This window comes from Micrasema longulum, unplaced genomic scaffold (genome assembly GCF_059751315.1).
Source record: "Micrasema longulum isolate JH-2025_06_02 unplaced genomic scaffold, ASM5975131v1 h1tg000316l, whole genome shotgun sequence".
Classification (NCBI taxonomy): Eukaryota; Metazoa; Arthropoda; class Insecta; order Trichoptera; family Brachycentridae; genus Micrasema; species Micrasema longulum.
In genome coordinates this window covers 122,307-266,485 of record NW_028277520.1, presented here as the reverse complement: position 1 = coordinate 266,485, position 144,179 = coordinate 122,307, and the positions used below count along the sequence as shown (strand labels likewise).

Genomic DNA, 144,179 nt, shown 5'->3' with positions numbered 1-144,179 from the left:
TACTAAATCAACTTTTTCTAAGAGACAATAAGAACTGATTTTAAAATCAAATCTAACACATTATTTACTTAGATCCGCGATACTGTTCTTCTTCAGAAAGCTCACCTAGTATTGGTCCCACGCATATCGCATGATTAGGGAACATCCAATAAGAATATGAAGTATGAGTATCCCCTAATATGAAAATAACACTTCATCTAAAATTGTAAATTGACAGTAATGCACGCCGACTGATAATATACAACCTGAACCATAAAAGATAGGACAGAAATGAGTCTACTTATATTGCCGTCATAAGAAAGAAGGGCCCATCTAACATTTTTTTCAAAAATGAGTTAAATACATATATAAATGAAAAAATATGCATATACTAACATTACATCTATCTTCCTAAAATAACCACAACCCTATTATTTTCACTAATAAATGAGACTAAACTGCAAGAAGTCTTGAAGATTACTAAATATAAAAGGCTGTTCTGACTTAAATAATTATAAAAGACCGATTAAAATACTTATTTTTTCTTTTATTATGTTTTTAAAAGCATCTGAAATGAGTGTACATACTAGTTTTCAATTAAATTTAAGATCTGCTGGTGATTTCGAAGTTAATTGATTATTAGGTCGGCGTTACTAGTTTGAAAAGCAGTAAATGGCCAGTAACGTCTATTTTATTTAGTTGAGCAGAATCAATTGGCATATTAACACTAAAGAAGAAAAACGTTTACTTAATTACTAAATAAAAAGGGAGTTTCTAGCTAGAAACGTCTTTTCATTGCAGTATAACATATTTTCTTGTATTTTTTTACCAAAAAGAAGATGAAAATGTTAATTTTTAAATATATAGTGACAAATTTATTAAAATTAATACATATATTCCGTTAGGGCAAACCATAATACATACTGTCGCATAATAATATACGTAATTTTTGTAGTATTTTTTTACGTGGCGAATTTTTCAATCTCAAAGTTACAAAATATTTATTTTCTTCGTTTTTCGTTTTATATAGAAACGTCCTTCTTTCTTATGACGGCAGTATACTACAAGAACGAACTTATACTATTTGTACCACTCAATGAATGATACTTAGATTACTGAGACCATCTTGAACTATTTGTGCCGCTGAAAATATGACACAAATGCGCATTCTTGTTTTATTAAAACAAAAGTTTAATAGGCACAGAGTTGTTTATTTGTGTTTTGAGTAGTCGTATAAGTGTAGTGTTAATACAATTGATGCAGGTATACACAAGGAACATTTTCTCAAATAAATTGCAAAATACAGTTACACCCTTATGCCCACCAAAGATATGAGTGATAGTGAATAATCTTTGTTACAATTATTTTTTATTGTCATGTTATATTTTTTAAATAAAATTAAGGCACAATACATAGGGCCTTACTTACAAACTTGGTAGAAAGTTACGCCTAGGCATAGTGGTTAAATAAGGATAGGAATACCATGATTATTCTACCAAAATAAGAAGGATGGTATTCCCATCCTTATTCTACCACTATGCTTAGGCGTAACTTTATACCAAATTTAAAAGTAAGGCTCATAATAAACAAGTTCATTATTTTGAGATCTTGAACTGATTGTTCTTTTTAAGTATACTTTTTTTTGCTTTTTTTTACACCGTACCGCGTAGAGCATATTATACACTGTCTAAAAAGAGGTTCTGGTGTACATTCATCTCAATGCAAAATCATTCATATTTTGTATGAAAAGCATTTGCAATAAACTCTTGTCACAATGACGTGATTTTGTTTAAACTAATCATTTCTTCTTCTTTAATGGCAATATAGCCCATAACGAGCCTTGGCCTCCAGTCTACCGACCTTTCTCCTGCCTCCAAGGTGTAAATCTAAGACTTTTTGATACCCGTGATGGTTTCATTCTCTACGCAGGTCCGTCCAATCTGAACGTATTTAGTCTGATTTGTAGAGAGCTTTATAGATGTTATATAGCTAATTATTATCTCTAATTCTTCAGGTTTCTCCATAATTCACAAAACCCAGGATTTTACGCAGCACTCTCCTCTCAAAGATGTCCAGCATCTCGGCAGACTTTGCTGCTAGTGTCCACGCCTCACAACCATATGAATTCATTTCTGATGATAGTTTTGAACATGGCGCTTTTTGTCTTTCTATGGATACTTCTAGACTTAACACCAGTAGAATAGTGAATTCTTCGTTACCTGTCATTATTCTTTTTTTATCACTACACTATCGTTGTTGTTTTTAATAAATCCCAGTAGCTCAATCACAAATAACTATTGACGTGCTTAAAAACATGCTAAGCATTTAAGCGATCACAATGAACAATGACGAACATGCTTAAGTTATCGCAGTCCATAAGTCAACGCATATGTAATCTCTAAGTCAACGCTCACGTCGGTTTGTTTTTTGTTTTCCTCATAAATAAATACTGTTCATTGGCGAAGAATCGGCATTTACTACAAAATATAATACAAAATATTGCATTTGCAAAATAGTAAGGAGTATGTAATACTAAAAGGTGAAAATTAAATTACAATTACTAAGGCGACTGCTTTTCTTGACATTTGGTTTGCCAACCGCCGGTTAAATGCAATAAATACCATGATAAATAATAAATAAATAAAAATAGCAGTTTTGGAATATTTTCCATATTTACACTGGTGAAATTCAATTATGTGATTCAAGGATTATACGTCACAAAACGTAAATATTTTAGAGGTATTCACGGATGTTCCATTGTGATTGCGAATACGATAAACAACCATGGTGAGAAATTGTTATCATGTCGCGTATTAGAACGTTGATAGTTATTTGTGATTGAGCTACAGGTATACATTTTATTTTTTTTAAACATAAATGTTTGATAAATGATAAATCACAGGAAAATTGGACAAAATCTACCAGTTCAGCTTCATTAAGCGGTGTTTTATTCATCCAAATTGACAATTGTTTTTATTTTCCAAATTTTTAGTTCATACTCTGCATTCACAAACTGAATATGCATCATTTCATATTTGCAATTCCATTTCAGTTAGCGATAGCTCAAATTACAGTGACTCGTTTATTTTCTAATCCATACATTCTTGTTAACGTACTCCGCAGAAAAGTCAAGTGACTATACTGTGCAAATGTTTAATAGATTTGTAGTATTGAGTGTTGTATGAATTAGGTAACATAGCTATATAAATTATAAAACTTACTAAATAAAACATTTGATTAGAAGCTTAGTGCAAACAGAAACTACATTATTGAAATGTTTTCTTGGACATGAAAACAATAGGAAGATTTAATTTGAGGCAAATCATCTTTAAAATGTAAGAAAAAAAAATAAAAACAGTAAAAAATGTATACATTTTAAACAATCTATTTAGTCATCATTAATAAATTAATTTGTGTTTTTGAAAAAATATGACTATTTTATAAAACTAGATGGAAAAGATAATTTCACAAATAAAAATGAAGGCATGGGTGTAAAAAATACAAAATCTTTATAAAACGCAAAGAAAATTTGTTTAAATAAAATAAACTAATTATATAAGATAACTTCTTATTGTTCGGTGAAACTACTTAAAAGATGTTGATATTTTGGATTAAAACAGTGTATATCAATAGATAAGCCTGTATTGAGGAAAAAAATTCACTATTTTTACTAACCCCGTATCAACGTGTAAATAATCAGTGCAGCACTAGAGATATCATTTTTGAAAATCCCCTTATAAGGGAAAAACAGAAAATAGAAATAATATGAATTGAAGGAATATGAATGCCCACAATTTATAGTTTTTAAATATACATATTGAGTTATAATTTGTATATTTTTGTGTTAATGTTACGGAGTGACCCAGTGAACCCATTAGTGATAAAAATATAGTATGCGGAATTATAAATTTACATAAATAAACAATAATATAAAGTGTTGGAATACCAATACTATGATAAAATGAATGTGAAGCAATATTATAATATTTATGAAGATTAATATAAAATAGCGACAGTTGAGTAATGATCTAGTATAGTGTCAAAGACTAACTAATAAAAATAATACAATAGATTTGGCATATTTTATATTATATATTAGATGCCTGGTTAAAATAAAAGCAAACATTTATTTTTTTTTAAATGAGATAAAAAACAATATTTTTCAAAGTTCTAGTTGATGTCTCTAAATAAATACTAAAAAATATTAGGTATTTATTATGTAAAGCTTATGTGCCATATTCAATAATATTATTAGCTCAGAGTAATTTTTTTGCAGGATTCTTTTCTGGTTTTTTATAATAAAATGAGGTATATAATCTTTAAAAAATATGGCAACCAGATAATAAGATTTATAGAAATGGTTTTTTATGTTTTTAAAATATTTTTAGCAAATTTGAATTGTTTTCTTGATATTTAGTAGATAATGCCTTGAAAGGGGAACAAGTTGCGTTCTGAAACTGGTCATCAGTTGAGCTGTTGTAATTTCCTACAAAATAAATACTAACGTGAGCCGCAGATGTCCATCGAGTAGACTAACCACTATCATAATCCTTCTGAGAAAAAATGTTGGAATGCGATAGTGAATGTTTTATGTGCTAAATATAAACACAGAATATCCTGTACGGACATATTTCATAAAAAAATAACAATTGACCATTTACACCTCTCAAACAAACCAACTCATTCCCGTTCTCTTAGCCTGACATCATTGTCCATAAAAATAACTTAGACCTCAAAGAAAATTCATGAAATATAGTCAAAACTTTCAAGATGCTGTAGGATTGCTACGACTTGCGACGATCGAAAGAAATGTTTGACTTGAACCTTCAGTCATTTACATGGTCACAGTTTGAAGGTCCACCTTTTTATTTAACCCCAGGTAGCATTATCTATCCAGTAGAGTAGTGGAATTATGGAATGATTTCCTAGGATAGTGATAAATAAAAACTTTTTTTATTAATCAGATATACACTTCTGTTTCAAACAAAAAGACAGCAGCTAGAAAAAAATGAAGTGTTTTTTTTTTATGCGACGTAAAAAATATTGTAATCCTTTTAAACAACTTGCTCTAATAAATGTAAAAAAAATATTTTATTTTTTTAAAATCTGTTTCGTTAAATATAGAGTAAAATAAAAAATACCCAATGCATAAAACCTCAATTTCCTCAAAACTTTTAAAATTTAAAATTACCTTTTTGCTCGAAACAGATCAGCTAAGCATCGGATTCGCATTCTGACTTAAGAAACAATAGTGTGGATGATCAAGTGTGACAAATGTGCTCCCTGAATATTGACAATTTACTTTTGATAGAAATTTTGTGTTTTGCTAAAATAAGACATCTTGTTTAAAGTGAAGGAAAATCACTCGGCGCACAGATGCATGCGCTCAGACACCTGGCAAACGGTAGTTGTATAAAAATACTAAATCAATTATTAAGTTTCATGAAGTGAATGAAGATTTAACAAGTAAAAGAAGTTTGAAAAATACTTGTGTTTGTCAATAGCGACAATAACACACGTCAAATTCGAATGCAAATGTAGCTCAACATATACATACATACACTCATTCAAACCGTCCATTCTACTCGCACGGACCTTTAAGGCAATATTTCGTAACCCTTAATTAGTTACCTGATCATACTCGCAGTCAGCCTCCTCAGAGTAGAATGAGTCCGCTCGTCCTGTTTGATATGCATAGGGATCGAATCTCGCGGGAGGTGTGAGGAAGAACGAAAGGAACATTGAGTTCGACAACACAACGAGTTGGAGGATAAAACGGAAGGAAGAAGGTGGTTTCAAGAATTGAAAATGCTCGTTTCCATTTTAAATTTTCCTTTTATCTACGTTTTGAATGTACTTATAAATAAGATATATATAAACCACATATATTTGCAAGTGGTGATATTAATATTTAAACCAGTAATAAAACCATTATTAAAGAAAGCTTAATGTATAAGAGTCTACAGGACAAGTATCTAAGAGGGTTAACTTCTAATGCACCCACTGTATATATATATACCTATAATAATCAATGCAGTATCTACTAAATATATATACTTGAAATTAATTAGTGTAACATGTGTACAATTATAATTATCAATACTTAAATTTCACACAATTTTAAAATTAATAATTTAAACCGTAATCAACTAATTATTTTAGGTAGGACGACTTCTTCTATCATAATTATATAAACATAAAGTTAACTTATACCGAGTCTATTTCAGTATTTTGATTCCACATTAAGGATATATTTGTATATTTGGTTGGTTGCACAATACATAGAAACATGTACAAGGGACCGAGGAGGAATGTAGAGTAGCAAACCTCCAGTTATACAATTACCACACACAATGACCATTAGCTATTTAATTTTAGTGACTCTGTGAATTGTAAAACTAATATACAAATTAATTACTTTAAATTTTATCAAGTTAACCGTAATTACTTTTATAATAGGTAAAACTTATTGGGTAAATATATCATGTATCCTGTACATCAGTCCAAATTTTCCTAAAAATCGCGGGTTTGTTATGTACTCTGCATTATTTTACTATTAAGAATTAAAAGATAAATAAATAACACTCGCTCTAACTTTAAATTTACCTTTAATATTTATCGGTGTGTCTCCGCGCACTATAGAGAGAACATTAATGTATACACTCGACTACGCAATAACCACATTGTAAAGTTAGGTCGATTCTTGTTACTCTTCTTGGCTTTAATAATGGCGACACAGGCTGGAGGCTCATATGCGTCACAATCTTGTTTGTATAAACGTTACGTCAGTCACACTACAATCTAACAGCTGAGTCAACAACAGATAATTAGTCAATTACGATAGTTAAATTCATTAATTACATTTATATACGTAGATAGATACATATATATGCGTACTCATATATTGTTACTTAACAAGATCGCTACAAACGTCTACGAGTCGACTCACGGTTAGGTTAGAGGATTACATCAGCCCCCCGACACTGCGATGCGGCAGTGCTCGGGCCGGGCCACCTATCGGCGTGTGAATCGGTGCGATAAAACTACTCGCTAAAGGTACTCCAACATACTGCAGTTAGTATACTAAGGAGACAAGTATGATGATATATACTAATAGTATAATATATAGATATATAATGTAAATAAAGCGATATAAATGGGCGCTGGGTGACGGGCGGGCACCGGGAACCTGTTCTAGCGTATCTCCCCACAGAACGGTGAACATCCAGTAACAATCTTACATATTTTTCTACCTATGTATTTCAATTAAATCATTGGATAAATTTCTATACAATAAAACCATTTTGCACTCTCTTTTATATTCGTAAAGATAAAATTTTCACTTTATAATTCAACAACTAGCTTTAATTCATTTTAGTTAATAATATTACTTTTGTTTCGCACGATTGCCACTTTATCTCGTATTATTATTGTACACAAAATTTGTCTATATACTGGTTATTAATATTTATTAATTTACACCTGGCCGGAACTCTCCGTCCGTGATCCAGAAACATATTTAGAGGGATATTCCTAATACCAGAAGGCGTGCGCATGCATTAAAATAATCTTTTAAAGACTCTAAATTAAATTAAAATATCTTCGCTAAATAATATTAACAGAAAATTATCAACAAAATAAATTCAGTCCCTAGCACTTAGAGATCCTAATAATAGCGGATATAAAATTTGGGTAGTAAAAATAAATTGTCTATATATATTTAAGTAATTAGATAATTACATACACAGTATCACAACAAAGTAGAGAAATAAACTATGTTAGCAGACAATGGAGAGCAGAGGCGTGCGAGTCCGGAAGGCAGCCGTTGTTTTACTTAGAGAAATCTTACATAGTCCCTTAACCTAACTGTAAGAATAACAAACATAATACTCTAGCTCTTCCCGGAACAAGGAACATCGGAGTCCGTACTCACTAGTACTAGTATAACCATAAGCTTAACCGAGCAAGCAATGTACAAATTATCAAACACTTAACTGGCAATAGGTAGATACGTTAAGGAAGAACCCATTAATATAATATTATGTCTAGGCACTCGGCACGCCTCTCTCTCGGTCTCCCTCGCTCGCTCTTTATACAATCCGCTTCCCTGGCAGTCCCGGCTCGTGCGGCTCGTGCGGATCGCGCGGAACCTCACTTCCGCTCCGACTCTCCAATGTAGACAATGTTAAGTATAAGGTATCGTACGTTTACGCTATTTTAAACATATTTCTTACTATCATTATGCTTACGCGACTTGAGCTTTTGAGGCTTAAAATTAGTTAACTTATGTTCGTCTGTCAGATTCGTATAAATAAACGGGGAAAACAACCAAACGCAATCCGCAATGATAAACACGCGTAGTGAATTTACAATTAAAGCGTTAATCCTAATCAGTTCTAGTCTAGGGATATATAACCGAGGATCTAATATTTATAGCTTAATCTTTACGTCCAAACTAGGCGGGTTATTTATAGGTTCGTGTGGGGAGATACGCAAGCTGTCCCGGTGCGGGGAGGCCGAGTCAACGCAGCGCGGATGAACCGGAGTGTAGCGTAAGGTTATAGCCGTGGTCGGGGAGAGGAGCAGCTAGATGGGGGAGGGTTCACTTGGAGCGGTGATGGGGCGGTCACGACGTGGGCCACTCCTTGGTGAAGTCAAAGTGTTTCTGCGGCTGCAGCTGACCTGGCTGCGTGGAGGGCGCGTGCGAGGGGTGAGCCACGCCTCCCGAGTAGCCGCCCTCACCGCCCGAGCCGTACGCCGAGCGCGGGGGCACGCCGCCGTACGAGGATCCCTGGGAAAACGGTTTACTGTACTATACTTGAGTCAGTATACTTTCACCCGCATTCGCACGATGCTATTCATTCGCCCATAGGCGGGCCATTGTCATAATCGACCATCTGAAGATGTGCGCAAGAAGGGTAGTCACTTCACTGAAAGGTATTTATTTACTATTCGAGTTCTTTATGCTTTTGCAATAGTTGAATGGCAATCATCCAATCGAGGCCGATATTTAGATCAGTAACAAATTTTCACTATTACAAAATATCGATCATTATTACAAACAAATGAGAGAGTTGATTGACAACATTTTTTATAAAACTGTGATCGGGAAAAGAAACAAAGTTACAAATTTGAGTTGGAAGGGGAACTTTTAGTTTGATCAAGAGTTTTATTGATTTAGAACCGGTGCCTCTGTACTGAGAATCACATGTGACTACCGCAATCCGTTCCAGCATCATCTTACGACAGTCAGGCTATGTTCCGTATTGCCGTGGATCTCACCTGATCTTGTTGCTGGTACTGCGCCGGCGGATACTGCTGGTAGGCCGTGTAGTCCTGTCCAGGCTTGCCCGCGCCCCCTACCCCCCCTACGCCGCCCGCGCCCCCTCCGAGGGAGCCGGGGGCCCCTGATCCGCCCCCTCCGCTGCCGCCGCGCCCGTACATCTCACCTGTAATACATCCGATGCGTGTCAATGGAGATAAACTGCTTTTTACATAATTGTATTAGTATATTTTTATATCTATTCGTATCGAACCCCATTTCAAACATTAAAATTAATCGTTCTAACTATTACGATGCAATCAATATTAAGAACTAAGTCGGATTTAAAAATACTTAATAGCTAGTAATAATTATGTCTACGAACGAGGCAACAATTCCTTGCGGCTGTATTTTTTAAATTTTATTTGGTATGTAGAATGTTCCAATGTGGTTAACTATAAGAGTTAGCTGAACGATGGTTATCTCTATACTTAATGTAGAATAAATTCACATTTAAAAAATAATTATAAAATAAAGAACAGTTGGTTGAAAGGGGGTTCTAGATAAACACAAAACCAGCCAGACAATGACAAAGTTATTCATTTTGTCCCAAAAAGCATACTTTAAGATACATAATTGAAAACAATAATAGATTGAAATACGTACATTAGATGCTGGTTATTGTGTTCATCGGTCAATAAAATCTGTCACTTAATCACTAATGGCGTTATGAAATCTTCGTGAGGTTTAAATGACCGCAAAACTCAAAACATTGTTGAGTGTTTCCGCGAAAAAACAATTGGACGAATAACTCGTTACGTATTTGAAGAGAGAATGCTACAAACAGAACATTCTACTTTATAAACATGTAACATTATTTTACAACACTGATCGCCTTCAATTAACACATACATTTGGACACTGCCTGGATATGGAAATCTTCAAATTTGACAAGAATATACATCATTCCATCTTTCAATATACAAAACCATACAGTATTGGATTATCAATTGATTTCAAATAAGAGTATTTATTAGAATTTCAATCAGAGAACACAACTAAAATAAATAAAAAGTTACTTAATAAACGGGAAAAAATATAGATACAGTGAAGCCATGAAATCACATCCCCGCAATTTGCGTTCCCGTGATTTACGTATAATTATTGAAATCCCATTGAATTTTAATTTCTTTTGCATATTCAAAACCCAATCTTACGTTTCCACCCCCAATTAATGTTGGAGATATGTGCAATCTGCACTGAAAACTGACAACTCAAGAGTCTGAGGTTAGTCTCCAGTTTCTATCACTATACCAATTTGTCGGTCGGAGAAATTTGTGATTTTAGTTGTAATTTAAAGACGGTTTATTGATAAAGACATATTTTGCCACCATTTTCTGTGTCTGAAGTTAATCTTCATCGTCATGTAAAAATTTAAGTTAGTTGAAACAATAGACAAAACCAAGAAAACAATTAATTGCATTTTAAGGAAATTTAATTGTGCTATTTTAGTGTTTTTTAGTTGTAATTTTACAGTTTATTGCGTTTTATGCACATCTATTGTCGCTATTTTTGTGTTTGAATTTTAAAGATGGTTTGTCGTATTCTACGTACATTTACTGTCACCATCTTTGTTTTATAGTGTTAATGAAGACGGTACTTTTGTCGGTCCCTTGAAACATATTATTTAAGGGTTTACTGTATATTGAACACATTCGTGTTTTACATTCGCTACTGCCATACCGACCTAGGAATTCTGTAATTATTCTAGAATCGGAAATCAACCTTTTGTGTTCTTCATTTTCTTAAATGATTATTTATGCATAAAGTATAAAAATCAAATGCAATAGTGCAAACATAACCTTACTACAACTACTAACGGTAGCCAGAGAGGATGGAATGCCACATGCATCTGACATACATTCCTAGCTTCTTCCAATTACAATACATGCCCATTATGTCTACATTTGGGATGACCACATTTGAGGTTTAGATTTATCTGATCATGCCAAATCTTTCTCAAATAACTTAGTCAACTCTCACCATATATATTTTCATTCCACTAGTTATCTTGTAAAACCACTAACAAAATCTCTCACATAAAAAAGTACAATTGAAATACCGCACTAAAAATTGCATAACATTTGGGTAATAATTCAAATTATACAAAAAGCTAACATTACATCTTTCCATGTCATCAATTATATAACATTAAAAAAATAATGAATTTGGTTTACATATCAATACTTCTCTATATACTTAAATGTTGATAGACATTATTGTAAAGTACATTTAAGATAAAATTATATAAAAATAAGTTACAAAATTAACAGTCAGAATGCGGTATTGGAAACATTATTAATTTGATGATATGATGATTTCAGATAATTGTGTCATTGAGCACCGTTTTTCAATATATTATTGTTCCATATCATTATCATTTTTTAGAAACAAATAAAAATGTTTTCTCATTTGTTATCCTCGACATGCATAATTAATGCTTTTAACAAATAAATAACTTAAGAAATCAACATATCATTTAAATAGAGATAAAAACAACCATCAAAAAATATAATAACTACCTTCATTGTGTACAGTTAAATATGCCTTCATATTACATTTATCTTCCTATTTATTTATTGAGTTAGCGTTTATTTTGTAGAACTCCATATTATAATCGTAACATTTAATTCAAATGGTGATTTGAGTCTATTAAATTTATACTTGAAAACAAGCAAACCGGACAATTGTTTTCTTTTATTAAGTAACCACCTGCGGTGCTATTCTGAACCGCTCTTGCGGCCGTAGAAAACACTTTTATCTCGTGTATTTACATACAAAATACGGGAGATAAAGGTGTTTTCTACGGCCGCGAGAGTGTTGGGTATATCACCCCTGGCCTTGCACTACTTTTTGTTTTTCCTATAATTATAATCCTGTGTACACCGCACGCCAAAAATAACATGTTCAATTATTATTTAAGGACCTAGATTTGTATAACTGTATGCAGTCAGTCTATTTAATCTTCACATTTGTTTGAAAATGCTCTACGTGAAAAAATTGTCTGATTTTTTTGTTTTGAAAAATAAAATTAGTAAACTCAAATCAGTATTTGATTTAAATATTACAAGTGTATCTTCCTCTTAGATGACCATTAAATAAGTTACTAATTTGAGCCCTCAAAAATGTACGAAATTATTTTAATCCACAAAATATTTAACACCATAAGAAGCCAAAAGCACAGAACGCCCGGGCAAAAGTAAAACTATTAATTATTATCTTCTCTTAGAGGGACCGAAAGCCAAAATTCCCGCACATAAGGCAAGCAAACGTTAAATATAATGCTAGTGATATAAACTAGCGATATTGCGAATATTCAGGAGTATGATGAAGACAAAAGGAGTTAATGGTGAAAATGTCTCTTACCATAGCTTCCATAGCCCTGGGTCTGGGGTGGGTGCTGCTGGTAGTTGGAACCCCACTGGGGAGGGGGGCCCTGAGGCCCGGGTGGAGCACCCCAGCCCTGGTAGGACCCGGGACCGGATGGAGTGCCGTAGCCAGCGTAGGAACCCTGACCTGGGCTAGTGCCCCAACCCTGGTATCTGTTACAAAAAAGAGCAAATTATGATTAGACACATTTTCAAAAAGTCATTAAAACCAATGCATCCAACGTGTACAATAATCTGGACCAAATTTCCGCTCTTCTAATAGTGATGAAAAGATGTGTTTACAGTTCAAACTTAAGCATTCAAAATATTATTCGTATCTGATTAGGGCGAGAGCCTCTTCGCAGTGTCTTTAAAATATCGAGGGAGAAGTCATTTTCATTTCACTCATATGTATCTCCAAACAGGATCCATTTTGACAAACTACGAGTTTTATTCATATTTTATTATAACAATTTAATGACAACATTGTTATTGAGCGAAAAATACAGGAGAGCGCGATCTTCCAACTTGGATCACAAAAAACCAACAATAAATAACCGTTTTAGAAAATGGGGAAAAAATTGAGGTAGAGCGAGTTTCAAATCTCGGCCCTGATCCGAAACCCGAGACTCTACCGCAGAACCACAACTTGTCTCATAGGCTGGTTTAAAAGTGGTGCATAGGCAAATATAATATGTATGTACAATGTATTAAACAACTTCCAGATTACCATCCCTAAGAATTTATTAGTCTCCGAGGAGACATTGGACATATTTAAAATATTGATAATTATGCTGCTTTTCTAAATGCGGTTATTCCATCAATTTCTAAGGTGGTCCATCTGCCACCTTGTGCAGAATTAAGTACACCCTTAAAGATAATTCAAAATCACTACTTATTTATAAACAGTAGAATAAATGCTTGCGGTGTCACACATTTGGTGAGAAAATGTCGACTTGCTAAACATTCTCATTCATAAAAGTGCAACATGATTTACCACCAACACTGAACGTCTCCAAATAACATATCAATTTGGACACTGCCTGGATGTGGATCATGTATAATAATATAATGTAATCCAAAGTAATTTAAGCGATAGTTTCTTAAGCGATAGTTTCTTAAGACATAGTTTAAGATGGCAAAGATTCTATTAGAAAAAAACATTATAATAGCTTTAATGAAAGAAAAAGCCCAATGCAAAACCCAATTTTTTTTGGGTTTTGCAATTACTCCGCCTGTTACGTCACGAGCTGTCGTCAGTGAGTTGTGCAGCCATTTCGAAGTGGATCCCAGTAGCTGTCAAGATATACTAAGATTGAAAAAAAAAAAAAGAGGCTACCCAGAAACCAGAAATCTGTCACGACACATAACAATGGTATAAGTGATCGGTTGATTCCAAGAACCTGTGACGTAGTTTATTTTTACTAAAACCATTTTTATGAATTTTTTTATACATTTTTGAAAAACTTCGCCGCACAATCAAATGCTCTAATTATTACCGCGTTAGAAAAAAATATATATCCAACTTCCTGCACCATTGAACTACCTCATTATTTATTTGTAAGACTTGACAAATTAACAGACAGACACTCATTTCAGAAGTTCCTTCATATCCCATACATCTATCTCACTCCAACAGAGAGTTGCTGAAATTGGCATGCAAATTATTTTATGTAGTGATTTTGAATAAACTTTTTGTACAAATGTTTCTTGGGCATTGGCGAGATTGTTGAGATTTCTCCACCCAATCAAATGATAAAGTTTATTTATGTTGATTGTTTAGCTTGGAAAATACGCCAGAACCTCTTTTTTAAACAGTTTTGAAATAACAGTACGACGATGAAATTTAAAAAAAAAATCATCAATTTAACTGTGTTATAAATATATTCATTTTTAGAATTCTCTAAATGGTTATTTTATGTATGCGAGAGGGAAGGGTGGTAGTGAATAATCATGGTTGAGATTTTTTAAAGTATTTTGATGCCATATTAATTTTTTTTAATAAGAGAAGTATTATAAATTGTTAACCTTTTCATTATATAGAAAATACCACCAAAATTAATTTTATACAAAGAAACCAATCCACCATTGTTCCTCTTTGGACTTTTTTACACGGTACTGCGTGGAACGTATCCCGCGTGTAAATGGTTCCAGTGTATATAATTTATTTATTTTATCATAATTTGTCTACTAGGCTACTCTCAGGTGAAAATCCTGAAAACCGTAATCAAGTGCAGTAGCGTGCCTAGGGTCAACCAGTAAAGCGTGCCCACTTTTATTTTATTTGCTTGCGTGTAAACATGATGTATTTTTCTTTTTACAAGTAGTGCTCTGTCTACAAAGCACCCGGAGGGCATATTATTAGGAGAAAAAAACTCTTTAAAAATGTCTTTAACTAATTTAGAGAAAAATAACCTGACAAAGAGAGAAAAAAACAAGAGCAAAAGAAACAATCGTAAATACTGAATACGTTCCATCTGTTCTATCGCATCCGCACTAACTTCACTTCGAAAGAAGCTGGGTTTTAATCCCTTTACAAAAAGTTTGTTATCGTTATGTTTGTATCTTATGTTTGCAATGGGATGATTGTTATTTTTCTGAGATTTGTGATGAGAAAGCCACATGAAGCCCATGCGAGAGGACTATATATACAGTCATAACGTCCCCCGCACATGTATATTAGTGGATTCGGGTTCGCTAATAAATTCGTCTCTAGATGTCCAGATAAGAATGACGACTTTACAAACGAGTGTGCCAAATTTTAAACAACGAAATCAATTATTTGTATTCATTAGGTCCAGATTTAGTCATTTTGATTTGAAATCGGTTAGGCAAACCCGGCATTTGGGCTTCTATGGAAATACCGCCACTGATCGAGTGGAGAAAAGTCTGCCTCGTGGTGTAGTGGTTGGCGCGTTTGCTTGATGTCTCGGGTTCAATTCTTAGAAAGGTTGACATGAAATATTGATTAAAATGTGGTTTTACAATATTTCAAGTTTTTGGACTGGCATCTGAAGCATAAGGTTGTTCACCTTACCTCCATGCAACAGATGATCGATATACGCTATATTTAGTGTGCTAATGCAGAGCCCTATGCACTATCAGGTGTAGACAGGGATTTGATGATGATGAATGTTTACATAACAGTTTTTTTTTTTTACAGTGGTTAAATGAAATAATTTGTTAGTGGGTGAGCTCACCCGTGCATGATGTTGGGACCAGCCATGGGCATATTCAGGGGCGGACCACCCATTTGGCCGTTGTGGCCCTGCATGACGGAGATAGGAGCCCCCGCCGGAGGGCCCCACTGGCCCCCGTCAGCTGCGCCCCCGCCGCCGCCGCCACCGCCGCCGCCCATCTTACCCTGCCCGCCGGACCCGTCGCGAGGCTCGGCGCGCTTGATCTCCACCTGAAATGGAAATAAATTTGTCATGGTGTAAGCAACTCGTATGTAATTTATGTGAGAATCCATTTGACATAACTATAATCACTGTCGGTACATGTCTTGTCATTTTTTAGTAGTCTCGGCCATTCTGAAGTAATTAATACTAAAAAATTACTCAAGGGGACCAGTTTTGCGTAGAGCTGTCACCCGGTTGGTTGTATAAAATGACTACTTTTTTACAAATTCAATACGATAATTTTTATATCCCCGTCTTGTCCCCACAAGTTCTTTTTAGCAATATTGTTTTTGTTTGATTATTATGTTGACTTACAATTTATTTTTGTAAATATTGAAAAAAAAAACAACTTTTTTATATTGCAATTCCCTGCCAGTACAAATTTGTAATTTTTTTTATTTTTAATATCATTACACTAACTTTTAAAACTATTCCTTTTAAAGTTCGCAAATGATGAGGTGAGGCTGACGGTATGGAGCTCAAAAAAAAAAAAGAAAAAATTATTATTGTTTTCAAGCTATAAATAACATACTTCAAAAAGAAAAAGTTCAAAAACTCTACTAAATCTATACTCATAGATCTAAGGGTAACCCTATTTAGGATGGGTACTAGTGCGAAGAAAATGGCAATTCAATTCATGTAAATAATTGATAATTTCCTTCCATGCCATCATTCTCAATCGAATTTCCATCATGATCAGACATGATACTACGCAGAAATAGTGTCGTGTGTGACAAAAAAATGATTTAATTGCACTGCAACTGTAAAAATCAAAACAGATGTATCATTTCATTTGTAAATTTTGACAGATGTTAGCTAGTGTCATTTCTATGGTAACAAGTTACACATAAATAAATACGAACTAAGCAAATACCTCTTTCTTACATTGCATAGGAATAACGTGATTATATGTCATTGGGTCTGGATAGTAATAGATATAGGAGTCCTGTGAAATCAACATTTATACAACATCACTTCATTAAGAAATCACCTCAAGTGTGTTTTACTGTTATTTCATATTAAATTAACTATTTGTATATGTATTTACATAAAAAATAAGGCAGTTAAAGTAACTTTATTCTATAAATTCTTAGTTAAAATAATATGTTGGCAAAATGAATACTTTTATTTACATTAAATTCAAAGTTATAAAAAAATAAGTCGATAACATAAGACCACTATTATAAAAAAACTATCAAGGAACAGTATTACAAAAATTGGACTTTACAAGTTATACATAATAATACCATACTAGCAGACAACAGTCGTTTATCGCTGACTGTTACATGCTAGAAATTAGCCAGATGGAAGAGTTGAGGAAATGAGGATGTTTAAACAAAGGCAGAATGGTGAATGTTCAAAGTCTGTAAAGTGGCCACTTAACCAGCCAGACAGGTCATAAGCCCTGTAAATGCCTAGACTTCCATATTTCTTTCTCAAAAATGTTTTCTCTCTATTGCAACAAACTTAGATATGAATTTATTATTAGTTTAGACTATAAATACACATCGAAAGTTGCAATATTGCACAGCTGCGTGTTAAATGGGTAAATAAATAAAAATACTAATCTGGAAAGGGTCAACGTCAACACATATCGCAAGAAAATATTAACATTCTAAATCATTTTAATAAATCCGTAGCATGTGATAACAAAAAAATGGTTTTAAATAAATTACAAATTAAAAAGCTTCAATTAAATTTATTTATCTATAGAATCACTTTGTAAAGCGGGTTGTGGTCTCGTGGCTAGTGTCTCGGACTCACGGCTCTAAGTTTGAATTCCACTCTACCCCAACTTGATTCCCATTTTCTAATAGTGAGTTATTAACTCATTGATAATGGCCCTTCAAATGAAATATTTGGGTATATCATAAGAACACAAATATTTCTTTTTTATATAAAAAAAAACGCCCTTGAGGTATAATATTACAAAAATGGCGCTATATAAGTTATCCATAATAATGATAATAACAACTTTTGACATTTTTGGCTCGTGTTGATTGCTCATTAGGCACAGAATAAGCAGGTTTTTTTTTTTATGGGAGTTGAGTTATTATTTACCTTGCTTATGATATACAAGGTTTATATTTCAAAAACGGATTTTTCAGCAATTATATTACATTTTATCTAAAACTGTAGGGAACAGGAAGGATATGCTAAAGTAGACCAATCAGGAACTTCTCAGCATTTTTCTCATGTGGAGAGGAAACCACTCAAAACTCTTCAGGAGAAGGGGGTAAAAGCTAATACTGGAAAATTTAAAGAAACCATAGAAAAATAAACCTTGTACTATTTGTGTAAAACAACAAAACTAAGATTAGGAAGAATAATTGTATTGATTACTGTTCTAATGAAATAAAAGAAGTACACATTACCTGTTTCCCCTTTAGGTTGATGTAGTGTTCCTGGGTAACACGCTCGACAGAAACTTCATCCTCGAAAGACAGAAACCCAAAACCTGGGAAAAAAATCGCAATTTATAATAATATTGAAATTAACTAAGCAATTCTCAGGTGCATCAAAAAAAACACTGTTAAACACTAAAATGCCGAATTTGTTCAATGTGTTAATAAAAATGCAGAAGACAGTAAAAACCCATTACTCTCTCAGTAATCTGCCTGCCGCTCGATTATCCGACCACTACTATAATCTGCTGTTATTTTAACTAGTTGAAAACACGAAATCAGGCTCTATAATTCGCCAGTATTCGTGTGTCGTGTAGACCCGAGCACCAAGCTTCGATTGGGTTATAATAACCAATAAACATACTTTCTAATGAGGAACTTCAGCCCTACGGGAAATTATATAATAATATAAGATATAAGAAATGTTTTCGTACGTGCGGTAAAAATTAGAGCATCAAATTATACAGCAAAGTTACTTAAAAGTATTTAAGAACATCTTAATAAAAACAAACTACTTTGAACGACGTCACCAGTTTATATGAATCAACCGATGATAAGAGTTGTGGAAGATTTCCGGTTTACTTACTATCAACATACCAATCGGCAAAACTGACCGGGAAGAAGCGGAAGAGAACTTGAGACGTCACACGCGGATTAAATTCAGAAACACAAAAGTTAATATCATAGCGCTGACAACACGATACATATATTTTTTTATTGTTTGGCTTAGTTTAATATAAAAACACTGAACTTCCTCATTGTATGTAATTTTATAAATAATTTTGATTAATTAAACTGAAAGGTGCAAGTACAAATTCCCCAATAAAAACTATTTTTCAAAACACACCTGTTTTAAATTTGACCATATTTTGTATGTGTATACTATAATCCCCCGTTTTCGCTAATTGGACACATGCCTGGTATTTAGGGTGACGAATTACTGAAAGAGTACTGTACAAAAATGTTGGCTGCAGTGTTTTTCTGCTAATAAATCATCCAAGTGGTTTATACATTTGCTGACCATAGTGAAATGGACAACCAATATTTAATGAATTGTGTTAATAGCTGGCTTTTCATTCAAAACTAATGTTCCGAGGCCTTCCGCATATATAAAATAAAAACTGATAACGACACATTCTTAACTACAACTTTATGGCATAAAATGTTACTTTTTAAATAAACTAATGATTTATGTTTCTCATTGTATTTTTTAGAATGTAAAAAGAAAATTTAAATCCAAGTTATTATTACCCAAATTTTGTAGATATTTTTAAAGTTTATTAGAGTTAGCAATTAGTTTAAGCTTACCACGAGACTTCTTCTTCTCCTGGTCATACATGATGACTACCTCCATGACCTTCCCGTAGCGGCAAAAGAAGACACGCAGGTCAGTCTCGGTGATGTTGGAGGGCAGTCCACCCAGGAATACCTTGGGGTAACCACCTCCTCGCTTGGGCTTCTGGAGAGTACGAGGGTTGCAAGGCTTTGGGTCGATGGTCCTACAGAAAACATTTAGCGTTACAATGACGAAAAAAAAACCAATGCCTGTTATGGGGTACAGAAAAGTGCTAACAAGAAAAATAAAAAGAGGTGTACCAAGTACTAAAAACACAAATTTACTAGAGAAAGGTCTCGGTATAGATAAAAAATAATATATTATAAGCTGAGTGATAATTATATTTAAATATAAATTATGGCAAAAAATGGAATTCTTTTAAAATGATATAATATAATACTGATTTATTTGTACCTTAAAAAATAACATAAAACATATTTAGATTGCTATTCAGAAGATGAAATCAACACAAATACGTAGCAAAGTTTGTCTTCAAAAACAATCATAAAATGCAATTATCAATGAATACCAATTCCATTGAATGAAATTAATTTAATTTATGTAATAACATAGTGCTACATAAATGCAGAATACTTTGATATATTTTCATAAAGAAAATAATACATTCGTTTTTTAAAAAATTTATTCTTCATTTTTATAATTTCAATTTAAAGATTATATTTAGGTATTAATAAATGCGAATGTAGAAACCTTGAAAAGATCAAACATTATTATCAACACCAATATATACTTAAACAAATCAAAACAAATTCGGGTTGTGGTCCTGTGGCTAGTGTCTCGGACTCACGGATCAATGGTCCGTGGTTCGAATCCCACTCTACCCAAACTTGATTCCCATTTTCTAATAGTGAGTTATTTACAACTCGTTGAAAATGACCCTCAAAATTAAAATATTTGGGTTAATCATAAGAATGCAAATATTTTAATTTCTAAAAAATGAGTAAAAAAAATAAAAAATAGACTTTTTGAATACTAGTGAGTAATACTACTGCGAGATGTTGCATAGATATATGTACTATTAACCTTTCCCTTACTGTCCTAAAAACACCCGCGCGTTACGGTGCTGTGTAGTCACTACACATTAAAAAAAGAAGAGATTTAAAAAGGGAAAAATGGAGTATATATAGGTAATGGCTTTGATTAACCATAATTTAATTCAAAGATAATATTTCAAATCTAACTGCTGAAAACATAATAAAACCATTGGGTATCGCTAATAACTCGGGCGAAACGTGCACCCGCGCCAACTTCCCGAGAGCTACTAAGTAGCTAGTACTGGAATACGTAACCGGACATATAGTGGATGTGTAATGCCAAGTGGTATTGGTATACTTTTGATGATATTTGTAATTTATCTCCAATTTCCGTTAAAATTCTTTTTTGAGCCTAATAAGTTCTTATTATTTAAAAACAAATTATTTCAGTCAATACGTAAATGTGTAATGGAGGAATACTGAAAATCTAAACCCAATATTTATTACATTTCTAAAGATATTATAGTTATTAGACGAAATGTGTACTAGCTACACATCACGTTAGGCGTGTTGTCCAGATGCCCTTTGAAATATAATACGTATGTATGTAATAATATTTTATTTTTATTTTAGCTTTTATTTAATTATAGATGGGCTTCCACTTTCCATTATGTTGTATTCCAACTCAACACAGGGCCATTGGCCTCATAGAGTTTGGGATACATTATTATTACATTTTTTTGTAATATGTATGTATTTTAATGAATAAATAAATAAAAAATAAATGAAAATTATCAATGATAAAATTAAATCAGGAAAAACAATCTAAAACAATTCTGAGTACAGTACAAACTAAGAAGAAGAAAAACTTATAATCTGCAAAAGTATTTTGCAGTTTACTCAATAACACGAATATGACACATGGCGGAAATTGGTATTGGACACCTGACTTATTCTTTTATGTAATTATCATAATTGAATTCGACAAGATATACACTGCTTTAATTAACAATATATATATATTTTTTTTTTTAATAAAATGCCATAGCATATTAAATTTGATTTGCGAATACTAAAACTAATAAATAATTAAGAGGTACGGCGGAATATTTTTTGACACTACTAGCATTTATGCGAAGTGCATACAGATTTTCTGAATATTACACCCATAAGTCTCTAGTTAAACAGCTAATACCAGAAGAGGAGTAATTTGTAGCGCATGAGAACAGTGTCAACCTTGGTACTGTTTAGACAATGTGGTTCTAATAGCCTTCGTCTCTTTTATGTTAATAGAAGCAAAAACTCAATTTACACTAATTTCAATCTCAGATAAACTGAAACGTGTACTGAAACGGGGTTTCTAAATTGAAAAAATGAAAGCAAAAAAAACTAGATATTTTTACAAATAGACGATTGTTACAATTATGGTACAAAAAACACAACAAGAATTAAGTTAATACTAGGCAAGCGGACAGTTACAATATTGCAGCAGATTAACTAAATGATCAAAGGGCTAACACTTTGTATCCCGGAGCCGTGTAAACACGTGATTATATAACCATGCGTTGTGTGCCGGTCCCGTGTTTTCATGTGATTTACCAGCTGTCTAAAAAAGTGCATTTTATTGACATCTAGTGACTTATATTAGTACTTTTTTGCTGCTGGTAAACCACGTCAAAACACGGGACCAGGACACGCTTGGTTATTATAATCACGTGTTTACACGGCTCCGAGATGCAAAGCACAAAAAAGGGAGTGAGACCCTGTATATGTGCAAACATTGCGCATATAATTATGACACTTTTAGGAAACCCTTCACAAAGCATGAAATTTCACAAAAATGGGCCGGGCACAGGGTAAATTCTATGTGTATTCGGACAGTGCTCGAAGTGTTAAGAAAAAATATATCAAATCTGACGGAGTTTTCAATTTTTTCAGCCAAAAAAAGATGAAATCAGATAATATAATTGGATCACAAACTATCACACTTTTATATCAAAAACTCTGAATTCAGGCAAAGAAATTTCAGGTTTCTGGGCCCCAAAATATTCAATATGTTACCCGAAGATTGCAAAACCATGACCCGGATTCAATTAAATAAATTTGTAAAAAATTGATTACTGGGTTTAGGTCGAGAAAAATCAAAAAATTTACTCAAAATACATTCCTAAATAATAAATTAATATTGTATAACTGTATAGTAAATTAACAAGTAGGTAGTAATGTTATTGATTATTTTTTGCATAAAAATGTCTGCCTTAAAACAGTTTGTACCTAGTTAGGCAGACTAGACATGATCCAGAGAAATCTATTACCTAAGTGTGTATATAGTAAATAAAGTAATTGTTATTTTTGTTAATAAACTATGGTTATTATTATCAAATTTTCAAACAGCCTAACAAAACTTTAGCTTTTATTTAAATATTTCCAGATCAACAAAAATTATGATTCCAAATTTTATTAATTGTCTAAAACAATATAACGTAGTGATCTATGAATTTCAATAAATTTGTGGTCATTTTTTACAGCACAAAAAATATTGAATAATCGTAGATTGGAGAATTGAGCATAAGAACATTTAATGATGAAAGATAAATTAAACAAGGTTATAGAGCCGACACAAGATGCGAGAAGATAAGAATGATTGATGATAATAATTGGTAAAAAATTAAACTACAACTGTCATCAATTTTAATACATAATACTAAATTATTGGGAGCAAAATTAATTTAGGAGAACATCAAATGTTTAAAATGGCTTTATAGGTTGTATCTCGGATACATCTGTAATGATAACATATTATTACATGATTACATTTTATTCCAGGCCATTTAATGTTTAATGAAACAGTAAAAATACAAATCTTTTAGAATTAGCTATAAATTCCAAGTGGGTAGGTCTCATAAATGGATTGGAAAATACATTATGGATACCAGGCGTTTTATTCCTTAATAGATATTGATTGATGTGTTGAGTCCCCGCAACCTTCTTAATGAGTTCTGAGGAAAATTATAGTCTAGGCAGAGATCTTTTATCCGTATTCAAACAGATGAATACGGTTCTATGCATGAAATGAAAACAGAATCTAAGGACGTTTTTAACTCAATCCCCAAAAAAGAGGTGGAGTGGAGATGAGTCCGATAAGTGGTTGGTCATAGTCCCTTGGACGGACGCCTGAAGCATAAGACTGATGTCTTTTCTATTTTTAATGTACAAGGATTATATATTTACTACAACAGGACTTTAAAAGAAACATTTGGTTTACTGACACAGTGTCCTATGCATATAAAGGTATGATGAATACAAATGCAAAACTGTTAAAGTGAAGTGATGTTTTGAAGAAAAAAAAACAACTCACATGTTCTCTTAATCTTTTGAATAAATTCTTAACATGACAAAATATTTTTTTTAACTAAAAATATTATAAGTGAATTTAAGAATGTTTAGTAAAATTTAATTCAATGGTGGATATCTGTTGAAAGATGGCAAAACATGATGTCGTTAATTTATACATTTTGAATGTGAACTTTGATGGGCTCTGAAAAACCGGAATTTTAGTTTGCAAGCTGTATCATTTTTGTGAAAATCACCAAGGAACCTGCCAGTGTCCATAGATGCATCAAACATTAGTTTACATGTAGATTTTTTATCAATAATGTTTACACAAAATGCTTAAAAATCTGGTGTTACAATACAACTCAAAATGCCTGAAAAGGGACATATCATATTAGCCGTATTTCGACAGATATAATCACAGCATAAAATGGCATTACATAAGTTATCCATAATAATGATGATTTTTTACCTCCCATCGAGTGTATGTGGTCCACTGTTTAGCACCACATTGACCAGAGTAGGTTCAGCGTAGGTGACGAAACCAAATCCTCGGGACCTCCCAGACTCGCTGTTCTTCATCACAACGCAGTCAATGACATCGCCAAAGTGCGAGAAGTAGCGCTGCAGATTCTCCTGAGTTGTCTCCCAGGACAGGCCTCCCACAAACAGTTTTCTGTCGGACAGCCAATAAACGACATAAATCGAAAATATACTTGTTTTTTAACATATTTTGAGTTATTACACGCCATCCATGTTCTTGTCACACCATCTCACTATTCAATCAAGACACGAAAAAATCCAAAGAAAAACATTATTCTTGAAAATCTACAAGGATAATAGTATGCAAAATAAAAACACACTATTCGAATTAAAAAATGTTTAAAACAGACTTTGTTCCCAAACACTTTATTTTAGAAAGAGTTATGTGTTCCCCTTCTAATAGTGATATTGCCAAACACATTTTACTCAATAGCTTTTTTTTATAAATCTCATCCTAAATAATAAATTTAATATAACTTAATTGTGGCAGGAGCTTACAGCAGAAAAACAGTTTAGATTCCCATTTATTTGCGGTTTAATCTTAAATGATTTTAAAATGAATAAATAAATAAACTAATGTGCAGAATACAATAAAATTTGATTTATATGTATTTTCTTGAGATACATCTAAACTTGAGTTTATGGTATTTGGTTGAGGTATACCTTTGATAATAAATCAGAATAACTGATGTGTAAATTGTTAGAAAAGGAAATCTGTTGATTACGCATCCTTTCAACAAACAAACAAACTGAAAGGCATGATCTCTAATACTGTCTAATCTAAAGGGGTCAGTTTTATTGGGCACTGAGATAGCTCAAGTTACTGAAACGGTATAGATTCTTTTAACAATATGGTAAATAAACAACTCCCAACAGATACAACACATTTCAAACTTATCTGTTGTAGAAAAATGTTTCAAAATTGCTTTGCTTCAAAGAAATGAAGAAGAAACTTGGTGTCACAATCAAGTGTAAGTGGATTGCGAGAGTGAGTCAGATAGTTCAGGGAAACTATAATTGCGGCAGACTTATTTAATGAAAGTTCAGCCCTACGAGAAATTAGATACAAAAAATGTATTCTTACGAGCGGTTAAAATTAGAGCACTAAATTGTACAGCGAAGTTTCTTGAAAATGTATGAAAATTTTTAAAAATATTTTAATAAAAACAAACTACTTTGCATGACGTCACTAGTTCTTTCGAATCAACCAATGATAAGAGAGTTGTGATCGGTTTCCGATTTACAGTAAGTCAACCGACGCATCACCAGAACTCATCAAGAAGAAGGGGAAGAGAACTTGAGACGTCACACGCGTGGTTTAAAAAATACTAAACTTTTAAAAATCGTACTATAATACAAAAAAAACATTTTTGGCTTAATTTAATAGTCCTAACAAACGAAAACAACTAAACTTCCTTACTAGAATAAATGTTCATTCTTTATTTCACCATACGCTCCGCTGCCTAGATCTGTAAATGCATGGATGAACTTTCACCCATGTTCTAAGGCGATTTATAAAGTGATCTAGTAAAAGGCAAATCAAAACCTTTAAATATCACCGGTATAATTGATTTTGGAACCGAACAATCAGAAATATTAAAATTGAATCAATTACAATGTGTACAAAGCCTACACAGTGAAACTGTCTGATGGTAAAGCATGTTGAATTTTTATATGAAAAGTCTAAACTGTAACGAGGTACCTAATTTAATTCCTGTATGGGTACAATGAGGTGGCCATATATGAAATGCCTAAGCATTTAAAAAATATTGACATTACCGTTTCAGGTGACCGGGAATGTTATTAATTTTTAAATGTTATATTTACTCATTAGGAACACTACAATGAATTGGAATTTATTCAGAAGAAACTTTCTTTAGTAGGGAGAATTTCACAATTATTACATGAAATACAGAATATTCAGAGATGAGTTTAGAGATATGTCAACCAATTCTCTTCTGTATAATAGAAAGTTTGAGAGAAAGTGCTTTCATGGCCTTCAGAATGTCCGTAGCTTACATGCAATGTCCCCAAGGACAGACACAGAAGTTACCCATTGGAAGCAGAAGGAATATTGAATATTTTCAGCTCTTTGATGTTCCGAAAATGGTGGGGGCGTGTTTCTAAAAATAGATTTCAGCGGATACGACATTATAAAAATATTATAAATGGAAATACAATAACACGTTCTGAACATACATGGTCAAACTAAAGTAAGATGAATAAATGTGTTTTCATTTTCATGTTTTTGTTTACACATACATTCCGTGCGCTTCGTACATCCAATTCCGCCAATACAAACAAAACGTGGATTCGATACATTCGAATTACTTTGCAAGCATTAATATGATATACGCAAACGTTTCATTTATTCAAACCCATATAAAAATAATTAGGTTATAAAAAAAAGGCTTGGCCCGATATATTTTTTTAAAGGAACGTAAGAAAACTGAAGATATGAAAGGTTGAAATTTAATCGATTTAGAAATATTATTTGTCTAGGAGAATATCGAAAGAGAAATCGCACCAAACAGCGTTATAATTCGCTCGCGATAAATTAACATAAGGCAACATACAACACCTTATGCTATGAAAGTAGTTTCCAGGAAAATTAAAATTCTAGGGAAAAGATTTGGCCGCAGTCCATGAAATCTTTAGCATTTTTTATATTCCAAGGCTGGTGAATCGTGATAATTTCCATTTACATTTGACTTCGGCCATGACCGTCGACAACGCCGTAAGATTGCTGGAAAGGCTTGGGGTCGCTGCCCGCTCGCCGGCATCGAACGTGACGAAGGCATATTATGCCGGCCCATATTACAAGACTTATCTAAGTCATTTTGACCCAATTCTACCGAATAAACGGACTAAACCACTCGCCGAACATCAGCGATGTAAATAAACATACTGAGATAACGAAATGTAAGCCTTCTCTGATAATTGAAACGTGGTTTTACTGCCAAGCCTGCTACATGACCTATTAAGATACACAATTTCTTAACACAGATTAACAAGCAAGATTCAGAAAATACAACTTACCCCTTCTCATCGTCATCCATTTCTTGAGTCATACGCATAACTTATTTATAGATAAAATAATAACTAAATGGTTGGCACCGGTAAAAGACACCCAAAAACCACACAAGCATAAACCTACACGTTATGGCAGAACAACTACATCCGGCTACCCAAAAAATTACTCCGCATCGGTTTTCAAAGAACATACTTTTTTAATATTTTGGTTTATTGCTTAAAATTTTGTATTTATTGGTGATGTAAAAAAATATATTTATATATTTGTTGTTTTAATATTATCTTTTATTTCTTAAATTAATAAAAATAAGATAGAAATATATTTAAGTTATACTTTTGACTCTTATATTCGCATCGCTATCAACAAAAGATGGCGCAGCTACCGCATTACCAAATGAGCCCTCATGAGATGGCGCTAGTTGTCAAAATATTGCGATTATGAAACTCATTGATCGCTATCGTCGTGCAAAATTCTAAGTAAAGATGTTTTGTAGGTTTTCTTTTACGGTATGGAAATGTCTGATTCGTATTATTTAGGTTTTTAACATACTGAACTACTCATTTTTATTAATATAATTAATAAATAGATACACTAAAAACTAATTTATTATATAACTAGCAATAATAATCGTAACAGTCAATTTATTCACATTGTAATCCTATAACTAAGCTATAGGGAAATAAAAATCATTTGGAAAAATACGAATTTAGCATTAAGACTTACTTTTGATTTCTAATGTTGTATTTTTTTTCTCTTTTTATCATTTGTTTATTTTTATTAAGTTTATTTTTTTCAATAGTGTTTAAGTGTCGACTGTGGAAAGGCAAAAAATACTAAGCGACATGTAGTAAACTTTACAGAAAAGCCAATTACAGTTTTTTTTTAAATTTAATTAATTTAAAAAAAAACTCAAATCTATCCATAATCCCATCTGCCACTTTATGAGATTTATTTTCATGACAGAACGAAAGAATTCAGTGCTACGGAAAATTGAATACACAAATGTTTTCTTAGACGCATTGAAAATTAAAGCATTTAATTGTTATGTTTCTCGAAATCTCGAAAATGAATGAATTTATGAATTATTTTTATAAATATGAATTACGTCACATGTTCTTACGAATCGACCAATGATAGTGTTCCGGTTTCGGGAAAGCCAACTCACCAATCAAAAGAACGCACCGACTTGAACTTGTGACGTTACGGGCGGAATAATTTCAAAATTTAAGAAAAATTATAGCGATGCGATACATAAAAAATAAAAAAAATATCTTAGTTTGATAGTCTATTAACATTTTTTTTTATTTTAACCTACATAACTTCCTCATTTGTCAAGACTGCTATAATACGAAATATGGCAGTCATAACATATTTATTATGTATCAAAATTCACAATTAAATATATATTTTCAAATAAATAGTAATTGTTGTTTTTGGATGTATATTACAAAATCATTGTTTTAAATAAATTGTTTGATATTGATCTGTGGTCAAAAATTGCGTACTTATATCAAAATCTTCAAAGTAGTTTTTCTCATAATGGTATTAAATATTTGTATATAACCACTTACCGAGTTTTCTATGTCTAATGTCTACCGGTTTCGAGACGTACCCGTCTCTTCGTCAGGACACCAATTAAACCAGCATGCAAAACCAACTATACACCTTTGGTAAAATGTTTGACCACAAAGTTAATGCTTTAAATATGACTAATATTTTTTCTCATTTTGTGCATTTAGACTTGTGTAAAGACGGGAGGGTGCGATACATTTTTTAAAAGATAAATCCCACTCGGCTATTTCTTGTGGCTTATTCTTGGAGATTTGAGATAATTCCCAATGATAATTTAACCTAAATTCGAAATGGGTAAGGTACCTAAAATTAATTAAAATTCAAAATAAATGCATACTAAAAATAAATAATCTTTTCGTAATATCAGCATTTTTCAATTTGTTTTTTTTTTATTTTTCTTTTCTTTTCTTTTCTTTTCTTCGTCATTTCAAACCATATATATGTGCTATAAACTTTTTAATAATTAAAAAAGGAGTGGCCCACGCTCAGACGCTGTAGTCTTTGTGGGCATTTTTCCAATTCATGTTATAGCTTAATTTTAAGATGTGTTTTTCGAAATTGTATTTTTGTAATTATATTGATTTGTAAATAATATATGTATGGAAAAAAAAGGGGTCGTTTAGTTTTTCTTTTTTTAAATAAATATTTGGCTCGATTTATCCAAATATTTCAGTTTTGGCACCATTTTCGACGAGTTGTAAATAACGCACTATTTGATAAAAGATACAAGTATGTATATTATATTTGTTCGGCATACTAAATGGTATAATCGATGATCCATCATTACTGGGACAAGTAAAATTCAATATTCCGACTCGTAGATTGAGAAACAGTGAAGTACTGTTCATCGATCAGCATAGAACAAACTATGGCCTAAATTCTCCAATGACCCGCCTTTGTCGTATTGTTAACTCAAGACAGGATCTGGACTTTTTTGGTTTAAGTTTACAACGATTTAAACGAGCACTAAATAAATAGTCCAGATCTTGTCTCGATGTCCCTTATGTTTGTCAATGCTTCTTTCTTTTTTCTTTAAATGTTTTAAACTACTCTTTTATTGTAATATTTAAACCTTATAAATTGTATACATGGACTATGTCCGTTAATAAATAAATAAATAAATAAATACACATATTTTTTTCAAACAAAAAAGTTAAAGCATAACTTTTTTGTTTAAATCGATCGAGATTGGAAACAAAAAATGCTGGGTTCTAAATGTTGTGAGTAGTATACCGTAGGCAATCTATACATCATAATATGTACATGTTTTGAAAACATTTGTACGAGTTATCGGAAAGAACCGATTGTTTGCTTTGCATTGTCTCACTATTTCTATACAACGTACCGTAATGTTTGTTTAAAAAATAATCTTGTTTTCTATTTTGCAATATTTTGTGTTTGTGAAAATTATGACAACTTTTTCATACCAATGAGTAATATTTATATTATATTTAAAATATTAATTTTTCTGCCATTATAATATACGGAAATATTTCAAACAAACAAACCATTACGCCGTTTCCCCATACGGGTAGGCATAGAGGATAGAACACCATTTTATTCTGTCTTTGCACACAGATTCCACTTCCTCTACATTCGTATGTCTTCTCACGCACATGAGCCGATTTTTCCGACTTCTGACATGTCTTTATTCAAATATTAATTTGTTGAATTTGGTCAATTGCCACGTCTTTCTCGGTCTTCCTCTATTTCTGCATCCATCGATATCATCATCATTCTCTTTCCGCACTTAATGTACACCAATCGCAGTGTATCTCGATCATTTTTGTTACATGAGCGTAAGATGATCAGTCTTACGCTTCACGTACCAGCCCAGGGACTATGAAATATTCTAGTGTAAAAACACCTTTTAAAATAAATATTTCATGTTAACCATTTCGGGAATCGAACCCGAGACCTCTTGCATGGTAGGCAAACGCACTGGTCATTGCACCACGAGGCCGACATCCATCAATATTCGCATCGTAAATCATTTTAGTCGTCCTTTCGCCGTCCATTTGCTCTACGAGTCCGAACCAACGCAGAGCTCCTTTCTTGATTTGGTCGATAATGCTATCTCAGCCGGTATGGATGGAGCCATGATGTACGGATCTCGATATTTGTGCATCTATCGTACACAGTTTTCCACTCATTTGCCTGAGATATCGTATTTTGACGGCATTTAGCTCTCTTTCATCCCTGTTTTTCTCCATTGAGAAGTGCTAATTTTTCCTATTGCGACAAATATTTACAGTAAAACTTCAATTATCCAAACTCTGACTATCCGAATCGCTGATTATCCAAATCGCTTTCAGAATTTCAGAAAAAAAAATTAAGATTGGAAGCGTACTTCGATTCGCAAAATAATAACTTGGCTGCCCAAAAACGGATGGTGACAGTCAATAAGCTCACTTTGACCGAGATGTTTAGCAAGTAATGACTTTCATTTACAGTACGGTACGTAGATACATACATACTGTACTCACATCAATACAGCACTTGTAACTACGCTTAACATGTAAAAGCGTGGCCTTTTCATTTAATTAATTAAAAGCCCATTTACCATTTCCAATAATTTATTTTCAACATACTTACAGTAATTAATTAAAATTGACATTTTTTTTCTGAAAAAATCCAGGTATCCGAATTTTCGATTATCCGAATGGGGTCCGGTCCAAATTGATTTGGATAGTTGGAGTTCTACTGTAGAAACTTGCCAAAGTTGATTCAAATGCACCGTTCAGTCTTTTCCCGGCACTCACCCTCTTTTCAATATGTTTCTCAGTCATTCCATTCCTAGTAAACATACTTCCCAGACACAAATTCCTCTACCTGTTTCAGTATAACCCCAGTTAAAGTAATTTCACATTCCATTAAACAGAAATGTAGACCATGTGAACTGTCGTCATATGCCATTTAAAAATTAAAATCAATAGTTTAAATTATTTACCCTTCACACAGCGTGTATGGTAAACCACAATGATCGGTATGAGCAAGATATAATATTGGCTAATTATTATTTTTATTTAAGTAGCAACGTTTTAAACTAAAAAAAAACATTTGAAAAACCAGGCGGTTTCTTACTTCTGCAGAGCGTAGAGCCAGCTAACCCATGTAGCTCAATCACAAATAACTATCGACTTGCTTAAAAACATGCTAACATTTGAGCGATCACAATGAACAATAATGAATGTGCTTAAGTTATCGCAGTCATAAGTCAACGCGTGTGTAATCTCTAAGTCAACGCTCGTGTCGGTTCGTTTTTTGTTTGCCTCGTAAATAAATTCAGTTCATTAGCGAAAAATCGGCGTTTGCTATAAAAAATAATACAATATATTGCATTAGCAAAATAGTAAGCAGTATCTAATACATAAAAGAGAAAATTAAATTACATTTACTATGGCGACTGCTTTTCTTGACACTTGGCTTGACAACCGTCGGCAAGGCACCTAAATGCAATAGGGTATTTTCACGTTTTTTTTTTTTATTTTGCAAAAAAATTGAAAAAAAAATTACGATGGTAACTGTACTGTTTTTATTTTTTTATGTCCACGCGTTAATTTTTCAGAGCGGTTTAAAAACGTATACTTTGAATTGGCGCCAAAACGAACATTCGGATGCCGTATGGGCTTGTGACGTCACGCGTTACGAATTTGACTGACCGTTCAAACAAATTCATACGAATTTGTATAGCCTACGTGTTGTTTTTGTTGTAATTGGTTGTTTTAACTAATTAACGCGCATAAAATGTCTTTAGTTATAAGATACAAGTACTGTTTAATTCCGATGTGCACAAACACTACGGTGAAGACGCAAAATAAAGCTTTTTTCGCCATTCCTAGTACCTAATGAAAAAATGCAGAAAAAGTGGTTTAACGCATTTGAACGTTATGAAACGAGATGTTAAAAAAAACAAACCACTATTCTTTTTTCCGTAGGTCTTGTTCAGTACGAAATACTATATTTTATGGTGTAGACTGTAGACTATAAACATTTACTAACAGTAGGTACTGAAATTAGCACTTATAAAGCTTGACAGGTACTACAATACTAAAACAGTTTATTCTTTGAACGTTATTGTTTATATTTGTATTATATTTCTGTACTTATGTTACTTAGTTTAATTTGTAAAACCGTTAGTTTTCTATATGAATAAAAAATAAAATTACTAAAAAATTGCTGTATGAAAACCTACCTTATTTATTTGTGAAATTTATTGCATTTACAAAATGGCAACTGACCTTGAGATGCTGCACACTTGCAGGAATCTATTATTTCCTAGACTTCATCGCAAATCAACGTCACCGAGTACGATTTGGTTCTAACTTTAAGTTCTGCTGGGGTGACTCGACCTTTTACCATTCAAATATCACCCGTCCGTTTTACTTGAATGTAATCTATAGCACTGTCTCCGTAATTTACCCTAGCTGATGTATTAAGTAAATCACATTAAATAAAAAATGGCATTAACACGCACTCGAGCAACAGAGATGTTTACAAGCAATGGTATTTTATGGATTATGTTGTGTCAAAGTCACGTTACTTCCCTTTTGCATTAAATGTACGCTAAACAATATATTTATAGTACATGCAAATAATACAACTATTTGAATGAATACATTCTGGAAGCAAACATTATATATTTGCTTACCTTACGGCCTTTACATTCATATACTCGAACTTAAAAAGTTTGTATTGGATGAGAAAAAAATACCCATCATGATTATATCTATTTTGGGCAAGTTATCGGACTTTCCTTGTAAAAAAACAATTTTAGTCATAATGCTATGGATGTTTATAAATGAAAACAAAAAAAAAACAAAGGAAAAGACGAAATTTAACTAGAAAAAACAAATAAAAAGCCACAAACCGCCCGCGTCGGAGTATCTCAGTATAGGATTTGAGTGAACGTAGGATATATAAGTCACACGTGACGTCATCAACCCTTTTGGCCAGTTACGGGCCGTTTTATTTCTATCAAACTTTAAATAGGAAATTATAAATGAAAACATTCGTTTCAGATTTTAATAGTTATATGGTTCGAATCGTAAAAATATTTTTTAAATACTGAATACATTAAAAATCATATCCCCAGTTTATGAAAATACCCTATTAATAGCATGATAAATAATAAATAAATAAATTAAAAAAACAGTTTTGGAATATTTTTCATATTTACACCGGTGAAATTCAAATATGTGATTGCGCAGCAGGATTATCCGTTGCGAAACGTAAATATTTTGACATTTAATATTAGGTGTTCACGGATGTTCCATTGTGATCGCGGATACGATAAACAACCATGGTGAGACATTGTTATCACGTCGCTTATTAGCACGTCGATAGTTATTTGAGATTGAGCTACAGGCATATCAAACATTCGAACGCACTTGCATACAATTTAGAAACATATCGGTTCCTTAGAACAAACAAACTTATTAAGGCTTTTTAGGCTGTGCCCATTTTAAGCCATTATAATTAGCAATAGAAAATACGTAGTAAAATAATTATAATTATAATAACATGTGAGGCAATAAAATAACAATCCAGAAAAACAAAGTATAACAAATAAATAATCTGATTCCGAAGAAGATAACACAAAAAAATAATAATATGTAAAGATTAAAATATACATTATACAAATTTAGTTACACACATAATCAGATATGAGATATGTGACTAATAAAATATCAAGGAAGGTTTCTCTTATGGGAAGAATCAGAAGAAACGTGAGTGCAGATTCGTGCAGGAACATTTATAATTACATTATAGTGCCTCGTATAAATTATTGTAGTAGAATTTTGTTTTTGGCTACTGAAGAGGATAAAAATAAACTTACTGTTCTGCAGAATAAAGCTATGAGAGTAATTTTGAGAAAGAATAGATATACTAGGATAAAGTTGATGCTGAAACAAACAAACATTATGACAATACGTCAACTGATATATTTTAATGTAATATTTCTTGTTCAAAAAATGATTAATGGTTATTCCTTAAAAATGTTGACTAAAAAGGTTTTTTCTAATCAATGTGAACACAGATATGAAACTAGAAGTAAAAATGAAGTAAGGCTGCCATTTCGTAAGAAGACGAAGACACAGAACTCGTTGATGCACCGAGCTGTACAGTTATATTATAAGGAAATATCACCTTTCTTCCGCTTCCACTCCCACCAAGTCTACTATATATTTAGTCTATCTACCATTGTGTGTTTCTTCCTTTATAATAAGTTTATATATATGTCCTTAAAAATTCCCACTGGGCGTGTATACAAACAAATACCATTAGAAATAAGAGAACAAAAAAAAAACATCTAAACGTAAGTAAAAAAAACACGTCTGTAGCAGATAAGTTAGCTCTTAGATGGCTTTTAAGAAGTTTTTCTTTTTAAGTGTACGTATATTGTCTAGAAATTTCAATTTTTCTTTTTAAGTGTACGTATATTGTCTAGAAATTTCAATATATTTTAATAATAATTAGATCCCCTCCCTCTCCATCTCCCTTAGTAGATTCACTACTTTTTTAAATATTTAAAAGCGTTTTTTATATATATTTATTCTGCTTGTGTAAGAAAAGGTTTATATATTGTTGTGCTATATTTAGTTATAAAGGTGCTAAACTTGCTTTGTTTCTTTGTTGTTCTCAATATGTGTTATTTTCTAAATGTTAATATTATTTATGTCCCGAATTGAGTTGTTGTAACTCCCGGGAATGTAATTCAACGTATTATACTTGTAAAATACTTTGTGTTATATGATTTATACATAAAAAATAAATATATATAAGTTAATATTAGAACATTCATTTATTATGTTTGTACTATTTTAAGATTAAATAAAAAAATATTTATTTACAAAAAAATAGTATTATTGAAATCAATTAAATAACATTTAGCATTCTGCCTATGTTCAAACATCCATGTTTCCTAAACTCTTCGATCTGTTGACTTGTGTGAAGTAAAATAGCTGAAACCTTTATTGACGTGGGTGAGATTCATCCGGTTGAATTATTTCACCTACTAGGCAACACAGAATGTTTCTCAACATTTCTTATGTGATAGGTATTTTTGAAAAAAAAAACAATTAATCCCATGTAATAATATATTCATTACACCTGCATCTATCTTACCGAGATAACCCAAAAAATGTTAATAATGAAAATGCAATATTTACATAATTTTCTGAATCGGTATTTTTAATATAAAAAATACATATTTTACACTTCAGTTTATTTACTTTTTTTGCAGATGTTATTCAACCGTTGCGTTAATATAAAACTGACTCGTCTTACAATATTGATTCTAAAATTCCGTAAAATGCATTTGTCAAATTTTAAATTTATTTTCCCGTGAATATCAGTTTTGATTTTGATATTTAATGAGCTACGATTTCATTAATTCGTAATAATTTTAATTGATTTATTTTTGGTCAGAAGTTTTTTTTTAATATTAAACATCATACGAGTAACGACTTTATTTTATCAAATTGAATTATCTTAATCATTAATACCGTTTTTTTCGTTTCGACTAGAAAAATATTGACAAAAGTCATAATATTGGAATGTATCAGGCATAAAATTTATAAAATAAAATGACATATTTCGGTAAACCAAAAATATAAGTGCGATTTTGACTTCAAAAATCGTCATCAAGGCTCTAGCGTTCTAGATACAAAAATAATGTATTTTAAAAACTCACATGCTGTCATTGTAAGCCTGTAATTCATCCCACGTATCCATTATACTTCTGACAGCCTGAACGCGTCAATAAAACTGACGTGATTTGATTCCGATAAAATAATAATGTCACTTTTTCAATTACCTACATTCCCGCGCTAATTCAAAAACTTTATTCCGAAGTGATACCACATTCGAAGAATCGGCGTAACGGTGTTGCCCGTTTTTCGTGTTGTCGCGACCATCTTGCAGACGGACGATTACGCACCTGTCTCTTTCTACGCCGGTCGAACAGCAACGCGATAAGAAAGAGACGAACTATAATCAGTGTGTCGGTTGTCACGCCTGAATAGGTTAACTTCAAGATTTCATACTCCTTGAGTTGAATATAGAATTCTGGCTGTCGCGTTTTACAATTTAGTTCGGTTTTTATTCTCGTCGTGGAGGGTTGTCCGTTCGCCCGATTTTTAAACTTTTACTATGTCAAAGCGAAGTAATTAAACAGTTTTATAATATCCCGCTATGTTGGTGAAATAATACGTGATTAAATAATGTTTATGAAGAGTTTATGCGTCATTGTTCTGTTATAAGTATTCCAGTGCAGTAAGAATGTGTGCCAATTTTTAATCCTGTATAATGGCTCGACCATTGACACATCTTTGCACGAAGTTTGCGAAATCCGTTATAAATTTACAAGTTCTTTGATTTCCATCGATCTTTAATTTGTGTTTAACTCACCATTGCCAGAATACCTTGGATAACACTGTAGAATTTTGACACTATCCCTCAAAGTGATGCTTTAAGAAGTTAAACATGTTTAATAAATTTCTAGGTGCATAGGTACTGAGAATTTAACAGCATAAATATTTATTAAGGGTATTTCAGTTTTCGAAGAAACCGGTGTTTAGTGCATATATTTATGCTCGTAAATTAAATATTTGTTGAATGTGGCGTGATTTTATAAATACTATTATCGTATAAATACCTTCGTTTTGATTTTTTGTGTCAGCGAATTTTATACATGTAGGTAAGCTATCTGCGAACGGTATCGAAGAATGAGTCAAAATTAACGATGCGGGGAATTCGGAGGTAGAAGATTTTTAACTGCAGAGCCATCGTCGGCATAAAAATGCAGTTGCAGTCTCGTCGCAGTACCTGGAGACCAGCAGCCGAGAGGAGGCTCATAGAACCAGAATCTGCCTCCTGGGACTGCCGAGAGCACATGTGACTACTGCAGTATGGTCATCCGCAAAAACCAGCAAACCAAATACTTCGACAGTCGCACTAGCGGAGGAAACCGAATTCAGTTTATAGCCATTCATGACAACACGTACTGTCCCAACAGGGTTAACGACAACTACAAGATGGCCAGGAGAAAACGGAGCTACCACCTCGTGTCCGGGATACTCCTGGGAGTCCTGATCGGCGGCCTCTTCCGCATATATCTCAGGAACGTCGCCATCGAGACGCTGGATAATAGCGTCTCCGCGTGCTCTCAATACGGCAGGAGAATCAGCGCCATCGACAAAGGGAATGATCCTATCGAAATGGATCCGTTCAAAATAATAGGACTGGAAGAAGGCAGAACTGTACACAATTCAAAGACGAACCTCTTATTTGTAGGCGTGATGACGGCTGAGAAATACTTGAAGACGAGAGCTAATGCCGTGTACAGGACTTGGGGTAAACAATTACCCGGTCGCCTAGCCTTCTTCAGTTCGGAGGTATCCCGTAGCAAGAATCTACCGTTGGTATCTCTCAAGGGAGTGGACGATAGCTATCCGCCGCAAAAGAAGTCGTTCATGATGCTGCTCTACATGCACGACAACTTCATAGACAAGTTCGAGTGGTTTTTGCGCGCGGACGACGATGTTTACATCAGGGCAGACAAGCTGGAAGTGCTACTGAGATCCGTGGACAGCAGAAGAGCTCAGTTCATCGGCCAAGCTGGCCGCGGTAACAACGAGGAGTTTGGCTCTCTTTCTCTGGAGTACGACGAAAACTTCTGTATGGGAGGACCCGGCGTCATCATGAGCAAGGCTACCCTGAGGAAGATCGCGCCTCATATCAAGGACTGCTTGAAGAATCTCTATACAACTCACGAGGACGTTGAGCTAGGGAGGTGCGTCAAGAAGTATGCTGGCGTCCCGTGCACTTGGAGTTATGAGGTAAGAATATTTTTACTGTACGTAGAGGGTACTTCTATGTTATACTAAGTCGGAACTAGCCTGCAGAGGTCATTATAGGTATACGTTTGATACATGACCACAAACTATAACCATTACACCGCCAACATGCCACAACTCACTGGGAATAATAAATTGCAAGAGGAAAAACAAGATTTCATCGTAACATAATATCACTGTGTGACTCGACCAAAATTACCAGAAGGAATTCGTTTTTCGACTTCATTTTGTCCTCTGCCCAATTTATTTTCCTTGCAAAATCGATATGTATCACCTTAACCGTGTCTGTACGTAAGCAACACATGTAAGTAAGCATACAGAAGGTAATTAACGTTTTTCCTCGCATTGCGTATGATAAAAAATACAGTTACTTAACTGAATATTTCGGAAACGTGATGCATTTGGTTGGCTTTTTGTACCTGATGTTTGGTAACCTTAGGCGATTGAACGGTTTAATTTGAAACTGACACGTTTCGATAAGCATTTATGACGATTAAAAACTTATGCAGTTAACAAAAACCGTGCAGATAAAAATGATAAACTTCTTATTAATTTAAAAATAAAACACTTTCGGATTTAAATCTTATCGAATATTTTATCTTCTTCAATAGCATACATACAACTGCGACCTAATTGAAATCAATGTATAAAATTAGCTCGAATGCTGCCGAAATGCAATCTCTCTGGCACGGGCGAATCGTCCATATAAGCGATTATGCGCAGCTTACCATTTTTGACAATCTATAATAATATTTTATGGTAGTTGTATTTAAAAGATAACAAATAAAATAATTGTTATTAATTTTAATTCCTCCAGAAATTAATATAAATATCAATTAAGCGCACCCAGCCCGTTCCCAGTAAATGTAGAAACTAGCAGATTACTTCAGCTTATTCTGTCATAGAAATATGTATACTGTATTTTAATTCGTTAAACCCAGTTGCTGCTATTTCCTTCTTAAGTAAGCTTGCAGATTACAGATGTTTTTTTTAATATTGTCTTTTTGAAAAATAGTATTTTGAGCATGATTTCCTAAAGCCTATTTTAAAAAAATATTAGCCTGTTGACATATTGCACTCGACATGCCCCTTTTTGGCATTATTAATTTCTATGAGTCGACACAGAGCTTCATGTTGATGTTTTAATCATAATGAAAATAATATCTACTGAATGTTCTTGTGGTATTTTTCAATAAACTTTTGTACAAATGTACTAAAATTGTGATGAATATATACGCGAAGTTAATAATAAATTGCTGTTAAGTTTATTTGTTAGATTATTAGTAATAATCTTCTGTTGTCAACAGCTGAAGCAGAGATATGATGTTCACAGAACCACAGAAAAAATGCCCATTTATATGTGTATTACTTATTAAATAGGTACAAATTTATGTTTTTTTGTAGATTAACCATAAAAAAATCACCGCTCGCCACTGCTCTCTGGAGAATGAGGGGTAAATGGTTAACATCTATCTCCCTTTGTTAACCATGGAGTTGATACAGTGCTTTATTTATTTAGTTTTTTATTGCTTAGTTCTTGGCATGAACACTTGACAAACTTACTACTATGCTCTATATTTTATAAATTTATTGATATCATTCTAACTTTGCTAGAATTCCACTCGTCCATGCGCTTTGTAGCTGCACGATGATTGGTTATCTAGCTTTCATATACCAACTTAAAAATACCTAAATTTTATAAATGGGGTCTAGAATTCCAATCGTCTATGCGCTTAGTAGCTGCAAGACGTGTTGTAATCTTACCCCTTTTTATTATTCATATTATTTTTATTTTTTTTTAGTATCATTAATACACTAAATTTATTTGTCAATTTTTAAAATGTGTAAATGGGGGCTAAATTTCTAACTGTCTATGCGCTCTGTAGCTGCAAGACGTCCTGTAATCTAGCTCCTATCTGTTATAATTTTTTATTGATCTTAATTGAAAACGAGGAACTAGAATCCCAACCGTCCATACGCTCTGTAGCTGCAAGACGTACTGGGATATTTATTAATTGTACAGCGCCCTTGAGGTGATTTTCACAAAAATGGCGCTATATAAATTATCCAACTATATATATATATATATATAACTAGCAGAACGCAAAACTTTAAAAAAAAAAACAATGGTTATCATTCTATAACACTACAAAGCTTCAAAGATATAAATTACTTATATAGATAATAAATTAATGGCAATCATTTCGTCTTTTTATATTTTAATATGCTTACTCGTAATTACTTACATAATATTTTGTTCATCAAATCAAACAATATTTCGCTCTTAAAATTAATCAATGGTTTATTTTATTAATTTTACTATCTGATTTTTTATTTTTGGAAAGTGTGATACTTATCTAAACGATGTTTATTAATCTTTAGCATAAATTTATTAATAAAAAGATATATTTTTATCCCTAAATCTTTAACATGTTTTTAACGCAGGAGCAATTATAGAGACATGGAAAAATATTAAATTGAAATAGGATGATAAAAATATTATCGTTTAAGTAAATTAAAATATAAATAAGTATAACATTGCATACCTACAGGATTTAGTTTTCTAATTAAGTATGCAGTATTTCTTAATAAATCGAATTGTGGTCCCGTGGCTAGTGTTGCGGACTCACGGATCAGAGGCCCGAGGTTCGAACCTCACTCTACCCTAACATGATTTCCATTTTCTAATAGTGAGTTATTTACAACTCGTTAAGAATGGCCACCAAATCAGAAAAATTTGGGTAAATTATAAGAACGTTAATAAATATATATTAAATAAAACATGCAAATCCTATTATACACCTTCACCTGAGTAGTTGCACAGAAATATAAAACCAACGTGCTGATAGGACTCATGCTATAAGAAACAAACACCAACGTGCAAATATATGTTTAATCTTGTGGAAGCAATAGTTAAAAAAGGGAGTGTGAATTTACTGGACATAATAGGGTTATATTACTATCTCGAAACCGGTAGGGATGAAAAGGTCGGCAAGTGGTTATATCCTCTTGGGGCCCGAGACAAACCTGGCCACCAGAAAAAAATACCCTTTTTTTTACAAAGGGTGGTAAAATTGAACAAAAAATATTAAAAATCAATTAACGTTATTTGCAAAATTGTCATATTATTGTATTTTTTTATTGAATAAATAACTTTAAGAAGTATTTTTGATTGAATCGGCATTCACTTCGTAACACTTCATTACACATTATTATGAAAATAAAACTTGGTTATTAGTTAACATATTACAACAGAGATGAAGAACATTTAAGAGTAGGTAATATAGAAGTCCAGGCATCTACAGGGCTTATGACCTGTCAATGGCTGGTTTAAGTGGCCACTTTACACACCGTGTAACATTCACCATTCTGCTTATATTTGAACATCTATATTCCTTCAATTCTTTCATCTGTTGATGTTTGTGAAGTTAAAGAGCTGAGACCTTTATTTATGCGGGTGAGATTCATCTAATTGAATTATTTCACCTACATACTAGGCAACGCCTGAAAGATGTTGGTTATTAGTGTTACACAATTTTTATTATTTTACAAGAGCAATACTACAGTTTCGTGAGAGCACTCCTCCCATCGACGGGTGATATAAAACTCATATATATTTTATATCACCCGTCGATGGGCGGAGTGCTCTCCCGAAACTGTAATAGTGTTCTTGTAAAAGAATAAACATTGTGTAACACTAATAACAAAGTTTTAGTTTCATAATAATTCAACTTTACAAAGATTTAGAAGATATATTATGAAAGCAAACTTTAGAATGAATAATGTATCATAGGATTGTTTACTCAAATACCTTCTCATTTAAATAATTTCTTTATAAAACATTGTTATCAAACACAAAAAAGTTGCATAACTGGACGCCATTTTGAGTAATTCACCGGCGAGGATTTTCGACGCAAAAAATAACCATTAAAATTTTCCGAAAAAATGTGTGTTGAACGTGTTTGCAGTGTAAAAAATCATTTACAGTGCTGAAAAAAAAAAAAAACTCATATGTTCACCCAGGGACGCTAGAGGGGATATACGACAGGGGCGAACCGTCCATATAATCGGTAGTTTTAATTATAGGAGAATAATTTAATTATAGGGCATCGGGTTGTGGTCCTGTGGCTAGTGTCTCGGACTCACGGACCAAAGGTCTGTGGTTCGAATCCCACTTTACCCCAACTTGATTCCCATTTTCTAATAGTGAGTTATTTACAACTCGTTGAAAATGGCCCTCAAAATTAAATATTTGGGTAAATCATAAGAACGCAAATATTTATTTTTTTTTAATAAAAAAAAAATAAAAAAAAATAAAAAAAAATCTATATTTATTATAAATAAACGTCACTGTTTATATCTTCCTCAAAAAATAAATATAAGCTGCTAAATGCGCACCCAGCGCATTGCCCGGTTCCGATTATTGCAACTTATTTTTCAATACAAAATGTATACTGTATTAACATTCAAAAACCCATACATTTTCCTTGCTGAGTTCATTGCAGATTACAGATATTATTTAAAGCTTCTCTATTTGGAGAGTAGCATTTCGAGCGTTATTTCCTAAATACCATTTTCGTTTGATAGTATTCTGTTGATATATGACGCCAGTTTTTTAGTCCGCGCATTTTAGCTAGTGGCGCCTCGCTCGGTGTCGTCAATTTCTTGCATTATTCATTCTCAGTTTAGAAGGAAACGAAGCTGACGGCTCGGCGCGGCGCAGCGCGGCGGTCACGACGGTCACGTGACATTTTTGTTGCAATATTATTGCGAATATTTCTAATGAATGTTATTGTTATGTTATGTAATGTAATATGTAAAGTTAAAATTATATATTTTGGCATAAATAAATAAATTTAAATCTAATCTTATCGTTTTTTTTTTTAATTTTTCAAAAAAAAAAAATATATCGTAAAAGAAAAAAAACATTTTTTGTGTACATAATGGGAGTGACGTCTTACAATAAAATGTTTATTTTAAAAAGTACCTAAATATTTGCAGTATAAAATGTAAATTACAAAAAAATATACGGTGTTTTCAATCAGTGCTAAACAAAGGGGAATTATGAATATACTTATTTTATTATCCTTATTTTTTAACATATTTTATTTTTTAAAACTTTTGCATAGATCTACTGTCTTAAAATAATGGGGAATATATACCTACATATTTCGCAAAGTTATTAATTGTTGTTTGTTTGGGTTATTGGTTAAAATTATTTTGATTAAAAATAAGTAGGTATTGCGTCTTCTGTTGCCAGCAGGTGAAACTGGAGCTGGAGAGATGAAGTTATTTTTACACAAAACCATAGAAAAAGAATCCGTGTACCTGTGTATACCTTTTTTTCATACGCCTCCACTAATTTTCGAGATTACTTATATGTATGTATGTACATGCAGGTACAAATTATGAAAAAAGTTGAAGCTTACCTATAAAAAAAGTCACCGTTCGCCACTGATATACGAGTATATATTTACCAATATTCTTTTTTCAAATGTTTGACCACAAAGGTTTTGCTTTAAATTAATAATAATGATGTAATATAGTATTTATAGTATATATCTGTATTTTTTTAGAATGGCATGACTTCGTGACTTTATCTCTAAAATGACTAAATTCTGTTTACATAGAAAAGGTTATCAACTCAGTATTTTCAGTAATAATACCTGACAAAACGGAACCCACTTAATATACACGTAGTAAAATATTGATAACTTTTATATCATTTTGTATCCTACAATATTATAGCGATGAGATAATAATAGTCATTGGTGGTATAAGTGTGGGGTTTATAGTCCATAATTGAGGACACACACGTGCTAAAACATTTCACCTGAAATAGTGCGATGACCGATGAAGCAATGTCATCGTTTTCTATAGAATCCAATACAACAGTATTGTCGGCCTCGTGTTGTACTGGTTAGCGCGTTTGCCTACCATACAAGAGGTCTCGGGTTCGATTTCCGACATGGTTGAGATGAAATATTTATTTTTAAAGGTGTTTTAACGCTAGAATATTTCACAATCTCTTGACCAAGTGCTGTATCTTATTTGCCATGTAATAAATACTCTTAAAGTCAGCCACCCCATGAAATATGTAAAAGTTACTAAATATCTTTTTTTTTTGTTGTAAAAATATTTCTGTAGATTGTGTCCTTATTTGTACCTTGAAAATAACTTTAGTGACGTCTTTTTGTACTTTACTGTACACATATCTACGCACTAAAATGACGTAGCTTCAGTATGACGTTAAAGTTGAAGATAAAGTGTTCCGATCGATTACGAAGAAACACTACCGATCCCCCCTACCATCAAGTTTTGATGTAAGTACATCGGTTTGTATCGACGGGTCTTGAACCCCTCGATACGTTTATCTACGCATTAGAAGTGTCAAACAATTTCTTTTTTCCGTATGGAGGGAGGGGTTAAGCTTAGTTGGTTTAGGGTGACCATTACAGTGGAACATCGTATAAAGGACTATATTGAAAGGTTGTTTGATTATTGATCAAAGGAACATTATTTTTTAAAGCTTTCCTAATGCGAAATATTTCCATATTATTTACTTTTAACCCTTTATTATTTGTATGTAAGATAACTCCGGTATTTTTATTAAAGTCATGATTTAAATTGATTAGATGATTTGCGAATTCAGAGAAATTTTTATTGTGAAGACGCCTCATATCTCCCTTTCCGCTCCTAGTGGTGCAGGTGCATAAGGAACTGCGTTGGTAAACTAAATGCAGAGTGGTTCGATCACCTGAATTATGAATGTAATGTGATCAGTCTTACGCTTCCGGCACCAGTCCAGGAATCATAACATATTGCAGTTAAAAAAAATTGTTTTGATAATTTTTTGTTGAAATTAAATATAAAAAAAGCAGATTTAAATGGCTTCTTTTTTAAATGAATAAAATAAACTTTATTATAATTTTCTAATTTTTCATCATCATTCCCTTTACGCATCTAATGGTGCATAGGGCACTGGATTGGTACACCAATCGCAGCATATCTCGATTAATTTTGTTACATGAAGGTAAGGTGATCAGTCTTACGCTTCAGGTACCAGTGCAGGGTCTATGAAATATTCAAGTAGGAAAACACCCTTTTTAATAAATATTTCATTCAACCATGTCGGGAATCGAACTCGAGACCTCTTGCATGGTAGGCAAACGGGCTGACCATTACACCACGAGTCCGACATCTCAGTTTTAGTGACAAAAAAATTGTGTTCTAATATTAGCACTTATTTTTTGACTTTTCGATATCTATTTATTATTTATTATGGATAACTTATATAGCGCCATTTTCGTAATAAAATACCTCAAGGGCGCTTTACATGGTGATTCTATTGTTAAGTTAATTTAATTGAAGCTTTTAAATTTGTAATTTAATTAAAATAATTTATTTTGTTTTTTAAAATAATTTATTTTTGTTAATTTATGTTGAACAAGTGGGTTTTAAGTTTTTTCCGAAACATCACTTCACTTTCACAGCCTCGCACCTCTGCTGGGAGAGCATTCCATGCCATAGGGCCTGCGACCGCAAATGCGCGTTCACTAAATTTAGTGCGCTGCTTGCGTAGATAATAATCTTAAAATAAAAGGTAATCTTGTTCTTCCAGTAGCCTTTATTTCAATTTCAAATAAAATGTATATCCACACACAGGCCATGCCTTTGTGTGTTTTTTTTGTGTTTATGTGATAGTTTTTTTTTGTATTTGTAACTAATTGCAGAAACTAACAATTGTAAACTGCAAAGAAGAAATTATAATATATATATTTTTTAAACCTTTAACATCAATATTTAACGTGTACCCTGCCAGGAGTCGAACCCAGGACCTCAATAACGGTAGTCAAATTAATACGTCAACCACTTTAAAACGAGGTGGACTCACCTTTACTCGATTTCCTTAGAGCAGCCGCCTAGTTAAAAACTCTCGTCCAGAGTTCTGGTTCTATTTCACACATAGAACTGTATTCTTTATCAGCCTGGACACAGAATGAACACATAATACGTACAGTACAATAAATTTATTAACAAATTAATAAAGGAAATACGATTTTTTACTGAGTAAATTAGAATCAAATAATATGATGTGGGTTTATAACTGTTTAATTAAAATGCTTTGGTGTCAAGAACGCTATTAAATTAGTATAAAATTAAATTAGCAAGATGAAACGCCATGTTCTATACCTGTATTTCAAATAAGGCCTTGGTAGCATCATTGGCGGCCTCCGTGGTGTAGTGGTTAAGACGCTTGACTCACACGCGGAAGGTTCCGGGTTTGATTCCCGGTAAGAATACAAAAATTAAGATGTGATTTTTCTCAAGCCTGGGTGCTCTGTAATGTAATTTACCACTGTAATTAGGCCTCCTGGCCTGTTGTGGTGCAAAAAAAATAATGTAAAAATGTTTTAAAAAAATATTCTTTCTTTTTTGTGTATGTTGGTCTGTCGACTGTTAACCTCCAAAGAAATTGATTGACAAAAAATTACTTTGCATATAAGTCCCGAATTCATTTATTTATCAGTTTATACACATATACAATATATGCACATATAAGGGCGGGCATATTGCCTTAAGGCAATTTCTTCCTATCTACCCAAACCGTTCAGTTTGAGAAAATTACCAGTACATGGACATATTCCAAGGAATTACACTGCATCTTATAGTTTTATACAAAATTAAAAACAAAACAACAGAGAGGAGATGGGAAGGAAAGAAGAAGGAGAAAGGAACAACTCAGAACAATGGGTAGTGTAGTACCAAAACTGTACAATTTAATACCAGCTGAAAATCGTGAAGAAAAAAACCTAATTTCATTAAATAGTCTAAAAATTATTAAACAGCAAGTGAAACTTAAGTGTATAAATATATTTTATTCTTTAATTATTATTAAACTATGTACTTACTTATAAATTTTTTAAAAAAATGTAATGTAACCCGCACACAAGCTTCGGCTTTGCGGGAACAAAAATACAATTTTGTATGTTACTTATTTGTTAAAATGAATAAAACTTAATAAAAAAATAAAAAAAACATTTAGATAGTGACATTTCAATCTGGGTTTAAATGTAAATAAAGAAGGGGTGGCGCGGAGCGTCTCTAACATTAGTGGGTTGATTATTTCACAATCGAGCTGCTACAACTGTGAAAGAGAAGGCAAGAAAATTAAAGAAGTAAAAGGGTATTAAAAGGGTTCTCTTGATTCTAGAACGAAGAGATAGTCCATGTTGTGATAGAGGTTGAAAGAACTCTCTCAGATGAACGGGCAAAGTGGGATTATTAAAAATATTGCGAAGAAGTGATAGAATGTGAATGTTTCTTTATGCCTGATACTGAGCCGGTGTGGTTGAAAGATAAAACTTATACAAACATTCTGCAATCGTTCCAACTTATCAAGCAATTCAGAGTTAGCATCTGGATAACATACATCTGCCTAGTCAAGGAGTGGAAGAAGTAAGCTCTGGACTAATGTTTGCTTTACATTAATTGGCAAGAAATTCTGCATTCTTTTAAGTGAATGCAAATTGCTATAAAATTTCTTATCCACATTCAAATTAAGAGGAATGTCCAACTCTTTTCATTTTTAATTCCCTGACAGAAACAATAAGAATTCTAGTAAAATATATCTTAAAAATAATACAAGTGACACTACACAAAACCGACAAATTATGTATAGGTATTTGTACGTCTCCATTCTTATAAAGGTGCGGTATGTCTTTTAATATAATATTTCCTGTAATTTGAATTATTTAATACCAAAAACACGCACGGCTTTCGCTTAGAGAAATGTCTCTTTTGCGGCCCCATGAGTGTTCAATGCCCTGGAGGTTAAGTTATATTAAGTTCTCTAAAACGAAAGTCATTTTCAGGACAAGAGTACAACTTTGGATTTCGTCTAAGGGAAGAAACCGTTGCAAGAGACTGCTGCGAGATATTGCATCGATTTATACAGGGTGTTCTTTAAACCCTGTCACATCCGAAACCACGATAATCAGTATGGACAAGAAGACATATTGGCACATTAAAATAATTTTTTAGGACGAATGAAATTTACAAAAATAAAATATTAAAAAAATACAAACGGTTGCTTATTTCTGCAAAGGAGAAGCGAGGAGAGGGGAGGGGGGAGTCTGATACACCGTCAACCACATGGCCACGCCCCCCTCGCTTCTTCCCTGCAGAAGTAAGCAACCATTTTATTTAATTTTTTTTTTTTTTAATTCTGCGTTCTAAATATTGTTTTAAATATGCTAATATGTCTTCTTGCCCGTACTGATCATCCTTGTTTCGGATGTGACATTGTTTAAAGAACACCTGTATACTGTTAAGTCCAGATGTTTATTGAAATAAATGTTTTTGCAATGTTTTTTTTTTGCCTTTGTTTAATAATGAGCATGCCTCATAGAGTTAGGCATACGGTATTATTTTTTTATAATATGTATGTTTTTATATATGATTAAAAAAACAGATAACTTGTAAAGCGCCAAGATTTATGATTACATATTTCAATTTGTATAATGGAAAACTAAAATATCGCATCCGAGATCCTTATTAACTAAGGCCCAAATAGCCGGTCAACTGAGGATTTAATAAGACCATTCGGAGAGATTCATTAACCCTGTGGTTAATGAATCCCTCCCCGGTGATGTGTAGCTAGTACACATTGCGTCTAATAACTACACCGCAAGACAAAAAAAATTACGAGTTTACCTGCTACCGCGCCCCTTGACTTTACTGAACCCTTTTTCTAAGAAATCCTTTATCGATACCTCTTTCTTTTGTTTAATAAATTAAGGACACTATGTGTCACCTTTCTACAATATTTACATTTTAAAATGTCTCAACAGTCTTGTTTTACCCGCGTTTGAGTGAACATAACACAATAATCATGGAAAGTGCAAAGCAAATGTCGATTGCGATAAAATCCAAAATAATCACATTGTCGCAAGAAAACATATCTAATTGTGAAATATCTCGTCGAGTTGGGTATTCAGAAGGTGCAGTGAGGTTTTTATTAAAAAAAATCCAAGAAACTGGATCCATAGAACGGAAAAAAGGAAGCGGACGGGGGCGCGTGACATCTGCCCGAGATGATCGCTTAATAAAAAAAATTGTTATGCGCGATCGATTTTTAACGGCACCTGAAATACACGCAGAGGTGCAGTCTACCAGCACATCAACATTTTCAGTAAAAACAGTGTCCAGGCGGCTGTTGGAGCATGGTTTCCAAGCACGGAGTCCCGCAAAGAAACCATTACTCACGGACAAAATGAAGAAGGCTAGACTGGATTGGGCGAAAGAGCACCAGAATTGGACCTTGGAGGATTGGCAAAATGTTGTTTTCTCTGATGAATCAAAATTCAACCTTTTTGGTCCAGACGGCAGAAAGATAGTTCGACGAAAACGTGGGGAAAGATATCATCCGTCGTGCGTCACTCGAACCGTTAAACATTCACCCTACGTGATGATTTGGGGGTGCATGACAGCATACGGTTTAGGACCTCTAAATTTTGTACAGGGTACGATGAATGCCATTCAGTACAAAAAAGTGTTAAAAAAACATATTATTCCAACAATCGAGGACATTACGCAGTATACCGCGGACCCAATTTTTCAGGACGATTCTGCGCCGTGCCATAGAGCCCGCACTGTGAGTACAAATATATATATTTTTAAATGCATTTTGTGACCACATGATAAATAATTTATTGTTTTTTTATAGATCAATGAATTCAAGGAGAAAATTGGCTTAAAATCGTTGACGTGGCCCGGGAATAGCCCTGATTTGAACCCGATAGAAAATTTATGGGCGATTATGAAAAAAAAAGTCGGGAAAAAAAATCAAAAAACATTGAGGAATTAAAAAAAAACTTAATTCAAGTTTGGGAAGAAGAAATAACATCAGAAATTTTAGATTCGCTTTACGCTTCTCTAAATAATAGAATTTTACATGTTATAAAAAATAAAGGTGAATTCACTAAGTACTAAATATTTTTAAATGTTATAAATATGTTTAAATGTAAAATACTTTAATTTAAAATAAAGCGATAAGAACCTACTTCTTAAATATGAATTAAAAAATAACATGTCTTTTATTATTCCATCACAAACACTCGACCATAAATGAACCGTTATGGGTCTCTAAGGTTCGGGTAATCTGATACCTGATATATAATGGCAATTTCTAAGTACAATTCATGAGTAAGATTTTTTATTTTAACCTTGAAATAACGAGTAGTCATCACATATGTCAAACAATATAAAAAAAACTAATTAAATATCAAGAATAATTCATTATATGTCAATTTTAGTTTTTTTTGAGAACTCGTAAATTTATTTGTCTTGCGGTGTATAATATCTTTATAAATATAATAAATATTGGGTTTAGATTTTCAGTACTCCTCCATTACACATTTATGTATTGACTGAAATAATTTGTTATTTAATAATAAGTACTTTTTTTTTTTTTTAAATATATTTGGACCCCTGTATTTAGTAGCCTTACGTGTCATGTACAAGGCTAAGGTACTCGGAAAAAAAAAAGTTTTTGTTTGTCTTGGAAATGGGATGTTCGATCACTGATTTTGGTTTATTACCTTTATGAGTCCAATCAGCATTGTTGCAAAGTTCAAGAACAATGGCGCATGATAACTACTTTTTACTACAGTGTGGATATCTGTTAAGGATATTCCATCTTTCCTGCATTCTGCTTCAAGATTATGGCGTTGCAAACTGAAAAATGGGCACTGAAATAACAGATGTTCGATACTCTGTGAAGAAATATCATCGCATGGACAATAGTCATCATTCCTTAATTTAAACCTTTATAGATAACTTCTCATAGCTCCGTGTCCGGTAAAAAAAATAATAAGTACTTATTAGGCACAAAAAAAAAAATTATTGGAAATCGGGGATAAATTACAAATATCATTAAAAGTATACCAATAACACTTGGCGTTACACGTCCACTACACGTCCAGTCACGTAGTTCAGTACTAGCTATTTAGTAGCTCTCGGGAAGTTGGCGCGGGTGCACGTTTCGCCCGAGTCGTTAGCTATACCCAATGTTTTTTTCATGTTTTCAGCAGTTAGATTTTAAATATTATCATCTTTGAATTAAATTATGGTTAATTCAAGCCATTCCATATAAATGTTTCATATTTCCCCTTTTAAATCTTTTATTTTTTTCATGTGTAGTTACTATACAGCACCGTAACGCGCCGGTGTTTTTAGGACATTAAGGGAAAGGTTTAGGCCAGCAAGGCTGATTAAATTAGGCAAATGTACAAGTATATAACAGTCGGCAATATAAAGCTGGCTGTTATGAATTTATATAACAGATTCTTCGCTATTCATTGTTAATCGCTTATGAATCGAACTTTTGCGTAGATGTTCAATATATTTTGTATGGTTTCCGTAGCATTATTCCTAGTGACAGATTCTTCTTTATTTAATTTAGATTACTTCAAACGGCATTAAATAAATTGTGAACCTCCAAGATACAATATTTCAAGGTGCTCGAGATTCTAATCATTTAACTGAGGCCCGTAGGGCCGATTACATTAGACCCAAAGGGCCGAATTCCCAAACCAGTAGGCGATAGCCGACTGTTGCATTCTTGCCAAACCGTAAATTAGATACCAACCCACTGACTAAAATACAAATAAATGCGGGATTGAGAACACTCAGACATTAGGATATATCCAAACTGCCTTATTTTTTTAAGCAATGCAACACACCAATAGACCTTTGGCACGCATGTGTTGGGAATGTTACATTTTACTGCCGAAATAGAAAAAACCGACATATTTCTTTGTTCTTGCCCACCGTTTGGCAATAAACTTTTTGGAAATTATCTTAATTATCAATAGTCAATAAGTTTATGTCTTCTTTTTATTTTGCACAAAAAATATAAAAATAATAAAAAATAAAAAAATGTTTACGTCAAAATTCAGAATTTAGTTCACGTTGACCCATGTATGACGTATGACTACCCCTGGTCTAGGGCATCAATAATTTGAAAACCCTTCTCTCGGATCCCCAAAGATATTAATGTTTCCCCCTTTATTATTATGTAAAAATAAGCTGATACCTTAAATTCTTAAGCATAAGACCATTTTCAGTTAGAATTAAAAATCCACACAGCGCGATAAAACAACATAGGGTGGAATAATTGTATTAGATTAAAATATTTTTTTTTTTTTTCACGGAATTCATGAGGCCGACTAATCACCGCTCGAATCGAGTTTGAAGAATTTTTGCCTGAAAGTAGCCGCTCAATTAATTTATTTGATACTTTTATGTACATTACAAAAATACATTCAAGGCATACATAACACAAAAAAATTGGCAATACATTTTGAATGTAAAAAATGGTATTATAAAAATACCCAGTAATTGGAGTAAAAGGACAATGTTTTGAGTATGTCCAAATGATTTCAGACAGGCTGGATTTTTTACCTTGGGAGTTATTTAGATCTAAATTTGTTGCAACAGAGAGGAGCAGGGAATATGGAGTCAAAGCATTTAAAGATCTTATGACCTGTCATGTTTAAGTGGCCACTTAAACCAGCCAATGACAAAAATGAAATGAAAATAAAAAAAAATCTCAAAATTATTTTCCCTCTCTATTGCGACAAATTTAAATCTAAATAACTCTCACGGGAGGAAATCCTGCCTGTCTGCAAACATTTGGACATACTCAATACATTGTTGAATTAACTAACTGGTAAAAGAAGAAGTATAAAAATTGGAAAATTGTTTTCCGCCGTTGCCTAGCAGGTGAATTGGTTCAGCCGGGTGAATCTCACCCGCACGATAAAGGTTTCAGCTCTTTTACTTCACAAAAGTCAACAGATGACAGAGTTAAGGAAATGCGGATGTTTAAACATAGGCAGGATGGTGAATGTTACACAGTGTGTAAAGTAGCCACCTAAACCAGCTAATCACGGCCCTTTAAATGCCTGGACTTTTTATTTTTCCTTCTCAAAAATGTTTTCCCTCTTTGTTGCAAAAAATTTACGAATAAAAGGAAGCTATGCGTTGTGGACTTTCTTCCAGTAACATGAAAGATGTCGATATCCGAAGAGATCAGGTTGAGTGAAGACATTGCTCTTCCTACTGGCATCACCATCGGCAGGCTGGTTCTGCGAGCAGGAAGATGAAACAGTTTAAGTCGCCTATGTCTTAAGTCTAAGGTAGTCACGAGGAACTTGAAGAAAAATACTCTTCGTTACAGCTAAGGTGATCGTAATACCATGGATCGATTGGGAAAATATTCATATGCAGATTTGTATTTTTCTTTTCTCCGAACTACTCAGTAAATACCGTAAATGTCAATCCACCCTAATTTTACCGTGTCGTGTGGGTTTGTACGATGCGTGTAAAAGGGGCCTAACGTTATATGGGGCAGGTGCGCATTAATTTCACCTTTAATTGCTACCCTCACAAAAATGTAATCACGTGTTATTGCTATATAATGTATTATGGACATTATAAAATATTATTTAATACACAGTATGGTATCTCTCTAGACTGCTACCGGGTGATAAAAAAACATTGATCATTTTGGTTCGTAACAGTTTTATTTGTGTTCATAATGTGCATGGATAATGTCGGCTTAAATAAAGATAAGAAAATATACTGATGCTTTTTTATGTTGGTATTTCTTGATAAAACGACACAATGAATACCTTTTAAAAAACGAAGCATAAATCAAACTTCTTGATTTAATATATTATATTATATCAGAGGCCCGGCCCATCTGGTGTTGAAGTTTGCAATACGAAAGTCGAAAAGTTTGAAAGTCGTTAAAATTTTCGTGCGATATGTTTTGACCCTTTTTACTTTCTACCCACGCAGACGTTCACTATTGAATGTCGAAAAAATAATATTCTCTCGGGAAGACAATATTTATTATTTGACGACAAAATTAAAAAACGAGTTAGGAGAATATTTTAAATACCTACCCTTAAATTCAATCTTTTTATTTTTATTATTACGGATAATATATATAACGCCATTTTCGTAATAATGGATAGCGAATATAGCCCGTAGGGCAAGGAATTTTCTAGCATGTAACAGTCAGCCAAAACCTACCGTTTCCTGCAAGTTTTACTTAGGTATTTCTTAATTGACCAACGAATGCTTTCGCCTAAATAGTCCAGTCTTGGATCTTGGCGAAAGCGCTCGTTATCAATAAAGAATTAAGAAAAACTATCAGTAAACAGCCGGATATCACCGACTGTTACATGCAATGGAAATTATAATAATGAAACACAATAAATACATAACTAATTGAAAGTGTGAATATTAAATTGAAGGGAATTTATTAATATTGTCGTGACTCATTTGAATTTTCCCAACAAAGCTCGCGAGATATAATAAATATAATTATTATTAGGGATCGGACATCGAACACCCGCGTGGTAGGTAGGTACGTAAAACAATAAAATGACTAATCAGTAAAGAGGGTCAAAGCATTTCGATAGAAAATTTTAACGACTTTCGAACTTTTCGACTTGTAGTTTTATATTACCGTCCCTCAGCTTACCGGCGTCAAATTACGGAGAAAGTCGTGGCCGCAGTATCAGTCAACTAAAGCGTATACTGGAAAAAAACTTACAAAAATGGACCTTTATAATCCGTGACACCATTTATTGTGTACAACAGGGCCCGCATTAATAATTACTAAAATTATTATATTGGTTACAATTTATCGAAATTTTAATCGTCAAGTTGTACATGACATTCGTCTCGTGGTGAAAATTCTGATAAGTTCAATCACGTCGAACGAGTTCGCCTGTTCAACATGCGTGGATTTGGTTTATCTATGCAGTGCCCTATGCACCATGTGGTTCAAATGGGAGTACCATTACTATAGTTTCTTTATGGGCAATGCTTGTTCAAAGGAACCGATATGTTTCTAAAATGTATGCAAGTGCATTCGAATGTTTAATACGCCAGTAGCTCAATCACAAATAACTATCGTCGTGTTAATAAGCGACGTGATAACAATTTCTCACCATGGTTGTTAATCGTATTCGCGATCACAATAGAACATTCGTGAACACCTAATATTAAATGTCAAAATATTCACGTTTCGCGACTTATAATCCTGCTGCGCAATCACATATTTGAATTTCGCCACGGTGTAAATGTGGAAAATATTCCGAAACTGCTATTTTTATTTATTGATTTATTATTTATCATTCTATTCATTGCATTTAGCCGGCGGTTGTCAAGCCAAATGTCAAGAAAAGTATAATAATTGTTATTTGAATTTCACATTTTGTATTAGATTCTACTTACTATTTTGCAAATGCAATATACATATATTGTATTATTTTTTAAGTAAACGCCGATTTTCCGCTAGTGAACTGTATTTATTTACGAGTAAAACAAAAAACAAACAGACACGAGCGTTGACTTAGAGATTACACACGCGTTGACTTATGACTGCGATAACTTAAGCATGTTCATTTTTTTTATTTTTTAAATTATTTTTCACGCCCATAAGGCTTTTACATACATGAAAGTTTTACAAAATATAAGTATATAAACAACATTAAATTTTAAAAATACAATATAAAGCAACAAAAGATAGAACAGTGTTAAGAAGTAAAGTTGGTATAAAAAATTATTATTGTTCATTGTGATCGCTAAAATGCTTAGCATGTTTTTAAGCACGTCGGTAGTTATTTGAGATTGAGCTACATTGAGCTAACTAACATACAAACTTCGTTAGTGTTGTAATGGTTAAAATATACATTTTATTTGACAACGTACCGGTACGCATCACGCAAACAAACACACTCACAAAGCGTTGAGAATAGTCCAGAAACCGCATACGCGCATCAAACAGAAGGCGACTAAACTACTCTTAAAAGAGTAGCTGTACGTTTTGACCCATTAGTTTCTTTGTAGACGTCGCTTAGTACGCAACTCCTGATTTAAATTCAACTATGCCGTGTTGTGTCGTTTTAAAGTGTAGAAATACTGCTGGGATCTTTAAGAAAAATAATGGGATTACATTTCATGTGTAATTAGCAAATGCATGTGGAAGTAGCAAACGCTTATTAAATTATTTAAAAATTGAATTATTTTTCCATCTGTCAGATTGTCAAAGAAAACAAAATGGACTTTTCGTTTGTGTTGCCAGGGTAGTCAATTATTTTACTCTACTTTGCTCATCTAATGAGAGAACTAATGAAAATTGGACCTCGGAATACACAACGCCGTGGTGGACATTTGACCGACATTATCTTTAAAACATGAAATATTATTTAACATGATATAAAAATATCAGTTTTATGTAAAATAAAATTTGTTTTATATTTTAAGTTAAAAGTTCATTAGTTCAATTACTCTGATTAAATGACCCTTAAATTATCTACTCTGCGAGTCAATCAATGTTTCTTTGTGCACAATCAAATTTTAGAGAACTTAACAAATTGCTTTTTTCAACCTTACATTTGTGTTATGACTATATTTTTTCCCATCTGGTAATATTACTCGGCGACTTCACGAATGCGCGCGGCGAAAGTGGGGGGATTTTTGGTCACAGTCCGATGTATTCAAATATGATTCTACGCTCCTTCTGGACTATTCTTAATTCTATACACACACATAAGCAAAGAATAATTAAAGGTTTGAATGGAATGTACATAGTAAATATTTAGCTCTGCGAAATAGCTGTCGCTTTCACTGATAGATACTTGGAAATACACAGCAACTGTCGAAAAGCTATTAACTAACGACAGTAGCGCGAAACGATAAGATGGCGTCGTGAGTCGTAACACTCGTAACTCGTAACGCATCACGCATCCAGTATTGCCATTGAGTGAAGGAGATTAGATTTAAATTGTAATGGCGGACGCTAGTCGTAAAAGACAAGAGTAGCTACCATTATCTGGAAGGAAGTCGTCCATTATTCTCATCCATTGTCCGCGTCTCAAGTTGTAGGCACTTCGGAAGTGTGACGGTACAAGGCCGAGGATGGGACAAGGACGCGGGACAAATGGCCACTTCCTTTTTACCCGTTGTATTCCTCGATGAATTCGAGATATTGGATATGCACGCGAGGACTCTCGAGTCTTCGTAAGTCAACAGGGTTGAGCCACACATTTTTTCAGCCATCTTGTTTCTTAGTATTTTGCTGAATATCAATTTATATTAAAATAAATTTTGGGTTTGCCTGAAAAACTGTCAAGTCATTTTGCAAGTTGGCTTTGATTTAGAAAATATGAGCTCAATATAGAGGCGAGTCTGCTAGTGCCGAGCATTATCATATTTTGTTATAGGCAGGCAGCCTTTACAGCTGGTGAGTCTATATCCACTGTACTTTTTTTTTGTCTGCGTTCTTCTTCCTTCAAAAAAAGCGTCCAAACAGTTGACCGAAATGGAATGAACACATAGTCTTCATATTATAAATATTTAAAGAATTAACTTTGTGGTCAAACATTTTACTAAATGTCATTATAATTTGTTTAGAACCACTTACCGACTTTTCTGTGTCTACCGGTTTCGAGACGTACCCGTCTCTTCGTCAGGACACCAATTAAACCAACATGCAAAATCCACTATACTTTAGGATTCTGCCTCTTTATCTTCATCTTCATTGCATGCACCATTATTGGTCTGACACGCGTTTTGTACATCCGAATCTTGCTTCCAATCCGCATGTATTTATCGTGCCATACGACATTTCTTAGGGCGTGTCCAGGGTGCGGGCCTTGTGCGGTGGCGACTCGACGTCGGGTCAAACGTATGAAAAAGGTCACATGTGGCCGTAGTGCCAAGCCTGTGTCGGGCGCGACAAGCCAATGTTCGAGGCCTAAAAGCAAGCTTCTAATCGCTCGTTGCGGCCGCGTCCTCGGGCCTAGCTAGCGAGCGGCAAATAAGCTACCTTTGTATGGTCGTGCGAACGCCAAGCAGAAGGACCAAACTAGTTTGGTCTTACCGCCTGGCCTATTGAGCGGCTCGAACAAATGTTTCTACCAATAAAATGAATACGAAAGAATATAAAAATACAAAACAATAAAAAACGTCGATATGGAAGAGTAATCGAGTAGTGGTCCTGTGGCTAGTGTCTCGGACTCACGGACCAAAGGTCTGTGGTTCGAATCCCACTTTACCCCAACTTGATTCCCATTTTCTAATAGTGAGTTATTTACAACTCGTTGAAAATGGCCCTCAAAATTAAATATTTGGGTAAATCATAAGAACGCAAATATTTCTTTTTAAAAAAAAAAAAAAAAATCATCGCCAGCATTTATTGTTTGTTTTTATTATTGATCTTTAAAAACGATTTTATTTATTATTAAATAATTCAAAGTTTGGTTTAATATTATTATTGGTATTGAAAACGTTTTCATTTATTATAATTCGATTCGCAGTTTCGCCTTAAATGATTAAAATATTTCAATGTTCAGTATTTATTATATAATAACTTTTTTTTCTTCTTTGAATTATACATATACAGTAACAATTACATTATTTTGTTTTGCGACTATTTTTTAATTTTAAGACAATGAACGGCGCACTAAGCACGGTAAATATTAATAAAATTAAGTCAATCGAAGCTAAACTGGCAGTGCACAACGGAGTTTTAGTCCCAACACTTACGTATGGAAGTGAAACATGGAACTGGCCGAGAAAGGATGAAAGCCGAGTGAGCGCGGTCGAAATGCAATCTCTTAGACAAATATGTGGATCAATGTATGACAGGGTTATCAAAACATTTTTTTTAGATAAATAATGTTAAGATGTAGGTATTATTAAAATTTTGAGAACTGACCAAAGATGACAAATACACGATTGCGACGTATTTAGATCCGCGATATAAATCTAATTTTGTCACCAGCATCACTACGAGCAGGTTTATTTATTTACATTACGTTATTGTTAATTATTTGAGACATAAGTCCCAATTCCATGGGACTAAAAGTCCTGTGTTGAGATGGGACTAGCAATTAGTTGAGCATATCACCACAAATATAGGATCAGAAACATAAAAAATCTTTTTATTAAAATGCATATACATATATATATGGCACATCAATATGGTAAACAGTAAACTGAAATATTCCGAAAATCATCAAGGAGTTTCCTACTCAAATCCCTCCCACTGAGGAAAATCCAGTCCTTAACTACACTCTTGAAAATAGTTTTTGTCCTTGAGAGCTTAATACGCTCTTCCAAAATATTGAACACTCTCGGTTCGATAAATGAGAGAAGTCTCTGAGTAAAACTCGTGCGGGTTTTGGGTATGACATAATTCATGCTCTAGGAAAACCTCGTACGGACATTTTGCTGAGACCTCTTGAGTTGAGTATAAATATTAAACATGACGATCAGCAGAACAAGAGAATCCAGAGAGTCCAATAGTTCCCCTTGCCACGACGGCATATCTTCCCCCAAAATGTGCCTACTCAAATTGAGAATGAAGTTCAATCCACGTCATCATCAATGATGAATTCGTCTTTACAAATGTTAGTATCCATGTTTAGTATGAACGAAGACGAGCAAGACTCGATTACAAATACCGAGAATGGCAATCTATTTTTGGAGACACAGTCACAACTTCCGTAGTATAAAAAACGAATCTCTTTACATGAGAATCTCCTTACGTGGTGGACATTAAACTCATACAAATATACTAATCTTTTGCCATTAGTGCGCCAATATTTTTCAGCTCCTCCCAGCAGCGTCGCCAGTGAGCAATTATTATTTAGCGGAGCTGGTCTTATATGTTAAGAACACCAGAACAGATTATTAGGTGTAAAGACGGCCAAACTACTTTTCATAAAATATAACTCACAAATTCTTAATTTTGAATATTAATTTAACTAAAAATTTCATTTGTAAAAAAAAATACTTTTTTTTATAGTATTTACACTTCCGCATCCTTTTTCTTTTCTGTCTTCGCTAAAATTGACTTTTTTCATCTGTTTCCGTTTCTGCTTCCATTATCACATTTTCGTTGCATCATTAATATAAATGAAGGTACCTACACATAACTACTATTTAAAAAAAAAAATATTTACTTACATCTAATAATAATTCAAATATATTATACTAATTATTAACATTTCCAAACAATATACGTACACTTGAAAGCTATAACTAAAAATATTGCAGAGAACAAAATAATTTTACTCAACAAACATACAATCCACACGAGGAAAAAAAAGTGGTTACAAAAGGTAAGTTGTCGTATGGAAATTCAAATATATTACATACTGATACTAGATACTGTATCCTCAATTGTTTAGTCTCCGTTTCTCAAAGTGCTCTTCTATGGTCAACCCCTGTATATAATCGCTGGTCGCTAGATAGGCCGTTTTCACACATCCCACGCAAATCCACGCGGCCCGGTAACTTTTCGCGTTTATCCTGCAAACGCATACAAAATGTCACATTTTCACACGTGTTGTAAAAATCTAGACGTCAAAGCCACTGTGGACACCATTCGCCCGCAAAGTAGCCGCTGTCACGTTAGGCCAGTTACTATTTACTATGGACATGCCCTCAGGCGTCCAGAAGCTGTCTACGCTTTATTCGGTTGTTTAAGACGAGATTTCGAAACCTAAATATTGAAATATATTTAAACTTTTTGATTTACCAACTGAAATAGATATGTTATAATCATCAGGAGTTGCCAATGCCACTACGGTTGCATCGTCTGCGTAGCTTGATATGTTAACGACATTATCTCACTTAGTTCTAGATTTACCATTTTCTCCATTCTTTAAAGCGTTTTATATATTTATTTCGTTTGTGTTAGAAAAGTTTCTTAGCTTATATATTGATGCGATATATTTAGTTATAAACATGTTAAACTTGCTTTGTTTCTTTATTATTCTTAATATGTGCTTTAAAAAAAAGATAATATTATTTAATTGCCGAATTGAGTTGTAGTAACTCTTGGGAATTTAATTCATATGTACCTATTATACTTTGTAATTCATGATTTATAAAAATAAAATAAAAAAATCGTAAGCTTTAATTAAATTGTCAATAAGTTATAACACTTTGCAATGCAGAATAATAAATTAAGCTAAAGAAAATCCCATGAACTTCAATCCCTGGTACAAACTGATACATTATTTTCTTAATCACCATCTTATCCGATGCGTTTTAATCGGCTTTGCATGACATTGCTACAACACAATTCTGTACTTATTATTGATAATTGTATTTTAATAAGTCACGCTCATATTCCAAGTGAAAAAACTAAGCTGCATTCATTAGTAATGGATTGGCAATAAAAATAATTGATAAAGACAGTCAGCCAATTATCAGAACGCATTTTTTACGTATAAAAAAACGTACGAAGCGAATTAACTTCACATCTTGGATCATCGACATCAAAAAGTAATATTCATAGGCACTCGTATTGCAACAAATTTTCTTGGACAAACCAAAAAAAATCTTAGCAAGCAGATAAAAACACGTCAGAGCTAGAATCAAAAATATTTATAATACCTAATCGATGACGTATGTACACCTCAGTGATATGTTTCATTGATTGAGACGATTGAAGCGTTATCTTGATCACTAATTACTTCACGACCAGCATTCAAGCTATACCAGCACAATTCGGCACCGTTAAATGAAATTAGTTATCCGAAAACGATAACCTCGATAAATCTGCAGATAAATCAGATCGCTGACGGGGGAGAAAGAATCGGAAAAAATCTAGAGGAATTGACCCACACAGAAAAAATAAAAATGATATTTAAGATGAAAAATAATAAAATAAAAACAAATATTAAATTAAATTTTAACTACAACATACATAAAATAAATACAAGAGCATCAAATAATTTAACTTGCGAACAACCTAGGACCAACAGAAAAATAAACTTTTTTTTGTATACAGCAATCAATTTTTACAATTCACTTTCTAATGATCTAAAAAATACACAAAACGTGTACGTACTTAAAAAACACCTAAATAAAACAGTTCTTACAGCCCGTGTGACGAGTGATATGTGCTGTTATTTTATCGAATTTTTATTTAAACTATTGTGTTATTATATATATAATCATCAGCACTTTTGCTGATTGGGAATATTTCGTACAAATAAAATATGTAATATAATGTTATATGTAAAGTTGAAAAACCTTGTATTTTGTCATAAATAAATAAATAAAAAAATATAAAAATGAGTATATTTGCATGGCTATTTAAAGTATCTTCGTCGGAAACCTAAAATTGAATATGTTTAGAAGAAAAATTATATGCATATTCTTCTTTTCATACAGAAAACTTAGTTTTACTTTGTAGATAAAATTTAAGATAATGTTAACTTCCAATTGTAATCGAATGTAATAAAAAGTATTACGTTGGAAGCTGACAGAGTTATCTTTAACTAGCAGACAATGGATTATTACATGGTAGGAAACGCGCATAATATTTTGGGTCCCAAAATATAAATCTCAATACTGCATTTTTGCATGTTTTACAGACTTATCTAAGAATTTGTATGCATAAGTTTATCCGAGTTCGCATCCCGATTATCTTAGGTAAACTAACTTATTAACAGGCGACCTAATTGGCTAGAAATGTCTCAAAATGGGACACAGCCACAGGTAATATCATTACGTAGGCAACGTGCTAGATTGTACCTGATAAGATATGATAAAAATATGTTCGTTTTTGGATTTTATTATCAAGGTTACTAAACTTCGAAATAGTATATTTAAAATGACATTTACCGTTATCATTATTTTCTACACCAAACCAGGTATAGCGTATCTTGATCCTCTATTACATACATAGTGATCAGTCTTACGCTTCCGGTGCTAGTCCAGGGAGAGTGAAATATTTCGGTGTATAACCATCTTTTTTATTTATTTTGTTCATTAACGCCCAAAAGGCATTTAAAAAAAATAAAATACACGCTAATATACTAAATAATACAGAATATACAGAAAAAATATGTGAAATTAGTTAGAAAGGATATAATAAAAAGTTTTACAAAGTAAAAAAAAAAAACAATAATAACAAAGGTATGCAAGAAAAAACATTGAGCATATAAACAAAAAATGCAAAGATATTTATTTATTTATTAATATTTTTCGCTTACAAACTATAATTAATAATAAAAATAATGTGACCTCACTGGGGTTTCCCGTGCCGAGGACACTTAACAATTTAGTTTTTTTAAATTACATTTGAGAATAAACAAAGAAGACTAACTTAAAAAACAAACATAATTAACAAATATTCAGACAGTTTTAAAAACAAGGTATTTATGTACATCTATATTACAAAACACACAATGAAAACAACAAAAACCTAACATAAGCTATACAGCTGTGAAGCAGTTGATTCAGCATTGGTATGGGTTAATGAGACAATCCATTTTACTTCTACCCAGCTCCACTATCCATTTTTTTAAAGCCTTTTTAAACATTTTCTAATTACTAATTGCTTTAATAGATAGTGGAAGTAGGTTATAGATTTTAATTGAATAATACTCAAAATCCCTTTGTCCGAAAGTGGTATTAGTTTGTATTTGTTAAAGTTGTTTATGTGTTGAGGATCTAGTGATTATATTATTTGTATGTGATGTATTGTGGGGGTTATGTCTTTCATTTGAGTAAGAGTAGTTTTTGAATCTATAAGATATAATATCTAAAGAAATTTCAGGTTTCTGGGCCCCAAAATATTCAATATGTTACCCTAACATTGCAAAACTATGACCCTGATTCAATTGTGTAAATTCGTAAAAAAATGGTTACTGAGTTTAGATCGAGAAAAATCGAAATTTTACTCAAAATACATACTTAAAACATAAATGGTATAAATTAATATTGTATAACTGTATAGGAAATTAACTAGTAGGTTGTAATGTTATTGTTTATTTTCGCATAAAAATGTCTGCCTTAAAACAGGTTGTACCAAGTTAGGCAGACTAGACATCTATTACCTAATTGTGTATGTAGTAGATAAAGTGATTGTTATTTTTGTTAACAAACCATGATTATTATTATTATTATTATTATTCATAGATAAAAAGCATATCTCATTTTATATGACTATATTCATCTTTAAAGAAATGAGGATCTCCGAAAATTCAGTCAGTAAAAGGGTAAAAATATATAATCAATTGAGTAGTTTGGTTTTAATTCGTCTTCAAATGCACAAAGGTAAAAGAGTGGAATTTCCCAGTGTCCCACCAGTCGCAAAATAATAATTGATTACTTTGAACATATCGACTGTTTGGCTTCTTTTAAAAGCAGTATAAGGAATTGGTTCCTTATCTTGTTTGTAAAAAACATTTTATTATTGTATGAATTTTCATGACAGATTTGTCAACTCAAAGTTGGTCGAATTCGGAAATCAAATGTCCCACCGGTCACAATGGAATGCCCCAGAACTGTGGCCTTACACTAACTAATTCGTATCGTATGAGAGGGAACGAGAGGGAATTACGGTTTTGATTGCGTTAGAATGAGATGGATATATGACGAACGAACGAACTTACGAAACGAAATTGCGGCAGAATAAGCCCGCTGAACTCTTCACCCGTCCGGCCGCAGATTTTTTTTTTTCCGTAGTTAAAATAATTGTATGTGCAATATAATCAATGCAATCTTAAACAATTAATGACAGTACCGCGATAATGAATGCTATCTTCATCTGTACATATTGAGACGGTAAACTTAACTTCTGTACTATATCTATCTACCACGGTATGTTCTACCGACTTGTCATCTCGACGTCCTATGATCGAATCCAACTAGTAAATGACCCCGAAAATTTAGTCCGCGTTCCTAACTTCATTAAAATTGAAAATAGTTCTCATTTATATTTTAAATAAAGATAAAAACATCCTGTTATAAAAAGTGGTCACATCAAAGTGATTAAAAACTCCAATACATCCAAATTTAAGCAAAAACTGCTTGCTTGTTTTTAACAATTACCAAGACGGCTCCTTGACGTCTCGATGCCGTACACCTTAAATATAGTAAAACAGATAGAAAAAACATAATAAATAAATTTATGTTTTATTGTGGCAACATTTTGCGTCTAGATGCTCTTACATGTTAATAAGGTAGAATTTAGCCACATTATCTGTGCATGTAGGCGTTCGTTTTAAAAACTAAAGAAGGTAATTAAAGAAAAAAATTGTCTGTAGAACAAATTTTTGTCACCATTAAAGCGTAGATATGCGTATCGAGGGGTACTAGACCCGTCGCGTCGGTACGAACCGATGTACTTACACCAAAACTTGATGGTGGGAGGATCGGTAGTGTATCTTCGTAATCGATCGTGAGAATTTATCTTCAACTATGACGTCATAATGAAGATATATCACTTGAGTTCGTAGATATGTGTACCGTGACGTACGCTTCCCCTTTTTACATATCAATGTACCTACCCAAAACTTGAATGTGGGGGGTCGGTGGTGTATCTTCCTAATCGCTGGAGAATTTATCTTCAACTATACCGTCATGGTGAAGCTATGACGTCCTTAACTTCCCATAACAATCGCGGCCCAGTTGCCTTTTTTAAACCAACACTATTGTTACCTATATAAATTAAATAGTTGGATAATTTAAAAGCGCCATTTTTGTGAAAATCACTTCAAGGGCGCTGTACAATTAATAAATATCCCCGTACGTCTTGCAGCTACAGAGCGCATGGACGGTTGGGATTCTAGTTCCTCGTTTTCAATTAAGATCAAACAAAAATTATAACAGATAGGAGCTAGATTACAGGACGTCTTGCAGCTACAGAGCGCATAGACAGTTAGAAATTTAGCCCCCATTTTACACATTTAAAAAATTGACAAGTAAATTTAGTGTATTACAAAATAATAATAATATGAATAGTAAAAAGGAGTAAGATTATAACACGCCTTGCTGCTACTAAGCGCATAGACGATTGGAATTCTTGACCCCGTTTACAAAATTTAGGTATTTTAAAGTTGATATATTAAAGCTAGATAACCAATCATCGTGCAGCTACAAAGCGCATGGATGAGAGGAATTCTAGCAAAGTTAAAAAAATATCAATAAATTTATAAAAAATAGAGTATAGTAGTAAATTGGTCAAGTGTTCATGCCAAGAAGTAAGCAATAAAAAACTAAATAAATCAAACACTGTTTCAACTCCATGGTTAACAAAGGGAGATAGATGTCCGAAGAGAAGCTTTTGTAGACAGTAGGTAGATACCGTCGCCATGTGGCCCGCTGGCTAGTAGATAGTTTCTGGAAACGCACGTGTGTAGTACTATTATGCCTTTTGTTCCAATGACTTGGTGTCCATTTTGGTCCGTATTATTTCGTTTTATGAGACGCAACATTCCTGTTCAAATTCACATTTTTACATGAATATTACACAAACGCGTGTATAAGCGGTTTGATTTATTATTTTGTATATTATTAGAAGGCAGATATTTGAAATATTATGTATTTATCAATAAATGTCAGTTCACTTTTAGTAGCACTGTTGTAATTTTTTAATTATGGGTGTAGTGTTCTAAATAGCAAAATTAAGGTACTTTCGCGTCAAAAACTGATGCATTCTTAAACGGTTTTAAAGGATTCAAATAAAATAAAAATAAAAATAAAAAAAATAAATAAAAAAAATAAATATGATACAACAAGTTCACCAAAAGGTTTTTTTTCTCGTCCATTTTACTTGTAACCTGAACCAATACCCCAAATCGAATGAGGTAGTAAAAAAAACCCGCCCTTATTTACAATTCAGTAATTCTCTATCCTTTTATAGTTGATTCGAATACCTGCTTCCTGTATCTATTCTATTCATTCTTTAATAAAAACGTTTCGTGATTAATTGATACCTTTTGCGAATCAACATTCATATTTTTGGAAAAGGTTTTTTTTCTTGAGGAAGACAGTAAAGTTGCTGTTTGTATGTCGTTGCATTTCTTTGTCTGAGGTGGACAGTGTACTAGTATTATTATGGTTGGATTATTTATATAGCTTTTTTTTATATATATATAGCCACTACTTCGGGAACTACACTGGCTACGTTTTCCACAGAGGGTCGAATACAAACTCTGTTGGCTTATGTATAAGTCACTGCACAACTCGGCTCCGGAATATCTAAGGGAACTATGCATTCCAGATGAACTAGCTGACAGGCGTCTCACGCTTAGATCAGCTACGTCTACGGCGAGAGGAAAAGTTATTATACCTCTACGCAAACAGCGTACTAAATTTGGTGAGCGCGCATTTGCGGTCGCAGGCCCTATGGCATGGAATGCTCTCCCAGCAGAGGTGCGAGTCTGTGAAAGTGAAGTGATGTTTCGGAAAAAACTTAAAACCCACTTGTTCTCTAAATCATTTGAATAAATCCGTAGCACGTGACAACAAAATAAATTATTTTAATTAAATTACAAATTTAAAAGCTTCAATTAAATTAACTTAACAATAGAATCACCATGTAAAGCGCCCTTGAGGTATTTTATTACGAAAATGGCGCTATATAAGTTATCCACAATAAATAAATAAATAAATAAATAGCGCCATTTTTTTGAAAATCACCTCAAGGGCTCTGTACAATAAATAAACATCCCAGCACGTTTTGCAGCTACAGAGCGCATGGACAATGGGAATTCTAGCAACTTAAAATTATATTAGTAAATTTACAAAAAAAAAACATTGAGCAGAGTAGATGCCAAAAAGTAAACAATAAAAAAATGCATTATAAAGCACTGTTTCAACATTATGGTTAACGAAATAAAGAAAGATATCCGGAGGGTAGCTTCTGCAGATTGTAGGTATCATAATTACTGCCGGACATGTGGCTAAAGCTAGGGTTTCCTAGGACAGCGGTGCCCGTATTTTAACGGCCGTAGTGAACGGTGATGCAGTGGACAGCCATCGTAAAAGTGATTAGAGAGTGGTTTCCTAGGAAAACGGTGTTAAATGGTGTTGATAACACCGTTTTCCTAGAAAACCACACTCTAGTCACCTCTACGACGGCTGTCCACTGCATCATCGTTCACTACGGCCGTTAAAATACGGGCACCGCTGTCCTAGGAAACCCTAGCTTAACAGGCTATATCATACTAGTTAATATACATGTATATACTATTGTAGTGTACGCACATAAAAATATAATCGTTCATCAATATAAATAGTATTCAGCGAAAATAATGTTAAAATTAGACACTCCTTTACCACTTCATTATTATATTAGTCTGAATCGGGTTGTGGTCCCGTGGCTAGTGTCTCGGACTCACGGCCCAAAGGTCCTTGGTTCGAATCCCACTCTACCCCAACTTGATTTCGATTTTCTAATAGTGAGTTATTTACAACTCGTTGAAAGTGGCCCTTAGAATTATTTTTTTTTTGTGTTTGTTTAAATATGTTGATATATCGTCACCGTTCAGGCAAAAGTCACTGATCCTAAAATTGACAGTTTTGAGTTAAATATACGATTCGATGCGTATAATTATGTTATTTATGAGGCAAAAGGCACGTCATAAAGGTAAAATTAATTAGAAAAAAAATGCGTAAATCAGAATTGTTTGTTTTTTACTACCTGACATTACTGCCAATGAGGAACTTCAGCCCTACGGGAAATTGGATACAAAAAATCTTTTCTTGCGCGCGGTAAAAATTAGAGCATTAAATGGTACCGCAAAGTTTCTTGAAAATGTACGAAAAAAAAAATGAAAACTATTTTGATAAAAACGCACTACTTTGATTGACGTCACTGGTTTATATGAACCAACCAATGATGTGACAGCTGTGAAGGATATTCGGTTAGCTTACCGTAAACTGGCCAATGGGAAGAAATAACAGTGAACAACCTCTGACGTCACACGCGGAGTTAGTTCAGAAATACAAAACTTAAAAAAATCATAGCGCTTATAATACGATACGAAAAAAAAATTTTTTTTTTGGGCTAAGTTTGATAGTATATTAAAAAAAAAAAAAATAAAAAAAGATACAGAACTTCCTCATTGGCCGCAGGTTAAGGGACCATATTTCAAACGCACATGCCTACTCTAGTTATATACCTCAATGGTGCTGTGAGTGTTTTCTGCAAATTGCGAAATGCCATTATTGTGATCAACGATATTTTCAGAAGGTGATTATTGCAGTATTTTGGATAAAAGCCACCTGGCTTTTTTAAGCAGAACATAGCAAGGCTTTTTACGGGAGTAAAATACTCCCACATCTCACAACGTCTTCGAGATTTGCACCGGTTTATTATTTATTTATGCTTTTACATTGTGTGTATTCTTTTTTTATATAGAATAATGTTCCCTCACTGGGGTATCTCGTGCCGAGGGAAACATTTTACAAAATGTGAAACATGCCAAGAGAGATGAGTTATTTAACAAAGTTAACATAATAATAACAATAAAAAAACGTAATAAATCCAACTAAACTAATTATCATTAACATAATAAACAATAAAAAACTAAAATAATCATAAAAAACATAACCAATTTATATAGACCAATAGAACAAATTTCACAAACAGTACACACATTTTACCTATTTGGCTTGATCCACTCATCGATCCGTGCGCAACCCACCTCCACTATCTATTTCTTAATTATTATATTATAGAATTGACCTTACGGCTCCCGATAACACCAATATCTCACTTTTTCGAAATTGTGGACTGTCGGCTTTCTGCATAACTACGTTTATTTTAGAGTAAAAAACTGAATCGTTTTCTGAACCGTATAATGCTGCCTTTACCCTTATTTGTAATTCCCTAGAATACTGGGTATACAACTTTTTGTTGCCCCTCAGTCTGACTTAGGATCAGACCATTTTTTCCTGCCGCTCCGCCTTAGTGACCTTTGCCGTCAATCGTCCCCGTCCATCTCAGGGCCCAGGGATCTCATTTATCTCCCGCGCTTTTAAAAAAAACACGCTGTTCCCCGCACCACATTTTTTTCTTAGCCAGTTTGCATCTTCAGAACAACTGAGTCCTTATTGGCCGATTTTTTTATTTTTTTTTATTTTCTTTTATTTCGGAAACATACAGTACAGTTACATAGTTTTATATGTTACACAGTTAGACTTAACTCTAAACGACCAGTGAAGCTTCCATATTCTAAAGTAATTATATGGCGGCCTCCGTGGTGTAGTGGTCAAGACGCTTGACTCACGCACGGAAGGTCCGGGTTCGATTCCCGGTGAGAACACAAAAATTAAAATGTGATTTTTCTCAAGCCTGGGTGTTCTGTGATGTAATTCACCACTGTAATTGGGCCTCCTGGCCTGTTATGGTGCAAAAAAAATTATTTAAAAATATATAATTACGTAATACATATAATATAATATATATGTAAAGTCATTAATGAAAGTACAAAAAAGAGAAGGAAAAAAAAACATAAATGGAAGTTATTTAAAAATTAAAATTAAAGTAAAAAAAGTTATTTTAAAGTTTGTAGCTAGTATTTACAAATGGAAATATTATTAAAAATTAAGAAAATTTGTAAAAGTAATTAAAATTTAAGAATTAAGTCAAGATAACGTATAGCTCTTATCGGTGCTGCAGAGTGTTTATCCATAATATAATAATAATAATATTTGGTTGATTTATAAAGCGTCATTTTTGTAAAAAATCGCCTCAAGGGCGTTTTACATTTGTATACGTAAACTTACATTTTAACCAAACTAAAGTGACACATTATATTTTCTGATTTAAAATTGAGGGTATGGTAAACTAAAGAAGTGCTGGTCTAAACGCTCTCGCGGCCGTATTTATTATCTCATGTATTTACATACAAAATACACGAGAAAAACTGTTTTCTTGTGCCGCGAGAGTGGTTCAGAATAGCACCCCTGAATTGACTGGGACTGTCGATGATTCGTAAGTTTGAAGGCAATTGGTTCCAGGCAGAGGGGCCGGCAACGGCAAAAGCACGTGATATGGCGTTCTATCCTCTCTGCCTATCCCTACGGGGAAACGGCGTGATGGTTTGTTTGTTTGTAAATTTGTTGAAACAGATAGGGAAAACACTTTGAGAAGGGAATATAGAAGTCTAGGCATTTACATGGTTTACGATCTGTCATTGTCTGGCCACTTTACACACTGTAACATTCACTATTCTGCTCATGTTTAAACATCCGCATTTCCTCAACTCTTCCATATGTTGACTTTTGTGAATTAAAAGAGCTGAAACCTTTATCGTGTGGGTGGGATTCATCCGGCTGAACCTATTCACCCACTAGGCACCGCCTGAAAATAATTTTCCAAAGAATGGACATGGAGGTCTTAAGCTAGGGTTTCCTAGGACAGCGGTGCCCGTATCTTAACGGCCGTAATGAACGGTGATACGATGGACAGCCGTCGTAACGGTGACTAGGGAGTGGTTTACAAGGAAAACGGTGTTGATAACATCGTTAAAAAATAAAACCACTCTCTAGTCACCGTTACGACGGCTGTCCACCGCATCACCGTTCATTACGGCCGTTGAGATACGGGCACCGCTGTCCTAGGAAACCCTAGCTTAAGCGTTTACAGGGCTTTTATTATTGCTTTATTTTAACCAAGCAAAAATACCGCAGTAACTTAATCACAAATAATTATCGACGTGCTAATAATCGACGTGATAACAAATTCTTACCATGGTTGTTCATCGTATTCGCGATCACAATAAAACATCTAGGAATACCTAATATTAAATATATTTATATATTTGGATAATTGATAAATAGATAAAATCACCTTAAGAGCGCTGTACAATAAATAAATATTCCAGCACGTCTTGCAGCTACAGAGCGCATGGACGGTTGGGATTCTAGTTGCTCGTCTCCGATTATGATATATAGGAGCTAAATTACAGCACGTCTTGCAGCTACAGAGCGCATGGACAGTAAGAAATCCTAATGTCAGAATATTTACGTTTCGCGACGTATAATCCTGCTGCGCAATCACATATTTGAATTTCACCGGTGTAAATTTGGAAAATATTCCAAATCTGCTATTTTTGTTTGTTTTTTTATTTATTAGGGATATCGACAGTAATACATGTAAAAACAATATGACAAATAAAATATACAGAGAATAAAACGAATGAGAGATATCCACAGAAATATATAAAATATTAAGAATTAGAGATTCAATAAGATTTTATTATAGAAACTAATTTATTATTTATCATTCTATTTATTGCATTTAGCTGGCGGTTGGCAATCCAAATGTCAAGAAAAGCAGTCGCCATAGTAATTGTAATTTTATTTATTTTTTGTTGTTTTCGATACTTCTTTCTATTTTGCAAATGCAATATATTGTGTTATTTTTTATTGTAAACGCCGATTTTTCGCTAATCAACTGTATTTATTTACGAGGAAAACAAAAACCAAACCGACACGAGCGTTGACTAAGAGATTACACACGCGTTGACTTATGACTGCGATAACTTAAGCATGTTCATTGTGATCGCTCAAATGCTTACCAGGTTTTTAAGCACGTCGATAGTTATTTGCGATTGAGCTACATATTACTTGGGACGATATATTACTTGCTCTGCATTTTTTCAAAGCAGTGAACAATATTCTACACGTGCGGTTTTCTATGCATGTTTATGTTCCTATTTGATATTAATACTATTTATAATAACTTATACAGGAAATGCTCTACAAGAGCAATGGCCACAAACCGCACTAGTTTCCAGAATTGTGAGCTCATCCTAAAGAGTGTATATAAAATAAAATTGTACTGTAAACAATTCATGCTTACAAACTTTACCTTTCAGCACACTCACAAACACTAAATATTTCGTCTGGATGTTTACTATTTATTTTAAGCATTATATGATAAATTTTATTTTGTTAATATAAAATATAATTATAATATTTGACTGATTTATATAGCGCCATTTTTGTCAAAAATCACCTCAAGGGCGCCTTATTAATTGCCTACAAACTTACGATTCATCGACAGTCCCAGTCAGTTCAGATCCCAACTAAAATCCTACTTCTTTAGACTATCATACCCTCAATTTTAAATCTGGAAATATAATATATCACTTTAGTTTAGTAAGAATGTAAGTTTAGGCATACAATTGTAAAGCGCCCTTGAGGTAATTTTTCACAAAAATGGCGCCATATAAATCAGCCAAATATTATTATTATTATGGACGGTTGAAATTCTAGATCCCATTTGCTAAATTTACGTGCAAGTATAAGTTTCTATGGTCGCTATCCCAGATTTTAACCGAGTTTAACTCAATGCGAGGTTTATAAGTGTTGCTTTTTGCTATACCATCATTATTCTACCACTATTCCCAAGCTTAACTTTATACCTGATTTATAAGTAAGGCACTGTATGTTTTAACAAGCCACTTAAATCAACTCGACTCTTTATACCGCCAATGCTTGAAATTCTCGTATCTTTTTCCTTTCTCGTATTTCTAGTTTAGTACCGCAAAATTAGCGGACCATAAATCGCAGTCTGACGGGAAACATTTAAAAGATTGAAATCTCATGCGTGCGATGCCAGGCAGGCGCGCAAAAGGGTTAGTGCCATTTAAAGGATTTATTTCAAAATCTGTTTTTAATTAGCTACTAACATCCAGGAAGGGTATGATTTTATAACCAAACCGTGATGAGAGTCGAGCCTGACTAGCCGAAATTGGCAAACGGCCAGTTTTAATAATAATTATGGATAACTCATACAGCGACATTTTCGTAATATAATACCTCAAGGGCGCTTTACAAAGTGATTATATAAATATATAAAATTAATTTTAACTTTTTAATTTAAGAAATATTATATTTACTTTGTCACCACATGCTAAGAATTTATTCAAATGATTAAGAGAACAAGTGGGTTTTAAGTTTCTTTCGAAACATCGCTTTACTCTCACAAATTCGGACCTCTACTGGGAGAGCATTCCATGCCGTAGGGCATGCGACCGCAAATGCGCGTTCGCCAAATTTAGTGCGCTGTTGCGTGGAGGTATAATAACTTTTCCTTTCGACGTTGATGTACGCGTAAGACGTCTGTCAGCTAGTTCATCTGGAATGCAGAGTTCCCTTAGATATTCTGGAGCAGAGTTGTGCAGTGACTTATTCGTAAGCCAACAGAGTTTGTATTCCACCCTCTGTGGTAAACGTAGCCAGTGTAATTCACGAAGTAGTGGAGTGATATGACTGAACTAAGAGATTCCAAAAAACAATTCTTGCTGCGGCATTCAATACAGACTGTAAGCGAGTCATTTTATTCATTGGTAGACCTGCGTAGATACCATTACAATAATCGACTCTAGACACTACAAACGCATTTTAGTTCTACATTTGAAGCTCGTTATGCAGAAAGCAGCCACTCCAGAGTTTTGAAAAAAAAATAGACATTGGTGTTATCGGGTGCGGTAAGGTCAATTAAATTTATTTATACTTATATATTGTTTGTATTCCTTTTTTATACAGAATAATGTTTCCTCACTTGGGTGTCCCGTGCCGAGGGAAACATTTTACAAAATGTGGAACATGCGGAAGATTAGCTATTTAACAAAGTTAACATAATAATAACAATAAAAAAACGTCATTAATCCAATTAACCTAATTTTCATTAACATAATAAACAATGAAAAACTAAAATAATCATAAAAACATAACCAATTTACATAGACCAATAGAAAAAATTTCATAAACAGTACACACATTTTGCCTATTAGGCTTGATCCACTCTTGAATATGCTAAGACCACCATAAGTGCTGCAAATATAAAATTTTGTTTTATGTTTATATTTATCTTTATATGGTAGAATTGGCTCTGCACTATGTAGCCATTTTACTGTAATAAAAAAAACCATCACCCTGTTTCCCCGTAAGGGTAGGCAGAGAGGATAGAACGCCACATTACTCTATCTTTGAAGGCATAGCTCGCTTCCTTTGCCTCCATACATCTTCCCATGCACGCGCCGATTATTCCGACTTTTCACATGTCCATATTCAAGTATTTGTTGGATTTGATCATGCTATGTCTTTTTTGGTCTTCCTCTATTTCTGCAGCCATCAACATTTGCATTGTAAATATTTTTAGCCGTTTTTTCGCTGTCCATTCGCTCTACACGTCCAAACCAGCGCAGAGCTCCTTTCTTGATTTTGTCGATAATGGCTATCTCAGCCTTACATAATTTACGAATCTCGACATTTGTGCATCTATTATACCATAGTTTTGTCTCACATAATATAGACTGTCATTATGCTTCTTTTCGTGTTTTTAATCCTCTAAAAATGATAGATTTTTTAATAATTTCCTACGTTACGCGTTTTGTTTTGAAATGCATAACGAATGTGTTTCTAGTAATCTATTCTCCCGACAAATTAACAGATGTGGAACTTCACAATACATGTCTTCGTAACAAAAACTAAGGGTATATTTATTCAGATCCTCAGACTGACAGTAAAAAAAGTTTTATTTTTTACACCGAACAGTCTAGAAAAGCGCTTGTCAAGGTTGACGTATACCGCGAAACCGTCCAATTTTGCCCGTTTTTGTACAATTATGTTGATTTTCTTGCAAAAGATGTCTGTTATGCTTTACTTTTTAATTTCTTAAGATTACCTTGGTAATCATTGAATTGGATTACAATTGTAAATTCAGTCATATGATTCCAAGCAATAAAAAATTTAGATGGCGGGCAAAACTACCTCCATGTTCGTCCATGTTTGCCCGCAACCATTATTTGTTGAACTGTAGCTCATATGGCGTTCTTGTCTAAGAACCACTTTATTAAATTATTAATTCCAGGGCAAAATTGTCGTTTGAACATATTTTCAATGGCTAACTAATAAAATATTCGTCTAAAAACAATTGGGCAAATTTACCCGCCGAACTCTTATTTGTTTTCATACAAGCAATTTATAGGCCTTAGGGTTGTCAAAATCTGATTGATAACTTAAGAAAAATTAATAAATCTTGTTTATTTAAAGAAATGTTTCATTGAAGTACAAATACCAATAATTCCTAGATTATTTATATATAGATAATTCCTCTATATATAAAATATCTATATATAAATATTTATATATAGATAATATATAGATAATATATAGATAATTCCTAGAAATGTTTCATTGAAGTACAAATACCTTAATTACCTAGATGACAATTTTTATACCTATGTTGTGAGAAATAATAACTGTTTCAGGAATATAGTTAATGAACATCTACAAAGGTTAAAACCAGACGACATCAGTTTTTAAAAATTAATAGAAATTATTTCGGAATCTAAGTCCATAGCTACGAACGTAAAAAATGTCGTTTGAGGGTGGATAATAATTGAGGCTGATTAACTCCAGGAATCATGGAAAGGATCAAATATAGAAACAAATTGAATACCATGCAAAAAATTAGAAATGCTTCAAAAACTATTAAAAAGCAATATAAGGAATATAAAAACACATTATCAAATGATTTAAGAAAGGCAAAAAATAATTAAATTTTATTACCCACAATAATGATAGTATTTTTAAAAATCTAAAATACGTAATGTGTGCCAAACCTTCATAATAGTTTAAATTTAATTCAAACTAATTATGAAAATAAGAAAGGGACAAACCTAACACATATTTTCGTTTGGGAAAAATTGACAACCCAGAGGCTCAACTTATGCGTGTTTATTTGCCCATCGTCATAATTCTTGATTTAAGCTACTGACAGCACATAATATAAACAGGAAATGATATATATTTTTTAATTTTTTTATATGGGGGTTGCTTTATTATTTACCTTGATATACAAGGTTTATATTTCAAAAAGTGGATTTTTCTGCAATTAAATATCTTAAAATTTATCTAAACTATTGGGATCAGGGGGGATATATTAGTGTGGGCTAATCAGGAACTTCTCAGCATTTGCTCACGTGGAGAGGAAACCAATTAAACATCTTCAAGAGAAGCCGGAAATGATCTGAAAACCTTTGTATATATCATGCAATAAGAAAAACTTACCTTTGTTTTTGCCATCGAGCAGTATATTAAAAAACACAAAGCCGTAATTGGCCCGCAACAAATTACACGCGCACTTTGACAGGTTCTGACAAGCCACTGAGTAAAGTTAGTTACTAAAACTTCTAAGGGAAGTTAGTGACATAAATATACTTTCCTCCTTAATGTACCAAATCTACCGAAATCAAATGGAAATATATTTTTTTAAAGGTTGAGGGTAGATTAGACTCAGTGGGCAAAATATCCATAAAGGGCAAAATTGGACGGTTTAACGGTATCCATTTATATACAAATATTGATGTTTTAAGAAACATGTTTTTTTAGATGCAGCAAATACCACGTGGCCATGGATTGGTAGGCCTAAAGAATTAAGACCGTGGGAACAGATTGACATTATTTGATTCTGTAACTAATTTATTTAATGTCGTGTTGAATCAAACGTTTTTGATTGTTGTCAATGTTTTTCGATGAACGCTTTTCAATGTAAATTTTGTCAAGATTTTATGAGTTTTTTATTATCCTCCTCCTTTTACAAAATTTAATTTTTACTTGCCGGAGGTCTCGGGTTCGATTCCCTGTAAGATTGACCTGTAATCTGGAATACCTATAAAATAAGGTGTTTTAAGCAATATTTCGTAGTTCCGAAACTGGCATTTGAAATCTAAGAATTTATTATTAGAGTGGTCCTTCAAAATTAACATTTGAAATCTACCCGGTGCACCTCAAAAATGCTCTCAGAAAAATTTAAGATTTATTGAAATGTGTCAGGGGTCGCTACCGAGCTTTGAACTTTTGAAATAATTGAGGATTTGTGTTTTTTTTATTTATTTACTTTATTTTATTCAGAAAACACAGTCATACGTAATTAATATTAAAAACAAATATTTTTGAGATATTTCATTAAAATTTTATTTATTAATATACACGGCACTCGGTGCCTTTTACCTTACAAAAATTCATATTCAATTGAACATAAATACTTCAGTATAATGTAAAAAAAATATATATATTACATAAGTACTAAGACACAGCAGTTTCATATAAAAAACGTGCTTACATATAGATTACAAAAATAATTAAAGACTTTGCGCATATAAAATTTAATAAAGGAATGTTTTTTTAAGACATACAAAATATAAGTATATTAAATACAAATAGCAATAAAACTCTTTTATACCTCAGAAAAAAAAGTAATAATAATAACAATTAAAATAATTAAATAGACACATAAATATGCTACACAATAGTACCCATACAAAAGTAAACATAGAAAGCACTAAGTATAATCTAACTTATGTAAATTACCGTTCATGATATTTAAAATTATTAATTAATTTATATAAACTATAATTTAAAATATCAGCAGCGTCGGACCAAAATTGTAAAATCCGTAGCATGTAATTACAAAATAAGTTGTTTTAATTCAATTAAATTTATTTATCCGTGGAATCACTATGTAAAGCGCCCTTGATGTATTATATTACGAAAATAGCGCTGTATAAGTTATCCATAATAATAATAAAAGTTACTTAATTAGATCTTTACATTATCCTCCATACTATCTCTATTTTATTAATAACTTTTTAAGTTAGATTATTTTTTTATTTTCAAAAATATTCCTGTGAATATAATTGACATTTTAACTAACATAATTTTATTTGCAATAGCCCTTAATTATTTATTCCTACCTGTTTTCTTTTGAAAAAAAATGCTTATTTTTTTATTTTTAAATACAGGACGCTCCAAAGAAAATCAAGTTTTTTTGATTCCCTGATTTAAGGACCACCCTACTGATCATCTTATCCACGTGCACCAAAAAATGAGCGAAACACATTGCGAATGGTTTACCAATAAGTGCTACCAATGAAAATTTTCTAGCAAAAATATATTCTTGAAAACCTAATTTGCTGATCATCGTTCAGCCTTCCGTTAGTTGTTTGGCCTTATGTTTCCATTTTTAGTTTAACCTCCAATAGTTTATTTGTTTTAAAAAGTAGACGCAGTCTGTTCTCTGTAGTTTATTTAACATATCATCCTATAATTATTTTCTATAATCTACTAAAACAGTTTACTTTTGTACACATCGCGCCATTTCGCGGCAGTTTGAACTTTTTATTTTAAACTAATGTCTGTTACATGCTCCAAATTTCGTCCTTTCGTGCGCCTTTTAATCGGCTCTTCGGATTTCGGTTGGTTGGGATCTCGGGCCCTTAGAATGTTCAGCCCTTTGGGCCTCACAATGATTTTTTTATGCATCAAACGCATTGTGTCTAACTTATTATAAACCTGTGCCGCGATTATGAACGCTACCTTCATATGGTACGGGTCGTCTGAGATGGTACACTTAACTTCTGTACTATCTCTATCTACCTCTGTATGTTCTACCGACTTGTCATCTCGACGATATATGATCGAATCCAACAAATGAATGACCCCGAAAATTTAGTCCGCGCTCCTTACTTCATTATAATTTGAAATAGTTTTTTTTTTATTATTCATAAAACATAAAATACATTAAGTAGATATTATACTCCCAGGAGTTATAAAAATTAACTCATATGGGACCGTACATACAAAGAAAACATTTTTGTGACAATACATAATATCATATATAGTTAATACACTCCAAAATAGTAAGAAAACATAAAATAAGAAACATAAAACACAGTACTTTACACGATCTATATAAATTATATTAATAACTACTCGTATCACTATCAAAAAGATTAAAGTAATATTTTTTAATTGCGATATTTTTGGATTTGCTATTCGGCTTTTTGTGTTTTAGCTTATCGGACAGTTTATTAAATTCGAATGGCCAATATTTTCCAGAGAATTTTTCGAACCTCGTTGAGCGAAATTTCGTAACATAAAGATTTTTTGAGTTACGCGTATTGTGGTTGTGAATACCATGGTTAAATGTGTGTTTTTAATTTGTGTGAGCAGATAAATAGTTAATGGTATTTTAAATAGGCTTCTGTGATAAAAAGTGCCCACTTCAAAGCGATAATAAACTCCAATAAATTCCAATTCAAACAAAAAATGCTCGCTTGAACATGATTTTAATACGACTTTTGACAATTACCAAGACGGTATGTTAAACGATCGTCTGTATTTATCTACCGAGCGATTACAACGCCGTATCATTTAACGTCAAAAAAAAAATGTCATTGCTGCCAGCCAATCCCACGATTGAGACCAGAGAAGAAGAATATTACATTTTCTTAACCTATTGTATTTTTTTTTCATGTACACAACCCTTTAATCCAACACCGAATTTAAAAAAAAGGTAGCACATTTATTTATTTATACTTTTACGTTGTTTGTATTTTTTTTTTTATACAGAATAATGTCATGTGAAACATGCCAAGAGAGATTCGCTATTTAACAAAATTAGCATAATAATAACAATAAAAAAACGTAATTAATCCAATTAACCTAATTATAATTAACATAAAAAACAATGAAAAACTAAAATATTCATAAAATTCATAAACAGTGCACACATTTTACCTATTTGCCTTGATCCACTCATCGATCCGTGCGCAACCCATCTCCACTATCCATTTCTTAATAGCAATTTTATATTTTGTGAACTTACTAATTGTCCTTATGGATAATGGAAGTAGATTGTACACTTTAACCGAGTAGTTGGCCAATCCTCTTTGACCGAAGGTTGTATTTATTTTTTTGCAGCATCAGGGTGGAGTATCTAGTAACTCTTGTATTTGTAACGGAAGGTAGAGAATAATGTTTACGTGCGTATAGTAACAAAGTTTGTACATAAAGTTGTTTTATAGATTTGAGATTAAGATTTTCAAATATACCGACGGCGCTACTCGTAGTTCTGATTGGGACTCTTAATATAATTTTTATTAAAGCTTTTTCCGCAATTATTATTTGCTTTATCGGTGTGTCATTTGCACATCCCCATACAATTATCCCATATTCCAAAACTGATTGAGTTATTGCGTTATATATTTTTACAAGTTCTTTTAGGCTAATTATATTTCTTATAGTTTTAAAAAGGTAAATTTGCTTTTTCAATTTATTTTTAATATGATCAATTTGATTAGTCCATATTAAATTCCCATCTATAAAAAACAACATTTTTTATAAATCAACACCCTTTAGATTTTAAATGTGTTAGTGTGAGTTTTCTGAACGCGCCAGCTTACGTTAAACCACCAGTACTATAACGAAGTTATTTATTTATCTGATAAATTTTCAAGTGCTGCTTACTTTCAGTTTTTTAGCATTTTCCAAACAAATTTCAAAATAGATTTACCGCTACTGATGACGTATACTCGAAATAAAAATAACATTAACACGAACGCGCGCCCATCGATAATCACCTTGATAGCTTACTTTTGGAAGTAAATAAAACAACAAGTGTGAGAAAAGTGTGACATAAAAATAAGCTAGATCGTGTAACCTCTTTTTCTACTACAGACGATATGTGATACGGTTCTTTTTACATAATGTCAAACTTATTCTGGTTCCCGATTACAATAGGAAATTAAAAGAGTCACAACTCAATCGTCTATATACATAAAAGACAATGTTCGTATGCGTGTTTTCTATAGACTGCATTGTGCACTACTACTCTACCGATTTACGTGCGGTTTTCATGGAAATGTAGATCTTTGTCACGACCATATTTATAGCCCTGAATCTTACGATTTTATAAACAATTAAAAACAAAAATTAACTAAAAAAAAAAAAATACCACTATACTATGAAGAGAAGAGACGGGATGGGAAGGAAAAAAGAAGGATAAAGGAAAAACTTAAATATTTAGAAAGTGACATTTCAATCTTGACTTTAATGTAAGTTAAGGAGGGGCGTCTCTAACATTAGTGGGTAGATTATTCTACAATCGAGCAGCTACTACTGCGAAAGAGGAGGCAAGAAAATTAGAGCGATGAAAGGATATTAAAAAGGTTCTCTCGTTACTAGAACGAAGAGATAGCCCGTGTTGTGATAGGTTGGAAGAGAGCTCTTTCAGAGAAGAGAGCTCTTTCAGATAAACAGGCGAAGTGGGATTATTTAAAATATTGCGAAGAGGTGATAGAATGTGAATGTTTCTTCTATGCCTGATACTGAGCCAGTGTAGTTGCGTGGAATATTCTGTTATGTGGTCAAATTTACGAAAATCAAATATATAACTTCTTTTTTTTTTTGTCACGACCATATAGAAAAAAATTTAGAAGCGTAAATGATTTTTAATCCTTCGCCGGGGCTGCATTTGCCTAGAATGCGTATACAAAAAAATTGAAATGACGTAATTTCATACATTATTTTTATTAGGAGCAAATTTTGATCCGAAGTGTTGCCAAAGCATCTTAATTCCCGTTATTGCTCACACGGAGATTTTTTTTTTCATAATGTATTTTTAAATGTTTATTTACAATTCATTACAATTGAACCCGGGACCCGTGTACCAGCCATTACAGCACGAAGGCCTCCGACATTATAATGAGACCGGCTAATCAGTCTTATGATAATTTTGTTTGTTCGGCTAGTTGAGATGGTGTAAAGTAGATACTACACATTTCTTTAGCTTTCTAGAGAATGAATCGGAATTTTGGCAAAGTTAAATTGGCAACACTCCATCTTAAATTTCATTATTTTACCAATTACAAGGTCAAGGTAGCGTTGAGTTTGACCTATTTGCATTTTCTAGTTCGTTTTTAATTTGTTTTTAAAACACATGTGTAGGCGAAATAAATCCGGAACCTGGACGAGCGCTTTCGGCTCGATGGCTCTCGGGTAAAAATCCTGAAAAAACGAAAATAAAGCAAATGCTTTGGTTCTGCAAACGATCCAGCCGATCAATGGGTTCGGTTTTGGCTCCGAGATAATTATATTATATACATTAGCATAGCACAGAGAATACCAAATGATAGATTGCATCCAGACAGAGGGGCCGGCAACGGCAAAAGCACGATCTCCAAATCTAGTGTTTGGGGAGCGCCAGATTTTGACAAGTTTTCCTCTGCCTGAATCAAATGCTGACCCATGAGTAGATTTTCTTTGACATGTATTTTCCCTAATACTCAGGTCCGATAGGTATTTTGAAGCCATTTCATGAAGGGATTTGAATACTGTCCAGCAAAGCTTGCATTTTATTCTCTCTGGGCTTTTTAACCAGTGCAAATCTCGAAGATGTTGTGAGATGAGAGAATATATTTTTACTCCAGTAATAAGCCTCGCTTCTGCATTGAAAACAGATTGAAGTTTATTAGTTTGATATTTTGGGAGATTTGCGTATATTCCATTACAGTAATCTAGACGCGAAACGACATAAGCATTTACAAGAGCTTTAGTTGCATCTATAGGAATATTTCTCCGCACGGATTCGATCTGTCGGAGATGGAAGAAACCAGCACTTACCGTTTTATTGACCTGAGAATGAAGAGAAAGGTCTGAATCTAAATGAACACCCAGTAGTTTAACATTTATACTAGGGGTAAGATCACAACCTGTGATTGAAATTGGAGATCGGTCTAAAAGGTTTTGTCGCTGTCAGTGTTAATCCATAATAAAAGCAAGGCGGCCTCCGTGGTGTAGTGGTCAAGATGCTTGACTCACAAACGAAAGGTCACAGGTTTGATTCCCGGTAAGAACACAAAAAATAAATGTGATTTTTCTCATGCCTAGGTGTTCTGTGCTCTTATTCACCGCTGTAATTGGCCCTTTTGGTCTGTTGTGGTGCAAAAATACACGCTCATAAGCGCGTCTGGGCGCAAAAGAGCCAGCTTATTTTCGTGATGCGTATGCCGTCTGATGTCATACCTTGCACTTATTCACAGATACTACACAAGTTCATGTGCAAATGTATCGTTCGCGCCAGCTCCCTGACATACCAGTAGTTATTTGTCCACGTCCACAGTCTTCATTCACCACGGACGACACAGTTTTATCTATATATTATATTGGAATCCGGTTATCTGTCTAAATATAGTAAAACGTAGGGTAGAATTGAACGTAATTATGCAGAAAGCAGCTAGTCCACAATGTCGGAAAAATTAGATATTGGTGTTATCGGGTACAGTGTCAATTCTGTGTTCTGCTGAAAACAACCAGGCCGCTTCATACAAAAAATTGTAATAATAATCATCATCGTTCCCTTTCCGCACCAAATGGTGCATAGGGCACTGGATTGGTACACCAATCGCAGCGTATCTTGATCATCAATGTTTGAGTATGTCCAAATGCTTGCTGACTTGCTGGATTTCCTCCCTCGAGAGTTATTCATGTTTAAATTTATTTCAAGAGAGAGGGAAGACATTGTTGAGAAGGGAATATGGAAGTCTAGGCATTTACAGGGCTTATGACCTGTCATTGGCTGGTTTAAGTGGCCACTTTACTCACTGTAACATTCACCATTCTGCCCATGTTTAAACATCCACTTTTCCTGAACTCTTCCATCTGTTGACTTTTGTGAAGTAAATGAGCTGAAACCTTTATTGTGTGGGTGAGATTCATCCGGATTCATTCATTGATCATTATTGAAAACCCTGAAATTATGCGGAGCATTAGCTTTTACATTCCGGTTAATTACCTTAGAGAGCGTCAGCATAGACTGTTTCACATTCCAATATACAGGACCAACCTGCCAACGGTTATGCCTGTTGCAAGGGCTATATCTATGTTGAACAATATTACTTTGGACATTGACATTTTTCATGTCTCTGAGGGAGTTTTTCGTTACAAGATTCTCTTACTTTTTTAACATATTATTCTCTGGATATTATGTACAGTTATGTGTTTTTTTTCTTCATATATACCTAATTTAACCTAATTATTTTAATTATTTATATATGTATGAATTAAGATATTCCATTTTGTAATGTACATATATATGAATAAATAAAATTTAAATTATAATTGATTTTTTTTTTTTTGTTACATGAAGGTAAGATGATCAGTCTTACGCTTCAGGCACCAGTCCAGGGACTATGAAATATTCTAGCGTGAAAACACTCATTTCATTTAATATTTCACATCAACCATGTCGGGAATCGAACTCGAGACCTCTTGCATAACAGGCAAACGCGCTGACCATTACACCACGAGGCTGACAAAATCACCTTCTGAAAATAGTGTTGATTACAATAACGACATTTCTCAATTTGCAGAAAACACCCACAGCGCTAGAAAAATCTTACGGTGTAGACGCTGATGGGAAGATTAATGCCTTTAGAAATCTAGTTCACTTAAATAAATCAAAGTGGATAAATATATAAATATTTTGAGTTTATAAATGCATTAATTTAAAAACATATTCAATAAAAAAATGTGTACAGAATGTTGCCTTATACATTCAAAGTTTGAATGAGGTATCATTCAATATTAGATTTGAATGTTATCGGTAGAATAAAAATTTTAGGTTGGGTGGTAAAAAATCACAAAAATTATTTTAATACGTAATTAAAATTATAGCAAATGAATTAAGTCATTCTTTACAGTAAAATACCCTAATACTCGTATAAATATAAAATAACATGTCCAATACATAATGACGCAACATATCACACCTTTAGGACTAAAACGACTTAATCAAACAAAATCTTAAACTATGTTAAGATCATAAAACGACTTCAATGAACATTATCCATCTTTCTGCATACAAAAAAAACGCAACATTCAAGTGGGAATAGGACAAAACCATTGCATCGGTCTCTTTATTACTCAGAAAATTTAGATTCCGTGTCAGTACGGAAGCGACGCAATTAGTATTGTGTTTACATTACTGTGTGAAGGACGCAACGCAGACAAACATATAGTGACCGAAAGCCGGTCGAGCCGATTTTATTCTGATACAAATGGCATGTTTAATTTATTTTAAAAATATTAAAACGACCAATTTAGCTTTGTGGTTGTTTCTTTCGGACTCGCCTAATCTTAGTGACTTATTTAAGTTAACGTCATTTTATTATTTAAATTATTCATAATCTTAGTGACTTATTTAAGTTAATTTCATTTTATTATTTAAATTATCCATAATCTTAGTGACTTATTTACGTTCATGCCATTTCGTGAATAAATAAAAACACGTGTTTGGTGACCTGATCTGACCTAATAAAAATTATGTCATTATCGTATTTACCAAAGTGCCTTTGTTTGTTTTTTTTTCAATCTATTAATGCCTCATTAAATAAATGTCTTGTTTAAACTTATAATAATTTATTTTCATTACGCTTTTTTTTCATAGATTTGGTATAATTTTTAACTCAAAATTTGGTGCTAACTTCAAAAAATTCGAAACAATCGACAAAAGAATACGAAGGTGTCACAATTTATATTCTTCTTTTGCAATATCCTAAAAAGTTGATTTTTTGAGTTAAGTCGTTTTCGTCCTTAAGGTGCGATATATCAGAGTTTTACTAGGACTGGCTGTTTTTTGCAAAATGCTCATCTTAGGTTGTGTGGTCAGCCAGACTTTAAAAACCATTCAAACTGGTCAAATACATACTCAAAATATTGTTTGTATTATTTTTAAAAAAACGAATGTGTGATTTATTTATAATTTGTTACAATATGGTATTGTAGGATGGGGTGGTGCATATGCCAATATATTAAACCCTTTTAAAATAGTACAAAGATTAATTATTAAAGTAATTTTAAAGAAACCCTCAACATTCAATACGGAAAGTCTATATAAAATATTTAAGGTTCATGCAGTAGACACTCTTTCTAAAATAAATTATATTATACAAATATATAAAAAATAAAAGAATTTGAAATGAATAAGTCACTCAGATACCAACATAATATTGAAATTCCTAAATTGCATACAAGTCATGGTCAAAATAGCTTTGTCTTCAAAGGTGTAAAATATTATAATAATCTTCCTAATGAACTTATTAAAAATAATATATCAATAAATAAATTTAAAGTTAATCTGAAGAAATTTTTTGAACTCGTTTTAAAACAACATTAAATTTTAATTAGTATGAATGTATTATTGTTTTATGTTTTTTCTTTAAATATCCTATGTTTTTATTTTTCTTTTCATGTACTCGTATTTAAAATTATATTCTCTTATAACTCTTATAAATAAACAACTAAAACAGTGTAAGTCACTCTCCAAGCACAAGAATTGGTCTCTTTTTTTGGAGAGTTACAGTGATAACATTTACTAGATGTGTAAAAGTAGATATGTTAAGAATTTTACAAAAACATGCACTTTTTATGAAATTTATAAATAAATAAAAAAATAATAATAATAAAAAATAAATTGTCAAAGTTTAAACATTCCAACTGTTGTGTAGATTTAATTATTCACTTTTTTCTCAAAAGTGCTATTATCTCGGTTTCGCTTTTCTATGGCTGGCTGCTTTCTGCATAGCTACGTTAAATTATCCTTGGTTATTTTTGTATGGTTTCCACATTGTATGATGACAGTCGACACACTTTGCGCGAGCCTAATAATTATGGACAATGTTTTGAGTATGTAGGGAGTTATCAAGATGATTTTTTTTTTGGGAGCGAAAACGTTTTTGAGAAGGCATTTACAGGGCTCATGTCCTGCCATTGGCTAGTTTAAGTGGTCACTTAACACACCTTTTTATCAGATACTCGAAATATTATTTCAAAAACGAAGAAATCCCGAAAAAGATTAAGGAATTTCAATAGTTGGAAAATAAATAAAAATATAGCAAAACATCAATCAGATGAAGCAAACTTTAACAGCTGGAAAATTATTTCAGTTTATAAAACCTTCAAAATAAATATGCCGTGTCTACCCTGACAGGAATCGAACCCGGAACTCAAGAATGGTCAACATGGAAACACGTCAACCACTACACAACGAGGGGGACTTATCTCCACCCGATTTTCTCTGTCAGAATTTCTTCCTGAGAGCAGCCATCGAGTTGAATCGTCCAGGGTTTTGGTACTATTTCGCAAACAGAAATGTATTTTTCCTCCGTTTGGACATAGTAACAAATATAATACGCCTCTAGTATTAGATACTGGTACATAATAAGGGGATTTTTTTCCAACAGAGACAGAGAACATTTAAGAGAAGGAAATATGAAAGTCTAGGCATTTACAGGGCTTATGACCTGTCATCGGCTGGTTTAAGAACAACTCTCTTGATAAACAAACGTTACACAAAATACATCATATACATACTTTCATACTATACATGTGTTCTGTTAACCCTGTAACATCTAAAACCACGATGATCAGTATGAGCAAGAAGACATAATAGCACAAATATTTTTTTAGAACGAATAAAATTAGAAAAATAAATTCAAATAAAGCAACTGATTGCTTACTTCTGCAGGGGAGAAACGAGGAGGGGGGAGTCTGATACACTGTCAACCGCGCGTCCACGCTCCTCTCGCTTCTCCCCAGCAGAAGTCAGCAACTATTTGTTTTTTTAAATATTTTATTTAAAAAAATTTTCTTCATTCTAAATATTTTTTTTGATATGCTTATATGTCTTCTTGCCCATACTGATCGTCGTGGTCTCGGATGTGACAGTGTTTTAAAAACACTGTAAATTGCAGTGGATAGAACAAAAGTGCACTTTTTTCCATCAGTTTTATTCAAATAAAATAATGAAATGTTAGAATTACAGCTATTCGTCGACTTATGACCGCGATCGGATCCGGAAAATAGGTCGTAAGTCGATCTGGGCTGGTATTCCAAACGCTCACGCGGCCGTATTATCTCGTGTATTTTTTATGAATAAACTGTGTTCTCGTGCCGCGAGTGGTTCAGAACAGCACCCCTGGTCGTAAGTCGGATCATGCACTAATTTCCTTACGTGTTTATACAATTACTCACGCCGCGTGGTGATATATATTATTATACGACGAAAATGAAATAGCGTGTCACTGTCATTTATCGGGTTTCTCTGTTTCTTTTTATATTATTTTGGGTTGGTATGTGGTTGAAATTTGATTACCTTTCCCAGAAATCTCGATTTTTTGTATTCAGCACAGGCGGACAACTGATCGCGGATTGTGGTCGTAAAGTCGAACATTCGTAAGTCGCATAGGTCGTAAGTCGACGAATAGCTGTATATTTTAAAGAATAATTAAATGTTGAGGGCGCCGTATGTTTTGCCTGCTCTTTCCCAGTCTTTAGGAACTAGCAACACATGTTAAAATAGGCTTAGTCTCCTAAAAATAATACTCGTAAAATCTGTCATAAATAATATGACGCTACAGTGCTGCACTGTCAATGATGCGTGTTCTACACGTGTGTTACACGTAGCTATATTTTATACACGTGTTGTGTAGGGCAGTGGTCCCCAACCTTTTTAGCGCCGCGAACCGGTCAACGTTTATTAATTTTACCGCGACCCGCTGAGGGGGACGTTACGTTGAATGTTTATATATGTATTTTTTAAAAATTTATTTAACTTTTAGTGTAATAATAAAATTTACATTGGCGGGATTATTGCTAAATGGCAATTTTTTCCAACCAACAAATAAAATTAATATTTTTTATTTTATTTATTATTATAATTTTTTGTTTTTTTAAAATATACATAAGAGGTAAAAATGAGTATTAAAAAAAATGCAAGCAGTGCTGTGGTGGCAATCTCAGGGTATTCCGCCGTGACTTTAATCCAGCAATATTGTTGTCTCGAACGTAGTTGTAAGGCCGCTGTCATTTGCAATCTCCAGCAGTTGTTTAGGCTTCATATCGTCCATGCGCTCTATAGCTGCAAGACATCATGTAATCTAGCTCGTTATTAAATGAAATTATTGTACGAGTATAATTGGAAACGAGAAAATTAAATCCCAACCGTCAATGTGCTATGTAGCTGCAAGACGTGTTGGGATATTGTACAGCGCCCTTGAGGTGATTTTCACAAAAAGGCACTATATGAATTATCCGCAATAATAATAATGCTAGATTCGCCTGGTTTGTTGACAAATGGGTCGGGGATCCATTCCTTACCATTTCATGAGTCTTTTGTGGTTCGGAAGTAGCGCTCAACTCTTTTAAAAGCAGAGACAGGTGATCGTGCACCAACTGGCTGAATGAATGCTCAGGCTCTTTTTTTTCTCTCTCTTTCCATATTATTTTTTGTCGATAGTTATGAATTGTTTTAATTGGGTATGTTCGACTTTTTTTTTTTACGTAATTTTGATTTTTAAGCAGGGCCTTGGGTGGCCCGGTACCATTCGATCCACGGACCGGTACCGGTCTACGGCCCAGGGGTTGGGGACCACAGTGTATTTGGACATTGTTGTTCCGTCACTCTCTCGCAAATGCCTCCCCGATACTGGCGAAAAAAACAACTGCGCGTCGGACTGATTTTGCTTTCCTAAAATCGACAAAATCAACGTTTCGCTGTCCCATTTTCCGCACCCCAAAACTGAACTGATTATATACAAATATTTAATAACATTCAATGAACTGATTTAGTTGCTTTTTTTAAAAAATAATGAGTATCAGAATGAAATTTTCTGTGTCGGTACGTTTTTCTTTTCAAAAATATTTTTTTATCATTTGTTCATTTATTTTTATTTATTTATTCAAACCACCTGTAGGCTTTTACATGTTTTACATACAAATATACCTACAAATAAAGACTGACACGTATTTTACACAGAAGTAGCAAAAAATATAAATGATTCAAATAAATCATCTTTACATAAAATAAAAAAACATATTAATAATATTATCTTTACATATTAGTATAAAATATACGGGTATACTCAACATATAGTACATTCATATATTGCAGTGGAAAGAACAGAAGTGCATTTTCAAATATGAAGATAGAAATGCATTTACACAAAAAAAATAACAATGAATTAATTTTTATATGTATAAATTGTATGAATTTATTTGATATGTAATATTTTCTTTGCTAACTTTGTATACTATGTGGAAATCTGTTATTAGTTCTGAGTTTATACACTATATCTGTTTGTTCACTAAAAATATGTATGTAGAACTGTTGATTTCCCAAATAAAATAAAATAAAATAAAATAAAATAAAATAAATTAAGAAGAGCAAGAAAAATAAAAAAAATAATCATTAGTAGAAAATATATTAATAATTTTTTTTTTTTTTAAAAAAGAAATATTTGCGTTCTTATGATTTACCCAAATATTTAATTTTGAGGGCCATTTTCAACGAGTTGTAAATAACTCACTATTAGAAAATGGGAATCAAGTTGGGGTAAAGTGGGATTCGAACCACAGACCTTTGGTCCGTGGGTCCGAGACACTAGCCACAGGACCACAACCCGATTCATATATTGCCGACATACATATATTGCAGTGGAGAGATCAGGAGTATATTTTTTTTGTACAGGTTATATTAAAATAATCTTAAAATTAGAAGAAAGTAGAAAAATACTAATTTAGAATACAGATATAGTCAATAAATGGTAAACAGTTGAAATCAGCATAGTCTTATTTAGGTATTTCAATTTGAAGATAGTTTGATATTGAATTGATACACTGCCTTTTAAAATTCAAAAGTGTTATATTAAATATATCTACATCATTTGCAAACGCATGAATCTCCTTATTGGCGAGTGTGCACTGTAGTTTGTTGTAGATACATTTACATAAAATAGTTTATTAAAAATAATGTTTGTATACCGTACGCTCGTAGACGGCAGATGAAACTTACGCTTTTTTGGGTTTTTGGATTGCCCTAATAGGGAAATATCACGTTTTTTTTTGCATTTTCAAAGTAATAAAGGTCTATGTAATACTGTAGTAAAAAAATTTTTTTTTGCTTCTTATTAGTAGCATAAACTAACACGGTAAGTAAACCGAAAATCGTCCACAACTCTCTTATCATTGGTTAATTCATATGAACTAGTGACGTCGTTCAAAGTAGTTCGTTTTTATTAAAATATTTTCAAATATTTTTTTCGTACATTTTCAAGAAACTTTGTCACTTAATTTCATGTTCTAATTTTTACCGCGCGTAAGAATTTTTTTTTCCAATTTCCCGTAGAGCTGAAGTTCCTTATGCCCACGCCAAAAAATGGCAGAAAAACGATTACTCTCCTGTAATATTGCTACGATATTAGCCTTTATAGATCCAAGCCACAGCATTATTGTTTATTTTCATTATTAGTACAAACCTATTTATATACGAGTACATATTAGCACAATAATATAAAATGTCAAAGGTCATTCGCCATGTCGTGAAATAAAATTATTTTTTTATTAAGCGTAGAATGTTTGCGACCGTCAATAAATAATCGGATGCCGCATTGACATTTTGCATATTGTGGCCATATGCTATAGATACGTAACATCTTGTCACTGGCTCGATATTAGTCGAATGGTCATCTCGGCTGCTTTGTCAAATTATTGCTATTCTTGAACCGCTCGACAATTTAGTTAAAAAGGCGAATGAAAAAGTAGCCGCACTAACAAATATAAGTATTTATGTATATATGACTATTATGTCACATTTAATCAAGGGTAGTTTTTAATAAAATTAATTTTAAAGTAAAAGAACACTTAAGATGCATAAATAATAATATTTTTTTCTGAATTCGCAAATCATCTGATAGAAAATAATCTTAACTTCAATAAAGACACTGGATAAAAAGTACTTCATGTTGAAAATAAAATATTAAAATTAGACAACTTAGAAATCTTAAAAATTAAAAAAGCAATTCATAATAAGAAAACAATAATTAATAACCAAATAAACAATATTTCTTTTAGTCCTCTCCTGTCTTACTTCGAAAATAATGATATCAGATTACCACCCGTGTAAGAAAAAAAGTACTTGATTTATTGGGTCCACGTGTAGTATTTAGTGAACATGATAGAAATAAAATAAAAAGGAATCAATTCATTAGTTACGTAAACCTTGACAAAGAAGCTTGTTTGCTTTGAAACCGGTTGGTGAAAAATAAAAATTAGTGGTTAAAAACAAAGTTGTTTTATTTATTTTATTATAATGAATAACCACAAAGTTAGTGCTTCAAATATAAACTTTATACGTCGATAGTTATTTGCCATTGAGCTACTGAATATGCCTTCTTAGTAGAAAGCGCGCGTTGGTCAAATTAAATAAAAGTGAATCTACACCCAGAAGTTTCATCGATAATTTTATCTAAATCATTATTATGGATAGTCAAATTTAATAATAAGCTGCGCATAGTCGCTTATATAGACGATTCGCCCCGCTTAGACCCGGAAGGGTTAAATAAGACTAATTTCAACGCTAATATGAAACTCAAACTCTAAGATCTTCGCGGAACCTCTGATATTTACATACACTTACAAACACCAGCCATCTATTATTCGGACATTCAATTAATTCGCTTTTTTCCTCATATATTCAATGTAAACTGGCCTTTTCAATGCTAAATTTTCTTAATTTCTAGAGAAATTACATAACCATAATTTCGGTACCTATTTACATTTCCGCCACGCGGTCTAATGATAGGCGCGTTTGCCTACCATGCAGGAGGTCTCGTGTTCGATTCCCGACATGGTTGACATGAAATATTTATTTTACACTTGAATATATAGTCCCTAAGCTGTCACCTGAAACGTAAAACTGACATTATATTAATTCATAATACCATATCGTCGCCTTAATTCGAATACAACGTAAATCACTAAATGATAACTTTACAGGATACAATAAAAACTTCATAGATCGGTAATTTTGTACTGACCGAATTGAATCTATACAATTTAAATTTATCTCGTATTGAAATTTTAGACGGTTGACTCTGAATACAGGTCCAGGATAATCTACAAACTTACTTAAACTCTCTCCAAACTCACAGGAACATGGCTGACGCCATTTTTATGTATAAAACTTTAAATAACATGATAGATTGCCCTAAGATTCTATCACTTATTAATTTTCGAGTCCCAGTAACGCAGACCAGAAACCAATCTTTATTTAAAATTTCTAAAAGTTCCACTAAATCTTTTCAAAATTCATTTGTTATAAGAACCTGCAATACGTGTAATCAAAAATTAATTTGTATTGATATTAATAACATATCTTTAACTTCATTTAAAAATGAAATATCCAAAAATAATTCAAGTTATGATGTTGCGCCTTGAATCCGCAGCCTATATTATGCAGGTTATGTGCAGTTCTGTATGTAGGCACATAATAAATGTACACTGTATGGTCAACTATATATATATATATATATGTTTGGATAATTTATATAGCGCCATATTTGTGAAAATCACCTCAAGGGCGCTGTAAAATAAATAAATATCCCAGCACGTCTTGCAGCTACAGAGCGCATGGACGGTTGGGATTCTATTTCCTCGTCTCTAATTATGATATATAGGAGCTAGATTACAGCACGTCTTGCAGCTACAGAGCGCATGGAGCCCCTATTTAATTTATTTTATTTTATTTTATTTTATTTGCCAGTGAAATTTAGAGTACTATAGTTGTATTATATATTATATTGTGCCACCGTGTTAATAAAAATTTAAAAGTAGATATATTTTTGATAATAGGTATTACATTTACATTTTTAGTAACATTGTAAGTTTTGTATGATTAATTATTTTATGTTATTATATTTTTATGTGACAACATTAACAATAACAATATTATGTGGAAGCCTCTAATTGGACTTTATGGTATGTATTTATAATATAATTGTATCTTATAAATTTATAAATGTCTGTTGGCTTTCCAATAAAATAAAATAAAATGAAGCTTAAGTGGTTTTTTTTAAAGCTTTACATATTTTTTAAGTGTTTTATCCAAACAAATTTATACTACTGTACCCACCGGCCACCTACTGACTCGCGCTGTATTACAAGGAATATACATATTCTTTAAGATACGCATTTATTATTCGAAAATTGTGTTTTTATCTCTTTTCTATCAAAAATTCATTCGTTCAAATGAAAGAGATGGATACTATTTTGTACGGTAAAAAATGTTCAATCGTAATCTTAAAAATCAAAAAAAAAATTTCAGTTGTATTCAAATTAAGGCGTTGAAATATTATGTAGGTACACTAGCAAATCAATCTAACGAATTAAGAAGTTCAGCGCTACGGGAAATTGTATATGAAAATGTTTCTTACACGCTGTAGAAATAAGAGCATTTAATTGAACGTAGTTATGCAGAAAGCAGCCAGTCCACAATTTTGAAAAAATAAAATGTTGATGTTATCGGGTGCAGTAAGGTCAATTCTGTGTCTTGCTAAAACAGCAAAACCACTTTCATACAAAAAAATATTTTAATCACCTTTTGAAAATGGTGTCCATCACAAAAATGGCATTTCTCAATTTGCAGAAAACACCAACAGCACTAGAAAATCGTAACGAATTTTAAAAATTATTAAAACTGGTCAAAAATACAATTAGATTCTTGTTTGTAATTTAAAAAAACTAATATATTCATTGTTTATCATTTGTCAAAGTCAAAAACAATCCAACTGTTGTGTAGATTTGTTTATTCACTCATTTCACAAAGGTGCTATTATCTCAGTTTAAATTTTCTATGGCTGGCTGCTTTCTGCATAACTATGTTCAATTATAATCCGAAATTTCTCGCAAATGTTTTTTTTTTTTTTAATATACCAATGTACACAGTCTTCTCCACCGATCTTTTTACTGTACTACTTGTTTTGCTTGTCAAAATCGACGTGATATGACGTGACGACACTTGCTCCCTCCGCTGGTCATTCCTTTCCTTCGGGGACGACTTTTTGGATCGGATTTGTATGGAGTGTTATCTCTATATATTATATCTCAATGCCATAAACATGGTTACTGTAAAACATTATTATCGAAAGTCAAATATAATGGTAAGCTGCGCATGATCGCTTATTTAGACGATTCGCCCCTTCCACGTGTCACAATGCCAGACAAACTATACACACGTGTCTTCACTTATGCTGAATTGTAATATTGAATCAGAATAACATTACACTCCACTACACCAGGCAGTGACGGATGCATCCTCTTTAAATGAATAACAGGCGTATAAAAATACTTCTAGTTAAATATACATAATTTAATGTCCGTACCTCTTTTATTTCTGAGTGGGCATAGTCTCATTACTTATTACTAGGCTCAGCATAATCACTTTATATACCATATTTCAATTATTATTGCAATTCTTCCTTTTAAAAAACACGCACTATCCTGGATTCGAACTAAAGATATAATAACTCTTTTTTTCTACAATATATTTTGTTGCCCTTTAATAATAAGGAATATTTTAATGTTTTTTAAATATTTATTATTTCCATTTTTAATTACTATTTGGTTTCTAGTTGGGATATTTAATTTTACTGAACTCAGTAGTTCAGAAGAACAAGAAGACAACTTGTTATCAAAGAAATCAAGACTAGTATGTTTGTTGGCAGAACTAAGAATTTCGGGGATAGGGGAATGAAAACCATAGTTAGTTCTATGGTTATCGGTATAAAAAAGCATTTTTTTTTGTTTCTAGTTGGGATATTTAATTTTACTGAGCTCAGTAGTTCAGGCGCATCAAAGAGTGAGATTAGAATTTTGAACAGGACTAGAAGGTCGGATTTATTTCGACGGTCTTGAAGAGAAGATATATTTAAGCTAGTTTCTAACTCATTATACGTATATTGGTATCTGGTAATTCGTATATTGGTATCTTTAATAATAAGGAATATTTTTATGTTTTGTAAATATTTATTATTTCCCTTTTTAATTACTATAAAGAAAAAAATACCATACAATCTTTTACTGAATATTTTATTTTCTTTTTCTTATGTTACACAAAAATATTATAACTGTCTATTTATTATAGGAGCAAAAATTCATTAACATTTTCTTGTATAGGTACCCACGAACAGGCCATGCCTTTGTGGGATTTTTTTGTTTACTATTTTTACTATTAATATGTATTTCATTGCTATGTAATTATTCTTTATTTTTTGAGTGCTCTGTTTTACCTTTTATGTATATTGTAAAAAACAAAAAAAATAATGATAATAATTATAAAAATAATATGTTTCAGTATGAGTTCAATTTCAAGTTTGATCGTTTTGTATACCTAATTGATTCATTTTAATTATTTAAAAAAATGGTAAAACAAAAAGTAAATATAATCGACTGATTCTATAGAGAGGAATTAATACTTTTTTGGCTCAAAGGCAGCAAATCTACATAGGCCCGAGGATATATATAATCTTATCCCAGATTTATGGAAGTGTAATGGGATTGCCAGGCTGAGGAAGATGTTGACTGCATTTTTAATCTGTATTGATCGGAGGGAGTCAGAGAAATTGTTGTCCAATGTAAAAGGACGTAAGCTGATGTCTAGTTTTACTGGTAGGTAATGACTTAGAATTTAGGATATATATATGATAATAAAATTGTAATCATTTTTTATATTATTATAAAATAAATTATTTACTGCCTTAGAACGGGGAAGCTATCCTTAGTTATGCAGTTGAGATGAACCACCAGCAAAAAAAATTAAGCTAGGTAAATAAAAAAAATCTTCAATATATACATGCAGGTACTACGAGGAGAGGCTGGGGTTAAAATAGGTAGGAAAAGAGGTGAGGGGACGGAAGGAAAACTCAAATATTTAAATACATAGTGACATTTTAACCATGATTTAAATGTGAGCAATGAAGGGGCGTCTCTGACATTAAGGGTAGATTATTCCACGATCGACCAGGTGTGAAAGGGTATTGGAAGGGTTATCTCCTTTTTAGAAAGAGATAGCTCATGTTGTGATAAAGGTTGTAAACGCTCCCTTAGATAAACAGGCGATGTGGGATTATTTGAAATATTGTCCGGAAACTGCTCCGGAATATCTAAGGGAACTATGCATTCCAGATGAACTAGCTGACAGGCGTCTAACGCTTAGATCAGCTATGTCTACGGCGAGAGAAAAAGTTATTATACCTCTACGCAAACAGCGCACTAAATTTAGTGAACGCGCATTTGCGGTCGCAGGCCCTATGGCATGGAATGCTCTCCCAGCAGAGGTGCGAGGCTGTGAAAGTGAAGTGATGTTTCGGAAAAAACTTAAAACCCACTTGTTCTCTAAATCATTTGAATAAATCCGTAGCATGTGACAGCAAAATAAATTATTTTAATTAAATTACAAATTTAAAAGAATCAGTATGTAAAGCGCCCTTGAGGTATTTTGTTACGAAAATGGCGCTATATAAGTTATCCATAATAATAATAATTGTGATCAGTTTTATAAAATAAATCATTTCAGCCCAAAACTACATTTTAAAACAGTATTTCGTCGCCAGCGCCGTTCAGGCAAAAGTTACTTACCCAAAAAACGCCATTTTGAGAAATCGTAATTTGAATGTTTGGAGAACTAGGAAAAATCAGATTTTTGTGTTTTAGAAGTTTTATGCAGACAGCACAATTTCTTCATGTCTTTTTTTATAAATTCCATTGGTAACCTTTTCTTTTAGATACATTTTCATATTTCTGGAAGGTTTTTAATTATACGCCAAAGTTTCTTGATAAAAAAAATATTTTAATAAAAACGAGCAACTTTGAGTCACTAGGAGCTAAATAAAGAAAAGTATGAATATATTTTTTTCTAATAACCAATAAGTTCGATCTATGAAAACATCTACACAAATTATTGTAAATATATGTAAATGCAAATATATTGCAACAGAGATGAACTACATTTTTTTGAAAGGAATTAAGAATTCTAGGCATTTACAAGGCTTATGACCTGTCACTTTCATATTCTCTTCTATAAAGTATTCTTCATCTCTGTTGTTATATATTGAATCCAGTTCTTGTCTTAAAAAAATTGGACATACTAAAAATATTGTTAATAAAACAAACTGGTCTAGAATAAATATAAAAATTGAAAACTATTTTCAGGCGTTGCCTAGTATGCAGATGAAATAATTCGGTAAGAATCTTACCCGCTTCAATAAAGGTTTCGGCTCTTTAACTTCACAACGATCAAGAAATGGAAGAATTGAAGTAATATATATGTTCAAATATCGGCAGACTGGTGAATTTTACACAGTGTGTAAATGACAGATCATGAGCCCTGTAAATGCCTAGACTTCTACATTCCCTTGTTTAAAAGGTTCTCAATCTCTTTTGCTATATATTAATATGAATAATTTTATATTCCGACTCGTTGGTTGAGAAACAATGAAGTACTGTTAATCGATCAGCATAGAAAAAACAGTGGCCTTAATTAATGACCCGTCTTTGTTGTATTGTTAACTCAAGACAAGATCTGGACTTTTTAAGTTTACAACGATTTAAATAAGCACCACATAAATAGTCCAGATCTTTTCTTGATGTCCCTTTTGTTTGTAAATGCTTCTTTTTATTATTTTTTAATGTTTTTAACTGTTCTTATATAGAAATATTTATATCTATGAATTGTATAAATGAACTATGTCCGTAAATAAATAAATATGTAAGTAAATGCATCATACTACACAGTTCGCCCGCACCTAGAGTATTCCTCTGTTATCTGGTCTCCATATTATGATGTTCACATCAAAAATATTGAATCAGTTCAACATCGATTTTTAAGAAAGATAGGCTGGAGATTGGGCTTATCCAGATACCAATATACGTATAATAAGTTAGAAACTAGCTTAAATATATCTTCTCTTCAAGACCGTCGAAATAAATCCGACCTTCTAGTCCTGTTCAAAATTCTAATCTCACTCTTTGATGCGCCTGAACTACTGAGCTCAGTAAAATTAAATATCCCAACTAGAAACAAAAAAAAAATGCTTTTTTATACCGATAACCATAGAACTAACTATGGTTTTCATTCCCCTATCCCCGAAATTCTTAGTTCTGCCAACAAACATACTAGTCTTGATTTCTTTGATAACAAGTTGTCTTCTTTCATTAGATCACTGAATCAAATTCAATTATAAACACATCTCTCCCGCTTCCACTCCCACCAAGTCTACCATATACCATTGTGTCTTTCTACTTTCTTTTATAATAATTTTCTATGTATACTGTCCTTAAAAATGCCCTTAAATAAATACACAAATACGAATCACAAGGTAACAGATGTTTATAAAAATATCTTGATGCGATTGTTTTTACAGCAAATATAGTCAGCTTCCTCACAAAATAAATACTCTGTTGTTTCTTTAATTAAATTTTGACCTAGTTTCCACTTCATGGTATGGAACCGACAATTTAATAATATCATTTTACACACTTTTAGTATCTGATTAATATAAAATATGCATTGATGTTCTAGATTCTAGTCTATTGATATGTAACAAGACACAATATAACAAGGATACAAAGACAACAAAATAAAATCATTAAACTAATATGCAACTTACCCTACTTGACTAGAAGGCAATTCTTTGTCTACTGCGGACACCAGTCTGTCGCTGCTCATTTTGTTTATGTGATCTCTCCAGAATCTTCTACAGGATCTGCTCCAGTGCACTATATCTTTGATTTCACACGTTTTCCGTATAAAGTCATTTATTTATGCTTTATTAAGTTAGTTCATAACATCTTAAGAACCGATATAAACTTTTAATAAAATAATAATTTTTTTATAAAAATTTCTCAACAACATATTTTTTAAAATTAATTTTAAATATTTAGATTTATTCTATTTCCTTTATTTCTTCAGGTAACTCATTGTACAGTTTCAATCCCTTGTACAATGAGTTTTGAGATTATCTTATCTTTTTTTTACCCCTTGTTTCATATGTATGACATTGTTGGTTAAATTTTATTATTGTTTTTATTTTATTCATCCCCTTAATTATTTTATGCATAAAAATTGCTACATTATATTTAATTTGTTGCTTTACTCTTAGTGAGCCAATTTCTTTGTGCATTATTTCTACATTAGAATAGATATTTCTTTTGAATATAATCCTCATCGCCTTATTTTGAAGAATTTGTATATTTTTAATTTCTCCTTCATTACACAAAAAAAGAATGGAAGAACAGTAATTTTTGTGTGGACATGTTATTGTTTTATATATAAGAATACTACTTTTTTATATCTACTACAATTCGTAATCTTCCCATAAATGATTTTTTTTTTGTTACAAATTGAGAATGTGTTTTGAAATTCAAATATCTATCCAAGTAGACCCCGAGATACTTTATTTCGTCCACAGAATTTATATTCAAATTATCAATATTAATATACGATATTACTGATTACAAATCCTGGGGTATTATTTCTGACCCTGTCGCGCAGAGTGTTTCTGGTAATCGATCTGAGGACCCTCATCTCTGATGTTCTTAGCAGGTTCTTCGTTCTCGCGGTGTCTGGTCTTGTTTCTACCGAATATGTCAAGATGGGTCTTACACATGTCTTATATATTCTATGTTTGCTGTCAATTTGTCAGTTTTTAATTTTCTATGTATTTTTTTAGTCATCCTGACACTTGAGATGTTTTGTTGACTTGATCTCGGACTTCATTGTACAAATCATATATTACAGATACATCAATTCCTAAATTTATGAAACTTGCAATTTGTTCTATTGATTCGTATCAATAATTAGTTTACACCTTTTAGGTCGTCTCGCTATAACTAAACATTTATTTTAGATAAAAATAACATTTATTCTAAACTCAAATTCCACAGTGTTTCAATGACTAATAACAATGAGTCAATAGTAAATATTTTTCAGTTTAATCTCTAAAAACAATACTGTCCTGTCCCAGCTCCGTGACAGGCTCGACCTAGCAGGACAGGGCAACGGGACAACATAACGATTCGACCGTAGTTCAAACCCTGGGGTTAACTAGATTTGAGCGGAGATTGCCAGCCCGTCTATTTTTAGGACAATGTTTCGGTATTTTGCCCTGTCCTCAAATCTCTGTTCACACTAGGACAATAGGTCCTAAGCTAGGACAAGACAGTATTGTCCTGTCCTCGTGTGACTACGCATTATAGTTACAACTACTTTCTCATACTGTTGTTCTTTAAAAAAAAAACAAAAAAGTACCTTCACAATTCACAATATACAAGGGAAATATCACATAGTACAAATACAGATAAAAATATATGAAATGGATTTTGAAAAATTGTTTGTATTTTTAAAATTAATATGGATCTTGTGGAGAAATGTTGTCTTACCTACATAACTTTAAAAAAAAGATTATTTCAAAATATGCTTCTCCAAAAACTTGACCCATTTGGACTTGATAATTGTGTCAAGATTCGTGACGATGTTCTTTTTGAATTTAAACGGTAACAAACGAAGTTTAAAATTTACCTGAATCGTGACGTATTATGGGCGTGGCCAATTCAATGGACCGTTTTTACGGGAATTCAAAATTATACATTGAAAAATATTTTTTATGTTACGAATAAGTAGTAAAAAAATATTTTTATACTCGACAGTATTTCATAGACCTTTATTAATTTAAAATTGTAATAAAAAAAAGTGGCGTTTCCCTATTATATACGTAGTGTGATTTGAAATAAATTTATTTAATTTTCTCAATCGATCGAACCACAAACTTATTGCTTCTAGTATAAATAATTACTTAACAAAAGATTGTTTCTTTACTGATAGAACTTTGTGTACTAAAATAACCTTGTCACTCGGCGAATGGTAATGTTTATTTTTGCATAACTTTATTTAGTTAATAAAGTATGTAACTAATCTAACAACTAGAATGCAAGACCACATTAAATATAAAACTATCATGGAATGCAAAACCAACGGTTAACGCTCCCACTCAGCATGCAAACGGCTTGCATAATTTCCCACCTTTGCGTATTTTGCATAATTAAAAATAACTCTTCACATTCTAGAATCCTTTTCCTCAAACGAACTTTAAACCCAATCGTTTCCTTTATATATGCGTTTGCTATACAAGTCCATGTGTACTATACTTGTGTAGATTCTTTATTCTAAGTATACTGATTATCTCATTGACTGCCAAGAATCAGACCAAAAAAGATGATTTAGAATCTAAGTAAAACCAGCTTTTGCTGTCAATTGATGTCAGTTGGCATCAATACTAATAATATCACTATCATTTTGTATGATGTTGATTGGTAATTAACACTAAAGACATATCTATTATATTTTAATTAATCAAACGAAAAATTGAGTTCAAGCAAAAATGACACTAATCTTCAGTAGAGAATTTATTAATATCAAACAGTGACATTAATTGATTTTTCTACAGTATTTTTACCATTGTGAATTTTCAGGCAATCTATAGCCTGCTCATGATCACCCAAAAAACAATATTAAAAATATCTATAAGTACCTTCCTACCTTTCCCTCGCACTCATTATCAAAAAAAGGCAAAGTCCTTACAATTATGCAATTTTATTTTATTAAAATAAAAAGCTGAAATCTTCATTTTCTTCACAAACATCAACAGATGAAAGCATTGAAGGAATATAGATGTTCAAATATGGGCAGAATGGCGAATATTACACAGTGTGTAAAGTGGCCACTTAAACCAGCCATTGACAGGTCATAAGCCCTGTAGATGCCTAGACTTCTATATTACCTTCTCTAAAATGTTCTTCATCTCTGTTGTAATATGTTAATGTTAACAGCTCCCCAGGGAGTTGAATCCAGTCATTGTCTACAAAAATTTGGACAAACTCAAAATATTTTTGATATTAAAAAAATATTAAAACGTTATATGTTTTAATGTTGTTTAATAAATAAATATAGAATAACTATCGGTAGTCAGATGGCGGAAGAGTCCATCTGTAATTTTTTTGGTTTTCTAATTTTCAACAGTTTTAATAAATATTTCGGTAAATATGCATAGAAAGGAAAAGAAAAAAAAACGGTATCATTAATTCCATTTACGACATGTATTATAAATTTTTATTATTTTTATTTTTCTATTATTATTTTGTATATTTTGTATATTGTTTTGATTATTTTGCATATTTTTTTTGATTACCTGTATATTGTTTTAATGTGTCAATAAATATTTTTGATTTATATTTCGAAGAGTCCCGACTTAACACAGAATTTTCTAACAAGTCGGGACATAAAAAAACATATAATTGTGTCTATGTAAAATTGTGTATTTTGTGCATTAAATAAAATAAAAAAATAAATTAAAAAAAAATATTATTAAAAAGTATCACTAAAATATTTTAGTATGTGGATTAAAGTCATGAAATTAAGTCTTATTTTAGCTCTTCTGAATATTTTTATAAATTACAAATGGTCCTTTCAGCCATCAGACTACCGATATTGTTATGTAGCTGTGAGGGAATAACATGCTCCACTTTATGCACTCTAAAAATCTTTGTAATTAATGGGATTTACTATCATTCTGGTCAAAACTAAAAATGTTCTCCATTTTGTTTTCAGATGCAGTCTATCCTATATCACAACTCCAGTGGAAGTCAGGCCTTCACAGGAATGCTCAAGAGAAGAGAAGTTCACCAAGCCATCACAATGCATCCTGTCAAAGATCACCGACACATGTATAGAATTCACTCCTATCTTAAGGTAATTTTAACGTAATTATAAATGAGCAGAGAGATATTGAAAGGGAGGTAATTGCTGGGACAGGGTGAATGGTGCTTTAAAATCAACCTTGGCAAATAAATGTTTGTCCCAGGAGGCAATATTGGCATTTCATGATGGAGTCCTGGTGCCGACCTATATGTATGTAAGCGACGAGTATAGAATTGTCGAAACCAGAATAAAAGTAGGCTGAATGCTGTCGAAATGTGATCGGTGTCAGTGCACAAATATCGAGATCCATGCATTTTGAAAGGCTGTATGCACTATCGATAAAGTCAAGTAAGGAGTTCTGCGTTGGTTTGGACAAGTAGAGATAATGGACAGCGAACGAAGGGCTAAAACTTATGAAGTGAATGTTGATAGATGCAGAAAAAGTGGAAGACCGAGGAAGACATGACCAAATTCAATATGTACTTATATAAAAGTCGGAATAATTGGCGTATGTACATGAAAAGATGTACAAAAGTAGAGGAAGCGAGGTCTGCATCCAAAGAATTATATGAAGTTCTATCCTCTCTGTCTCTACCCTTACGGTGAAACGGCCAGATGGTTTGTTTGTTGGTAAAATCAATTGTTTCTAAAACACATTCTGTTTAGATCAGCACACAAGGTTTTCCTTTTTAATAGTGGTGGCTGTTTCAAAGACATTACCAAATGAACAGAAATTTGCATCTAAAAAAACAAATTACGGACAAAGACACCATAATTTTCTGGCCCCTAAGCTATACAACTTTTTAAGTATGGATATATCGATAAGCAAAATGAAAAACAATGTTTTTAAAATTCTAGTCTATAATGGATTACTAAAAGGACTAGACAGAAAGCTGAGGAATATATTTCATAAATCAGAATATAATTTAAATTTCTTGAAAGTCCTTTCTCATTTTATTAATGTAGGTATGTTTTAAAATCATTTTTCACATTTCTTTTGAATTTTTACACCTATAATATGTGACTTGACAATTGATGTGAAATTATGTACTCTTCTTCCAAGTCGGTCCCTCAATGCTGAGGATCATGATCACCGTGAACACTTCTGATTAGTCTGTTCCACTCCAGTCTGTCCTCAGCCCGATGAACTGAATCATCAAATTTTAGCCCCGTAGCCACCTTTATTTGGTCAGTCCATCTTTATGGGATTCCACCCCGGCTTCTCCTACCTTCAACTCGGCCAGACATTATTGCAAAGTATGTACTATTATGTAAAAAATAAATAATACACTGACACCCCGGAACGTGCCTGTAGGCCAGTGAAGTGGCTACATCCATAAATAAAAAGGAAATGATATTGAATGTACCGTACCTATTGTAAAAACATTTTTTTTTTGTAAACTATGTATTTGTATTATATATTGGATCAAATAAATAAATAAATAAGACCCAACTGAGGTAAAAACTATGTTCACACACCTACCACCGCAGCAGCACATTATCCTATCAAACCACATCAGATTTGAAACAAATTCACCATATTACAAAACAAACAAGTTCTCTGTGAGTGAGTTATCCCGATTAGTGAATTGGCTTCCCAGAAATTGAAAATCTATCACAACACTAAGTATGATTGGTTGATTTAGAAGAACTTTTAATGCCATTTAAAGAAGTTCTTTTTTATAAATTTTTTCATACACTTTAGAGTAACTTTGCTTTACAATTAAATGCATTAATTTTCGCCGCATGTTTGAAAACATATTTTACATCCAATTTCCCATAGCACTTAACTTCCTCCATTAATTTTTTTTTCTCTTATGATTTACTTAAATATTTTTTTTGGGTCTATTTTCAAAAGTCTAAAATAACCATTCTAGGAAATGAGAATGACTGTGAAGTTGAATGAGGTTCGAATCTCAGACCTCTGATCGGAATAGCAACACCGCCTTACTTTTTATTTAATTACACAAAACACATAATGGAACAACTAACAGATCATATAATTTTGACTCATTTATTTACAATATTAGTATCATTACAAAATTCAGTATTATTACAAAAAATATCGTAAGCAACAAGCGCCCCCCGTGGCATAATAGAGAATACACTTGCCTCATGAACGGAGGGTTCATGGTTCGATTCCCCATGAGAAATTTAATAAAAATTAAATGTGTTTAAGCCATGTGTTCTGTGCAATTACAATTGACCCCTAAAATTGGACCTCTTTGCCTGTTGCGGAGCGAATTATTTTATTTTTAGCTCATTAGCTTTCTCATTAGAAATGACGAGCTAAAATAAATGCTTAAATCATTAGTGAAAATATTCACTGTAAAACTGTTTAAGTACTAATTTTTCTTATGTGTATTAAGTAGTGAAGCAGAATGTTTCAATAAAGGGTCAAAAATGGACTGAACGACAAAATTTTAGCTTTTTTTGTTCGCATTGAAATTTACAATAATGACTTATAAATAATTTTTTCAGAACCTGAAAATCCAAGACCTGAAAGTATCTGCGATCGCCCTCCACCGCGACATGTTCATTGCTGCCAAAGAGTTGAGGATGGATCCCGCTGAACTTTCTTCTTTCTTTCTTGCCCAGGATGTTCCTCTTTTCACCTACGCGCAGGGACATGCTAACTACCTCGGTGACACCAATATTTTAGGTATTTCATTTATTTAGACTACATATTTATAGCCTTACTACATTTACTATTTTTTTCTACATCTGCTCCTAAGTGGAGCACAAAGACATCACCAGACATCTCCAGGAAACACAATCGCTAGCTAGCGCTCTCGCTTCCTTCCACATCAATTCCGCGTCCTTGAGTTCGGCCGAATAAAGCCGAAAGATTGTCATCCACGGCCTTCCAGGACGGCAGGATCCCGCAGGTGTGAAAAAGAGGCAACTTGGGTTAAGGCTCTTCTGAGGCATCTGGCGCACCTTCAAACCCCCTATAATCGAAATATCTTATACCCAATACTCTCCTCAAGAATTTCTCTCTTACTCTCAGAAGTTTGGTGTCTTGAGTTTTGGTAAGGTGCCAGGATTCGCACCCAGGGATTCTATAAAATAAAATAAAAAATTGATGCATTTTATTGTAAGAATTCAATATTAATTATGAACTTTTGATAGTAAAAAAGGGTACTGAAGTCTGTCCTAAGTTCCATGAATTATACATACATCTGTTATCGTTTTCTTTAAACATAATATGTCAAAAAATGCTGTATTTGTTAAGATTTTTAGTGTTCACTTTTTGTGCCATTGTATCATGTACACTAAAACAGTACCTACTGCTTTGTTCAATATATTTCTTCTGTTAACTTTTTGAAATCAATTTTGAGATGCTAGAATTTTATTGGTTCATACACTTGGTACCTTTAGACGTTTGGTAATATTAGCTTTCATATTATGTAAACGATATTTTCTACAAAATGATTTATAGCTTTAATTTCAACTCTAAATAGGTTCTAGATTTCCAACCTCCCATGCACTCTGTAGCCGCAGGACATGTTGTAATCTGAATTCCATTTTTAACTATTATTTTTTAATACATTTATTGTAAAGTATAATTGGGGGCTAGATTTCTAACTTCCTGTGCGCTCTATGGCTGCAAGATGTTTTGAAAGTTTATTGTACAGTGCTCTTGAAGCGATTTGCACTAAAATGGCGGTTTATAAATAATCTAGAGAATAATAAATAAACATAGTAATCAAAGAGATGTTTATCTATTTTTATGTTGAAATATATAATCTTAAAAATTGTTTCGAAACTAAAATAAGTATTTAAAAAAAAAAATAGTTTTGTTAAATATTACAATCTTGTGTGATTTTTGTCCTTGTAATTAAAATAATAATACACCCATCCAGTTTATCGAGTGATAATACTGATAACTTTGCATAAATAGCCATTTATATTGGCATACCTACTACTGCACAGTCAATAATCCACCACTTACTGTGTTTTATTGAAGCGTAATTATAAAAAAATATACTACATTTACTGGAACATATCTTATATCTGATTAAATTTGACAGTAGGTAGTCAAATGGGTAAATTATTAGGGCAATTGTGTCAAAACACATTTAGGGACTTGTAAATAAAAAAAATGTAACAGAAGTTTACCATAATGTTTATTTGGTATTTGAAATTTTCCTTGTATTTACAAAACTCTTCATCCTGTACTCTACTAAATATAGTGTTCTTAGACAAATTGAGTGCTTACAATGAAGGCTTTATTCATTGACTTGGCATTTATTTTGTAGAAGTATATATTTAAACTTTAATATTAAAATCAAACACTGATTTTAGTCTACTGAAACCGTTTATTAATTTAATAATGTCTACTTAATCTTCGCATTAATTTGAAAATGAGGCGAAACAATTTTCAATTTTTTAATATTTTTATATTAAAATGATAGTTTGGAAACTTTTATATATTCTGTCGTAGTTATGGTCACTTTATTAAGTCCATTAGTGTTTCGATAGATACTGGGATGGCGATTGGCGAAAAATCAGCGTTTACTATAAAAAATAATACAATATATTCTTCTTCTTGAGGTGCCTTGTCAGATCCCCCGATGTTGGCGATCACTACAGCGAAAGCATCTCAGTCCTGCGCTACTCCGCAGCCAGGACAACTGCTCATTGTATGTATTCGCCATAGTGATTCCTGGGAAAAGATGACTAGAGTGGTTTCCCGTTGCCTTCTCTGGTGGATTTTTCTGTCGGGGTTACCTTCCCTTAGCTGGTTGGTTCTAGTTTGCAGGCGCCAGAAACTCGCCTTTCATACTCTCGTTGTCTGCTGCGATCACACCGTTATGAGTGTGATCCAATACAATATATTGCATTTGCAAAATAGTAAGGAGTATCTGATACAAAAAAGTGAAAATTAAATTACAATTACTGTGGCAAATGCTTTTCTTGACATTTGGCTTGCCAATCGCCGGCTAAATGCAATGAATAGCATGATAAATAATAAATAAGTGAATTAAAATATCAGTTTTGGAATATTTTCCATATTTACACCGGTGAAATTCAAATATGTGATTGCGCAGCAGGATTATACGTGGCGAAACGTAAATATTTTGACATTTAATATTAGGTGTTCACGGATGTTCCATTGTGATCGCGAATACGATAAACAACCATGGTGAGAAATTGTTATCACGTCGCTTATTAGTACATCGATAGTTATTTGTGATTGAGCTACTGTTTCTACGAAGTGTTCAGTTATGGAACATTATAATTTCTATGTTTATTATATTATTTTTGTATTAACCTATCGAGTTGTCAAATTGAGTGTAGGTATGTATAGTTTTGATGGGGCGTAATGGTCAGTCGCCCGTCTGTAACCAGCCGGCTTGGAGCCTTGTGGCTATGTAATGAAAGATAAATAAGTGCACTAATATATTTACCTAAGTTTTGAAGAAACTAATAATCAGTTTGAGTTTTCATTAAATTTATATTTTATGTATCAGTCTTTTATCATTTTATACTTCAGTTATTCAAAAGTTCATAAACATCGAACATAAAAGTTTTCTGTGTGGTTTTTATAAATCACAAATAGATTTCATCTACTATTTTTAATTTCAGGAGTGACGCCCAATCTCAATCGATATCGCCCAACCGAGTTAAAGAATGTTATTTGGTGGGATTTTATTTCCAAAGCAATATCTTCTCCATCCAATGCGAACCCAAAACGACGAATGGAAGTTTCCATGAGAGAGGGATTAGATGATATCATAAGAGAGGTAATTGCATCATAACCGATATTAATCTTCTTAAGTTCTTAAGTCATTTTTTCATGCAGTGGATAAGGTAGAAGTTTTGATAAGTAATGTATCTTCGGGACTGATTGTTTGAGACTTTCGTGTCATCTTTAAGACTGGTACCAGTCTCAATACTGGTCTCGAATATGTCGCAAAAGCGATCAAACAGGTCACTGGTTATTCCAAATTCGTGGATTTAACTATCGCTCGTCTTTTCTTTCTATAATAAATTACAATGAACTTCCTACAAAAATGTTCCCTAACACACTTAAATGTTTTAAATACTATTTTACAAATATCTTACAAACACAAACATTAATAATCTTTTATTGATGCCCTCAAATGTGAGGAAGTTATTAGTTAGTTTATTAGATATTAATTACAAAAGTAATTGCTTGTCCAAAGTAAATTAATCATGTTTTGATATCTAATGTTTGTACGGATTTGTCCATAAAAAAAAATCCTAATAGAATTACCGTGCTTTTTATAAATAAATAAAAATATTACTATTTTCTACAGAGGTGTGCAATATGTAAAACAAAATACTAACATGAGATGAAAATATTCCAATAGAAAATATTTGTTATTGGTATAAAGATACTAAAGACATGAAGATACAAAAGATATAAGGCCACAAAAGATAGCAAGATGTGAAAGATAGGGAGACTCGAAGACATAAATGTGTCGAACGAACTAGTCAATTGAACTACTATTGAAGACCTTGTCACTTTGGTGATGCAGATTAAATTATTAGTATCCTCTCGTTGATAGGGTCTTACCTGCCTCTAACGACAAGTGACAGCTTGACATCAAATGTTCCTTTAAGTTACCGTCGGTTATAAAACTCAATGATCAAATTCAAACTTGTTGTTCCCTCAAAACATGTCATTTTATAATCTTGTGTCTCTAGAACAACCGCATCTTCAAAAATAAGTTGGTAGACGTCATTTGTATATGAGGAGGTGGAGGAAACTGTTTTTGGATTTTGGATCTGGATTCTGAAACTATATAATTTTTAATGCTTTCTTATTTCAGTTAATGGAGAACATAAATGCATTTTCTAAGCAGCGAGGGCGTGTTATCGAGTTCCGGGAGATTCTCTATGGGTACCAGAGACTCGACCCAATACACGGAGTGGATTACATCTTGGATATTCTTTTAGTTTATAAAAAGTACCGTGGACGCAAGATGACAGTACCTGTTAGGAGACATGCTTATTTACAACAAAGTTTTACAGGTAATTAAAATGATTAGTGCTAATTATTATAATGGAGGAAAAGAGTTAGAATTAAATTTGCTCCGTTTGATCTTGTTAATACACAATGCGATTGATCCGTGACAAACAAATCAGCAAAATTTTACCCCCAGTGTTATTTAATGTACACTGGATAAACTATTGTATTAACATTGGAGCAATTGTATTTTAAACTTTAAAAGTTATCTTGATAATTAATATCACCACGGGATACTCCAGTGAGGTGAGTGTCCAATAAAATTATTTATTTATGACAAAATACAAGGTTTTTAAACTTTACATATTACATTACATTACATATTTTATTTGTACGAAATATTCCCAATCAGCAAAAGTGCTGGTATGGGGGGATATTATATACAATAACACAATAGTATAAATAAAAAGTCGATAAAATAACATCACATATCACTCGTCACACGGGCTGTAAGAACTGATTTATTTAGGTGTTTTTAAAGTACGTATATGTTTTGTATATTTTTTAGGTCATTAGAAAGTGAATTGTAAAAATTTATTGCTGTATACACAAAACTGTTTCTTTTTCTGTTAGTCCTAGGTTGTTTGCAAGTTAAATTATTTGATGCTCTTGTATTTATTTGATGTATGTTGTAGTTAAAATTAAATTTAATATTTGTCTTTATTTTATTATTTTTCATCTTAAATATCATTTTTATTTTTAAAACTTAAAACTCATAAAAGGGTTTAGAATTCCAACCGTCTTTGCCCTCTGTAGCTGCAGGTTGTATTAATCCAGCTCATTAACGATTTTGAAAAGATAATTAGAATAACCAAAATTCATAATGTAAACGGGGGCTATGTTTTATATCTAGATCCTATCTGTTTTTAAATTAAATTGGAAACGAGGAACTAGAGTCCTGACAGTCCGGGCGCTATGTAGCTGCAAGACAATAATTATATTATTTAATAACCTTAAATAAGTATAAATTGCTAAAACCAGCATATTTATTTATTTTATCTTAAACTTTTTCAAAGATTTTATTAAATTGCCAATTCTTTTTTTTTCTTTTGATCCTTTCTTCATTACAAAAAACTTTCATTTTACTTTATTCCAATTGTCATTCCAGGTTTAGATATTCGAGAAGTTCCACTAGGGGAACCGCCTTTGACACAACTTTCCGTCGATGAAAAAAAAGATGTTGACTATGACGCAGATGATATGTATCCCAGTGGACAGTACGGAGTAAGCACTCAAGTCATACCTTTCCTGAATTTCAAGAAACTCAACGTTCCAATTAGAGAAGCATTCGAAACAGGAATAAACAAAATTACCAAAAACTTACCATTTGTATTCCAAAATACAATGACAGATGACGAATCTATCAAACGAATTAATTTTATACTTCCATTATCTGGTCGATTTGACACTTTTGTAAGATTTATGAAAAATTACGAAGAAGTGTGTTTAATTCGAGACCGAAAGACTTCTTTGTTCATTCCGCTGTACCAAGATTCAAATGCACCGACAGATTTCAATAAAACTGTCACGTTGATCGGATTATTCCAAAACAAATATCCATCGAGTAAAATTGTACCTATTAAAATACAAAACTTACAGTTTTCTAGAGCTGTTGCTTTAGAAAAAGGAGTTGAAGTTTGCAACAGTGACGACCTTCTGTTCTTCATAGATGTAGACATACTTTTTACTTCTGAATCTCTACAGAGAATAAGATTGAATACGATAAAGAAATATCAAGTTTACTTTCCCATAGTTTTTAGTCAGTACGATCCTCAAGTTGTGAGCGGAGAAGACTATAACTTTGTAAAGACTGCAAATAGGTTGAGCGACAATAATAGAGTGGACACGATGAAAGAAGCCGAGGGAGCAGTGAGAAGTTTCGTGAACCGAGAGCATCGAACAGACGATCACGGTTACTTCAGACAGTTTGGTTTCGGTATTGCCAGTGTTTACAAATGTGATTTTAGTTCAGTAGGAGGCTTCAACACGGATATTAAAGGCTGGGGTCTCGAAGACGTACATTTATACGATAAGTTTGTCCAGTCAAATCTCTCTATATTTAGGACTGTAGATGTGGACTTAGTGCATATGTTTCATTCTGTCGGCTGTGATAAAAATTTAGATTTAGCTCAATACAACATGTGCCTGGGGACCAAGGGTAACACGTTTGGGAGTATAAAACACATGACAATGTATTTCTTCAATCACCCGAGCGTGTTGCCTCTAACCCAAACTGCATCATCAGCTAATGAGCCAGTCAAAGTGCCTTTAAAAAGATGATTTTATGTTAATAATATTTTTTATATAAACTCATATTATTTTCTGTTACCACAAAAACTATATAGCTCTAGTCGTTTCACTAAACAACATAATAATATGTACTTGACACATTCTGTTTTTTTTTAAATCCTATGTTCTACATTGTTCTCGATAATTAAATTTGATTACAGTACATCAAATGTATAAATATGCGAGAGAACACCAAACTGATATTAAAACGTGTCTTCCTTTAAAAATGCATTTTCCATTTTTCTTGTATGAGTGTAAATACTTTAGATTTTATTTCATTGAAAATTATTCTAAGCAATTCATCACTCATGTATATATGACAATAATAGGTCCTTAAAATGTTGCCAGGTATTTAACTTTATAAGGGAGTAATAATCACACACTTTAAATTACTCCTTTTTATTATTCTACTATGCCTTTCCCACACATTCTTCGAAAAGATATGAATGTATGAAAGTTGATTTACTCTCCCCTCACGGTGATGTTTGGCTAGTACACATTATATCTGATAACTTAAATGTATATAATTATAATAAATCCTGGCTTAATATTTTCTGTATTCCTCAATCAATGTATTCCTGAATCAATTGAAAGAATTCAATAAATACTTTTTGGCCACAAAAAAAAAGTAAAACGTTTGCCAATGTGTCTCACTTTCGATGCAATAGATATGCACGCCAGCGAGAGAGACTGTTTCATGCGTCACACACATAGCCTGTGCCACTGCCACAATACGCCAGTTCTGTGTTCAGTTGCTTTCAGAGCTTTGTTACAAGTAGACCTCTAGCTCACGCTGTGAGCGTCAGTCAATGGTTTTTTAATGTTTTTAGAAAAATATTAACGCTTTTGACTTCAACTATTAATGATTTAAATAATTATCTTTAATTTATGTATCTCATTTTTGCATGTATATTGACTACACATCACCGGAATACGAGCGAGCTTTTGGCACAGTAAGAGAAGGGTTAATTGGCACAAAATATAACTTATAAAATTACTTTTTTTGAACTGACTCTGTATTACAAATTCAATATAATCTGAACTGTAATTTTTATCATCATATTGAGTACATAATGATTATTCATTATACCTAATAATTAAAATGTGTTATTTATTTTTGACCACTTTTGTTTTACATTTTTTACCAGCGAGTGGGGTTATTTTTCTTTAATTAAAAAAAATGTCTACATTTTCTGAGCCTAACGTTATGACATCTAAAAATAATAAATATACCAGTTTAAATGCACAATAATATTAATATTTTCCTTTTTTTACATTTTCATGATACATTACTAAGTGTCAATATAATTTTCTTTTAGCATCGTAAATAAACGTCCTAAAGATATTGTTTTAGACCTCCGAATGCGCATTACTCGATGTTACGTCTTCTCGGTACTTTTTTACGGCGTCGAAACTTGGACACTCACCCAAAACACTTCAAAAAAGATCGAAGCCTTTGAAATGTGGTTCTACAGGAGGATATTAAAATTCTCCTGGGTGGATAGAGTCCGAAACGATGATGTTCTCCGACGGATGAAAAAAGATAAAGAGGTACTGAAGACTATAAAGAAAAGAAAACTTGAGTACTTTGGGCATGTGATGAGAGGCGAAAAATATAAAATTTTACAAGTCATTCTACAGGGAAAGATTGAAGGGAGACGCAGTGCAGGTAGAAGGCGCATCTCTTGGCTTAAAAACTTGCGCGACTGGTTCCATTGCAGCACTCAGTCCTTGTTCAGGGCAGCTGCCAATAAAGTAAGAATCACAATGATGATTCCCAACCTCCATCGGGGAGAGGAACCATAAGAAGAAGAAGAAAGATATTGTCTCTTTCCTTATTCTTTAGGATCTCCTGAGGCAAGCTCTTTTCTTTCCTCTACTAAATATTTGCACAGGTTTTTTTCTGGCAGGTTTCAATTTGCTATTCTTATGTGATAAAAAAATAATGATTTTTTTATAATATTGTTAACAGGTCTGTCAAAAAATGGCTGCAAAATATTGGTATTGCCAATATTTATTATTCCTTCTTCATAACTCGTTTTGTGTGTGATTGAGCGTTAATGTCACCGTTTATACAGTAGAACCCTGACTATCTGAACTCCAGTCATCCAGATAATTATCAGGAAATAAACAAATGTTATAATAAATGAGATTATTCATCAAAGTAATTAACTTTACTGGTCATGTTTGAGTAAGTTTGGAATGTGATTCCAATTTGCTGTATTATTTCAAAAGCAAAATAAAAGTGATCTTAGAGTAAATTTTGTGTTTTCTTTCAAAACATTACCTTGATTTAATGATTGATCCAATTATTCAGATTTCTTTATATCCCGATATAATTGAAGTTTTACTGTATAAATCATTAAAAAAATTCATTTTTCTACTGATAATTCAAGACATGCGACTAATTTTTGACCCCATGTGTCAGCTACGTATTTATTTACTGTTGAAGTATATTAAAAATGCATTAAGTTTTATTGTTAGCTTAACAAATGTTTATTTTTTCATAAAAATGTACATATATATATATTAAAAGCAAAGTAATTTTATAAGTTATGATCTAGATCTCTGATTCCAGATGTATAATACATATATTTACTGTTCTTTAATACTTAGTGGTGTTTTCTGATCAAAAAGTACTTATGATGAAATGTTTCTCGTGCTAAAATATGAAATGAAATCTTACTTATTTAATATCTCCACCTACTTATAAATATATATTTTTGTATTATGAATCAAGTCATATTATAAATTATTGTAAATTATGTATATATTTTTGTCTCTCTGCCATAATACAATGTAATGAAATACAATTAAAAGAAGTTATATTGATAAAAAAGCACGCTGTTATATTTTCTTTCCCTATTTCTACATTCTACAAAAGTGTTTAAAAGTTTCTCTTAAAATGTAAATACAAGTGAAAATACAAAATACAGTTTTTTTTAAATGATTTGACAATATGTAAAAAAGATTAAAGTTTACTTGTTCGTAATTGAATGAGATATACATCGATGGTTTTACACCATAATTATGTTTTTTGCTTTCAAAATTAATTAATCAGTAAGTGCATTCGCACATACATCATATCTACAGTAATAAGACTATGTGATAGATACAAGCGTCACAAGAGGCAAATTTAGCAGTTCACAATCGAGTCCTGGTCCTGACCCTGATGTATGGGAGCAAAGTATGAACTTGGAAAAACAGGAATGAAAGTAGGCTGAATGCTGTCGAAATGCGATCTATCAGGCGAATGTGTCATAAAACTATGTACGATAGATGCACAAATGTCAAGATCCGCACATTATGTAAGGCTGAGATAGGCATTATCGATAAAACCCAGCAAGGAGCTCTGCGTTGGTTTGGACATGTAGAGCGAATGGACAGTGAAAGAACGGCTAAAAATAGTTACAATGCGAATGTTGATGGATGCAGAAATAGAGAAAGACCGAGAAAGACATGGCATAGCCAAATCCAACAAATACCTGAAGATGAACATGTCAAAAGTCAGAATAATCGGCGAGCCTGCATGAGAAGATGTATGAATGTAGAGGAAGCGAGATATGTATACAAAGATAGAGTGACGTGGCGTTCTATCCTATCTGCTTACCCCGATGGCGAAACGGCGTGATGGTTTGTTGTTGTTGATAGATGCACCACTTTATATAGTCATAGATAGTGCGCAACTCACCTCAACTATCTATTTCTTAATAGCAATTTTATATTGTGAGAACTATATATATATATATATAGAAACCACTGTCGTGTTATATGGAAACTGCTCTACAAAAAACTCTTTTAAGTAATAAAAATCTGATTATTCATATCGCGCTATATAGAAACCACATTATAGGAGGGTTGTTCGCAATTTTCCCTTGGCTTTTTCTGACTGTATCATGTAATCTGGCAAAAATTTGTATTCAAGAAGATATTACCTATTTGGTATGACAAATAGGACCCAAATAAAAAATAAATTTATTCAAATTTTAATTTGTCTTGTTCACTTAGTCCATGTCAGCTCTCTGACTCTCTGGGATAGGGCGTCCATAAAATAGCTGTATTTGTCTTCTTGTTCACTCAACTTCAGTATGTCCTCTTATATTATGCAGTTCAGACATGCACTTCCGACTAACAGTCAGTAGTGGCCACATGCAGCTCCTGATCAAAAATACTAAAGAGCATTTCTACACATTTTGTAAGCATAAACTACATTAGGTGTAGTAATAAAATAATAGGCAATATATATTATGCAATGATAGCCCATGCATCGGAATGAAAAATCTGCCATTGAATTTTTTTTATCAATATTCTGTCAGACCTCAGAGTAATAACCCTATAGAGCCGCCCATAAGGACAAAAATCATTCTAGGATTATCAATCAAGAAAATCAAAACCAATGGGCCATAGGCACTCGGGTTGAAAATTGCAAGTGCAGTGACGAAACCGTCAATTAAAGGTCTGTTTTTAAACCAAAAATTTGCAACGCTTTTGTTCTATACAATAGAGCAAAATGGCGTCTCTACAGCTGTAACGCATTATTACTCTGAGGTCAGAACGCACATTCATATTGAAGTTACATGCAAACTATCTGCATGTGTTGCCAGCATTGAAAAAATAATGGAACGCTGTACGAATATACAAGTTACACACATAAAATATCATTATTGATCATTTGTAGACTTATGAGTTTTACAAGGGTGATGATATATTAAGTCTTATCTTTTAACACATAATTTGCAGCTACGAAGCATAGCTAGCTAGCTCCAAGGCATTGTTAATAAACGCCCAGGGGCTCTTACAATATACAATTAAAAGCATTATAGAAAATAACATAAAATAAAATCATGACTATTCCACTAAACAACAACAAAAAAAGAAAGATAGAAGAAAGAAAAGGGAAATAAAGTGAAGATGAGTAGAGAAACACATTAAAAAGAGGAGAATTGAGGTGATGGCCATTCGATGGATAGGAAGGCTGATTTGATTCTCAAGTTCGGTCTACCAATGAATAAAATGACTCGCCTACAGGCTGTATTAAATGCCGCAGCCAGACTTATTTTTGGAATCTCTAAATTCAGTCATATCACTTCACTACTTCGGGAATTGCACTGGCTACGTTTTCCACAGAGGGTGGAATACAAACTCTGTTGGCTTATGTATAAGTCACTGCACAACTCTGCTCCAGAATATCTAAGGGAACTCTGCATTTCAGATGAACTAGCTGACAGATGTCTTACGCTTAGATCAGCGACATCTACGTCGAAAGGAAAAGTTATTGTACCTCTACGCAAACAGCGCACTAAATTCGGCGAACGTGCATTTGCGGTCGCAGGCCCTATGCCATGGAATGCTCTCCCAGCAGAAATCCGAAACTGTGAGAGTGAAGTGATGTTTCGGAAGAAACTTAAAACTCTCTTGTTCTCTCAATCATTTGAATAAATTCTTAGCATGTGGTGGAAAAGTAGTATGAAAAAGTACATTATTTTTCTTAAATAAAAAAGTTAAAGTTAAAATTAAATTTATATCTTTTTATAATCACTTTGTAAAGCGCCCTTGAGCTATTATATTACAAAAATGGCACTAATAAGTTATCCATAATTATTATTATTAAGGTCGCAATAATGTTCTTGATAAAAATCGTCATATAATGTTTCACGTGTCCATATTTATTTGACGTTTAACCATCAGTGTGGCCATAAATGAATCAAAGTTTAGGTGGATGCAAAAAATAAAAATCCCCAAATTAATCTTATCTCTAGTGGATAAAGAACATTCAGAATACCACCCAGGAGGCTCAATTACAGTGGTGAATTACAGCATAGAAAACCCAGACTTGAGAAAAATCTCATTAAATTTTTGTGCTCCCACCGAGAATCGAACCTGGAACCTTCTGTGCGTGAGTCAAGTGTCTCAGCCATTACACCACGGACTCCGCCGTGATATATGAAGCAAAGTGTCTTGACTATGCGGATGTATGTTATCCAGATGCTAACTCTGAATTACTTGATAAGTTAGAACGATTGCAGAATGTTTGTGTACGATATATCTTTGATCTTTGCAAATTCGACCATATAACTGAATATCGCACGCAACTACAATAGCTCAGTATCCGGCATAGAAGAAACATTTATCACTTCTTCACAATATTTTAAATAATCGCACTTCGCCTGTTTATCTGAGAGAGCTCTTCCAACCTCTATCACAATACGGACTATCTCTTCGTTCTAGTGACGAGAGAACCCTTTTAATACCTTTTCATAACTCTAATTTTCTTGCCTCCTCTTTCACAGTAGTAGCTGCTCGATTGTGGAATAATCTACCCACTAATGTTAGAGACGCCCCTTCTTTATTTACATTTAAGTCTAGATTGAAATGTTACTATCTAAATATTTAAGTTGTTCCTTTATCCTTCTTCTTTTCTTCCCCTCCCCGCTCCACTCTTCATTGTAAAGGGTTGATTTTTTTTTATAGGTTTTTATTTTCTTAATCTTTGTTTTTAATTTTTGACTAAAATTGTAAGATTCAATATATCCATGTACTTGTAATTTTCTCAAACTGAACGGTTAGGGTAGGTAGGAAGAAATTGCCTTAAGGCAATATGTCCGCCCTTATATATATATAAACTGTATATGTATATAAAGTGTTAAAATAAATAATAAATAAATAGTCGCATGAAAAAAATTAAAAGCCACAAATTTACTACTCTCTTGGGGGTAGAGAAGTATCAGAATAGCACCCCTGGGCCCGTATTACAATGAGCAGTTCACATTTACGAGTATATTTAATTTTAATAATGTTTGAGTATGTCCAAATGCTTGCAGACTGGCTGGATCTCCTCCCTAGGGAGTTATTCATATTTAAATTTATTTTAATAGAGAGGGAAAACATGTTTGAGAAGGGAATATGGATATTATATTCCCATATTCCCTTCTCAAAAATGTTTTCCCTCTCTGTTGAAATAAATTCATATCTTTAATTTTGTCTAAGAAGTAAAATAAAGTTTTCTGTAAGAAAAATATAATATGAAAACAAATTAATTTTTTTAAACATGTTCAATCGCAGATTACCGACGAAGATACTTTAATTTTTCATACAAATATACTTATACATTTTCGTACATAAATATCGATTTTACTTTATACCATTTAGCGATTGCGTTCGTAATCGCGGCCAATAATTTGTAATAATTATGTAAACGTTATTATATTGTCTTACCAAAATGTTTAAAGAGAGAAATCCCTGCAAAAAAACTGCTTTTGCAGTTTGGGGGAAATTACAAAAAAAATGTTTAAAAGAATGCTTATGTGAAAAAAAATTCAATTAAAAAAAAAAACACAAATAACTATAGACGTGCTTATAAGCGACGCTATAACAATTTCTCACCATGGTTGTTTATCGAATTCGCGATCACAATGGAACATCCGTGAACACCTAATATTAAATGTCAAAATATTTACGTTTTGCGTCGTATAATAACATATTTGAATTTCACCGGTGTAATTATGGAAAATATACCAAAACTGCTATTTCTATTTCTTTATTTATTATTTATCATGCTATTTATTGCATTTAGCCGGCGCGGCGGTTGGCAAGCCAAATGTCAAGAAAAGCAGTCGCCATAGTAATTCTAATTTAATTTTCACTTTTTTGTATTAGATACTCTTTACTATTTTACAAATGCAATATATTGTGTAATTTTTTTACAGTACCTAAACGCTGATTTTTCGCCAATGAACTGCATTTATGTACGAGGAAAACAGAAAACAAACCAACACGAGCGTTGACTTAGAGATTACACACGCGTTGACTTATGACTGCTCATTATTGTTCATTGTGATCGCTCAAATTCTTAGCATATTTTTAAGCACGTCGATAGTTATTTGTGATTGAGCTACTGGGAGTATTATATAATATTGTTCATGTATTATTTGTTTTATAAATAAAAAAATCAGTAAAAAAGGGGGCCTGAATAGAATATAATAATATATTATGATATTGATTCCCTAATAAGATTTTTTTAATAATTTATTTTTTTTACTTTTTGTACATAATGTTATTTGTACATTGGCGGGCTTATTGCCAAATGGCAATTTCTTCCAACCAACCTATAAAATAAAAGTTTAATTTTTATATTTCAAGTTACAGAACACATTCAAAAGAAAAAAAAGATTAAAAAGCTAAAGATATATTAAAATAGAAATAAACGTAATAAATTACCTTAAGTTAAAACTATTACTCAATGGGAAAAAGGAAAAAAAGAGGAAAGAGGAAAGGAGGAAAGGAGGAAAGATTAAGGAAGAGAAAGGAGATGTTTCTTCAGACGTGATTTAAACAGAGATAATGTAGTAACATCTTTGATGGTGGATAAAAGATGATTCCACAGTCGAGCCGCATGGACACTATATGAGTTAGAGAAGAAAAATAATCCTAAACATTAATATGTACTTATTTATAATCATGTATGGTCAGAGCGTTAGCCTACTATGCAAGAGGTCTCGGGTTCGATTCCCGACATGGTTGATGTGAAATATTCATTTGAATGGGTGTTTTCTCACTAGAATATTTCATAGTCCCTGGACTGATACTTGAAGCGTAAGAATGATCATCTTACCTTCATGTTACAAAAATTATCAAGATACACTGCGATTGGTGTACCAATGCAGTGCCCTATGCACCATTAGGCACGGAAAGGGAACGATGATGATGGTGATTTATAATCTACATAGCTTTGTTTGTTATTATAGCATTTTTAATGAGGAAGTTCAGTGGTTTTTAAAAAAATATATATTTATTAATAGACTGTTAAACTAAGTCATTTTTTTTTTTTTTAATTTTTAAAAGTTTTGTATTTCTGAAATAACTCCGCGTGTAACGTCAGAGGTTCATTTCCGCTTATTCCCATTCAGTTCTTCCCATTGGTCCAGAAGCGACAAGCATACCGGAAATCTTCCATAGCTCTCAGATCATAGGTCGATTCACATGAACCAGTGGCGTCATTTAAAGTAGTGCGTTTTTATGAAAATATTTTTTATTATCTTTTCTGTACATTTTCAAGAAACTTTGCCGTAAAATTTAATGCTCTAATTTTTACCCCGCGTAAGAAAACATTTTTTGTATCCTATTTCCCGTAGGGCTGAATTTCCTCATTCGAGGTATCAATAACATAAGCAGAACTAATGCGTACATATTTTTGTGATTTATTACTCTTCTGGTTAATTTAAGCTGCGCGTTTGATGCCGGCAAACTATTATAATTTTATTGATGTACTTGGGTAATTTTAATTACGCCCATGCATACATCAGCTTCATAAATTATGTGAGGCTGGAGCAATAAAACAGGTAACTTTTGACTTGGCCGCCAGTTTCTGACCCCTTCGAGCCGAGATTTAGATGTGAATAGTGAATATTATGGCGACTAAAGAGGCCAATTTATCATGTGTAGAGAAGAGAATACTCTGCATATTGTACGCTGTACGATTACCTAACTCTAACTTAATTATTATGTGTAGGAATCAAGAAGAGTAAAAGTAGTTATTGGATATATTATGATGAAACTGATTTGATAAAAATGCTTGCCCAGAGCAATAATTCAACGTAAATAGAATTTGATACCCGCATTTCGACTAATTAAATACTTATGATTAAACATTAGTGATAAAACGATGTTTTGTATTGCATAATTTCAAAAATATATAAATTAGATATAAAAGTACTCATTTTAATTCTTTAAGTAATATTTATTTATTTAACATATACTTACCGGAGATAGGTCCGAGAAGACCCAGTAATATTGTAAATTATCGTTTATGTTAAATGCGATTTTTATACATTATTTTCCTTAAGGAAATCATGAAAAATTGTACACAAAACTTTGTGAAATTATTCGAATCTAATTGTGATGATATAATTTTTTTTTAAGTTCGAGATTAGCAATTAGCAAAAATTGACAAATCTGCTTTCCTTCCATACTTTTACTTTTATTTGCTTTTTATACAGGGTGTTATTTAAACCCTGTCACATCCGAAACCACGATGATCAGTATGGGCAAGAAGACATATAAGCATATAATTTTTTTTATTTAGAACGAAGAATTTTTTTTAAAAGAAAATATAAAAAAAAACAAATGGTTGCCTACTTCTGAAGGGGAGAAGCGAGGGGGCGCGGCAGCGCGATTAACGGTATCAGACTCCCCCTCCCCCCTCCTCGTTTCTCCCCTGCAGAAGTAAGCAACCATTTGTTTTTTTTAATATTTTATTTTTGTAAATTTTATTCGTTCTTAAAATTTATTTTAATATGCCAATATGTCTTCTTGCTCATACTGATCATCTTGGTTTCGTATGTGATAGGGTTTAAAGAACATCCTGTATTTATTGATATTTTGACGTTGTTTCATTATGTATTTGTATTATTTATTTCCTATTATAGTATAGAGTGAGTTTCTAGAAATCATATCTCAATGATCATTTGAATTATGTTTAAATATATATTCTTTTTCTATTGATTTCAACGGTACTATTATTTTGTTTTTTCAATATGATTATATTTTGCTATTATTTTGTTGATTTCAATGATACTATTTTTTTGCATATTTGATTATGTGTAAATCTAAATTTGTATAATTTATATTTTAATATTTATATCTGTTTTTTTTTTCGTCGTTTCTTTGGAATTTTATTATTTATACCTTGTTTTTCTCGATTGCATCACATGTCATTATAATGTAATCTAATTAATTTTACTATGTATTTTTTATTGTTAATTATTATGGCTTGTCACGGGCACAGCCTAAAAAGCCTAAATAAGTTCATTCATATTTAAACGAGTGTATTTTGAATAAAAAAATAAATAAATCATATTATAAAACCCGCAACAAATGCCTAAAAGTCGACATTTAAAACTGGGTCTAATTTGACCCAACTCCGCCAAGCACGTATTTTTTTAAAACATGTACTTGTATATTTTTTAAACATGTACATGTATTTGAATACTAATCGTATATTTACAGTGTAATTGGCAATTTTTCGGTATTGTACATTTAATTTTTAAAAATTCAGAATATCATAAAGACGCATATGGCTACTTTTGAAATCGATCGATGCAATTTTTAGTAATAGAAAAATATTTTCATGTATTGCTAGAATTATTTTAAAACGTTAACTACAAATTTATTTGGCATTTCTATTCACGGGCGGCTCCATCGTTTTGAAATATTTAAGTTTGATTGAACTACACTGAAAATTGAATCCCTTTTAACTGGTTTCAATGCATTTAGAGTATCGTTAACTTACTCTTGATCTGGAATTATGAAAAAGGTTTTTTGATAAAATGTCTGTAACAGCCGCACGGGCCATGACAAGAAAAGCTTTTGAGTTTTTATGTAAGTTCCTGCATTTATTTCACACGGGATGAAAAAAAATGAGTTCGGGATTTTAATCATTGCATACCTTAGATATTTACCTAACTATCTGTATAGAAATAACAGTTCACTCATCAGTAATATTGCATCTGCTGTAGCTCAATCACAAATAACTATCGACGTGGTTAAAAATATGCCAAGCATTTGAGCGATCACAATGAACAATAATGAACATGCTTCAGTTATCGCAGTCATAAGTCAACGCGTGTGTAATCTCTAAGTCAACGCTCGTGTCGGTTTGTTTTTTGTTTTCATCGTAAATAAATAGTGTTCACTGGCGAAAAATCATACAATAAATGAAAATAGCAGGTTTGGAATATTTTCCATATTTACACCGGTGAAATTCAAATATGTGATTGCACAACAGGATTATACGTCGCGAAACGTACATATTTTGACATTTAATATTAGCTCATACACACGTTTGTGTAATATTCATGTAAAAAGTGAATTGAACAGGAATGTTGCGTCTCATAAAATGAAATAATACGGACCAAAATGGACACCAAGTCGTTGGAACAATAGGCATAATCCCCCAGTCTACACACGTGCGTTTCCAGAATGTCTCCAGCAGCCAGTGGGCCACATGGTGACGGTATCTACCTACTGTCTACAAAAGATTCTCTTCGGACATCTATCTCCCTTTGTTAACCATAGAGTTGATACAGTGCTTTATTTATTTAGTTTTTATTGCCTACTTCTTGGCATGAACACTTGACAAACTTACTACTATGCTCTATTTTTTGTAAATTTATTGATATCATTCTAACTTTGCTAGAATTCCACTCGTCCATGCGCTTAGTAGCTGCAAGATTATGTTGTAATCTTACTCCTATTTACTATTCATATTATAATTTTTATTTAGTATCATTAATACACTAAATTTATTTGTCAATTTTTAAAATGTGTAAATGGGGGCTAAATTTCTAATTGTCTATGCGCTCTGTAGCTGCTAGACGTTCTGTAATCTAGCTCTTATCTGTTATAATTTTTTATTGATCTTAATTGAAAACAAGGAACTAGAATCTCAACCGTCCATGCACTCTGTAGCTGCAAGACGTACTGGGATATTTATTAATTGTACAGCGCCCTTGAGGTGATTTTCACAAAAAATGGCGCTATATAAATTATCCAACTATATATATATATACACCTATAGGTGTTCACGGATGTTCCATTGTGATCGCGAATACAATAAACAACCATGGTGAGAAATTGTTATCACGTCGCTTATTAGCACGTCTATAGTTATTTGTGTGTTTTTTTTTTTTTAATATTTTTTTTTCACATAAGCATTCTTCTAAACAATTTTTTGTAATTCCCGCCAACTGCAAAATCAGTTTTTTTGCAGGGATTTCTCTCTTTAAACATTTTGGTAACACAATATAATAATGTTTATATAAAAATATAAAAAATCTTAAATATATAAATAAAATAAAAGTTTAAAAATAATTAAATACAAGTAAATCAACTTGATTGAGCACTGGAACAAGGCGCATACTTACTAGTTCTTTGCTCAATGTATTATTATTGCGTTTTTTAAAATTATTTTTATTATTAACTTTTTAAAATCATTCTTATGTTGTTGAAATTCCATTTGTCGATGCGTTTTGAAGCTGCAAGACTTTTTGTGATGATAGCTATCATATTATTTTTATTGTATTATGTAAATGTTATCAACTATCAAATATCTAAATTTAGTAAATGGGGTCTAGAATTTCAACCGTCCATGCCCTCAGTAGCTGCAAGACTTGTTGCTATCTAACTTCTAATTTTATAAAATTGCTTTTTATTTCGTTTTTAAAATATCACTTAATTTCTAAACTTCATTGTCAAATCAAAAAATAAAAAAATAAAATGTAAATAGGGGCTAGTTTTCTTATTGTCCATGCGCTCTGTAGCTGCAAGACGTTCTGTTATCTAGCTCATATATATCATAATTGGAGACGAGGAACTAGAATCCCAACCGTCCATGCGTTCTGTAGCTGCAAGACGTGTTGGGATATTTATTTATTGTACAGCGCCCTTGAGGTGATTTTCACAAAAATGGCGCTGTATAAATTATCCAAACATTATTATTATTAAGGCGAAATTACGTTTCTTATGTCTGACCCGATTTGTTCCATACATTTTTTGAAAGGAAAACTATGAGATTTACTGCAATAGTCGATGCGTTGTCAAATCACTTCCTTACTGATGCTCCTTAGTATTCCGCGTGCAACTGGCAGACTACAACCAACAACGGTTACGTAACTACTTGTGATCGGTGCTTCGTGTCCCCTGCTATTAAACACGCATACCGGGCTTGCATAATCGCCTGCATGTAATGAGTAACGAGTCTCGTCTCGTGTGTCTCCGCGTTCCTCTCTAGCGGGTCAAATGGCACACTCTCAGGCGATGAGACTACTATCTACTATCGACCTGTTTGTTTATGTGACCCACCGTTTCTCAAACTATGCTAACTACAACATAAATACATGCATAAAGACTAGCGACAAACAAACGAACGTTGGGGTCCCGTGATTAGCGTTGCGGACTCACGGATCAGAGGTCCGAGGTTCGAGCCCCACTCCAACCCAACTTGATTTCCATTTTCTAATATTGAGTTATTTACAACTCGCTGAAAATGGCCACCATAATTGAAATATTTGGGCAAATTATAAGAGAGCTAATATTTCTTTTTATGAAAAAAAAAAAACAAACAAACCATCAAGGAGAGAGGATAGAACGCCACATAACACATCTTCGCATGCACGCACACCGATTATTCCTACTCTTTTTATTATTTTTTTTTCTTTTATTTTTAAAGTTTATTTCTTATGCAATATTTTATAATAAGTATACATATTTAGTAACAGGAAATCTTTATAAACCTAGGGAATAGAAAAAGAAAACGGAGTGTTCTCTGTTTAGGATTGTCTCCATTTCCATACATATAAGGCATTTACAGGGCTTATGACCTGTCATTGGCTGGTTTAAGTGGCCACTTTACACACTGTGTAACATTCACCATTTAGCCTATGTTTGAACATCCATATTTCTTAAATTCTTCCATTTGTTGATTTTAGTGAAGTTAAAGCGCTGAAACCTTTATTGTTGTGAAGAGATTCATCTGACTGAATTATTTCATATACTAGGCAACGCCGGAAAACAATTTTTTAATTTTCAAACTTCTTCTTGGACCAGTTGGTTTCATTACAATATTTGAGTTTGCCTAAATGGTCGTAGACAAAAGACTGGACTTTTAAGGTATTCTCCATCCCTGTTGTAATTTGTTAATCTTAATGACCCCCGAGGGGTGAAATCCAGTCTCAACATTTGGACAAACTCAAATATTGTTAGTGCAAACAATTTTTTGGTGTGTGCATGAGTTTCTTACACCAATATACAAAGAAATTGGCAATATATGACATGTGTACATACAGTTTGTTTACCTAATAAAATAAATAAATAAATAAACATTCAATTCGTAGATCTTTTTAGCCATTCTTCCTCTGTCTATTCGCTCGACATGTCCAAAAATCGCAGCGCTCCTTTCTTGATTCTGTCGATAATGCTTGTCTCGGCCTAGCAAAGTTCCCGGATCTCGACATAAGTGCACATATCATTCATCGTTTTACCACACATTCGCCTAAGAGAGCGCATTTATGAAAAAGGTTATTTTTTGTTTTGTACAACATTTTGTGAATAGGACCTACATTATATTGTAATGGTATTTGTAACAATCAATATAGTGTAAAGTTTCCGCAAACCTAGTTTTGTAAAATTTCTATTGAAAATAATCGTAAAATAGGCATTTTTCAATAAAAATTGATAAAAACGCCATCTATGAATAAATAGTTCCATATATTCATGTGTCATTAATGCATGTAAATACATTTTGGATAAAAATTGTAAAAAGGCTTGTGTAACTTTTCTAACTAACTAACTAACTAACTAACTAACCATCACGCCATTTACGCCGTAGGCAGAGAGGATAGAACGCCACACCAATCTGTCCTGGCACACTTCCTTTGCTTCCTTCACATTCATACATCTTCTCATGCACGCACGTCGATTATTCCGACTTTTCACATGACCACTTTCAAGAATTTGTTGTACTTGATCATGCCATGTCTTTCTCGGCCTTCCTCGCCTTCTACAACCAGACACATTCGCATCATAAATCTTTTTAGCCGTTCTTTCATCATTCATTCGCTCCACATGACCGAACCATCGCAAAAGACCTTTCTTAATTTTGTCGATAATGCTTAACTCAGCCTTGCATTCTGCTCTAATTTCGACATTAGGGCACCTATCATACATTGTTTTTCCGCACATTCGCCTGAGGGATCGCATTTCAACAGCATTCAGTCTACTTTCGTCCCTTTTTTTCCAACTCCATGCTTCGCTTTCATACATTAGGGTTGGTACCAGAACTCCATTATGAACTGCTAATTTAGCCTCTTGCGATAGACACTTATTTGCTACGACAGACTTTAAGGCACCATTAACTCTGTTACCGGCACTAACCCTCCTTTCAATATCCTTGTCCATATTTCCATCTCTAGTAAACATACTACCCAGATATACAAATTCTTCGACCTGTGTAACTTTTCATTGGTAAATATTTGTTTAGAGTGATTAACAAAGCTTAAAACAATTAATATATATTATTATTGTAAATGTCAATTTACGCCTAGCGGCGCAATTGCGAAACTCTTCTTAATTACAATGATGCACTGATGAAAATTCGCCATATAATTAAGAATAGTCCAGAAACCGCATACGAGCATCAAACAAGGCGGCTAAACTACTCATAAATGAGTGGTTTTACGTTTAGACGCATTAGTTTATTTGCATATGTCTTTAAATTTAACAGAGTGATGTTTGTGTAGGTCTATGTATTAAAATTTTGTATTGTGCACTGAAAAAGTCCTACGAAAAAAAGCATTTTAACATACGATGTTCTACTTATTGGTACATGAAACAGGTGGTAATGTCTACAAATCCTGTCTGGAACATGTATTGTTATTAAACTAAGTAATTCTGCACAGTCAACTATTCCTGTCATAATTTTCTGAGGCAGTAGTTAGTCCGCACACACTGCGATATTGTAGAGAAGTGATTCCATGGTAGGCGGAGGCAGCGAGAGTTGATAAATAAGAAATACCGGTTTTGTTTTGTTTTGTATTTTAGGTACTTTATAAATTTGTTCTGAACATTTTCTATTCTTGTTATGTACAGGGTGTTCTTTAAACCCTGTCACATCCGAAACCACGATGATCAGTATGAGCAAGAAGACATATTGGCACATTAAAATATTTTTTTAGAACGAATAAAATTTTTAAAAATAAAATATAAAAAAAAGCAAATAGTTCCTTACTTCTGCAGGGGAGAAACGAGGTGGGGGAAGGGGGGAGTCTGACACTGCACCGCGCTCCCCTCGCTTCTCTTCTGCAGAAGTAAGCAACCATTTGTTTTTTTTAATATTTCATTTTAAAAACTTTTCTTGGTTGTAAATATTTTTTAAAATATGCTAATATGTCTTCTTGCCCATACTGATAATTGTGGTTTCGGATGTGACAGGGTTTAAAGAACAGCCTGTATATATATATATAAACCATATATGGTTTACTGGGGATTCCATATCTGAGATGCGTATTCCAAATGGCTTCTAACAAACGTATAATATAATGAAATAAGGGCCTTTGGATTATTTATTTATTTTTATTTGGGAAAAAAACAACAGTTTTTACATATATTGTATACAGAAAATAAGAATACATATGAACGAAAATTGTAAAAACAGTCAATAAAAATTTTCCACTGTGGTGTAAGGTATTGATTAAGTACATTATCGGTATCAACATAAAAGCAATTAAAAAAAGTTAGGCACTTAGAAGTTGCAAATAAAATAAAAATACAAATACTTATAAACAGTTATAAAAATTAAATAGAAAAAAGAATAATTTAAATTTAAAGAATAAGAAAATAAAAAAGTTATATAAAAATAATGTATAAGGTACAAAAATATAATAATGAACAAACATATTATGAAATCGTTTACTCATTCGAACAATGTTATAGAACATTTTCTAGCATCTTTGATAGAAATAACTTTCCTTATGATTTCTCCAATGGTGGAAATATCAGTTGTTTTATAAATATTAGTGACATATTATTTATCTTCAATACCTTATCAGTTACCATTAGATTCTAAAACAATTAAAAAATAATTTCCAGAACAAGTGATTCTATTTTTCTCAGGTTTTCTTTGCTGATCTTTTTTCTAAGCGGATAACAATTTTCAAAATTTATGGAAACTTCCAGATTATTCTAAGATTATTGCATATTATCTTTTCACCCAATTTTACATTAAATGAATCGGGTTAGGGTCCCGTGGCTAGTGTTGCGGATCACATATCAGAGGTCCAAGGTTCTATCTTCACTCTACCCCAACTTAATTTCCATTTTCTAATAGTAAGATAATAGTGGGTTCGATTCCCGGCATAGTTGATAAAAAATATTTATTAAAAGGGTGTTTTTCACACTAGAATATTTCATAGTCCCTGGCCTGGTACTTGAAGCGAAAGACTAATAATTTTCCCGTCATGTCACAAAAATGATCAAGATACACCGCGATTGGTGAACCATTGCAGTTTAAGTGGCCACTTTACACACTGTGTAACATTCACCATTCTGCATATATTTGAACATCTATATTCCTTCAATTCTTCCATCTGTTGATGTTTGTGAAGTTAAAGACCTGAAACCTTTATTTATGTTGGTGAGATTCATCTAATTGAATTATTTCACCTACATACTAGGTAACGCCTGAAAATGTTATTTTTTCAATTTCCATCTTAGAACAGGCTGTGCCATGTTAGATGGAGACTTTCATAAACAGAGAACACTCCACTCAAAGTGGCCACTTAAACCAGCCATTGACAGGTCATAAGCCCTGTAGATGCCTAGACTTCTATATTACCTTCTCTTAAATGTTCTTCATCTCTGTTGTAATATGTTAATAAATAAGAACTATTTAAAATGCTAATGACGCTTATGTAGACACATGTTATGACACTTCCTTAGAAGGCGGACTAATTGTTTGCGGTCATTCATTGGCTTGTTTCGATCATATGATGTCGATATGAAAAGTAGGTAGAACATACCGAGGTAAGATACAGAGAGTACAGAAGTTAAGTTTACCGTCTCGATATAGACAGATGAAGATAGCGTTCATAATCGAGGCACTGGTAACCCTAATCTAGTAAGAATAAAGAATGGACTAATGTTTTAGTCTTGAGGCGTTTATTGTTTTTTGTGTTATAACACAAGACAATCTTAAATTTTCGGTTCATTGATGAAATGAATAAATGTGCGCTAACAAAAGCATTCACGTAATCCGTGAATCAGATTATATAATAAAGCAATAGAGATGAAACGACAATCATTACACTTCAAATCCGATGGGAACTTCATGCTTTATCGCAACAGTCTTTATTACAACAAAATGTAGATTGAAATCTTTTTTACTATGCGAATAACGATTACTTGGAGAATAGATTTGCGTTTAATGTGATCTTTCGGCAAATTACTAGCCCCTTGCCGAACAAATTGTTTTGAAAATATATCCACGAGTTCTGTTTATTATGTGGTATGTATAGGTATGTATGTATCGGGTTTTATAAGTTATGTCCGTATAACACCCTTCATATACATTTGTAACAGAGGGAAAACATTTTTGAGAAAGGAATATGAAAGTCTAGGCATTTACAGGGTTTATGACCTGCCTTTGGCTGGTTTAAGTGGCGATTTTATACTGTGCAACAGTCACCTCTATGTTTAAACATCCACATTTCCTCAACTCTTCCTTCTGTTAACTTTCATTTGACATACACTTGTATTTACATTTTGTATCATGTAAAGATAGCAGTCGTCAGATAACGTCCTCCTCGTGGTGCAGTGGTCTCGCATTTGCCTTCCATGCAAAAGGTCTCAGGTTCTGATATGAAATATTTATTTAAAACCATGTTTTCACACTAGAATATTTCATAGTCCCTGGACTGGTACCTGAAGCGTAAGACTGGTCGTCTTGAATGATGAGATAAATAACATTTTATAGGAGGGAATGTAGATGTCTGGGCATTTACAATGCTTAAACGTCTGCATTTCTTCAATTCTTCCACCTGTTAATCTTTGTGATGTTAACGAGCTAAAACCTTTATTGATGCTGGTGAGATTCTGACCGAATTATTTCACCCACGTACTAGGCAACGCCTGAAAATACTTGTCAATTTTTATTCTTCTTAGACCAGCTGTAAAACTCTGACTAAACCAATCCTGACATATACCTCCGAAACCTGGGTGATGACAAAAAATATTGAGGGAACCATTGCAGCTTTCTAAAGAAGAATCCTCAGAGTTGGCTAGGCCCTGTGAGAGAATACAACCATTGGCGTCGTCGCTACAATATGGAGATATATGAAATCTACGGAGCGCCCGATGTAATCAACTCTATCAAGGTGGGACGCTTGAGGTGGGCTGGAAACCCCAATAACACGTCAAAATCTCTCTGTGCCACAAGGACGAAGAAGACCAGGAAGGGCCCAAAATGCGATGGATGGACTGCATCAGTGCAGATACGACAGTGTTGGAAGCGAGGAACTGGAGAGGAAGGGCAGCAGACCGGCAAGAGTGGAGGAGATTCCTGGATTCAGCCAAGGCCCACCCAGGGCTGTCGATCTTATGATGATGATGATGGACCAGCTGGTTTTATCTACAATATTTTGAGTTTGTCCAAATTTTTGCAGACGAGGACTGTATTTGACCCGCTTGGAATATATTAATATTAATAAATTGTAAAAGAAATAAAGGACATTTTATGGTAGGGAATACAGAAGTCTATTCATTTCAGGGCTTATGACCCGTCATTTTACACACTGTGAAACATTCACCATTTTGCCTATGTTTGAACATCTTCAGGTTTATTTTAGGTCTTAGGAAATATGACCACATTTCTGATTATCGTAGGCAACTGAAATGGCTCAACTCCCTCTCACTTCTGTGTTATGTACTTCATAGTCCTAACGCTCCTATATACCTGCGTGAAAAATTTCAACGCTTATCAGTTCATGGTTTACCTCTTCGTTCTAATTCTCGAGGCACTCTCTTAATACCCATCCACAATTCCTCATTCTCCTCTAACTCATTAAGTGTCTATGCCGCTCGACTGTGGAATCATCTCCCATCCACCATCAAAGATGTTACTACAGTATCTCTGTTTATATCACGTCTGAAGAAACATCTCCTTTCTCCTTCTTATTCTCTCCTCCTTTCCTCTTTTCTCTTTTTTCATTTTCCCATTGATTAATCGTATTGATTTTGGGTAATTTAAACACAAATACATTTACTCATATGTTCATATTTCTTTAGGTTTTTTATCTCTATTTTCTATGGAATATGTTTTAACCTGAATCATAAAAATAAAATTTTTAACAATGTTTGATTATGTCCAAATGCTTGCATACAGGCTGGATTTCCTCCCTAGGGAGTTGTTCATATTTTAAATTTATTTCAACAGAGAGGGTCATAAGCCCTGTAAATGCCTAGACTTCAACATTCCCTTCTCAATAATGTTTTCCCTCTCTGTTGAAATAAATTTAAAAAATAAAACTTTTATTTTATTGGTTGGTTGGAAGAAATTTCCATTTGGCAATAAGCCCGCCAATGTATAGTTTTAATTGTATTTTTTACATAAACGGCATAAATTGCCTTTAGCATTTACTGAACATAAGTATGAAAAAAACAAATATAAATACATAACAAAAAATGATAAAATTGCATAACTATAACAAAAGTAACACATAAGACACCAAAAATATTAAGGAAATAAAATCATTAATATGAAAAAGCAAAAAAGGAAAACATTATTAAGTATAAAGAAAAGTTTTAGAATTATATTGCGAGAGAAAAAAATAAATCACACTCATTTTATAACTTTCAAGTCCAGAACCAAATATATCAGCCTTGTCCTCATACTGATTACCATATCTGTGGAGCCTAGGGATAGGCGAGTGCATGTGATAGTTGGTCCTAGAACTTGCAGAACAAAAATGAGATCTGTGGCGGGTACGTTGACCAGGTACACGGAAACACACCAACTCCAGCAAATCTGGACAGTCAATTAATGAATTGATCACTTAATAAAGTAATATTAGGTCAGTTGGGATTATTCTATCGGAAAGTTTTAAAAGATTTGCTGAAGATAACAATTGATTATAATTAAATAAAGCAGCTGGAATATGTACTTTAAAATTAATATATTTTAGAAATTTCTTCTGGACGCGCTCGAGTGAGTCAGAATGTACACTATAATGGGGCGACCAGCGACCAGACTGGAGAAATATATTCTAAACGACTTCTAACCAGGGAGCAATAAAGTTACTTGATTGGTGTGATATTTTTAAATTTGCTAGTAACCCTACAAATAAATTATAAACATAAAATATAAATAATAAGCATTATGTACTTCTTCTTCACGTGTCATGTCGGGTCCCCCCGACGTTGACGATCACTTGGGAGAAAGTTTCCCTATCCTGAGCAGTGCAAAACAGCTCCTCCACAGTTCTAATCCTGGTCCATGCTCGGATGTTTCGAAGCCAGGAAAGCTGTTTTCTTCCGACCCCTCTACGTCCCTCGATCTTCCTCTTCATAATAAGCTGAAGTATGGCATATTTATCACCTTTTAACACATGGTCAAAATATGAAATCTTACGGAGCTTAACAGTGGTGAATAGTTCTCTATTAGTATTGGCTCTACGTAATACTTCATCGTTGGTTATCATATCGGTCCAAGATATTCTTAACATTCTACGGTGGATCCACATTTCAAATGCTTCAAGGCAACCGCCTAAAAGTTAATATTATAAACCTATAATATTAACTTTTAGAGTCCACGCCTCTACACCGTACAGTAAGACAGACCATATATAACATTTGACTATTCGTTGTCTCAGCTTAAAGTTTATATTATCGTCACAAAGAAGATCGGGCTGCTTCCATTCTGCATTTTATCTCAATGCCGGGATCTAGATTTTCTGTGATGATACTGCCTAAGTACGTAAACTGTTAAAACTAAAACCAAACCTTAATTAAGTACAAAAAGTTAAATTAAAAAATAAAATAAAAACATGTACGAGTATATTCCTTACATTATTTTATCTGTTGATCTTTGTGAAGTTAAAGAGCTAAAACCTTTATTGATGCGAGTGAGATTAGTTCTTAAGATGTTATGAAATAACCTTATAAAAAGTAAATAAATCAGGTTCTAGTAAAAAGTACTCGATTAACTTATGTTCGATTCTTCGCCTTAACTCTCAAGAGTGGTCAACACGTTTGCAGTGATCAAATACTTGAAAATGTAATCAAATATTAAGTATGTGCTACATACTTGGTTAAACGTGGTAAAACATTAATTTTTACGGAGCCACATTACATCACATTATCACATTGCACAATATATATTTTTTCAACTTATTGCAAGATTATTTTACGTACACCAAATTATGTACCCAAATTACTAGTATACATAATATTATGTATAAATAAAAGACAGCCATGGTTCGAAATTATTCTGAAGTGGGATTCTAAGATTACATCTCAACAAATAATCCTTGGATTAATTCGAGTGTTTTGTGAGTACTGTTTATGATATTTATATTGTATTATTTTCGAAAGCAATTAAATTTAATACGTCAATTAAATTTTTAAAATAAAAATTATGAAATCAGTTTCATAATTTCAATTAAAAAAAAATTTCAAAACAATGTAAAAATGAACAAAAAACATACTCATTGATTTTGTTTGCACGTTGGTTACAACGCGAATAAAAAGAATATAAAAAAATTAGGATTTTTTTAAAGCTAAATATTGATTAAAAATATTTATTTACACATTAAAACAGTATCCAAATAATCAAAACAATATACAAAATAATAATAAAAAAATTTAAATAATAAAAATTTATACATGTCGAAAAATGGAATATAATGGAATGTATAATATGTGTGTATTTGTGTATATAAATTTGTGTAAACACTTATTTTTTTCATCATCATTCCCTTTCCGCATCTAATGGTGCATAGGGTACTGCATTGATACACCAAACGCAGCGTATCTTTATAAAAAAAAATATAGGTGATTAGTCTTACGCTTCAGGTCCAGGGACTATGAAATATTCCAGTGTAAAAACACAATTTTTAATAAATATTTTAAATTAACCATGTCGGGAATCGAACCCGCTGACTATTACACCACGAGGCTGATAAAATATTGTTCATAGAAATAAAAATTGACTAAAAATCTACACTATACTATGAAGAGATACCTTACCATTCTTACCAAATACACACCCTTTTCCCGTGTTTTACTTGTAGAATCTTAATAGAAAACATTCTTGTACATTAGTCGGCCACGTAGTGTAATGTTCAGGACGTTTGCATACCATGCAAGAGGTCTTGGATTCGATTCCCGACATGGTTGACATTAAATATTTATTTTAATAGTTGTTTTTACTCTAGAATATTTCATGGTCGCCGGACTGGCATCTGAAGCGTAAAACTGGTCGTCTTGTCTTCATGTAAGAAAAAACGATCAAGATACGCTGCGATTGGTGTACCAATTCAGTGCCTTATGCATCATTTGGTGCGGAAAGGGAATGATCGTAATATCACAGTTTTTTTCAATTTTAAATCAATAACCATGAAATACTGTCTAGTGAAAAAAAGGTTTTTTGTAAGAACTTATTTTTAAAATGAGGAACTTCAGCCCTACGGGAAATTGGATACAAAAAATGTTTTCTTGCGCGTGGTAAAAATTAGAGCATTAAATCGTACTGCAAAGTTCTTGAAAATGTACGATAAAAATAATAAAAACTATTTTAATAAAAACGCACTACTTTGATTGACGTCACTGGTTCAAATGAACCAACCAATGATGTAACAGCTGTGAAAGATATCCAGTTAGCTTACCGTAAACGGACCAATGGGAAGAACTAACAGTGAACAACCTCTGACGTCACATGCGGAGTTATTTCAGAAATACAAAACTTCAATCAATTCAATAAAAAAATCATAGCGCTGATAATATGATATGTAAAAAAAAAAACATTCTAGCAAGGTAAATAGGTGCGAAGGTTTTCACGGTCACTGTTATCAATATTATGTATCTTATCCCTGAAGATGGCTCCTGCAATGGTAGCCGAAACGTCGGATCAAATCCAACATACACGGTATTACTCAAAAAAGATACATAATATTCTAGCAAGGTGTTTTTGTAATTACCTAATAAAATAAAATAGGTACATTTATAATTGGCAGTAGAGCCGTATTGTACATTCAAATAAATAAATAAATTTCTCCACAACGTTGTTATTGATTTTGAAAATATAATTAATTTTGAAAATCCATTTAACATGTTTTTATCGATATTCGTAGTATGTGATATTTCCGTATTAAACGTTTAGCAGTTATTTATTGTAATTTGACCAATTTAATTTAATATAAGGCATCTGATTGAAATAATAATAAAATAGATTATTTTAACGCGGAGGAGTTGCAAATTAAGTCCAATTAGTAGATTCCCTTTTAATAATACAAGGAAAGCCTTGAAATAAAGAACATTGATGGGAATATGAATTATTTTAACTTTCTTATTTCATTATAATTTAGTGTATTTATTGTTGTAACATCTTCCGCGGCCCATTAGGCAAATTCTCTTCAGAACCGAGTTCTTTGTTCTACTCCCAGCCATACTCTTTTGTTGGCAGTTAATGTGGATTGCATTTTATGTTTTCTCACACTATCTCGAAACGGTATCAATAAATTTTAATCTAAAATCTGCTAATTGACGTTTGACTCGAGAGTTAAACTCGTAATACATAGCGATCTGAAAAAAATGTACCATGTAGATTTTGTGCAAATTCATTAAAATAGCAGACAATTTGTAAATTTCAAAATTGTCAATAAAAAAAATTTTGGTTCCGCTCTCGAAAAAAATAATTAAGTTTCATTAATATGCTCGCATCTCCAGATTACGATTTCGGAGATAATGAGAAAATAACTCAAACAATAGGAGAGGTCTCAGCAGAATGTCCGTACGAGGTTTTCCCATAGCATAAATTATGTCATACCCAAAACCCTTACAACTTTTGCTCAGATACATCTCATTTATCGCACCGAGAGTGTTCAATATTTTGCAAGAACGTATTAAGCTCTCAAGGACAAAAATTATTTTCAAGAAAGGAGTTAAGGATCAATGAATCAGAAGTATCGCGCATTCTGCTTTCTATCAAAACTAAATCCTTCGGCAGCGATGAATTGAGTTTGTCGATAATTCATATGACTTTGCCTTTTACTTTATCTATTATTACTCATATTATTAATTTTTCCCTCACATCTGGTTACTTTCCAACCCAATGGAAATCGGCTTTCGTTATTCCACTTCCTAAAAATGGCTCCCCAGCATCCAAAAAAGATTATAGACCCATCTCCATTTTGCCTATCTTTTCCAAAGTTATTGAACGAATAGCTTACAAACAAATTAACTGTTATCTGACACTTCATAATCAACTTGATCCTCTGCAATCTGGTTTTCGGGCTGGACACAGCACTACTACCGTCTTAGTTAAAATAACTGACGACATTAGACAAGCAATGAATGATAAACGTCTAACGCTTTTGGTCCTACTTGATTTTAGTAGTGCTTTTAATTCTGTTGATTTTGACCTGCTTCTCGCTAGACTTAAGTCCTTAAATCTATCTTCATCCGTGATAAATTGGTTTTCAACATATTTACGTGGCCGTCGTCAATGCGTTAAAATGGCAGATGTCTTTTCAGATTGGATTGATCTTACCGCCGGTGTGCCACAAGGGGGGGTACTTTCTCCACTTTTATTTTCCCTTTTTATCAATCCAATAACAAAAAACCTCCCCTGTTTGTACCATTTATATGCCGATGATTTGCAATTGTATATTCATTTCGAGCCCGTCGACATTGTTGAAACACATAGAGTAATGTCACTTGCACTCGACCATATCACTTCATGGACAAAAAAACATGGACTTCTCATAAATCCAACAAAAACCCAAATTGTACTTGTTGGTAGTAAACAAATGTATTCAAAAGTGAATTTTTCCACACTTCCTCTTTTCAAAATAGATGGTACAGAAATTCCATTCATGACTTCAGTCAAAAACTTAGGTATTATCATTCATAAGCATTTAGAGTGGCACGATCAGGTTAACGAAGTTAGTCGTAAACTTTATAGCAGTTTGCACTCACTTAAAAGATTACAGAATTTCTTGCCAATTAATGTTAAGCAAACATTAGTCCAGAGCTTACTTCTTCCACTCCTTGACTACGCGGATGTATGTTATCCAGATGCTAACTCTGAATTGCTTGATAAGTTAGAACGATTGCAGAATATTTGTATTCGTTATATCTTTAATCTTCGCAAATTTGACCACATAACCGAGTATCGCACGCAACTACACTGGCTCAGTATCAGGCATAGAAGAAACATTCACATTCTATCACTTCTTCACAATATTTTAAATAATCCCACTTCGCCTGTTTATCTGAGAGAGCTCATCCAACCTCTTTCACAACACGGACTATCTCTTCGTTCTAGTAACGAGAGAACCCTTTTAATACCCTGTCATCGCTCTAATTTTTTTGCCTCCTCTTTCACAGTAGTAGCCGCTCGATTGTGGAATAATCTACCAACTAATGTTAGAGACGCCCCTTCTTTATTTACATTTAAGTCGAGATTGAAATGTCACTATCTAAATATTTGAATTGTTCCTTTATCCTTCTTCTTTCCTTCCCATCCCCTCTCCTCTCTTCATAGTAAAGTGTTATTTTTTTTTTTTATACATACATTTATTTTTGTTAATCTTTGCTTTTAATTTTTGTATAAAATTGTAAGATTCAATATGTCCATGTATTTATAATTTTCTCAAACTGAACGGTTTGGGTAGGTAGGAAGAAATTGCCTTAAGGCAATATGCCCGCCCTTATATGTATATTTATTGTATATGTATATAAAGTGTCAATAAATAAATAAGGACTGGATTTTCCTTAGTGGGAGGGATTTGAGTAGGAAACTCCTTGATGATTTTCCAAATGCTTGAGTTTACTGTTTACTAATTTATGTTTCCAATCCTATATTTGTGGTGATATACTCATGTAATTGCTCGTCCCATCTTAGCACATGACTTTTAGTCCCATGGAGTTCGGACTTATTGTCTCAAATAATGTACCTTATGTATGTAAATAAATAAATAAATAAACTAAATACAAAATTGATGAACTTTTTGTCATCTCTTCGAAATAGGTCAGGGGTGTTGTATGATATGTCAATCAAACCTCTTTTATGAAATCAATCGATTGATATAATTAAAATTAAAATTAATATATAAAAGGTTTGTTTCTAACTACAGTAGAACTCAATATTTTTTAGGTCCGTCGTCATTCTATTGATAAAACCAAGAATTTTGAAAGGTTTGCAATATTTTCAATGTGTTCACGATAGGTGAGTTTACTATCTAAAGTAATGTCCAGATCCTTAATTGAAGAAAGTATGTAGTTGAATTGTATAGGGTTTTTCGTCGGGAGAAAGATATAGTTTATGAGGAATGCGATTGAATATTAAAATAAATATTAGCAAATACCTTATGTTTGCAAATGCACATCAAATGAGTGTTAAACGTCATCAAATTAATGGATCCAGCTTATATCCGTTTCAAATACAATCGATTTGAAAGTAGGTGGTTCAAGATTCAAGATTCGACTATAGAAGGCAGATTCTTCGTGATAAATTATCATTTTTATCTTCAGCAAGAAGATAAACATCTCTACCATTGATTACCCAAATAAGAGAGTGACATAACTGAAATTGCGACTTGTTTTTGCAGTTTCTATTTGGCTTTTAAATATGTAGTTGTGTGAAAATATTATATACCTAGAGAATTCCTTTTCTCACAATGGCGCCTGGCGCCTAAGTGGCGCCTATGAATGTGTGTGATAAATTAATTAACACATACAGTTGTTTTAATTTCACTCTTCTTTTTACTCCATCGACTGATCTAAGATTACGACACAATATATTAATATTTTGATTACGTCCAAATCTTTGTAGAAAAGAAGTGGAATTACTCCCCAGCGGATTTTCAAGATTCATCGACAAGATGGAAACCTTTTTATAAAGGGAACAGTGTACAAACAAACAAACCATCACGCAGTTTCCCCGTAGAGATAGACAGAGAGGATAGAACGCCATATAACTTTATCTTTGCATACAGACCTCGCTTCCTCTACATTCTACATCTTCTCATGCACGCACGCCGATTATTCCTACTCTTGACATGTCCATCTACATGTGTTTGATATCGGCTGATTTAAGGGACTTTTATGTATCATTTTAAGAAAACAATAGCTATTACAAAGAAATGCAATGTGCGCAAATAATAAAAATTATAGGCCATTAACAGTTATACACATATTATTAAATAAAAGCATACATGTGTAGGGCGCTACTCAGTATCAGTCACAGCACTTGCAAGAAAAATAGATAATAATAAAATAAACAGGGTCTTCTTTAAACCCTGTCACATCCGAAACCACGATGATCAGTATAGGCAATAAGAAATATTAGCATATTAAAAAAAATATTTAGAACAAAGATTAAAAAAAAATAAAAAAATGGTTGCTTACTTCTGCAAAGCAACCATTCGCTTTTTTTGATATTTAAAAAAAAAAATATATTTGTTCTAATTTTTTTTTTGATGTGCCAATATGTCTTTTTGCTCATACTGATCATCGTGAATGAACACCTGTATATGTCTAGTCTACATTTTTCAATTATGTCCTAATTTTTGTATTTTATTCTTATCAAAAACATCAAGTATTTTACAGATAACTTTAATTAGGTATTTAACTTTTTGACTCATCTCTAAGTCCCGACTTAACACGGATTTTAAATTAAGCTAGTCGGGACATTG

At 32.8% G+C, this 144,179-nt stretch overlaps 2 protein-coding genes across 9 annotated transcripts in view; one reads left to right on the top strand and one right to left on the bottom strand.

Annotated features, from left to right (window-relative positions):
• Hrb27C (Heterogeneous nuclear ribonucleoprotein at 27C) overlaps positions 1-27,869 on the bottom strand; it is a 32,532-nt gene extending 4,663 nt beyond the window's left edge. For 2 of the 8 annotated variants that reach the window (XM_088224888.1, XM_088224887.1), the window contains exons 1-6: positions 27,723-27,869; positions 24,612-24,828; positions 19,784-19,974; positions 18,446-18,528; positions 15,870-16,078; positions 12,668-12,843 (exon numbers count right to left, since the gene is read on the bottom strand). In XM_088224888.1, coding sequence (XP_088081014.1) covers positions 12,668-12,843; positions 15,870-16,078; positions 18,446-18,528; positions 19,784-19,974; positions 24,612-24,828; positions 27,723-27,759 — 913 coding nt within the window. In that variant the 5' untranslated portion in view covers positions 27,760-27,869. Of the gene's footprint in view, positions 1-5,794; positions 8,787-9,261; positions 9,429-12,667; positions 12,844-15,869; positions 16,079-18,445; positions 18,529-19,783; positions 19,975-24,611; positions 24,829-27,721 lie in introns of those variants that run through there. The other 6 variants (XR_015822066.1, XM_088224884.1, XM_088224882.1 and 3 more) reach the window with 6 other exon arrangements.
• Positions 27,870-37,381: 9,512 nt separating this feature from the next.
• On the top strand, positions 37,382-115,348 carry Chsy (Chondroitin sulfate synthase). Its single transcript, XM_088224881.1, has 6 exons — positions 37,382-39,130; positions 105,342-105,482; positions 107,913-108,093; positions 111,024-111,181; positions 112,235-112,436; positions 113,540-115,348. The coding sequence occupies exons 1-6, from the start codon at positions 38,201-38,203 to the stop codon at positions 114,709-114,711; spliced, it is 2,784 nt and encodes a 927-aa protein (XP_088081007.1). The 5' UTR covers positions 37,382-38,200; the 3' UTR covers positions 114,712-115,348.
• The last annotated feature ends 28,831 nt before the right edge of the window (positions 115,349-144,179 follow it).

Bases quoted from the DNA above. Each gene is read 5' to 3' on its own strand.
- Chsy (XM_088224881.1), top strand. From the start codon at position 38,201: ATGGTCATCCGCAAAAACCAGCAAACCAAATACTTCGACAGTCGCACT. The intron at 108,094-111,023 runs GTATTTCATTTA...TTTTAATTTCAG, and splicing joins CGGTGACACCAATATTTTAG to GAGTGACGCCCAATCTCAAT. The intron at 111,182-112,234 runs GTAATTGCATCA...TTCTTATTTCAG, and splicing joins TAGATGATATCATAAGAGAG to TTAATGGAGAACATAAATGC.